The 144,179-nt window shown below is 42.1% G+C and overlaps 3 protein-coding genes across 4 annotated transcripts in view; 2 read left to right on the top strand and 1 right to left on the bottom strand.

Annotated features, from left to right (window-relative positions):
• Positions 1-38, top strand: part of PSMB1 (proteasome 20S subunit beta 1) — a 6,901-nt gene extending 6,863 nt beyond the window's left edge. The window contains exon 6 of the mRNA XM_079297748.1: positions 1-38. This exon is cut by the window's left edge and continues 243 nt beyond it. The gene's annotated coding sequence lies outside the window, so the exon portion shown is untranslated.
• Positions 39-15,238: 15,200 nt separating this feature from the next.
• On the bottom strand, positions 15,239-103,642 carry FAM120B (family with sequence similarity 120 member B). Of its 2 annotated transcripts, XM_079299330.1 has the most exons (16): positions 103,608-103,642; positions 101,777-102,823; positions 97,265-97,445; positions 91,330-91,425; positions 85,611-85,783; positions 81,908-82,000; positions 66,203-66,409; positions 62,240-62,348; positions 60,876-60,989; positions 27,387-27,455; positions 26,403-26,619; positions 25,364-25,463; positions 22,116-22,306; positions 16,636-16,835; positions 15,833-16,057; positions 15,239-15,288 (listed from the first exon to the last, which is right to left on the bottom strand). In XM_079299330.1, the coding sequence occupies exons 2-10, from the start codon at positions 102,794-102,796 to the stop codon at positions 27,451-27,453; spliced, it is 1,998 nt and encodes a 665-aa protein (XP_079155456.1). In that variant the 5' UTR covers positions 102,797-102,823; positions 103,608-103,642; the 3' UTR covers positions 15,239-15,288; positions 15,833-16,057; positions 16,636-16,835; positions 22,116-22,306; positions 25,364-25,463; positions 26,403-26,619; positions 27,387-27,450. The 2 variants fall into 2 exon arrangements, with proteins under 2 accessions (XP_079155456.1, XP_079155455.1); XM_079299329.1 differs by lacking the exons at positions 15,239-15,288; positions 15,833-16,057; positions 16,636-16,835; ... (2 more) ...; positions 26,403-26,619; positions 27,387-27,455 and adding an exon at positions 56,185-57,967.
• A 6,327-nt stretch (positions 103,643-109,969) lies between these two features.
• DLL1 (delta like canonical Notch ligand 1) lies at positions 109,970-119,013 on the top strand. The gene is made up of 11 exons (XM_079329127.1): positions 109,970-110,896; positions 111,110-111,421; positions 111,627-111,687; positions 111,922-112,179; positions 114,626-114,686; positions 115,178-115,308; positions 115,454-115,623; positions 115,762-115,978; positions 116,935-117,727; positions 117,843-117,957; positions 118,312-119,013. The coding sequence occupies exons 1-11, from the start codon at positions 110,837-110,839 to the stop codon at positions 118,315-118,317; spliced, it is 2,184 nt and encodes a 727-aa protein (XP_079185253.1). The 5' UTR covers positions 109,970-110,836; the 3' UTR covers positions 118,318-119,013.
• The last annotated feature ends 25,166 nt before the right edge of the window (positions 119,014-144,179 follow it).

Genomic DNA, 144,179 nt, shown 5'->3' on the forward strand with positions numbered 1-144,179 from the left:
GACATTTGTCTTATTAAATTTTTTTCCAAGAAGTTAAACTACTGTGATACTGAGTATTTTCTGTCTTTGTTAGAAGTTGTGTTTTTTAGAAGCCAGAGCACTTCATGGTAAAGAAACAGCTAAAAGTTGCAAGCAAGTTTCCTTCATCTCATCTTAATCTGTTGATTAGTCTAATTCTAATGCAAGTTTAATCCCCTTCTCACAATCCCTTATGGTGCAATATGGGGGAGTATTAAAATTTAGGTTCACAGACTATTCTGATAATTCTTTCCGTTCAGCCTTGGTTTAGCAGGTGAAAAGCATTTGCTCTGTTCATGCTGCCTTCTCTGCACTTCATAGGTTGCTTTTCCTGTCTTTATTTTTCTGACGTGCTGTTCTGACATTTGACTTCGTGTACTTATTTGAAAAGACTGTATGAGTCATCTGAAATCAGTATTACTGTGTCAGAGGGAAGAATGTGAAATGGAATCTTTCAGAATTTAGTCCTGGACTCTGCATCTGGGCTTACCTCTGAGTGTTTCTGTTTGGTTAATGCCCAGAATTTGAAGTGTTGTCCTCTTGGGGCTACTGATGGAAAATAGAATGGAGATTCCTGAGTGCCTGGGTCCTTTGTTAGCCCTACTGCTGATTTTGATTCTTGGGAAATTGCAAGTGCAATTTTTTGGTGTGCTGTATCATTCTCCTGGAAATTGGCTTCAATATTAGGATCTTTAGAAAAACAGCTGCATCATCAAGAGCAAGATAATTTTTTCTTGTCCAAGAGTCCTTTCATATTCTGTAGCCCTTCAGAAAAGGGCATACAGAATATCTTGTTGTTTCGGGTGACATAATAGCTCCTTAAAAGAACAATTTTGCTGATATACTTTACCCTCCTGTTAACATTGTTTGTCTGTGACTGGCTGATTTCAGTGCAGCATTTTGAGTGCTGTGCTTTATTCTTAGCTCTGGCTGCTCTTCTCCAGAGATGGCAGTCTCAGGCTTTTTAGACGGTTTAGAAAGTGGGTAGTGTTTTGAACCTCAGTAATCAAACAACTAACTAGTGCTTTTAAACACTCTGGCTGTGTTCAGGAAATCCACCGACTTTCCCAAAGTGTTTGTGAAGGCACTTGACCACTGGGTGCCAGTGTAGGGCAGGGTAAGGAAGGAACAGCTCATTCCTGGGTAGTTGGGCAGTGGGAAAGGCACACAGCATCTCAGTCTGAGTAAGGCTGTGGCTGAAATCACTTGGTCATGCAATCAGAACTTCCAGGCGTATTCAGGTGTCTTATGGGGATATTTAACATTTTCAGAAGTCATCTGAGATTTACAAGGTTGATTGTACAAATAACTGTAGCTGTATGCTGTCTGTACTGGGCAAATGGCACACAATGCAATAATTCTAAGAACAGAAAGCCTGTGCCTATTTAAAATACAAATCAGCAATACTGAGTTAAATACCTGCTCTGTTACATCTGTAAAATTAACTTAAAACACCTTAAACTCAGCTCTCCTAGATACCAGATTGATGTTGAGTTGCTGAAGTGTTTCACAATAGGCTGTGAAAGCTTAGAGCTGTACACAAAGTTGTTGAAATTTACTGAAACTATTAAATAGTGTTTCAGTTGCAAAGAAAAGTAGAAGAGGGCAACAAATTGACACATCTGCCTTTGGGACGGGTGTGCTTGCAATATATAAGGTCTAAACAGTGAAGAGCAACAAACAAGGGAAGCTATGCAATTTCTACATTAATATAGTGCATGTAAACATATTAACAATAATGTATTATTCTTGCAGGATGCCTTAGGAGAGCTGCAATGATTTAACTCAAAAGTGTTGATAAATTTGGCTGCTCTTATATTTAGGGTAAAATTTACATCCAAAATAAATGCATGTTGACAGGCTTTAGGAATTACTGGCTTTAGTTTGATGGGGTTAGTCTCGCCTCTAAGTTCTTTAAGAAGAAACGCAAGGTGATTAAAATTTTCAGGTGTCATTTGCAGTTTCAGAAGAGGCACAAGAGCAGGTACCTGTTTTCCTGACACTGTGTGTCAGTGCCATGCTGTTGGTGTAGTTGCACCGATGTGAGATGGCCATTTTGTCTCCTTTCCAGATTTCCCTGCAGAGTATATCTAGCTGAAGAACCAGCAGGGAAGGGAAGCTTTTTCACTGGCCCATTGGATTGAAGATACCAAGTTTCTTTCACCAAAGAATGTAGCACTGTGCTCACTCCCTTTGTGGATGGGTTTGGAACCAGTGAGATGGGGAGGTTTGTTTCTCACATTTTTAACTTTCCAGTTATGCCCTGGCCTGATGCCATTACTTCTTGTGCTCTGAGTGAGGAGTTGCAGGAGTGACAGGAGATGTGTGAGTAAAAAGTATTCACAGGCTGTTCAACTAGAAGTTACTTGCTTATGAGTATTAAAACATCCCAAATGTCAGATGTTTATTATGTATGAAAGGCATTTGTTGTTTTTTTTTAATCCACCAAGTTTCCTAGTTTTGTTTATGAACATTGTCATCACCTCAGGATGAAAGATGGGAAGGCCCTGACTCTCTGTGGCTCTCCTTAGTTCCATGCCTGTACTTCCCACGTGTAAATCCGTTTAGTGTTCATCTAGCACTGTGTCTACAATGTAAATAAACAGTTCGTGAAGCATTTTGAACTTTACTCGGTGTACAGAAGTGTCTAGGCAGGCTACAGAGGTGCAGCAAGGCAAAACAATTGTAACAATGCCACTTAGAGGTGCTAGAAGCAAAGGGCTGGGTTTGGCAGGTCTAGTTGGACAGGGATTAGACGTCTTTAATCCAATTTTATGTAAGAGAAAGGAGGGAGGGCAAAAACATTCATCTTGAAAATCTTTTATTAATTTTAAACATGCTGTGTGCAGCTTTTGAGAGAGGGGTGTGATGCAGGATTGGAGTAACACTTTTAGCTCTGAGGGTGTACAGCAAGGGCAGGAGCAGGCAGCTGCATGTCACCTGCAGCAGTACTAAGGGCTGCCCTAAGGTGGCAATAGCTGCTTGCTGTGTCGCCGGCCTCGGCACAATTCCCGGCGGGGCGGGTGGAAATAGCCATACATAGTTCCCAGTGTCCCGCTGAAATGCGCTTTGTGGGACTGCTTGTGGGGAGATGGGAGGCTTTGTTTTGATCTCAGCCAAATGGCTGCGTACCCTTGATTGTGTAAGGGACAAGGTCACAATCAGCCTTAAAAACTAGGCTTGTAAAGCAAAGTCTTCTTTACTCATTTTGGATGTGTTTTCAGCAATATTGTTTATACATCAAATCCATTTTATGTACCAAAGAGAGGGCTTGGTACTACAGAAAGTGCTCGACAGGACAAATATTGGATATATGCTTCTAAAAGCTTAGTTCACTGTATCAGTCAGGGATAAATTTAATTTTCTTTTAACTAAAACCAAGATTTCTCAAGGCTAAATTATAAGATGTTGTTACATAAACCAAATGCCAAGCTTTCTCACTCTAGAGTGACGTTTTTCCTTTTCCACTGAGATATGCCAGTAACACTACATGTGCTTCAGTGTGATGGGAGCCAGGACTAGGCTGCTGACTAGAGAAAACCATTTCAATGGAAATTTTAAAACACTTTATGAAGTACAGTAGTTTGAAGTCGTCTTACAGCATCTTAATTCTTTATATTCTTAAGTATTTATTTACTCAGGGGACAAAGTTGTAGTTTTTCATATTTGATAAAACTTTTTTGGTAACGTGTAATCATACATTCTAGAAAGCTGCTTTTTTTCTTTCTGTTTAGCAGTTTGGGATTTTACAAACCTAAACTTGGAGAAGGGTGGCAGGAGCAAGTGCGGCTGATTACAGCAGCTTTCACATGAATCCAAGCAAAATAAAGTAGTCCTGCTTCTCTCCAATCTAGTTGAAGATAGTTTTTAGGAGCATAAAGTACCTGCTGCCTTATTCAGGGTTCCTTATCAAAAGTCAGAAACCAACTTTTGAGTAGAAGGGATTTGGAAATGACAGCTTTCAAATTCCTCTTTTTCTTTCAGCCATTGCTTTTGTTTGGTGTGAATGTCTTTTGCTTTTAGGCCATTTGGGGCAGTCATAAACCATACAATAAGGCACATGGGCCTGAAGTTAACTAAGATTTGTCTCCAGATCTCTCTTAAGCCAAATTCCTTCTGAGAAGGGGTTTTGTCTGTGTGAGTGCAACGGAGTGAGACTGGTTTTATATTCTTTCAACACTAATACGTAGTTAGTTTAATTGTATGGACCATTTTTCTGTGTACTTCCTTTTCCAAGTAATTTCAACAAAGTATTCATAATTACAAAAACATGGTTTAGCAGAAAAAACAAATAAAAAATCCTGAGTATCTTTCCTGTTAGGCTGTTCTTGGCCCCTTTCCTAACAGTTGCTGGCAAAGTTCAACTCCACTGTTCATTTCAGAGGCTCAAGTGGGGGTAGGGATGGACTTCACTGTAGCCTACAATAATTAATATTCTTTGGCACAAGACACAGATTAAAGGGCTACTGGCAAGAGAGTAGTCACTGTACCAGAAATTTAACCAGTGCTTTGTACTTTAGCTCAAAGAACCATAAAAGGAAAGTTTAAAAACAGGATTCCCTTTTGTCTGAGGAAAAGGAACAAGGTGTCAAAGTTTGCGGTGTTACATAGATACTTCACGGTTGAGGTAAAGTGCTATTGACTTTCCCGAGACTTGGCTTCTCTGAAATGTAGGTGTTTCGTTGCTTAGCTTTCTGCACCTACACAGGTTTGGTGATCTCCTTGATGGTTCTATAAGAAGTCACCAATGTTCTGGTTCACCTAGGTGCCCACCCAGGTGTGAGTATGTGACACTCACAGTGCCTGGCCCTCTGAGATGGCTCAGCAGTACAGGACTGCAGCCTCTCTGGACCAACCCTTTGTGGAGCTGGCTGTGAGGAGCTTGGCAGTCAGGCTGGGTGGATGATGGAGCTGGTCATTGCTCTTTGAAGGCTGCACTCCCACACTGGAGGCCCTGGGTGGCTCAGCTGAGCACCTCCTCTCCAGCCTGGGCAGCTGATGGAGGCATCACCAGCTGGAGGTTCCTGGCAGGTGAGAGATGCTGGAGAATGCTGTGGAAGCTGGTTCCCTACCAGGAGCTCAAGCATCCCAGTAGGGAACACACTTCTGTTTGTAGCTTGCTTATGCAGCCTCTGCAGCGAACCTTGTGCACTGAGATACCAGAAAGTTGAGAGTCCTGATGGGGAAACGCTCCCCGCACACAACAAAAACCATGACTTGAGGTGGAGGCTTTTTTTTCAGGGTTTATATAAGTGACTGTTCTGGAGAAAGCTGCATTCCAGTGTCACTGCCTTGTGCTTGATCTGAACTTTTCTTGACATGTACCCTTGAATGCAGAACGGTTCACACAATCTCCACTTAGTCCCACGGCAAACAAACATTTTGGTGCGGCTGGTATGTGTTTGCTAGTTGTAGACAAGCCAATCTCATTAGAACTGCATTTACAACTTTTGCCAAGCATTTTGAAACTGGTTGACATGCACAACAGCTGCCTGAGCTGGAATGGCATTCCATTCCCTGCCTCCATCTTATTAGCACAGGGGATGGCTTGATTAATGACGATTAGATGGGGTTTTTAAAAATTAAAGATAATTTGTCTCTGGAAGGGCCATGCAATGTGTTTTCATTCTCTGATTTAAAATAAGTCGCAAAGTCTAGGTTTATATGACTTTTCTCAAAAGCCAAGAGAAGTGCTTACCCTGAGCTAACCCACAAAATTTGAAGTGAAACATTTTAAAGGGTGATGTAAAGTGTTTTCAGCTGGTACACAGCTCGATTGCAGACAAAAGCATTTCCACAGGAACCAGAGGACCTCATTTCCCCCTCATTTCTCCAGGCCCTCAGTGCAGAGCAGTTGAGCTTTCAGCCTTGAATGGAGAGACTCTTGGTTCAGTGCAGGCTGTTACATCTAAACCACTCAATGTATTTTGTTTGGCTCTACAGCCTTTAAAGTCAGTGGCTCTGGTGCCCTTCACCTCTGTTAAGATGCTTCCCTGTCAAAGGGACACTCTCCATCAAACACAGCAAACCACCAAACAGACAAGATGCTCTTCCCTGAGAAGCTGGGGAGTTACAGTGCCCACAGCAGTATCTATATGCTGGCTTTCACATGTTTAATTTAACCCATAAAACTCCTGGGCAAACCAGGAGTTTCAGGCAGTTTATTTTAAGACCAGTGCTCAGTTTAAGCCCATTGTTAGTAGAAAACCTACATTGATATTCATTCTCTGCACAAACATAGAGCTCTGAACTACAGTTTGTGCTCTCAGATAAATTCAACTATGCTGCCAGAGGTCATCATTGCAATTTAAATTTAAAAAGGACAATGAATCAGACTCCTGAAGTAAGTGAGGTCCTTTCAACTAAAAAATAGACTTCTTGTAAGAGAATGTAGTTTTAGTGTTTTAATTAATGTTTTGACCTGCACAGGTAGAGGGTTGTTTTCATGAAAGTTTCCATTTGAAGCATTTTAGAACTACTCCAAGAATTTAGTTTCTATCAGAGGCTACACAAATCTGCCCTTTTCTTGCACCATTTCCTCCTCACACTCTTGCCAACAAAAGAACATCCAACAGGCCAAGCTATCCAACAGCAATTAATGGATGGCCCTTGAGTGTCCCATTTTAGATCCCAGCAGTCTTGGCTCTGAACTGGAGGTTAAAAGTCACCTGTTTGTTTATTTAAGTGAATTTGTCCAGCTAGTCTCACTACAGAGAAGGTGAAGTCAGAGGTAGTCTGATACATTCAAGCTTTATCTTAGGAGCTGTGGGATGAGTTCACAAGAGACACAGTTTTCCATCCACATCCCAAAACCCATGTGCAAGCACTTGGTCAGCCAGTGTGGCTCCAGCTACAGTGTTGGACTACAGGACTGCTGCCTTGTAAATGCCAATTGTAAGTTTTAATGAGACAAACCAATTAGATGGCTTGACAGACCATCACAACAGTGACGCAACTGCACTCAGCCCCCATTACAGGAGCAGCAGGATTTCAAAGAACTGCTATTAAAGAAAAGTCACAGAATAGCTCTCACACAGCCCTGCAAACAACAACATCACCCACAGGCTGTGGAGCCAGGGGAAGGGTGGTGAGAGTAAAGCAGAACCAAGTGAAAGGAATTAATCCAAATACTGATTTTTCACTTTCCAACACTAAGCATGGGCACAGCTTGAGTTTCAGGTATGAACCATCTATGAAATACAACTGCTGTGCATAACTCCCACTGTGTTATTGGTCCAACAGAGTCTACAGAGAGTTATAGCATGGCCTTTGCAAAAATGCATATGTATAAAATCACTTGTGCCAGGCAGTGTCCTGCAGATACCAACTGATACACAGAGCTGTATTCACTGATCCACCTACACACACAAGATATCTCCTTCCTGAAACCCAGAGAAATTTTTATCACTCCACACCCTGACTTGCAGGTTTGATACCTGCAGAGGATCAAGGGATATAGAGTTTGGAATTTTGTCTCTACATCCTCCCTTGGGTACCAGTTCATACATCACCTGCTGTCCCTCCTGGTCTGAGCTAGAGTCTGGCCATCCCCACAACTTGCTACAGGCAAGGCCTCATTTATTTTCAGCACCTTGAGCCCAACACCTTAAGTGTCACTAGAACATAATCTAGTCAATGGAGTGTTTGGGTGATGCTCCCAAGATAAAATTTCCTTTGCAGAGTGTGCACTGAGCAGTTCTCAGTGGTTACAGTCCTCTCCTGTTGACACTGAAAGAGATAACAAATAACAGGTCCCACAGGCATGGCAAGGTCCTGCTTGACAAACAAGAGAGCATTTTACGAAGTTCTTCTTTCCAAATGAGCCACTTCGCATTATTTTTGTATATGTGTCAAGGAGGATCCAAGACTAACAGAGTAATGAAAGTTGCTAGCTACAGAATTCACTGTGGCTTGTCAAAGTTATTTTCCCTAAATTAAAAGCCCGTAAACACACCCCTTTTGGACTGCATGACACACAGATTACAAAAGGAAATCTCAAGACCTGAGCTGATGCTGAGAGGACACTTTGTTCTTGTTACTTATGAGAGTGAAGGGGACCCCTGTGATGCTGTGGCACTGAGAGGGTTGCAGGCAGCAGGGGCTCGTGTGACTGTGTGGAACATCTGTTCTACCCCATTTATGCTGTCCAAGTCTCTCTTCCCAGCCTACTGCTAGTCATTATTCAAGGAGATACTGCACAGAGCCACCTCCTTTGCCATCAACTCTGGCTGAGCCCTGTCCCAGTAAGCTGTTGGTGGGAAGCATCCACCAAGGACTGAGGCATCATGCTGTGGGTCCAGCCACAGACCCAGTAACCATAACATAGCTGGAGCTGCAACGCAGGCCACCACAGGCTGAAAACTCTCTGCCTGCTATTCATGTTAGTATAAATCACTTGACACCATGCGAAGTATCTCTGCCAGCTCTTGACTGCCTCTCAGTAAGATCCAGCAGACCACAACATGTCAGAGTGGGAACTTTGCCTTAACAAGTCCAAACTGAACTACCACAACCCTTGTGAGCAGAGCAACACTTAACATGTCTGTATTTGTTTCTGTGGAGTAAAATATTCTGTCAAGCAGCAGGTCATTAACACATAACTAGGTAGTTTTCAGTAAACTGGTGCCTAGGTACTGTGGCATTAAATGTTTAAATGATAGCATCAGTGAAGCCAAAAGATGTGCCATTCCTGGCCACCACAGAGTCATAGCTCTGATTCTGATATGCACAGCAACAAATGATGCATTTCAGAGAGAGGGAAAACAAAAGGCAGAGCAACTTGTCACAGAGTAGAAAAACTGCTCTGCAGTTGCACTGTAGTTGCAGTGCTCTGCTTTGCACTGTAGGTGCAAAAGGTTGACAGGGTGGGAGATACACACCCTGGAGCTGCTCTCATGGCCTTTGCCCCAGCCCCAGAGAAAGGGTTGTTCTTGGGGGTGCATCCCCTACACACGTGTGTCACAGACCCCAGTGAGGAGCTGCTGTCCCAGGGACGTGGTGGGCAGCACACACAATGACTGCTTTCCAGGGACATGGGCTTAACCAGGGGAGACAGCTGAGTGCTGCACAGCAACTGCCTCCTTTCCACACCCATCCACAGCTCCAGAGCTGCTAGTGACAGCTCAGACCTCTGCAGACTTATGTCAAGGTTTAAACAAAAACCAAGCTGCTGTCAGCAGCAAAGTGAGCCTGCGACTGTGTGCCAAAATGTGAGTGCAGGTCTGCAGCATGCTTCTCTTGCACAGCACCCTGACACACTTCTCAGGAGGCAGAAAACCAAGCCAAAACAAAACAAACAAAAGCAAGATAGAAGGGAAGTATTACATGTGGTTTACAAGGCCGTTAACTGCAAGATGGAAGTCTTGCATGCAGTGACTTCATGGTTAGCAGTGGACAGCAATGCCATTTAGGAGGAGCAGAGTAAAACTGCGATTTTTGAGATTTTCCCTGGCCACAACTTTGATCCTTACGTTGCCCAGTAAAATGACTGAAAAGAAACTTGAGACAGCACACAGGCACAGTGCAAAGCTCTGAGCCTCCGTGCCCACAGCAGCTTCCTTCCTTTAGCTCGGGCACCTGTGCAGTAGTGCCACAAGCTGCCAGAGCGCAGCACCGGGGCCTCACCCCCATCTCCCCTCTGCCCCCCAAAACCCGCCCGAGCTGTCACAAAGGCTGGAGAGGGAGTGAGGCTCGCTCTCCTCTGCTGGCCCCCTCCCTCACAATAGAGGATTGCCCTATTTGTGTGTGAAGGAGAGGGGCTGCTGCCCCAGCCCTCGCATCTGTAAGGGCTGGGAGCAGCCGCACAGATAGCAGAAATCAATAAGCTGGCGGATCAGAGGGCCCGGCGCAGGAGCCGCTCCTTGCACACGCACAGGGGCCGAACATCTGTCAGGCAAACAAAAAGCAACCCAAGCGGAACAAAAGAGAGGATTATTTTAACTCAAGTTCTTCTTCGGTCTCAGCAGGCAACGTTCAAGCCGTCCTCGTATTCAGACACTGAGGCCTTATGGAGTACGGGCTGTCCGGGAAATGCCAAACACTGTTACCAGAAGACAAAAGAGGGGGGAAAGAAAAAAAAAAAAACAAAAAACAGATAGATATGGAAAATTCAGAGTGTCTTGTTGAGTGCGATTGAGCAGGGGGAAGGTGGAGGGGCACCAATAAGGGGGCAGAGGGCAGGGAGGGGAGGAGGACAGGGTGACGATGCAATGGAGAAGTTGGTGACAAATCTCCACAGCAGTACTTGAAAACAAAGCTGATCGCATCAAATCTGCCAGAGAAGCATAAAATATTGTCACACAGCTATGGATTGACAAGCACTGAGGCTGCACCCCCCTCGTGTGAAAGGGCAGGCTTGCTGCAGCCCTTCTGCTCGTGCAGATGAGCCCTGGGGAACTGGCAGAGCTGGCCCCACACCCCAGTGCCCTCCTCACCTGGAAGAAGCCCAGCTTTCACCACAAGCCCTCGGCACTTCTGGGGAGCAAAGGATTTAGGATAAGCTCAGGAACAAACTGCCATGGCTCTCCCTTGTGCCTGGTGGTGGCCAGTGTGCATGGTTACTTGAGTTAATTGGCACATTGGTTTCTCCAGTTCTCTTCTAATCATTGTGTGGTAGATGTGCTAGAAATAGGTGCAAACAGTGAATTCAAGATAAAGCAGATCCAGTAAAATCAGATTTGGGCTTAAAATGCCAGAAACCTTTAACCTTTCTGGAAGGGAGATCATGTAATAGCTGAGAATGCCCTGTATTGTATTCACATGCTACTGCTCTGTGCCCTTATGCTGCTGTTGGCTTGGTGCATTTTTGAACTGAAATATTACTAGACAAAAAAACCTTCTAGGTTTTGGGTTTCCTTCTGCAGTTTCACAGTATGTAAGCTGCCATCACTGCTAAAGCAGAGGCTGCTCTGGATAAAGGTGGACTTGCTTAGTTTAAGATTCTGAAGCTGCAGTTCTGTGATCTGGGATGCATTCACCATCAAATACTAGCCCAGAGCATCCCACAAAACAGATACACATCTCAGCCTAAAAAGTGACTTCCCATAGAAGACATGGGCTCTTAATGGCATTTTAGGAAGCATCACAAAGGTATTTTGACCCAGCTTCATTTTATTACATTTTGTTTGGAGTGAGAGGGGGATGTGAATTGAAAGAGATTTTGGCTTAGAGAAAACTGGCTCCTTTATTAAAATAAATAAAAGCAAAGTAATGATTTGAAAAAAAACAAAATTATGCAAAACATATGCTTAACTGATGCCTCACCTTACAAGACTCTAAATTTCCTTAGCCTTATTTACAGTGCCAGACACAACTGGCTGTCGTAACAGACACGACCCTTAAAAAAGAGCAATCCCTGTTTTATTTTTTGTTTTGCTTGAGAGAGTAAAGGAGAAGGAAGAGCTGCCTTCCTTATCCCTGGGGAGGGTCTGGGCACAAAGTCCCATCTGGCCACAGCTGACTTTCTGGATCTCTTGCATTCAGCCTTTACACATCAAGGAGGAGTAAGTGAGACTTTGAGGGACTTAAGCCACTTGTGTATTTTGCAGACAAGTGCCACCTACCTGAGAGGAACCAGAGGCAGCAGAATTGGGGCTCTGTCAGCAGCTGGAGACAGGCACAGCAGCCTGGTGCTGGCAGCATGCTCCTTCATCACCAGCAAACAATGGCATCTGCCACAAATACAGCACCTCTTGGAAGCCTTGCTGAGATGTACTGTGAGCATTTCATCACCCACAGGCAGGACAGTAACCTCTACTGGCCACTGCAGACCTGGGTACCTGCACCCCATCTGCCCTGGAGACTCCCCAGCATTCACAGAGAAAACAAACTGAGGTTCAAGCAGCAACAGACACACCCCGCATGCTGCACTGCAGGTTTGAGCAGGGAGAGCACATCCAGCCCCTGCACATGTCCTACACACATCATGCACATGGGCTATCTGCCCAAACTCTGAAAGGGCTCACAAAGCCAGAAAGATCCAACTCTCCTCCTAAAACACAATAATTCAGATGCCTTTGGCATCCCCTTATCCAAGCTTCACTGGTCCTGAGCCTTCCCTTCTTCTACAGGGAGTCTCATCCAGCTTCCCCCTGTGAAGAGCCCCAAACCCAGAAGCAGAGACTATTTCCCACTGTGGTTTCTAGCCTACCCAGGTTGTTGTTGACTTTTCTTCATCAGCATTTACTCAACTCAGCTGCAGCCTTTCCTGGATGCCTCACTTCACCTGGGCTGCAGTTTTTGTAGTAAGTGTTTCCAACTGACTGCTTGGTCAGGTCTCAGGAATTTCAGGGGTCCCCTGTTTTCCTTTTGCAAGCAGTTCTCATACAGTAGTAAATAAATACCTTCTTATCTCACTGTTAGGATGTTACTAATATTTGTCCATAGTCAATGTTTTTCCTTATAGTCAGACTTCTTGAGTTTCTTTTGCTCTTTTGGGTTACTTTTTGTAGGTCTTGAACCACTTACAAGTCCTTTGTTAAGCAATACAACCAAATGCTTCTATAGAGCTGGGCTTTAGGTAGAGGCTGTTAAAAGGGAGAGTTTGATGTTATGCTAATAAATAATTAAAAAAAAAGGTACAAAGCTGAACATTTACAGGAGAGAAAACTGTTTAATGTGAGCAAGAGTTATGGTAAGGGAACAGAATTGTACATTGTGCTATAAAAAAAACAGGGAAGATGTTGCCCTTCAGCATCCATCACAGAAACATGCTCCTGATTCTCCTTGTGCACTGGCTCCTTCACAATCTGGATAAGGACCAAAGGAAAAAACAAGCAGTAAAGTTAATAAAAATAATATGCATATTTTTTGTGAATTTTTGCAAATTTACGTTTTGGAAATAAGTTTGTTTGACACGTTTAGTTTTATTGTTGTCCATTGGCAATGAAAGAGAAGCCATCTCATCAGTAGGATCTTTTTTTTTGAAGGGGATTAGGCCTGAGTCAATTTGGCTGTGAGAGACCCTTGGATTAGGGTCTTTTTTGCATATAGTCTGGCTTGGCTATGTCCACAGTAAAACAGGCTTTGGGGTTGTTTTGATGCCTGTGAGGTTGCCCCACAGGCAAAGGATGCACCTGGAACACACAAACCAGGGACAGAGAACCTGGACAGAAAGTGACACCAGTCACTTGTGAGTGGAGACTGACTGATACCTGCTCTGAGAGCAAACATGGTCTGTCAGTGTGGTCCCCACTTCCTCTGGAGCACAGAGCACCCTGCAGTCCATCCATGCTCCTTCTCAAAGAAGGAGAGGCACAACCCTGATGTGGGACAGAACACATGTGATGTTGTTAGAACAGCTTTGCAGATGAGTTGATGTGCTCCATTAAACTGCACCTTGGGCACTCCTGCTCCAAGAGCCTCAAAGACAGAGAGGACTAACCAGCAACTCTCAGACAAGCAGCTGTGACATGTGATCACAATAAATTGATGGTGGCCACAGTTTTGATGGCTAAAATCAAAACAACAACAATCAGAACAAGTTTTTTTCTTGTGGCTGCAATGAATTCCCTGGTGGCTGCACGCAGCCACTATTATTGTCTTTGGGAGTCACTGCCCTAAGAGATGAGCTCTTTAACAAGTGAACAAATAACTCAATTAGAAATTGAAACTACATTCCTGAGAGGAGTTCAGCAGCCTCTTCTCCCATTAGCAACAGTGGGAGTTGCCATGCTCTGCACATCGCCAGGTGACAGCTCTTCTCCTTCCTTCAGCAAACAACTCTGCTGTAACTGATTGCTTCACAATGTCATCCCAGCTTTCCTCTTCTGTGTACCAGCTGCTAATATGTGTGAATGTGCTGATTTGGGGGCAAGTTTCAGCCTAGAAAAAAATCCTGTTACACAAAGGGAAATGGAAAGAGCAGGGAATTAGACATCAGATTTATGAGGTGATGAGCAAAATTTAGTTGAAAAGTACTTGCTGAGTACTCACTTTGTGGATAATCTTGTTCTATCAAAAAGAGAGAAAAATAAGTCATTCTAGGATCTAAAACCATTCAAGAAATCAAACTTAGGCAGTTTGAGGATGATCAGTCAATCTGAATTTTGTGAGAAGTACAGATATATTTACTTTTCTCCAAGGCAGGAATGAGAGAGATAAGTATTTTTATTAAATGTATTCAGTGGGTGTAGGATGCCTCCTACAAGGAATCAAATGTCCTTTGAGTCTATGTCGTGGTAGTGTGGTAGTGAAAAACAGAAGGGGTGAAGGAATTGTGAACAGCTGGTGAGTGGCAGTCCTATACCAAAAGAATGAAGTGTGGAGGAGGGGAGAAAGCAATTAAAAAACCCAAAACAACAACAAAAAAAGAGCCAAAATCCTAACGACAATAAAATAAAACCCAAACAGAAAAACAAAACTGAAGTGTTGGGAGTGTATAGTCAAACACCAGCTTCCCATGGATTGTAAGAGCAACAGAAGCCATTGTCCTCTGCTGGGGATGGGAACCATAGAAAATAAACTGGGCTGGGAACATAGCTGCTGTGTGCTCTCAATCACATCTCTCAAGCAAGCTCAACACAACTCCCATTCTTCAATAGGCTGAATGCTCCACGGAGAATGAGTGCCTAGCTGGGGAGATGATCTGTGAGCGCTCACCTTCCTTAAAAAAAAAAAAAAAAAAAAAAAAAAAGGCATCAGTTAGAATGCGATTCCTTCATTAAGGCTCTCAGGTGAGAAAGAAGTAATTGCCCCGCGGCAGGGCGGTGGGATGCGGGCAGGGGCTGGCGGCCAAACGCGTGGCGGCCCCGGGGCGAGGCTGCGGCGCTGGCGGGCGGCAGCACGCCCGGCTCCGGGCGCGCAGCTGGCACACAGCTGGCACACAGCTGGCACACGGCTCTGCCCCGGGGCTCCGGCTCACAGCTGGCACACGGCTCTGCTGCGGGGCCCCTCAGCTGGCAGCTGCGCTCCTTCCCGACAGGAGCAGGGCAGAGGTTCGTGCCCAGCCCCGGGCGACGTGCGCTGGCTTTCCTGGCAAGCTGTCCCGCGGCGCTGCGCGTTCGTCCTTGCGTGCTTCCACCTGGCACCGCGGGGCTGCAGGGCTTTGGCACTCACCTACCTCTGCAGGGAGGAGCTGCCTGCTCCCTCCGGCTTGCCAGGCACTGCTCGTGGCTCAGGCACGCCCGGCACGCTCCCCTGCTTCCCACCCCAGCCGCGCCGGGATGCTGAAAGCACGGGTCATCTCTGAGCTGTGTGGCACTGAGACAGACGCAGGCAGCAAGGGAAAAGTTTTTCACCGCCTCTCACAGTAAAATTGTTAATGGGCTTCACCTGAAACAGTGAGACAGCGAGATCAAAACAAACAGAGAATGTTATCTCTCCCTGTATAGTGTCAATTATAAACACAAAGAAACGAAGCTAGATAAGAATAGCCTGTAAATGCAATTCAGCACAAAGATGTGGATACAGCATGAACTCAGAAATTCTTATATCTTATAGTGTCAGATACCAGGAGGATACATAGCAAAAATTGTCTCTCTTTGCTAGCCCTGTTTTTGCACAGTTCTCCTGACCACTGCTGGAGGCTGGAAAGATCTTTACTGAGCACAAGTGTTCTTTGATTTTTCATTTCTCCTTTTAAATCTGACATATTAGTGATTAAAAAATAACCTGTCTTTGAAACAGATATATTCAAATCGCATGTATCCAAAGTCCTATGTTACCCTTACTGTCACATGTTTTGACATTCAGTATTTTTAAAACTTTTTAAAAGGCTTCTGCTCAGGGATGGGCTCATCTTTTTTCAGGGCATGATTGACAGGGGTCTATTTCAAAATACCTCCCATTAAGGGAAAAAAAAAGAAAAGAAAACTACCTTAATGGTGAAGCAGGGAATGACAGCAGCAGACAAAGGGTCGTGGCTTCTTTGTTCTTGAAATCTGAAGAAAATACACAGGACTCCATTGTATGACTTTTTCATGCACAACATTGTCTCCCTTGACCCCATGCACATCTGCAGCCTGAAGTCCTCTGTTATCTCTGGATAACAGCTGTTGCATCACTGATTATTCATCAGTTCCACTTTAGTCTGCCTAAGGTGCTGTGAAAAGACCACGAGTTGCTGAGTTTACTAAGTGAATTCAAGATAAAACCTAAAATTGCCGGGAAAAAAATAGGAATAATGATGGATAACTTTTACTGGGCATTTTATCTGGTTGTCTGTAGCACATAGGCCTATACTTAAACGTATTGGAATTGAAGGATCGTTTAAATATCTCATAGAATCCTCCAATTTTCTCACCTATTTCTTTTAGACCTTTGATTTGGCTTTGGAGAGCAAAATCCAAGGGCAAGGAACACATACAGTCAGTAGCAGAGAAACAAGCAAGCCCTTCAGTTATATGATGTGCAGAAGCAGAATTTGCAGAGTGAACAATTAGTGAGGATTTCCAGTTAAAAGAAGGGGGACAAAGAGGAATGGGCACACCCCAACCCCTTGGAATGCAAATACTCCTTGATCTTTATTTGGGGCAGAGGAAGTCATTTCTCTCCTGTCCTCTCACACTTGCTATGGAGACCACAATTCAGTATGCACCTCCTCCCCAGGTAATTCATCTTCTGGGCTCTTCCATCACCACCTCCCCCAATCATTTTCCACCACTGCCACTCCCCAGTTACCAGTGCTCATATTCCCACATGGGTGCTAAATCCCATCAGTTTTTCTGTCCGAAGCACAAGGATGGAAGAGGATTTCTTTGATCTCCAAGTCTCTTTCATGGGTCATTTGAGAGGTGAGGATAGAAGAAGGTGAAGATTTCGAGTTTATCAGCAAAGCATTGATGGCCACCAGATTGCTGGGAATATAATAGTGGATATTCCTGGAAAAAAAAAAAAAAAGAAAGAAGTTGCAACCCAACACTAAGTTGTTAATGAGCTCCTGGTGTAAATTTATGGGGTGCAGGGAGTGACCCTAAGCAGGTGGCTCTGCAGTGACATGCAGCCTCCAGTTATTTACTTGCAAGTAAGTTGCACAGCTCCTGTCACTGCAATATCTGCATACTAAACATGGGAGTTTAGATTAGTATTATGGAGTCCACAATGTGCTAGGCATATTACCAGAAATATAAACACACCTTGCAGACTGTAAACCAGAGAAAACAGTTTCTGTATGACCCCAGAGGAGGCATGGGCTATATTGTGAGGTGACCCTGAGTCCTGGTACTGGTGGCTCATTTCCCTTGTTGCCACCAGCAAAGCAGAAGGTTTGGGAGTCACCCGTCTTGGATCTCTCCAAACGTGAAGGTGCTGCAATGCACGGGTGTTGAGGTAGCTGCAGTTTATCTGTGGGGTTAGGAGTTCTGTAGCTCAGGTACAGGGTGTCAACACCTAAGTCTGCTGCAATGACACAGAGGGACTGTGTGTTCCATATGAGCCAGAGGTACATATGCAACCTTTGTTCTAGATTCCCTAATTTGATTGCAAAATGACTTTTTTCATGCTCTCAACTTGTCTTTTATCTCCTGCGGTTCATCCGCATCACATCCCTTGCAATTATATCACACTCCCTTTGTCCATATGCCAAGAATTTGCCAAGGACTTGCAAAATCCTCATTCCTGATTGTTTACCTGTTTGGTACAGCATTTCTGCCTTTCTTCAGAAAGCAGTTCTGCCATAGCCTCCTTCTGTCGGGCAAAATGATGCAAATTGCATAGATTAAATTGCTGTATAATGGTTGATCAGCTTTTCCTTATTGTTTGCAATTTGCTACACAGGATTTGCGTGCATTTAAGAGTTTTATGTGTTTAATAGTTATTTAAGAGGCTTAGCATAGCTAATACCTTCAAGCAGTTCTGCCCCTGCAGGCTGGAGAGAAGTAAAGGCTACCTCTGGCATTGGTGGTTTTCACTGGGGGAGTTTTAAAAATTGTTTTCAAAGCTGAAATGGTGAAGATGCTTGGGGGGAAGATGCAGTGACTGCTGGCACTGTTAGGAGAGAGTGCTGCTGTTTACCAAAACTCTCTTCTGCCTCTCTGTGATGAAAGGAGCTACAAAGCAGACCCAGCTCCCACTGGAGGAAGGGGTGCAGCAGGATGCGGGTCTCCAAATTCCATGTTTTCTATTGCAGCCTGTTTCCACTCATGCACATGCAAATGCTTGGATTCACTTTGGCACGAGCATAGGCTCCTATTCCGGCTCAAGGCTGGTTGCAAGAGAACACATAGGCATTTCCTCTCAGTTGCCAGATCCTGTTCTCATTAAGGTTTTGCCAAAGCATTAATCATACCCCAAATCCCACGTGCCCCTGAGCAGACTCTCCCTCCCAGCTGCCTCATCCCCGTTCCTTGATAGACAGACTTTCATCTCTCTCCCACTCCCTGCACATCCCCGATTTTTTCCAGGAGCTGCAGCCCCACCAGGGCAGGAACAAAGAGTGCTTTGCTGCCATCGAGCTGCCTTTTAGGCATCCTCACCGAGGCCACTCCAGCGCACTCAGCAGAGCACACAGAATCCGAGCAATACCTTCGGCTTTTCTGCAAGCAATTAACTGAAGAAGTCAGGTTTGGTTTTCTTAAACAAATTAGCCTTTTAGCATTGGGTTATATACACCGTTGAGAAAACAGAGAGTAAAGTAAATACGTCCTTGAAAAGCAGCCCTTCTCCCACGCAGCCCCAGAGAGCACTACTCACACATTTGCCCACTGCAAACAGATGGGCCATTTTCTTGTGTCTCTATTAGGTAATAGGCTCAAGCTGTGAACAAATAAAGCCGAAAACACCCAATATGCCAATGTGTTAATTTTGTCTTCCTGTAGGTGTCCCTGTCGATTGCAAAATTGAGGCAGCCCTAACTTTTTCCTTTTTTTTTTTTTTTATTTTTTTTTTATTTTTTTTTTTTAACAAAGACAAGTCATAACCTTTTTCCTGGGCAAAATAAATTCGCAGCATTTTTCACTGTAACAGATAAATAACAGTTGTTGAATACAAAACTAACTCTTGCAGCTTGATGGTCCTTCTGTAGCTGTGTTATTTCTTTAGATAGCTGGACTCTCCATTAAATTTATATCTCTGTACACATTGTTTACCAAGCCAAAGTTTTAATTATATGCCCAGAACCATTGTACTCACTGTGCCTGTGAATGCACACTGTATATATATATGTATATATAATTTGTCACTTGCATGTGCTACATGGGCACCTGGTTCATGCTCACAGATCCTAAAAACTAGTAATGTGTGAATTGTTCATCATAATTTTTATGCACAAACTGTCCCCATGCTTGCACTGGCACTGCTAGAAGGTTTCCACTGGGAACAAAATGGAAGATAAGAACTCCTAAAGATGTCTAGATATTGACGAAAAAACCTCAAACCCTCAAAATTCCTTTTCCAAAGTACACAGTCCAATTCTGCAGTTTTACTTGTTTTGCCTAGAAAGCCTTTCTCCTTGCAGAGTCGAATTCTTCAGCCCCAGGAGGAGCAAGTGCTGAGTGCCACAGGGATTTGTGTACTTCCCAACACAAATTCAACAGTTCTTAATGCACTCAGTCCTGTGCCCAAGAGATATAAAGGTGCTTCTCTTTCTTTAAAGCTTAACCTGATTAGAGTCACTCCTATGACTCTTAATTTACCACTATCAAACTGCCTCTCCTATTGTTATAACCTTTCTTTCTTTCACGAGGGCTCTTTGGAAGCTTTTCACATACTTGTTAAATGCTCTTGGTCACAAAGCCTGCTCAAAGTTCCCTTGATCATGTCATTGCTATGGTGTAAAATTGAATTACTTTTACAATGAGTGCTGTACCCTGGCAAAGAGAAGCCTTTCCCACAGTTAACAGAGGTGGAAGGCCTCAAAAATAAATGAATAAGGGAGGACCAAAAAAGCGAATTTTCATTAAAAGGGGGAAAATAACTTTTTCTTGAAATACAAGAAAGGCAAGCTCAAATCACTCTTTAGTGAGTGTCTGCCAGACACATTATATCACTGTTTTGAAAGATAAATGGACTGTTGGGGAGGGGTTAATAAGAGGAAAAAGTAAAACATTTGAAGTCTGCTTGATTGTTTTTGTTTTTGTTTTTTTTTTTTTATTTTGTTGTGGTTATAGACAACATCTTGTCTCCCAAGAAGAATCAAGAACATAAACTGCTTTTTTGTTTCAGAAAATGCCTGTGGGTTATTGTAGGGCTGTGGATCACACAAGTTAATTCTCATCCTTACTTGTGTCTTTTTTATAGGAATGGACATCAAATGAATGAGGCTACCCATACCAGAAATAAAGTAATAAAACTAGGCAAGCATACACTGAGAGCATACTCCCCATACTCGCAGAAGAAACCCTCTCACACATCCCTTTCTGCAAAATAGGCCCGGCTTTGTTACTTGTATCACTTAAAGGAAGGATTTTGATTATCCCTGCTTGCTCCAGGTTCTTGTTAAGCTGTGCAATAGCAGGGCCAGCCCATTGCTTGCTGCTGGACACAGCACAGTGCCCCATGGAAGGCAAGGCTCTCTTTGGGAGAGCTCCCTGGGGTCAAGAACTCAGGCTCATTTTCCTTTCCCCTGTTTTTGGTGTCTGACCTGTTCATTGCTATCACACTGTGAAGCTCAGGTCCCTGGAGTGGCTGCCTTCACCTCCAGGTTTTCACATCCTTAGCAGCACATTCAGCCCTCCAGCAGGAGCTCAGCCCAGGGCTGCAGCAGCCCTAACTGGAGAGGCTCTAGATGCACCCATTCTTGTCTTTTCCCAGTCTCAGGAGTCCATAAAGCTCATGACAGTCCTGAGTGGTTTCAGCCCTGCCTTTTTTGTAAAAGGTCCTGTGCTGCCATACCATGGGGTAAGTCAGGTGGTGTCCTTGCAGGTACATATTCTGCTAAAAACTGGCTTTTGTGAGAGCTTGGTCCTGCCAAGAAGGGTGATTTCATTATGCTGTTATCATGAGAGGTGTTTGTGTGGAGCTGCTTCCACAGTGCCCTGCCCTCTGATGCAGGCACAGCACATCTGGACACATGTGAGCCCTCTGTTGCTCAAAGGGATTCCCAGTTAACCAAGCAGCAAGGAGAACAATGGGAGCAACACCCTTTTGACTTGCATGGTTTTCATCTTTCTTTTGCTTCCCCTGGATTTTCTAAGGCAGGCTGTGAATACAGAAGTGTCACCACTTGCACTTAAAGCCTTTGCAGGTGATAGTGTGATGCTTGTTCACACCAATATGAGAGGAACCCCCCAGCAGGAAGTCAGTTCTTTCAGACCTCTTTAGAAATGTGTGATAATCTTATAGTGCATCAACACTTTCTCCCTCCCTCTCTCCCTGCCTCTAATTTCTCTTAAACAAGGCTGTGCTAGTCTCTACGTTTTGATGCTGCTGCTGACACAGCTCTCCTTCTTTAAATTTGTCTGTTTCACACCTCACTACTCAGTGCTTTGAGGACAGGTTTATGCATTCAGTCTACACCTACCCTGCTGTGTTGCACTCTCCATGATGCTTTTTTTCACATGCTTTGGAAAAGACACATTTGGTGATAGATATGCAGAACTTTTTGTGTTCTCTTTCTTTTTTTTTCCCTTCCCCCTTGTGCTTTGCCTCCTCTCTAAGTGTACGCCCCTATTTTAAATTTGCATGTATGAATCACATTCCACCTATTCTTACTATGTTCAGACCAAATCAGATTTATTTTTCCTTAACACAACCAGCTTTTATTATGTACCATAATTCTGAAGTTTTCCAGGAAAAGAAAGCCTGAGGTTCAAGACCCTCTCTGGAGTCAATGGCAATTTGAATGTGAATCCACAAAGACACTTACTGTCAAAATGACGTTTGTTCTATGTATGTATTTGTTTCAATTACCAATCCACCAAATAACCCTTGAAAGATTGTTTTATCTTGATGTGCAATAAAGTTGAAGTGTTTGAGAAGAGTTTCCTGGCCAGCTCTATTTATCTCACTGTAGTCTCTGAGTTTCTCTGAGAGGTTGATTAATTTGCTCATGCAATTCAGCAAAAAAGGGCAGCAACTTGAGTTTAAATTTGGGAAATAATGATACAGAGGTTAAGCAGTAGTGCCAAGGTCATGCTCCAAACAGGAATGTGCTCAGCCACAAGACTGATTTGGAACATGCCCTGCCAAGCACCACATGTGCCCTGATTGTCCTCAGCACAAACCTGGGAGAGGTTTGAGAGAGGAGAGATGAAGGGCTCCAGAACCTCGACCTTGGCTTGGCTACACTCAGTGCTTCTGTTTTGTTTGATGCAGATGAGAAGCAGCTCAGGAGAAACTCATGTGTGAACAGGTAAGTGTGTGGCTAAACCATCACCTCTGGGAGCTGAAGGGGACACCTCTGCTCACTGCTGACCTGTAAAACAGAGTGAGTAGCTCAGATTAGGCTTGAAGTGTCTCTCTGGTGACAGGAGATAAGGTCCCTGTGGCTTGTTTAGGGAAAGACAAATTATGTACAGTGAAAGGCCTGGAGGGAGGGAGGGAGGGGGAGCTGTAATGAGAGAGACAATACATTCAGTATTGCCCTGACCCTGTAAAAGAGAAAGGGGCAGAGACCAAACCCCTGATCTAGATTAGATCCAGAGATTTGGTTGAGGCTGCAATAAGATCATCTTCAAAGCTTAAGTCCTGACTTCAATATTTGTTTTCTCATCTTGGTAAGACCTGGTTTGAGGACACAGCTACAGGCACACCTTGAATACTAAATAGTGTGAAATTCAAAGTGATAAATTAAACAGACAGAAGTAAGCCATTTGGGAGAGGAGAATTTTAACCAACACTGAACTAAACACTGACCAAAATTATGCTTAGAAATTCCAAGGTCAGTCAAGTAGGGTACCTTAACATATGTTATCATGGTTAAATGCCTATTAGCATGGGCCTTCCCAGCAAGTGTCTTTTGGTGCATTAAAAAGATTTGGCTAAAGAGCATTTCTCATGGCTCTTTGAAAAACTCTTGATTTTTAAAAACTTAGCTAAGAGTTGGATTTCTGCCTGAAATCCTGTATCACTGCTTGTCTCTCCTAGGGTGAAACTCTGTGTTCAAACATGTGCACATCTTTGCTATATCCAAGCCCTTTATTGCTATGGATTATTCTTTTTAGAGGTCCCTGAGGACTTCTAAGTAATTTTCTTATAATTAGGGGTACATGGTGAAGCATGCACAGCAGCACTCAAAATGGAAATGCTCCTCACACTGCATTATCTGCCACACTCCTTCTGAAGGGTGTCTGGTTTGGGCTGTAGGGTTTTTCTAGTTTGTGTTTGTAGAGTTTGTCTTACATCAAAAGAGAACCAAGAGAAAAGGGAACAAAATGTTGAACCCACTCTGTTTCCTCTGCCACTACAGTGAAATATGTTCCCAAGAATGGGAACAAGAATGAGAGGAGGTCAAATTATGCAGCATTGGTATCTGAGTGCTCTGGGAAGGGTTACCAGGGCATTTCCATTATTTGCTGTGGTTGTTCAGTGGTTGTGACATTTAGAGGGTACTTTGAAGAAAATGGCCCGGCTGGTAAATGACAGCAGAGAAAGGGGAAGGCAAGCAAATGGAGAGGAGGGAAGTTCACAGAGATTTTCTGACAAGATGAAAGGGGAAAGAAAATTCAGTGAGTTCTTATTCAAAAACCATTTTGGTGGCCTCTGTTTGAATGACAGAATTGTTTCTTAGCACACTTAACAACTACTAGGTCCTGTCCAGGAGTGCACTTCACCAAATGTCTGCTGTATTTAACACCACAGTCAGCTTTGTAATGTGTGATGAGAATTATTTTTACAGCTGAGCTTCTTAAGGCAGGCCCACATGTGTGTAAATCCTGGTGGGTTTTAACACACCTCTGTTGCACTAAAGAGAGAAGTGCTGATCTTCACCAGGATTTATAAGGTCCACAAAAGTCTTAACACCTGATGCTTAAGCCAAGTGAAAAGCAGGCTGAGAACCTGGTGTGCTCTACAGGGAACACAGAGTGTGCATGTGTTGGGATGAGCATGATGACAACATTTTCCCTGCTGATTCTCAGCACAGTTTTGGTCGTGTTACATCCAAACCCTTACACAGAATATGATAATGATAATTTATGCCAACGAGAAGAAATCCTCTGACTTTTGCTTATAACAATAAGCCAACAGTGAAAAGCTTTGGCTTTTGCTGAAACAGTGGTGAAATGGGCAGTGGAGTTGGAAGGAAAGGAGTCCCAATCCATTCAGCAGGGTGCCCTGGGCACCCTGTCCTGCTCTGCTTTCATTGCAGCCTCTTGGTCCATGTGGAGCTCTTCACCCAACCATCAATACACTGAAGGTCATAATTTCCTAACCTGTTGGCTTCCCCATGGGATTTACTCCCTCCCTCCTCCTGGTGATCTCATTTCCATGTGTATGGGATGAGGTGAGAGCATGGCCATTTCAAAGCCTCGGAAATGGACCTGCAGCACTGGGGTGCTGAAGGAGGACAGGGGAATCAGCATGAGAATGTTATCCTAACACCTTGGCAAGAATGAGAGCCCTCACACAAATGTTTATTCAGAGGTAGAGGGATGGCCCTGCTGCAAAAATAAAATGCTGGCAGCATTTTATTTTTCACTCTTAGAAGTGTGAAAGGGGGACGGGTAAAGAAATTTACAACTTTTAATTCCCCCCCTGAGACCTACAAGATGCTACAGAGCTGTGGAAAAGCAAAAGGCTTTTAAGATGTGAGAGGGAATTCACTGCCCGTGGTGAGCTTAAACCTGCAGTTTGTGCTTCTGACTGTGCTTGGAAAGAATTCAGACATTAAGTTGATGTCAGCAGAAGATGGATCAGAAAAGAAAAATGGGATTTTGCCCAAGTCATGGCTTTCAAAATCAAACAAGATCATTCTTGTTTGTGGCTGGAAATGCTCATCAGCCTGATACAATCTGGCCACAAAGCTGTGCAAGGGGTGAGGTACCTACCAGGAGATCAGCAAATCTGGTCAGGTAATGAAAGTTATCCACATGCAAAAGCATGTGTTAGCGTGGTGATTGCTGCTGAACAAAGCAGTGCCTGCTCCTGCTGCTGCTCAGCACAAGATGCAGGAGAATGCAAAGGCCCTGTGCTCTGAACCAGCCCAGCCTGCTCTCAGCTGTGTCTTGGGAGCTGCCTCAGCTTCCAATAGTTCTCATGTCTTCCATCTATAACAAGAGCAGGACACAAGGTTTTCCACATTAACATACCACACCTTTCTCCTGGTTGAGTGCACATATGTGATATTTCTAAACATTTTGCCCAACTTTAGGAGAGATTTGCAAGAAACCAAGCCTTGTCTGCCCCCCACAACATCCCTTGGGAGACCAACCTGTAAGTATATTTGACATGCATGGAGCAACACAAAATATAATCAGAACATACTGTAAACAGAGATATTTAAAACCCAGAAATTCCATGAGATTTTTCTGACCTGAACACTTGTGCCCCAAGGATCCTTGGCCATGGAACTTCAGCCCATTCTTCTGTACTGAGAAGGCTTTGACTTGGGGAGGATGATAAATTGTGGTGCCCTGAAGGAGATTAAAGCAGGTTAACAGAGAGCATGGCCCTGTTTCTCACACAATTCACAGGGATGAGTTCACCCAATTTCTAAGGTGTACCTGTCAATGATAAGCAGTTGGCATTAGTTCTCTGTTTTAACCACCAGCCTCTGGCTACCTTGTGTTACAGAGTCATGCTCCCCATCAGTGAGTCCATCCCATGCCCAAAGCCTGACCAGCTGAGGAGGAACTGAAGTGTTAAGCCTGGCACAGTAGCTTGATCTTATCTATCAACCACTCCAGACAACTAAAAGAGATAACCACTTTTATCTGCACATCAGAAGACAATGGCACAGACTTCTAACTTGTGTTAGTGTGACCAGAACTAACATGAGCAAGGCCACTTCTATGGAGCAATGTGTTGACAAGTTTCAATTTTTCATTCTATTTAACTTCTAAAATAAAAGCATGTCACAGCAGACTATTTTCTAATAAATACAGCATATATTTTCACTTGATGAAATCCAAAGCTTTTGATGTGGCATTTTTGTCCCATAGATGTTAACACATAGTCTTTGAGAACAACAGGTTCCAGAGAATCAAAAGAGCTCCCAGGTTCTGTAAAAACTCCTCTCTCCATTTACTGTGGTATAAGACTTTAGGAAAACAATCTGGTTTCACCCCAGTGCTATCTGAGCTGCCTATTTCTAACAGCCAAAGGAAAAGCAGCGCTTGCCAAGAACAGATTCAGGTCTCATGTGAGCTGAATAACCTCTGTAAGAGACTGGCTTTCCCCTAGCTTGAGCAGAAGCAAAGGACCCATGGGGCTGACTGGAATAACACACCTCAGGAAACCAAGCCACCACCACCAAGCCACCAGGCTCCTAGTTTGTGCCAGCCCTGCAGCTCCCTTTACAGGCAGAGACAAAACAGCCACACTCAGGTGATTGGAGGAGAATATTTTCCCACCTATTTTAGGAGAGCCTCTGAAAATAGTTGCTGTATCCTGGACTGGCAAGTGAAGAAAGACAGACTACCAGTTTGGATCTGCAGCTTTCAGACAGCCAGTGCTGGATGAGTGCCCTGAAGTGCCATAGGTTAGATGCCTCCACTCAGTTGATGGGAATCTGGGCAAAATACCTTTGTCAGCCTCAGAGAGGAGCTTCAAATTTCCAGAAGTGAAACCCTTTAAAAAAGAAGCAGAAAAAACCAGAAGAGATAAATTCATGTTGCAGGCTACTTGTTGGACACTTATGTCTTCAAAATGAATCACCTTCAGCTATGTGACAGCAAAATAAGAGCAACCAGAAACATCTGCAGTGACTTTTGCTGAAGAAAAAAAGCCTCCTAGCCTGGGTTGAGATCTTGCACACACCCTGGTCACTCTGGCTAGTGCTAATCTCACCAGCATCTTGGAAGGTCAGATGATAAGCTTGCACATCCACATGGAATTTTCCACAAGAGCCACAAGCATAAGTTATTTTCAATGATCCAACCTCAAATTTCCTATCAAGGCATTTCAATTCCCATATAACTGAAGGCAGAGCACAGCTGGCTACTGCTTTTAGGGATAGTAAATCTGCATGGAAAATTGAGGTTGTAGATTTAAAACACTCAAATAATTATAATTGGACCCAGGACACTCTGAGTTTCATGCCTGAAGTGGAAGAATCATGCAAACAACTGATAGTGAACCAAAGAAGTGTTATACATTCTTTATAATGTTATAAGGAAGCATTCCTGGTATTCTTATCAATTATCAGGCTCAGTCCATATCTGAAGATAGTGTCAGGCAAAGTGATCTGGTGTAGCAAATCCCACTTTGTTTTGATTTCAGCCGCCTTTTTTTTCCAGCAGCAATAGTTAATGTTTGATATGCAGGGCATAGGGATAATTATTGCCACATCTGTTTTCTCTGTTACAGACTGCATTTTTAGCCACGTAATCACTTACAATTGGATGGAGGATTCTCAGAATATGTTTATCAAAGACGAATATTGAGAGGCATCTGTTTAATTTAGTCTGGAAAGAAAAGAAAAAAATGTCAAAATTGAATACTTACCCTGGAGCAATGCTGAAATTATGCTACATACTAAAGTCCAAGCTACTGCTCTATTAAATCAACTTTTAATGTCTCCTAGTTAAATCTACCAACCTTTCCTGCTCCAGATATGCCCAGATTTCATGAGCATCTTTGCCAATACTAGGAAGCAACTGATGGTAACCAAGAATAGAATGCAGCAAAATTTAATTCCCAGAGTCAAACCAGCTTGTATTTTCCACTGTTATAATAAGCAAACTCTAATTAAGTGTACTAAGCAAAGGCCTGGCTTGCAGAAGCTCTGCACAGACTGCAAAAGCTCTGAAGGGCAGGACATGCTTTATTTGACAACTTCTGCTGGAGAAAATAAAAATAAATACTTAGAAGGAACATTCACATAACCCCTTGCTCATTTCAGAGTCTGTGGTTTGCAGATCATTGCAGACAAACTGAAATTGCAGTGCTTGGCTGAGTGAATTCCCACATATCTGTCTCAAAGTCTTGTTGTTCTTTGAAGACAGAGGAAATTTCACGTATTAAAATCATCTTTAAGATCTTTATGAGGCAGTGTGACAAGTTACTTGGTGCATGTAGGGAGATGAAAAACCAAAGATCTGTAATTTTTTTCCCAGCTATTTTTATGCTACTGGTAAAACACCCTGATACAGGGAGATACTCTCTTCTCACCCATCTATTCTTCTCTCATTCCTCACCTCCCCTGCTGTTTCTGGCAGAGTTTCTGGTAGAGAATCTTGGGCTGCAGAGCAGAGACATCCATTGTTTAGAGATGACATTTCCCAGGTCTCAGTCATGCCTCAGCTCTGCCCCACTTGACACCACTAAGTGGCCTGTAGAGGTGTCAGGGTCTCCAGATCCAAACCCTGAAGGATCAGGTGGGATAAACTAAAAACATCTCTTCCAGTAGGGAAGATCAGAAGTTGCTTTGTATGAGTTTTTTTTCTGCATTAAAACTATTAGATGTATGATGGCTTCCAACAGGATCTGGAACCATCCATCCATCCATCAATCCATCCATCCATCCCTACCAGTGTTAGCTGGTGTTAACAAACTACTGCACAGTATTTCAGTATTTAGAACACTCAGTAACACAAGGCCAGCTTAAATAGAAGCACACATTTCAAATTCATAAAAATGCCCACCAAAGGTTGATTTCATGCTAGTCTCTCAGCTGGCTGCTGTCAGTGTGATGGACTAAGCAATTCCATTTTTTAATGCCATGTAAATGATAGCACTGTGTTGTGATACATCAATTAAGTTCTTTGAATAAATTAATCAGAAAATTCTGTAAGGATGCTTCTTTGCTTTCTAAAGGGAAGAAATACTAAACCCAAACACAACCCCAGGCTTTGTGTTTATCTGGTGGTTTGTTTTCCTCTGCAGTTAATTCATGGGTTGAAATCTCCATGCATATATATTCACACATGTAAATAAGGAATTAAAGGCCTCACATTCTGTGTGAAAGGCCTCGAAACACTTCTCATAATTTAACTTAATAGATGTTAGCAACATGCCAACTAAATAAAGTGCCTTACACACATTTAGATGAAGCATCAGTTTTGCAGCTGACTGACTACTGCTCCATTATTTCTACTAATTACATATTTATCTGCCTTGAGGAGCAGTTTTAACTATTGATTCAACTAGAAACAGCTTGCACAAAACAAAAAATAAAGCAGCATTATGAAGTCAGACTTTTACATGCAAATACAGGATCCTGTTAGCAGGGTATAAAGCAGCAGTCATGTATCTTCAGAAAGAGCTGCACCACCTTGTGTGACAACTAGAAGTATTTTATCTCAGGTTTTAACATAAAAGCACAGAAGTTGGTTACAATCAGAGGAACTTACAAATGTCACAGTACATGTGAATGTCCTGTGGTCAATGTAAGCACACCAGTGCTTGTCACACAAAAGAACAGGAGCCAGATTCATAAATGCTGTGTTGCTCAAGGTGGTACAAAGAGCTTGGGACCTTCAAAAGGGAGCAATGCTGTGTTCTGAATAGACCCTAACTTCACAAAAGTTAATAGACTCTTCTTTGTGCTTAAGTACTCCCAGAATGGTCTGAATTCAAATCTTGGTTATGCCCAACCTCTGTTCAAACATTGCAACAGTCAACATCCTTCCAACCCAAGTCTGGATCGCTGCATCAAACTTACATCTCTATGTATAATTTAAATCCTGAATTCTATTTATATAAATTAAATGATGATTTTCAGTGCTTACAGCTTCTCAAGAGTGGCTCTGGCTATCTGAGGAAATTAGTGTAATATTTATCTGTTGCACAGAACTCTCAGATGCTGATTTTGCTCACCCATCTCCAGTTACAATACACTTTATTAACTCATAAAAAGTGCATCCTATTCCTTGTCTTCCCCAAACAACCATACAAACCAAACAAAGCAATCATTATTATATGCCATAGATCTAAATCTCACTGGCATGGGCCAAGACACTAATGCTGAGAGCCTGTGGAGTTGTACTGATTTATGCCAAACAAAGAGACTTGATGCTGCACTGCTGCAGTTTCAAAATATGCCCTGTAATGTTCTCCAAGACCTAAAGCCCATAAGTGAACATCATATCCAGGTCAGGCAGCAGAAGTTGAGGTCTTGCTGGTGATAAGACGCTGGGAGACTGCCTTATAGTCCTTTCTCTTCCTTCCTTCCCTTTCCTTCCTTCCTTCCTTCCTTCCTTCCTTCCTTCCTTCCTTCCTTCCTTCCTTCCTTCCTTCCTTCCTTCCTTCCTTCCTTCCTTCCTTCCTTCCTTCTTCCTTCCTTCCTTCCTTCCTTCCTTCCTTATCCTTCCTTCCTTCCTTCCTCCTTCCTCCTTCCTCCTTCCTTCCTTCCTTCCTTCCTTCCTTCCTTGCCTCTTCCTTCCTTCCTTCATTTCCTTCCTTCCTTCCTTCCTTCCTTTCCTTTCCTTCCTCCTTCCTTCCTTCCTTCCTTCCTTCCTTCCTTCCTTCCTTCCTTCCTTCCCTTCCTTCTTCCTCTCTTCCTTCCTTCCTTCCTTCCTTCCTTCCTTCCTTTCCTTCCTTCCTTCCTTCCTTCCTTCCTTCCTTCCTTCCTCCTTCCTCCTTCCTTCCTTCCTTCCTTCCCTCCTTCCTTCCTTCCTTTCCTTTCCTTCCTTCCTTCCTTCCTTCCTTCCTTCCCCTTCTTTCCTTCCTTCCTTCCTTCCTTCCTTCCTTCCTTCCTTTCCTTCCTTCCTTCCTCCTTCCTTCCTTCCTTCCTTCCTTCCTCCTTCTTCCTTCCTTCCTTCCTTCCTTCCTTCCTTCCTTCCTTCCTTCCTTCCTTCCTTCCTTCCTTCCTTCCTCTTCCTCCTTTCCTTCCTTCCTTCCTTCCTTCCTTCCTTCCTTCCTTCCTTCCTTCCCTTCCTTCCTTCCTTCCTTCCTTCCTTCCTTCCTTCCTTCCTCCTTCCTTCCTTCCTTCCTTCCTTCCTTCCTTCCTTCCTTCCTTCCTATCCTTCCTTCCTTCCTTCCTTCCTTCCTTCCTTCCTTCCTTCCTTCCTTCCTTTCCTTCTTCCTTCCTTCCTTCCTTCCTTCCTTCCTTCCTTCCTTCCTTCCTCCTTCCTTCCTTCCTTCCTTCCTTCCTTCCTCCTTCCTTCCTTCCTTCCTTCCTTCCTTCCTTCCTTCCTTCCTTCCTTCCTTCCTTCCTTCCTTCCTTCCTTCCTCCTTCCTTCCTTCCTTCCTTCCTTCCTTCCTTCCTTATCCTTCCTTCCTTCCTTCCTTCCTTCCTTCCTTCCTTCCTTTCCTTCCTTCCTTCCTTCCTTCCTTCCTTCCTTCCTTCCTTCCTTCCTTCCTTCCTATTCCTTCCTTCCTCCTTCCTTCCTTCCTTTCCTTCCTCTTCCTTCCTTCCTTCCTTCCTTCCTTCCTTCCTTCCTTCCTTCCTTCCTTCCTTCTTCCTTCCTCCTTCCTTCCTTCCTTCCTTCCTTCCTTCCTTCCTTCCTTCCTTCCTTCCTTCCTTCCTTCCTTCCTTCCTTCCTTCCCTCTCATTCTTTTCTTTTTTCTTTTCTTTTTTTTTTTAATAATTAATGTGTATGTTCAGGGATTTTGACATCTAGCATATGAAAGGTCTTCATGTGATATCTGAATGTAAAAGGAGAAAAGGTGTATAATGTATGTAGTGCTGAAAGTGTACCCATGCCTGTGTTAATGTCCATATATGCTGTGTATTTTCAAGGAAACACAGGAGTGTTTCTTCTGGAATAAAGAAGAGAGCAGTAGATGATTGGTGGGGTGGAAAAGTCACCCTAGCCTCTTACAAAAGCAAGCATCGTCTGTACTGCAAGCTGGCAAATAACAAGCATTAATGCCCTTAAACAAAGTGTGCTTGAAGAAAAAGGGATGGATACATTGAGGGAGGGCAGATTTGTAAATATTGCCCACAAATCATTCAGTGCTGCTTTCACAGTGCAGTACTAAAGACAGACTGAATTAGCAGTCCACTTCCCCCGCTCTCCTTCCCACTCCAGTCATGTCTGTTTACCCTCAGTAATGACAAAACGTAGACAACTGTCTGCGAGGGCTGTGGTGACATTGGCACACACATACCAGACAAGCAGAATGTTGTGGGAAACAGAGATTGAAGCATCTTGATATACGAGAAACAATTATCATGGGAATTGTTGTTTCTCAATGCAACAGCTATAATAAATAGTTGCCATATGCTAAGCACAGATGCCTCCTTGAAAAGCAGCCCCGTGATGGCACAGTCCATGTTCTCCAGAGTCTGGGGCTTTGATGAAATGACTGGATTGTTGCAAGAACTGCTGCCCTAAAGAAAGGTATCTAAAGCCACTGAAGACCTTAAGGGTAAAAAAAAAAAAAAAAAAAAAAAAAAAAAAAAAAAAAAAAAAGGACAAAGTAGCAGCTTTGTGATTTGCTCCTGCATTTTGCAGGGGAACCTGAAGCCAATTCCTTCAATCAGGTGAGAGAGCTGAGATGCCTCTCTGTAAAATGATTTTCACTTCTGCTTGGTTCTCAGAAAACCAGGTAAACAGAGGGGCACAGACAACCTTTTTGATGAAGTACTGCCCATATTATCATGTATCAGAACTGTAAGAGGCTTTGGTGTACAGCAGGAGTCTCAGGCTTTGTTCGATTCAGGACTTGTGGGTGGAGTGCTCCATGTACATGTATGCATGTACAAACACACACATGCATGCACACAGGCATCTGCACCCACGAACCACAAGACTGTTCAGTCAATCTAGACAGAGAAAAGTTGTTTTTTTAGCAGAGGGAGACAAAGCAGCAAACAGAAGATGATGATGCTCTTCCACCTATTTAGCTAATGCATCATAGGAAATTTGTGCAGTTTAATACAGAAAGAAAAGCAAACCAAAAACGAACAGGTCCAAATAAAGCAGGCAGTCTGTCTTGCAGAATGTCCTGTTGAAGCTGTCAGAGCTGATGCTATTTTGTCACCACTCTCGACTCTGCATCTTTCTAGATCTCAGGCTCTTTAAGATCCCATCTTCCTGGCACTCACACAACCCTGCAGGCACATTCCCAGTCTTTCACCCATCACATTGCAAAAGCTAGGAACTTATTTAGGTGCCTAAGAAGAGCCCCAGAGCCATTCAGTGTCTGAAGGCAGCTAGCTACCAGGTTATAGTGACAGTTAGAAGCTTAGATTCTTCTGAAGAAAAAAAAAAAATATTATCTTTATCATTAAGCATCAAAAACTTACAAATAACCCCTGCCTCTGTGTTCTTCAGATTCTACAGCACTCAGCAGTCTCAACCCTTGCATTGTGCTACAAACAGCTACTGAAAATTCCTACTTCTTCCCTTGTGCTAAACTCAAATTATGGCTTCAGTCTGGGCACCCAGGTGTTATTGCAACAGAAACATCTGGTTAACACTTGGCTCTTCCCTGCCAGGACACACAAGACCTGGCACTCCAAGAGGTTCCACTGAGTGAGAAAATCTAAAGTGGATGAATATCTAAACCTGGCAATGATGCGGGGTTAGTGTGTGTTTTTGTGTGTGTCACTTTAAGAACATGGCAGGGCATATATTTGGAAAGCCAGCTGTAAACCCCTCAGACAGGCTTTGGAAAAAGCCAGCCCATCGTGCACACCAGATGCTGGCTTCATAAATGTCACAGAAGGCAATGATGTAACCTGCTGTACTGTTTGGCTGACATAATTTATGTGTGCTATCATACAGAATGCTAATAGTGTTTAAAATATATTTTTTTAAAGTGTCAACCAAACGAAGAAACGTTACAAAAATATCAGCTAGTTTTTAATTTCTCATATGATTAGCACAGCAATGTTTTACAGCTATGAGGAATTTCCAATAACTTTTCATATTTTTCATTCATGAAGTCCCTTTTAATCAGAAACTTTCTTTTATCTGAATTCAGTTGTATGCTTTGCTAAGAACTGTTAGTTCAACAATACCAGGAACTTCCTTATTATTATCCTATTTATGCCAAGGATTCTGATTGCTACCCCCCACTCCCATCTCAAATTTAAAGGAAAATGGAAAACTGTTAAGGAAAATTAAACCCTGCCGAGTGGTTGCTATGCATTTTGAATAGCCCTTTTGTGCATGTATTATACATACATACATACTACATGAACCTTTTATTGGCTAAATTTGTATCTAGTGTATGTTTATTAAACAGCCAAAAAAAAAAAAATAAAAGGCACTGTGAAGAGGCTGCCTGTTTTCAGCTCCTACTGGATTTGCAACAACACAACATAGCTGATTAAAGGACAAATGCTGAAGTGTTAAACGTCCTTTATTTTAGCATATCAAGACTTTACAGCTTCACACTTGGAGTTCTCAGAAGTGCCTCTGTTTCCAGGATCTTTTTGAGCTCTTAAACCTGTCAATTTTTTTTTTTTCTTACAGCTGACCTGTTGGCCATTAAGAAAAAAAACAACAACAACAACAAAAATACACACCAGGATTTTTCCCATCAGCTTTTCTATTAGCCCATTAAAGCTATCATACAATGATGACAATATCATTGCACAGGCTATTTTAACTCTGAATTCCACAGTGCTGTTATATGTGAGGGATATACAGACTCGGATCCCACGGCTGCACTTGGCTGGTGGCAGAGCAGCCTTTTCAGTCTCTCAGGGCTGAAGAGAAGGAATTAAGTTCAACACTGGCACTAGAGTCGGCTTGACTTTAGACCTAGGGCTGGAGGCATTTTGCAGTCCTTAACTCAGCCTTCTCCTGACAACATTTCTATGGAAACCAAGGGAAGCACCAGCTGGAGTGAGAGCCCCATCAGATTCAGCCTGTAGGTAACGCTGTGCAAAACAAACTTTTTGCTGAAATGAGGTTGCTCTGGACAAGTGTGGCACAAGGAAGCAGTTTAGCCTATGAAGTGCTACCCAACATTTCAGGGCAACACCTGTGAGAGGGAACTGAAACCATGTGGATAAGATGGAGAAGTTCAGTTTCTCCAAATTCAGCTGGAATTTAGCTGCAGTGTGCAAGTTGGCACTTGGCAGCTGTGAAAAGTAACAAAAGAATGAGTCAGGAGCCTGCCTTTAGAGTCTGTTTGAAGGAGAAGTTCAGGCACATCAAACAGTATCTATGATGGACCAACTGTGTTCCTAGAAGACAGGAAGCATTCCTCCTCTTTTAGCCCACGCTCATTAGGGAGGGCAATTTCCTTCTGCTTCCTCTGGATGAGAAGGCTTGCTCTGGAGATATTTGCAAGTGAAAAATCTGACACTCAGATGAAGGGAAGGGTTAGAAAACCAGTAGCTGGTGGAGTTAATGACAAGAGGTATCTGCTCTTATGGTGTGGCTGAGAGGAGGGGCACAGAGCACTCTGCAGGACAGGTCCTGATGGACAGAAGGACATTCACCTGCAGAGTTACACATCTCACCAAGCCCTGCTGGCAGGAGCCTGCCCATCCTCCCTGTACAGATCTGCTGGCTGAACACACTCATCAACCAGCAGCACTGCCAGTACTCAGCCTCAGGACCTAAGGGTGGCAGCTTTTGGAAAAGATACATCTCTAAACCATTTCCTCAGTTCTTCTTACGAGCTCAGGTGCAAGTATGTTTTGTTAAAACAAGTAGTTTTATGGCACACTGTCTGCAAGGACTCCTCCAGGAATGCCCTGAGCTTTAACTCTAAATGCAAAGCAAGGGCTCCAGCATCCCTCACAGCACATCCTGCTCCAGGTGTTTCCTGAGCTGCAGCAGCTGTGGGCCAAGGGAACCATCACTCCCATGGCTCACCAGGCCCTGGCTGCCATGAAAGGGACGAGTATGAGTGGCACCAACATGTCCCATGGTCCAAATGCCACCACAATGGAAATAGTGGGGGAACAAAGGGCCAGAAAAGGCCAAGTGCAAAATTTTATTATTCACTCGTGCCATAGTGCTTCTCCACAGCCAAACAATTTTAACACTTACTCCATCATCTCTGAGCACCTCAGATTACTTATTTCAGTCATATCTGTATTTTTTTGTGGCAGGTCAGATCTCAAGTATTGTTGCACACCCTGTTGCCAGCAGTTACCCCATACCCTGCCCTGAATGGGGGCTATTGCAGCAATCCCAAGGGACATCTCCTGCCCCTGTTGCTCACCCAACTCCCAGGGCTCTCTTTCCTTCACCTCTGTCCCAGTGACTAATTTCTGATGGCAGTGAGGCCCCCGGGGAGCAGGGCTCAGCCCCCTGGGCACAGTGGCTTTTGTTAGCTCCACGTTCTGACACATTTAATTTAGGGCAGCCTCTTAAGCTTTTGGCTGGAGTGTCAAGAGTTCCTGTAGTGGGCGTCTTCATCTAATCTCCTCTGTGATAGTCTCAAATGCTTTGTTTTCCCTTTTCCTTTTGCCTGGGCATTGTTTTTTTTTTTTTTTTTTTTGGTTTGCATGTGGCTAAATTCTCCAGTTGACAGCAGTTACTGGGATTGTGGAGGTAACTTCAATTACTTCTTTCATGGTGAGAAATCCCTCCTATTTTCCTCACCTCTGCTTTACATGGACTGAGTGGTTGCTTGGCTAATTACCTTAATTGTCCTGCTTTAAGGCAGATATACTACCTGTGTTTGACTCTCAGGTTTTCAAAGACATGGGGGACAAAAAGGCAAGAATGACCCATTGTTTCAAGCATACAGAGCATGTTTGAAATGGGACAAAACCTCACATTTGTTCATTGTACCTTCCTAAATTTTCAAAGGAGCTGTTAGAAAAAGTGACCTTCACATCAGATTCCTGATGGAATGGACACACCAGCAGATAAGAAAGTGCCCAAAGCATCAAGGATTCACAACTGCAGCAAAGGCACTAGGAGGGTGGACTATTATTGCACAGAGATAAGAGGCTGATGTTGAACAACCATTTTAAACCAAGTTTACTAAAAAAGAGGTTTGTTCAATAATTTTTCTGCACATTTGCTTATATTCATGCACACTTAGCTCTCTTAATGGCCTTCAAGTTGTCTGGCCACTCTCCAGGTTTGATGGAAATTGAAATTACACTTCCAGTTATTAAATTCCTACAAGTCTCATATAAATAGACACTTGGATTGAGGAAGGTGGTTCTGTTTGTGGCCTCATTGAAGACAAGTCCCTATCAAATGCTAAAGGTGCAGGGAATCTGTTTGTGAGACATCACAAATTTCTCAGACATGGGGAAAAACCTTGCCTAGAGCCAACATTTTATTAAACATCAGAGCATATAAACACAAAGGAGAATCCCTGCAGACATCATGCTCCTCTAGTTCCTCTACTCTTACCATGAATTTCTTGCCTTAAATTTTTAACTAATTTGCTTAGGTGGATGATTCTCAAATTTCCCTGCCTTGCTCATTATGGGCCTTTTGAAACATCTAAATCAAAAATACAAAGCATTATACAGGCAGGCAATCTGCCTTATTAATCAGATTATTCAGTCTTGCATGCTTGTCTATCCATTAAACCTACCATGCAAAGGCAGGTGATCAAAGTAAGGTGAACAACTAACAGTGAAGGTGATATTTCATTTATGGCACTACCAAATACTGCTCTCTGGGTCTGATGAGGGATTTGCAACCACATAATTTTTTGCTAAATACGTCATTTTATTAAAGATCAAATTCTTCCTAAGAATATTTCCATTTCAACAATTTTCTGGTCCAGATCTGTCTAGTCACTTCTTACTACAGAGACAGTAAAGAATGAATGGAAAGGTTTCAGTTTTCAAGACTATGTAAATGAAAATCCAGTAGTAGGGGAGTTCTCTACCTGGTTCTAAAGGGGAGACAGAAAAAGAATAGCAATATCAAAAATTTATGTGAGTTGAATAAAGCAAAGATTTGAATGAAAGCAATTGTTTCTGATGGAAATCCATCTTTGCATTATTTTGCTGTTGTATCTTACTGAAGTTGTCAAATTCTGCATTTTTGCTAAAATTTCACACACTGTCTGTGATTAGAGGAAGTCAGGGAGAGTGTAAAGAATATTTGCATTCCTCCTCCTACTCCTGTTTGAGTGTTCTCTGAGGTGGAAATGGAGCACTTTTCTTTTTAATCAATGATAATGGTAATTAAGGGATATAATTCAAAGGGCCAAATTTTGAGTTAGGATGGATTTATTATATTTTAATTTTATATGAGTCATCAGACTTTTCATTATTTCTTTGGTTTGACTGTTGTTACAGAACTTATCTATGTGTTTTAATAGTCTGATGAAAAATTACTGCTGTCAATCTGATTAGCTTTTCCAAGATAGTAACCAAATAAATGAAAATTGAATGCCACTCTATCAATTTCCATTATACAAGTGCCCATTCTCTTTATGTTTACATGATGGTGAACTTTTCTGCTGGCTCCTGTACTCATCTTTTATTGCAAATTTGTTACATCAGTGAAAGTAAGCAGTGGAAAGAGGAGGAGTCAATGTTTCTGAAACAGCAGAGAAAGCATGTGAGAGTCTAAACAATTCACACAATTTTGGAATGCTGAGCTCTGAGCTAAAGTCACATTTGACTGTTCATTTGAAAATACTCTTCTGAAAAAAAAAGCTGCCTAAGTTGTTTCAGGATGCTGCCTGAGGCTTGAACAGAAGTGAAGCATCACATATTCCAGACTATGAAAAGTATGAATAACCATGGCCAAATATATATCTTTTGGGGTGTCATTGAGCCAAAGGGTTAAAGCAGCCATGGCTGTTCAAAGAGACACTTAAAAAAAAAAAAAAATCCAGGATCCAAGTAGTATCAATTTGTCTTCAAAAAGAAAAGAAGCACAAAACTTAAAACCCATAGCTCCCCAAAACACTTCCCCCACCTGAAACACTTGAGAAGACAGAGGGGTAGCAATTGCCTGTAAGGTGTAACACACCATGTGCTGATGCATAAGGAAAACATTTCAAAGAACCAAGGTCCTTGCCATTTTCAATAGAGAAATTGTGGCTGCAAGAGTTCACTAACTTCTGGTGGTGCTGCTATTTTACTTTCTGGTAAAGGCAACCGAAATAACAGCACTGAAAAATACCAAATGGATAACCCAATTTTTCTATATTTCATAGGGAAAAACCCTTTTTGCATACCAAGCTATCTTTGCATTTTTCATAACGTGTCTGTCTTTGTCCATCCAGATATGATAGCTTTCATCTCAAAGCAAGAGGGAGAAAAAGAAAGAGGAAAAATAGAAACCAATAAATAATAGTTCAGCTGAAGAAAAAAAGCCTTTGGAGCCCAAAAGGACCAGGTTTGAAGGAGACACTAGGTATGAATCAGCCAGGGTGACAAAGGAAGAACAAATCACGTATCCAGACAACTTGTTGATGGATATGCTTGCCAAAGATAATTTAGTGCTGGACACAGGGCTGAAAGCAACCAAGTAAAAATCAATAGGCATCCAAGTGGTGCAGTGTAGAGCAGTTTCAGAGAGGACAGCAGACATCAAAGTAGGCAGTGAGAGTGAGCTGTGGCCTTTTCAGTCCTCGGAGCTGAATTAAGTCGAACGCACATGGCTCTTCATACAATGCTAACAGGATAGAAGGAAGACTTAAGCCCATCAGCAAGAACAGAGCAATGGATAAACCTCTTTGACTAAGACTTAGTTTATTTAGTCAGATGGGGAAAAAAAAAAAAAAACAATCCACCAAAGCCCCCCTGAAACCATCACTATCCCATCTGTCTGTGTTCTTAACAAAGACTTGTCCAAAGGCTGAGTGGTGTTAACAAGGCATCTCTGCTCATTTGAACTATACGAAGGTGCAGAAAGTCATAAAGTTAAAACATTGTTAAGCATTTACCAGACAATAACAACAAAAGGTACTGAGAAATCCAAGAGGATCCACTACCAGCAAATATTTCAAGGACACAACTGCAGGACATGAAATCCAAATTAGAGACAGGATTTTCTCTTGTCCCATCAGCAAGTCAAACCTCATGAAATTCTTTCTTTAAAGATGCTCTGTATGTGTATAAATCACAAAGGTGAAGTACATCTCAATTCCACTGCGATCCTCTCTTTCTTCCTAGTCAGACACCACCACAAGAACACAAGACTTGTCAGAGAAGGAAGATGCGTGTTGTGCTGCACGCTCAAACAATGGGCACAACCCAGCAGAATTATAGATCTTGGCTAATGCATGAGAAAGTCAGAAAACAGCCACAAAGCATCACTCACTGACAGAAATATAATAGCCTGCTCCCCTGGGACTGATGCATGCAGGGCACTGATTGGCCTGCATGTCTTCTGGGGATGCAATGCTGTTGGTGTTTTTTTCAGACAAAGGAAAACTGGGAGCCCTAGAACTCATGCAAAGAAAATGTCATTATCAATATAACTTCTCAGTGTTTGGACAACCCTGGGAGCTTTCATCAGGCTTCTTTCAGAAATTACAAGAATTCACATGCCATCTGTTTGTCCCTAAAAGTGCAACAACTGATGCCATTATCAATCCTTCTCTGCCAAAAGGGATGAAATCGACTCCAGCCAGCTTCCCCCATGCAAAGATTGCTTATTCCAGCATGAACTGCATGCAATCCATTAAGCAGGCATTTGGAGATGATTCCTGCAATGTGAACCCACTCTGCTGGATCCAGCAAGTTATGGCTGGACAACTGATGCCAAAGGGAATTTGGACATTCAGTGGATGCCTGAATCATCATCACCAAAAACTGTCTTGAAGCTTATGAATTACAGATGTGTAGTGTCCATTCCTGCCAAACTGATGAATGCTTGTGCATTAGTAATGGATTCAAATGCACAGAGATATGCAAGCTCCAAACTGTACCAAGTTAAAGACTGAAGGGAACAATTTGCAAGATCACCTCAGTGGAGATTTGGCAGAGAAAGATTAAAAAGAGAATAATCATGTTATAAAAGACCTGTGAAGCAATATCTGACATGATTCCACAGGGGGAAAGTATAATGTTTTTATTATGGTGTATTTAAAATCATCAGTTCCCTACTTGCATTCAGAGTTTCTTTTTTACCCAAGAGCTATGTACTCTGATAAAGGGAAAGTTGTCAACAAAAACATGCTTAGCAGTTCTGAGCTACCCCACTGAGGAAACCTGCACATATCTACAAAGTCTAGAGGTAGCAAAGCCTGCAAGGAGCTTCAGAAGAATTTTGGCCACAGGAACCATGAGCAAGAGGGATGCCTGACCTTGGCTCACCAGCTGCTGGCTGGACAAGACACTTGTGCCTCGTGAGATCTCCTAACTCTCTTCTTTTGAAAAGTGATCCTTTCAAAGCTGCCAAGAATGGTAAACTGTCCTTTTTTAATGGAAATTAAACTTCAGTGGAGGCAATAAGACAGTTAATACAGGGAAAAAGTGGCCCTGCTCTCTCCGTGTCCTGGCTGTCACTGTCCATCCTGGTGGAACCTTGTCCTGCCTACTGAAATATGGGCTTGGTTTTGTGCAATGAATTAGACTGGGGAAAGCAGATTCAGGTGCACCCTTGTCCTCTCCCAGCTCCATCTGAATTGCTTTAGTTTGCCATTAAGCTAGTAAAAGTATTGTGAAAGGAAGAGAATAGCACAGGGTGAGAACAAGCAGTCAGAAGCAGAGGAAGTGTGGATCTACTGCTTTTATCAATACTGACAACTTATGCCAGCTTAAATTATTTGTCTGACTACTATCCTGAGATCTTCCAAATAGCTTCTCATTCCAGCTTATATATTACCACTCCATAATCCTGTCATCACCGCCTGAAGCTGGTCAAAACACTGCAAGGGAAGAGTTTTTTGGAAAAGAGAGTTTCCTTTTAAAAAACTAAGCTCAAGACTTTCTTCATGTGGGAAAAGGACTGAATACCTGAAGACTGCTCCTGCACATTTGGATCACCTGAAACCCCATTTTGTCTCATTACCCTTGACAATCATTACTGCCTGATTACTGAGCACTGAAAGTTTAAAGCAGAGAACATCCTACTGTGATCATGATGGAAGAGACTGAGGAAGAAAGCCAAAAACCAAAAGCAAAGGTGAATAAATTGCTCACACTCATTCAGAGACCAGTCTAACTTAGCTTGAGTACTTCTCTTCCAAATTACTGAAACAAAACCACCCCCCTATTTCCCTCTTTTCTTGCATGCCACACACAGTTTCTTGTTGAGCTCTGATAGTGTAACCCCATGAAGGTCTCTCATCTTTGGTGGGAAAAACAAGTATTATTCACACAGCTTTGGATCACTTATTTCAATAATGGTGCCAGCAATGAGTGTCAGCTTGAAATTTTTGTCAGGATTTTAAAGTAAATGTCTTTCTGTCCATTAGAGCCCCCATTTCCAGGATGTTTTGATTTTTACATTGCTATGAAAAGATAATCCTTACACTTTTAATTTTATTAATTTTGTCATAACTTCTTAGCTTCAATTCACTTGTTATTAAAGCAAGTTGGTTTCTGTAACCAAACTATTTTAAACACATTTTAATAAATATGTGATCTGCCAGATTCTATCACGAATTAGTATAGCTTTTAATATTGCATTTTTGAGTGCTTTAATATATGGAGCATAAAGAAACTGACATGACCGAAATAAGAATTTCAGCTTACAAAAATAACAAAAATATTCAGTCAATCTGAAAGAATAAAAAGTACAGGCACGGTTTTTTGGCTAGGCCAAGCCCCTGCATCCAGCACCTGCACTCCTCTTGGTGTCTGCACACTGCTGGAAGCAGCTCCAGAGAGAACCCGAAATTCCTGCGGCTGGGTGGGCAGGTAAGGCAGCTCCTGGTGCCCAGCAGGGACGGGCGCACGCCAGAGGCTCTCTGGAGGGCCATCTGTCTAATTGGCTGAAAGGTAATATTCAAAGGCTGCCGCTGCTCCCCCAGCCCAGGGACTGCAGCTGGCAGAGTGTTAAATCAGGCAACAGTTGGGCCCTTTGCGCTGCACCACTGCTGCTGCTGCTGCTGCTCCCGGGGCCGCTGCCCAGTTCGGCTCATTGAGCTCCCACTCAATGGAGGAGGCATCTCTATTGTGCACCTCAAAGCATGCTCACGGCCCCTGAAAGGGAAACAGGCCCCAAACTACTGGGGCAGATCGTATGACAGGATTACTTGCTTGTTGTTCCTCTCTCTTTCTTTTTTTTTCTTCTTTTAAGGACTTCTATTGGACTACAGGAAGGAATTACGTGAGGGGGAGACCGTATTACATAGTGACAGCTGGAAAACTGGGGATTGCAGGCTAATAACGGAGCTGGGTTCCTTCTGTGCTGGCTGGACACCTACCTAAGGCATCTTTTAATTAATTTGTGCAGGGAGTGATCTCCAGGGCAAATCCTCACACAACTGGTATCAGTGGCAGCCCGGCACTGGGGTGAGGACAGGATTTTTTTCCCAAAAACACACACATCAGCTCCTCACCGCCAACCTTAGGGCACAGAAGTGCAAGCATTTATTGTTCTTACAGGATCCAGACATCCAGATTCAGAAAATGTGTTAAAGCTGTGATAAAGCAGAGCTCTGTGACACTCCAGTCACAGCAGAGATCAGGTTCTTGGCTGGCAAAAATCAGCATTTCTCTAATGGTGTCAATGAACATTGCCCGGCTGATGAACTTCCCCAGCAGTGCTTCTGTACCTGGCTCTGCCACACCTGCCTGAGCAACATCAGACAGGCCATTTGTGAGCACCCCTCTGCTTTCTGCAGGCTGTGTGTGCAACCTCAGACCCTGCACCTGTGCTTCCAGTAAGATGTCTACAACTTGCCTTCCAGTGCAGTAAACTGCTCAAGAGGAGGACAGGAATCATTCCATATGATGGATTCCCATGATGGCAGCAAGGGAATCGCTGTCTGGAGTTTGAACATCACCCTTGGCCCCTACACTTCCCCAGAAATACACAAACATTGCCCATTGCTGGTAAATTACATGTATATGCCTCACCCACCCTGCATCTCAAGGCTTCAAAGCTCTTCATTTGACCATTCTCACTATTCAAATAACACTCTGTTAAGACACAGAGTAATTTATCTTCTCAGCACATGTAGAAAGCAGTGCCACTGTTTAATCTAGGCCTAAAAACTGCACAAAATGTGCAGTCCTGCCCTGGGTAAAAACAGCACCTTCAGTTGGGAATTACAAATCCTGCTGGGGGCTTACAATGGCTTATGAATCAGTTTTCCTTCACATTTTTGGACTGAGGGAAAATCAAGCTGTCAAATCTTGAAGCAAAATTCTGCTTTGTTTTGATTCAAAATGCAGAGCTGTCTCGGTCTGTAAAGATAGCAAAACTCCCAAGCTCTATGGCATTCCTGGAGAGAAGATTGGCCCAATTTTCATCTACAGGCTTGCACATTTGCACCATTCAACAAACAAGGACACCAAAGTGGATTTAAAAGCCGACTGGCATGAAACAAGTTGCCACAAGAGAGGGTTTGAATTTAGAGTGCTCAGGCTGAGTTTGGTAATTGTGATAAGCTGCAGATAAATGCTTTTATCACAACCACAATAAAGGCAAGGTAAGAGATACAGCATGCAGCTTGACACAAGAAAAAGGCACTAGCCACGTGTGCCACAGAATAAGAGCCAAGGCTCAGGCACTCACCACAAAGCAGATGAGGCAATGTAAACCCCCAACCTTGCTGGCTTTGTGGTAATTTGCTCATGTGCTTGTCCCTGGGGTGAGTAAAACCAGCCTGCTCTGCCAGAACATCCTGAAATAGCAACATTTGCTGAAATTGTACATTATTATTAACACCTAGCATTACGTCAGAATGGATCATATCTTATCCAGCTCTACCACACGTCATGTAGTCTCTGAGCACACAACATTATTGTACTATTCAGTCATTTAATTAAAACAATAATTGATGCAGAGGATGAAAAATAAAGAGCTTTTTTTTTCTGAAAAATTTACAATTCAGCCTTACAAAAAGATGGTATAGACACCTGGGAAAAATGTGAAGAGGATTTTTATGCTAGGAACAGAAGAAAAGGGGATTTTAGAAGGATGAGAAGTAAGGAGAGCTAGTAGAAAGGCCAGCCAGAGTACAGCTGACTGGCCAGGCTACAGGAATGACTGGATTGAGGTAGGAAACAGAAAGGATAGGCTGGATGAGAGACTAAAACATTTGTTTTTGCAAGCCAGGGACTGTAAAGGGACAATATATCTGATAAAAGATGGGATAGTCTTCAGTTCCAAAGCTGGGCTGAGAGATCAAGTAAGTGACTGCTGTCATCCAGGAACCAAAACCTCAGGGTCAGTGAGGAAAACACTGAGAAATACCAGCACAAAAAGTGAAAGACCAAGACATCTCACAATTTCAGAGTGTTTAAGGTTCCCAGACTTTCTGTGTCCTGCCAGTTATCACATTTCACCCTAGCTATCGCGGTCACTTCACCGACAGCATTCATGGATCAGGTGCTGCCCTGTCCCCTGCACATCCAAGATGCAGGAGCTGGCAGAGCTCAGCCTGGTGCCTGGGATGCAGCTGTGCTGGCAGCGTGGCAGGCTGGGTGGGTAATGAGGGGCAATCTGCTGCAGTGATCCCAGCAGGCAGGCTGGGAGGTGGGCAGCGCGTCCCGTGCCAACTCCCACACTCGCCTCTCCCCTGCAAAGTGGGAATGCCACCTGCCAGCCCCACAGGCTTGTCACCAGCATTGATTAATGTTTGTAGACGTTTTTAAGAGAGAGGGAAAGCGCACCAGACAGAGCTGCTAAAAGGCTGTGTGTGGGAAAATGGTTTTATCGCTGCTGTGGCTTAAACTGAGGCCCACACCATAAAAAAAATTGTTACATTTGGATTCAGTTATGTCCAAAAAATCTGTGGCTGTCAGGCACAACTACAACATGCAGAAGTCTCAGAACAAGTGACTCTTAACCAAGCGAAAAATAGCCCATCCCTTGCCTTTTGCTTTTCTCCAAAAATCCCTCTGTAATCTTGCATGTCTTCAGGGCTATGGGCATTTCTGCATGATGCCAGTCACAGCTCCATCACAAAAACTTTCTAACCACTACCAGACATGCTCCCTTGACCCTGGGCTCCCACTGCCTGGCATGGGGAGAAAGCATGCCTGGCGCTGTGTCCTGGCAGGCACCTCAGCTCTGCTGCAGCCGTGCTGTAGTTTGCCCCAAAACTCGCATCCTGAATTTTGACTGCGCTCCCCGCCCAGGCCGAGGGAAAAGGCAGGGATGGGGCAACCCCTGCCACGGCAGAGCTGCCATTCCAGAGCACAGATAAAAGTGAAACCTGAGCAGAAAATGTTTGCGGTGCCACTGGCAATCAAGGGCCGGGTTGTCCCAGCAACGGGAACACTTCATCAGCTCAGCTAACAGATGGTCAGTGAGCAACAGGCAGCATATGTTCCAATAAGCACTGACATCAGCACAGATGGAGGGTGGGCAGGAGGCTGGCCCTGAAACATAACCTGACATTTCCTTCTCATTTGGTGCTGCATTGTTATAACTCACACAGGAAGATTAGCAGGGAAAAGTGAATAGCATTAGGGAATCTGCTCAGGAACCGATTACTAACACTTCACTGCAGTTTTAGATTTTTACTTAACCAGAGTGCAACATTGTTAACAACATTCAGGGGCAGAAAAGGAAAATGCACTGGTTTTAACGATGGGGCTTTATTTTCATCACAGACAGGTTTTCCCAAGAACACTAATTAACAGATTGCCACCTTCTAGGAGTCTAGATCTCCAGTTCCACTATTTCTACAGCTTTTTCTTTTACTCCTTCCATCCCTTCCCAACAAAATGCACCCAAATACCCCACAGGATTAAATAAAGCTCCACAACACATCGTTACAAAGGGCATAACTTTCCTCAGCCCAAAATAAACTTTAATGCTTGCTACAGAAGACATAAAAACAGCCGCAAAAGGGGAAAAAAAGAAAATAAAACATCAATTCCTGCTGACGAACATTCAGTAACAAACAGGATTCAAAGGAGACTGTGGTCCTTGGAATCAACAACAGATCGATCTGGGACCCAGAGGATCAGTGTACAAGCAGGCTACATGTAAATATCCAAGTTGTGTATTTATAGACTTGCACTGAGGATAATGGGCAAGCGTGCTGCATGGCTCCAAAGTGTCTCTGTGTGACAGACAGCAAGATGTCAAGTAGATACCCCCAAATGATGCAAGTGTACAGCTGTATCACAGGCAGACATTAGAGAGAGGCAGCATGTGCAGCCACAGCCTTCTGTTACCTCGTGAGATACCTTGAGAAGCCTTTTCCTCCGTGGGAAAGTTTAGCAGGCACCTCCCTTCAATGCTAATGGGACTTGCATGTACATCCATCTCCTGTGTCAGCAGAAGAACAGACCCTCCAGTGAAGCCTGTCTGCAGTCCTGGGGGACTGCCAAGCTGTTTTGGAAATGGCAAATGCTTCCATCCCTGTTCCTTGTGCCTTTCTTTGGAGAGCATGAATTTGGTCAGAGATTTGCAGCCTGGATAACCCCCTGTGCATCCTCCTGTTTATTCACAGTTTCTTCTCTGGGGCTTTACCCAGATGCTCAGCCCAATTCACACAAGGATTTCCTGCTCTTCTTCAAACTACAATATCTCTGAGAGGTGAATACAGCTCTTTAGCAAACAGCTGCACAGGGAGTCATCTGCTGATATTTTCAAGTGGCTCCTAGTTTTGCACAGCTCTGTATCTGGCCTCAGCAGTACATTTGGGTAATACTCTACACATTTAGTGGCCACACACTGCAGTAATCACTTCTCACGTCTCTCAGCTTCCTAGAAACTTCTAAAGATGGATCTGTGCTTCAGCTGATGATGAGTGTCACAAGAATCTGGTATATCTTGAACAGGGTCACAGAGTTGGTAAATGACAGATCTAGGAAGGTGCAGGGGAATCAATCAGGTTTCCTAGGTCTGACCCCTATCCTAATGATTTGACAGAATTCTCTTACAGCAGAACAAGTTAGATACTCATCAACTCTGAACACATGTGTTCAATGAGAACCTCCCAAATGACCAGCCATGTGTCAATGAGTGGACAGACAGACACAAATTGCAGATCACTGCATTGCTGCTAACTGCCAGAGCCAAGCACTGCAACTCTAGCAAAGCCACTTAAGAACACTTTTAACCTGAGAAGACTGAGCATCTGAGCCAGTTTTGATAAATGTCAAGCAATGCCAAGCTGCTGAGAGATGCTCATTTAATGCTCTGGGCTGTGTTATGCTTTATGCCATCAATGATTTTCATTATCAAAAAGGCAACCTGCAAGTCTGGGACTGTGCTCTTGGAAGTCCACCTCTTTTTGTGCTGTTTGGGGAATGGTGTTCCAGTCATAGGGGGTGCTTTGTTCCTTTTCTTCACTGCATGTACAGCCAAAGCTGGTACTTACTTACTAGTTTGGTGCAGCCTCACTGTCCCTGTTACACCAAAGACTTCATTTCAGTCATGACCATTTAGTCCTCTGGCAAATCTTTGCTGATGTTGAAGCAGTGCAGGTCCTTTATAGTGAATGGCCTTCTTAAGTGGAAGTTGGAGATGGTCAATGATAGCCAAAGTCAAAATGAAAAATCTGAAGCATATGTTGCAATTGCAGCAGTAATGCTGACTGTTTACAAAACAGCTGCAGGGTGAGCACATACAGCCAGTGTCTGCCAGTTAAGATCATTTGGAATGACACTTAACAAATGAAGTCTTTCAGGATCCAGAAGGATTGGTTTGGATTCATATAATGTGCTTTTCATGAGTTAAAAAATTATCTGTATCTCTATTTGCACTACATATGTTCCAAAATATGAGGCAAGTGGGGCATTGGGATTATTTATCCAACAAAACAGGCCCTGAATGTGCTATTTCTGGGCAGTTTTTCCAGGAAAACCAGCAGCCAAAGGATGTTAGCCTTGCTTAGATCTCCAGAAGGTCCTGCCTCCACATCCATCAGTTAATGAATCAACTGGCCAAGATACCTGAGCATTCCCTTCTAGAGAGTCCCTCAGTTCTCTGAAGCAGTGTGGATAGTTTGATGGGTAAGCAGATGGGCAATCTGAGCAAGAAACAGAAAGAGGGGAGATTGCTTCCACCTCTCCTTTACTCTCCAGCTTTCTGACACTCAAAATGAGCAGGATATTCATGTTTACTGAAATAGAAGACAAGGGGCAAGGGGTACAAATTGCATCAGGAAAGATTTATAGTAAATAAATCACAGTATTACAAAAATCACAATTGATAGTAAATAAATAACTATATTTACAATATATTAAATAAATTCTTTACAATGAGAACAATCATTCACTGGAACAACCTCTGCAGGGATGTGCTAGGGTCCTCATCACTGGAGGTTTTCAAGATGTGATCATACAGGGTGCTGAATAATCTCATCTGGGCTCCTTCTCCCATGGAAGAGCTGATTTTACAAAGCCCCTTCAAACCTGAGCTGTTCTATGATTCTATATTTCCCACTGCTTACAAAGAAAAACCAAACAACTTTAACAAAATGCTTTTGGGATTCAAGACTGGTTCCACCTTAAGGTGGAGCAAGTCCTTCTCCCAAAGGGAAGGGAAGGTTCTGTGTTCCCTCACCTGCTTCCAGCTACCAGTGTCTGTCCCTTCTTTGTGCTGGCCACAATAGGCAGATTAACTGGCCAAAAGCCAGTCTGTTGTTGGTTTCTTGGGGGGATTAGCTCCCAGACAAGACAACTCCCTGACTTTCTAACAAGGCATGAGCTTGTGGACAGTAGTTTTCAGTCTGCTATAGAACAGTCCACTGCAATTCTCACAAGAGACAAGGGTGATGTCACTTGACTTTGACTTCTGTGGACACACAGCCACAAATGTGACAGACACTGGTGGGTCCTGTCTTCAGTTCCAACCACTGAGGCTGGAAGTGAGACCACAGGCAGGACCTGTAGTGGATGTGCTACACACACAAGCAAAATCTCATTCAGGCAGAGAAATGAACCTGGGGCACTGCCAATGCATGAAACACAGAAGAGCCTGTACTGAGAGCATATCCTAGAGCACATCCTGAAAATGCAGGGTGAATGGTGCAGCTTCTTCTCCTGATGTCCCCACCAATATGAGGGCTCCAGTGACAGGTTAGAGAGCTGCAAATAGAGAGATCCCAGCAAAACCTGCTCTGAAGCAGCATAAACAGAGCAGTTCTGACAGGTCCCATGCAATGCCAGGAGCATATTTGTGCAGGGACTGGCAGTGTCTTACAAGCAATTGCAGGTGCCTGATCTTAATGCTAGCAACTGCTTCTTTTTGTCTGTACTGTAGCCAGGACTTGTGAGCCTGAGAGAGATTGAATGCTTTGTAATGAAGGTATATTGTAACATTTCTCTCCAGGTGGCACTTTGTTAACAACAATTAGATCCTGATTCATCTTTGAAGGGCTAATTCTTATGTGGTTTGCAAGGGTTCTACAAGGAGCAAGTGTTGAGTGGGGGCACTTTAAAAGTATTAGTGAGGGGGGGAAAAAAAGAATAGTGCCATAAGAAATTTGCAATACAATGCCCAAGCCTCCTTTGCACCCCACAGTAATTTGTTCTTATTCCTGTTATTATCCCCTCGGGCACTAATGGTCACTTTATTAATTAGTTGAAAATTGCATTCTAGGTCAAATGGCAGCTTTTTTCCCTCCCATTGTTGCAAATTGCTGGTGGTATGGCCCAGTAAATGGCAGTGTTACTGCAAAATGGGAAAGATCCTTTGCTTTTCAAGATAAAGCCTATGGACCAGCTGCACTTTCCATGACATTTCTAAGCAGAGCATTTCCCCAGGCCTGCTTTTAAGCAGTTAGGAATTAAACAGAACTCACTGTCATTGTTAAGACTTCTAATCATAGGCTGTTACTGTATTTGCTCTCACTCTCCTCACCCTCCCCCATTTTAATTCTAGCTGAGCCTGTTTTCTAAGGTGCATCTCTGCAGTGCTTAGCCCCATTTTCCAGCAAAGTAGGCAGGGTGTTTAGGTGCCTTCATTTCTGGTGCTCTGGTGGAAATACTTTGGAGACATCTGCTTTTGCAGAAGAGGACAGATGCTTCGCTTATTTCTGAGAAATAAAGCCATGTCTGTGGCCTCTGAAGTTAGAGACCCGAAAATTACAATTCCCTCTTGAAAATATTTGCTGGCTACTGAATGTAGAAATAGAGCAAACCACAGTCTCAGAAAACAAAATGGAAATTACAGATTTTGTGAAAGTTTTTTCATAAAGAAAACTCCTACTGGGGACAATAGATGTTTAGCCTTTAAACCAGAGGATCAGCCCACCAGAAGTGAACATCAAAGCAGTCTATTTTCCATTAACTACTTTCTGCAGCCTACTGTGCTGGATGCAATCTGTCATGCCAGTTTGTAGTCCAGCAGTCAGGGAAGCTACCAGAAGTCAGAAGGCCTGGGCTAATTTCTCAGCACTGTCAGCCTAACACATCTAAAAGGGTGCAGCTCATATGAAATAAGTTGCACAAGCTGTTTAAGACAAAGCACGGCCTTTAAGTTTTAGTTTTTCAAGCTACCCTGGCCTCATATCCACTTAATTTTCTTCTGTAAAATTACTTTTAAATTTCTGTTCTGGTAGTCTCAACTTAAAGCCAACAGAATTCAGAAAAAAAATAAAATCAGGGCTCCCTCTGGCCCTTTAGGGATTTTACTGAAGTCATATAAAGAGCAAGAAAACTTTTTGTATGGGAGAAGAATGCTACAGAGTGTCTTACAGAAACTTCACACAGGCTACCCTCACAGACCCAAGAGCACAACTGATTTGGACAGATCATGTCCAGCACACAGAGAGCAGGCTGGACACTCATCCTCTCAGAGTTTAAATGCTCGAGCTGGCACCAGCTGCAGCTCCTAGGGAGCATTAACACCTCCCTGAAACACTGCTCTCCTCCATCATAGGCACAGTAGAAAAGCTTCATTTCTCTTTCTTCTTTTTGCCTTCTCCTCTCCCCACTCCTTCCTAATTTCTAGCATCATAAACTAGCAGCCTTGCTAAGCTGGACTCTTCCTACAGGCAGATGGGGGTGTTTATGAGGGAGAGGGATGGTGGAATGATTAAGCAATAACACGTTAGTGTAAACAAATGCACGGTGACAAATTTGGGATTTCTTTCCTGCTCCCAACAAGGAAGTGTTAAGACATGCAAACTGACTCCTGTTAGCACTTAATATTTTTTCTTTGATGCTGTTTTTTAACTTGCTTGGAGCAAAAGTTTCTTATAGCACTATTTGTTGCCAAGAATTAATATAGTAACCAGCAATGCAAAGAAGCAAAATAATTCTCTCCTCAAAACAAAAGAAGGCTGAATTTGCAGGTTAGTATTTCTTTTGTTCAAAAAATTCAGGAAATCATCAAAATCTAATCTTTCTTTAAAGCATAAACCACAATGCCTAGACTTGCACTGGTATCACAGTTACAAGATAAGCCTAGATATTCAGGTAGTCAATAAAACTACAAACAAATCTTCATTAAGTGTATTCCACATCAGTATATGGTCAAGGTTTCTGATTTATTTTTAAAACCTAGAAGTTTTGGTCTAGTTTTGGTCTAGTATTATAAGGAAGCAGATACAGAGGCTGCTTCTGCTATTAACAACCAAGCTCTAGCTTAAAATAAAGCTGAATATGATGAAGGTAACTCCTGAATGATTGCCTTGATCTAAATTTTCCAAATGCCATAAATGCCATGCAAGTTTCTCATCACTTTTCTGAAAGCTATGATTCCTTTCACTGATTAATGAATTTTAAAGCCACATAAAGCATATTTAGGAAACACATTGATATCAGAACAGCTCTCATAGTACAGTTTTGTTCTTTAATATTAGTCCAAAAATCAGCTGCAGACTGGGCTACCTAATTTTTGAGACAGGGTGCACTAATTTCTATTAAAATGACTGCAGCTGTCAAGCATTTTCAGAGAGCTTATGTTCAGGATTGGTTTCTGTGCCTAGTATTTCTTGTGTTTTCTGGCATGAAAAAAAGAAGCTTGATACATTTGAAATATCAATGTATTAATATAAAAAAGATTAGGCCTATATTAACTATATTAACAATTTATATATCCATGCTTATCTATGTGACCACTACTAATAAAAGGTCATTTAATAAGTGATCTAATGTGTAACTGGGAAAATAAGACCCAATGCAAACACAAAAGCTTCAAAATACTAAATTGATGGGTTGTGTGCATCCACCCCTTGCATTCTGTCTTGTCCTTGCTTCCCTGGCCTGTGTAACTTTGAGGTTTGTGCTTGTGTTTGATCACCAAATCAAATCCTTCATCTCCAAAGGAATGGTAAACGGTTATACAAATATCACCATCAAAGAGAGTCTTTTAGTGAAGTTTATAGACAAGATACAATTTTTATAACAAACATGAACACCTAGTGCAGAATACAACTCAGTGTGACTGAAATTCTGCACTCAGAGCAGTTCTTTGCCCTGAAGAAATGCCTGTCTTCCTGTTTCACAGAAAATGCCCAGTTGGATCGCTGAGTCCAACCCCTGGCCCAGTCCATCATCATCCCCAAGAGTCACACCAGATGCCTGAGAGCATTGTCCAAACCCTTCCTGACTCTGTCAGGCTTGGTGCTGTATACTTGTAGTTTTCAGAGGTATGGGAGACAGCAGTTGCAATTGCTGGAGCTGATGTCCTGCCTGCACTCTGATTTCATGTGTGTTAGTGAGTTTCAAGCTGTGCACTACCATAGCTGCTACCCAGGCAATGAGCAGCACCCAGTACAGCATCAGTAACTGATTGGGATTCCTTACCTGAACAAATACTCCAGACTGTAAGGTCGAGGGTTTTAATAAAATAAAGATGTATTTTCCCAGTTGGCACCAGCAAAACCAAATATCAGACCTTAATTTTGTAGTAAGATTAAATAAATTTAGGCTGGCAAGCATTCAGACAGAAATACCTTGCCAGCTGCCCCTGTTTTTTACAAACAGCTCTTCAACTCATCATGTACTGTCTCAATGCCACACTTCTAGGTAAAAACTGCAGGCTAAACTTAATGTCTGATCACCAGCCTAGGGCTCCAAAAGCAGTACAAGCCAGAAAGCTCTACAAGTATCAGTCTCAAGAACATAATCTTTAACAAATGAGGTTCTGTGTTCTGAACCAACATTGTGGTGGGCACAGCTGAAGCACAGTGAACCCATCAGCCTGGCTACAGGTGGGAAAGGTCTGAGTGTTAGCTGCAGGGTCTAGGAAAGCAATGAAAGCAAGGTCCTAATTCTGTAGGCATACACAAGGACACTTGGCTGGTTTGTAACCATTTTCAGTCTTTCCAGCTGTTTTCAGCCCACAGACTGTATCCATTGTTTTGACACTATACGAGTACTATGGTAATTTCAGCCAAACTTCCTGACCCCCTGTGCTGTCAGGGTCTTAAAGCTGTCATGAAGCAGCAAGGGGCCTGCTCCACAAGGGAAGGCAAGCCAGCAGTGGAGGGGCAATGCAGGGCAGTGACCTCACTGCTGAGGGTGCAGCCCCACTGTACCTGAAGAACAGCAGAGCAGGTGTGATGGCAGGAACCAGCTTCACACAGCAGTCCTGTGATCACTGGACAAGTCCATGGGGATGAGGGATGTTCATGTCACACAAAGAAGTCAAATCATCAAGGGAAATGCAGAATCAGACAGGCACAGGACTGAATTCCTGCAAAGTAGACTAGGCAAGCACCAAGGGCAAGGACCTGGCTTAGACACTGCTCTTGAGCCAAGGGATTCCCAGAGGACTTCTCACAGCTCTCTCACACAGGTCTTCCTCACCGACCAGCTGCATCCAAGGTCACCCAGCTGCAGGCAATCAAAACCCTTTGGGCAGAGAGGAGAGCCTGGCAGTGCCTCCAGGATGCAGGCATGGAGCTGCCAGTCACCACTGCACCAGGGACACCAGGAACACTGGTGCTTGTAATAGTCACCAACCTGAGCACCGTCCTGAGCAACGTCAGCCATCCTGAGTGACCCACACCAAGGAGTTTACCAGGGTATCAGTAACCTCAGCCATCCTGAGTGACCCACACCAAGGAGTTTACCAGGGTATCAGTAACCTCAGCCATCCTGAGTGACCTACACTGAGAGGTTTACCAGGCCATCAATGTGTACCTGAGGGCAGCCTCAGCAGCCTCACAAAACCTCATGGCATTCCTGGGCTCTCAAGCATCACATGCCTTTATGGCAGAAACACACCAAGGTTTCTGCATATTTACTGGGCTGACCATGCTTCCATAGAGCCAAAAGATACTAAGGAAGAGGCTCTGCACCACAGAGGAATGTCCCACCAAACTTCCAAGTGAAGGAGCATATACCAGCCTGTGTCCCAGTTTAGCTGCCAATGGGGAGTCATGTAAACTGCTGACATTCCTCCCCAGCATAGAAATAAAACCATCTTATATAGTAACATATTTTGGAGCATCCTTACAATTTTGCTCAGACAGCATGGTGCAAAAAGATCTGTAGAGCTTTAGAACTGTTGCTCCCCTCCATCTCAGCACAGCACTTGCTAAGATACCAGAGCAATTAAAATGATAGTCTCCTGTTTTATAGGAGAAGCATAAACTATACATTTTGATAATTGCAGTGCTACAGCATCCTAAGATTAACTCGCTGTTTCAGGGTTTTCTTCAGTCCTGGTTCAGATTCCCAGTGTGATGGTGTCACAAATGAGCACAGTAAATTGAGAGGAAGGATACATAAAGAGGAAAGTTGATAGATGTGTTCCTGTCAGTCACTCTCATAATGACCATGTCACAATTTCTGCTGAGTCACTGTTGACTAAATTATTGGTGTTACAGAATGTTCTCTGGATTCCCTGCCAGAAGGGGAACACATAAAACTAATAAATCAATCCACAGTTTCACTGAACATTAGATGAAAGGCAGCTACCCAGTGCACAGGCTAGAGAAGACTAAGTACAGCTGAGCAAGAATGCTTTTCTTCACAAACATACCTTCCTTCATTTCAAATCTGCATGTCTTTCTTCTGTTCTGCAGCCATTCAAAACAACCCTGTAGTCCACTTATTAAGGAAACCCTATTAAACTGGTCATGTTTTTTCTTTCTAGAGTCCATAAGCTTTGTGGTATTGTGAACAATTCAAAGTTCAGTGAGATGGGAAAGAAGCACCTCTATGTTTCCTATTCGTGCTTCTGCTTTCCCTCTACTATTCCTGGTGGAAAAAAAATATTTTGGCTTAGAAATAATAATAATAACCAGCTTCTGCTTATGGTCTAACATTAGGAAGAAAAACAACCTCACAGAGACGCTATCAATTCTTCAGTAGTCAGGGTAATTATTACCAACAATTCATACCACAGCTAGCACAGCAAAACTCCCACTCTAACTGTATTTAACTTTGTTTATTGAGGACAACAGACATCCTTTCTCATATCAAAGTCTGAAGAGGGAATTACCAACAAATTCTGGCACACAATCACATTCTTTTAAAATACACTATTATACATCATGAAACCCCTGAAACCACAGAAGTTTCCATAAAATTCAGACCACATTATTTCAAAAGGTTTGGAGGGGAGGGACAAAAACGATAGTAAAAAAAATGATAGTACAATTACAGCCAGAGGCAAACAGATTGAAAAAGGAAGCAGGAATACCTCTATGATGACAGTGCATTTCCTGAAATGCAAATCAAGACACTGTGCTTCTCTGCTCAAACTTTTAATAAAACAAGAAATCCTTACTGCTTATTTATGTAGTTGAAATGTTGCTATATACAGAGTATGAAAAATATATTTAGTGGGTTACAAAAATACATGTGAGGAAATTGAGTATGAAGTTATGGATGTCTGACAGTGCTATTCATTTTGACATCACCTGGATACTAAACAGGAATGAAGTTCCACTGACAGTTGACTCAAAGGAGTTACCTGCACAAGGCCTAAGAAACAACATTAACTGAATAATCACAGAATCACAGAACAGGTCAGGCTGGCAGGGGCCACAGGGGCTCATCTGGTCCAACCTCCCTGCTCAAGCAGGGTCATCCCAGAGCACCTGGCACAGGGCTGTGTCCTGATGGTTCTTGAACATCTCCAGCGAGGGAGACTCCACAGCCTCTCAGGACAATCTGCTCCAGTGCTCAGTCACCTGTGCAGTGAAGAAGTTCTTCCTCACATCCAGATGGAATTTTCAGTGCATCAGTTTCTGTCCATTGCCTCTTGTCCTATTGCTTGGCACCACTGAGAAGAGCCCAGCTCCTCTGTTGATGCTCCCTTGATTTTAGAACTAAACAAATACATATATTTCTAAAAGTGAATCACAAAGTAAAACATACAAATTTTTAAGAAACAATTTTGAAGGTGTTTAAATTAGACTTTGGAACAGAAAAGAAATATTGAGTTCTCATATTTATTATTCACCATAGAAGTAAAGCACGATACATTTTTTCCTTAGTTGAAAAAAATTATAAAAAGTTGCTTAACTAGAAGTATAAATTTGCTTAACTAAAAGTATCAAATGTAAATGAAATTTTTTTCCTTTGTATAAAAGTGTTACATTTTACAAGAAGATCACACTTTCACTGGCAGATGATTCAGTGATGTCATGCTTCAAACTTTTCAGGGTTTCAGTAACAATGGGATAATCCTTAAAATAAAGATGTAATCCACAATCAAGACATAAACCACAATACAGCATAGACATGACATTATTCATGATGAGGAAAGTATTGTAATACAAACAACTATTACAAAAATATGCAAAAATTATAGTTTAAGTCTTAAATTTACACGCAGGAATACCTCACAATGTTATAAAAAACAATTCAGACTGTCCTTTGTCAAATGGATAAAGCAATGTAGCTACACTGAGATGTTACTGTGCCTCAGATACCTGCAACTTAAGTTTTAGTGATTCTGGTCTCATAACAAGCTTAGACCTAACATGATAAGTGATTAACAAGCTGAACAGCCTCAGCTTTGTGTGATTTCCTCCCCAGTCACACTGTTCAGCAACTCTGCAAATTTCTTAAAAACAGGCTTTCAAAAACAAAAATTATCCCAGTGGCACTATTCCACCATCCCAGTTGGCCACTTGTAGTCATGAATTCTCTACTGAGGAGGAAGGTGATATCTCCTCGAGTGTGGGTGTCCTGATCCTCCACCTGGAGGAACAAGACAGGAATTAAATACATTCAACAAACATTAAAGCAGGAAAACAAGGGATTATTAAGATAGCCTACAAGAAAAGTTACATTTATACATATCTTAAAAGAAATACATGTCCCTGCCCAGCTGGTGTGTAGTTATGGCCTGCTATTCTGAGATCTTGGAGGATAAAGTGCATGGCAGCTCTTCTTAAAACTCTTGGGTGACTGTAACTTTTAAACGGAGTGAACTTAATAGGTTGAGATAGTGAATCTCATCAGTAGCTGTTAGATCTGACTGTATGAATTCAGGTAAGGATAATACAGAGTTCAGAACCAGATATAAACTATATTTACAAATATTTTCACATTGGTTTAAGTGTGCCTATGTACAATACTACTTTAGTTACAGAGTCCTATTAGCAAACCAGTACTCACAATGTAAATTAAATCTTTTCTCAGCACTGAAATTCTACCAGGTCACATCTGCATTATAGTTCCACCAAAATCCTATCAATCAGAAACATGCTTCAAAGCAACACCAGCGTGGAATTCTTGACTAAGTACCTTGCAAATGAGAAGCTGCTTGTATCATCAGCAGCTATGTGTTTTATAGTGTGCTATGACTGAAGTGAATGTACTCTTTTGATGCAATTACATTCTGTGAAGGAACAGATAATTAACAGTGATTTCCATAGCTCTTAAAGCTCAGCTTATTTTTAGGTTCTTATAGAATGAGTTAACATTGTGATGTAAAACAATGTATTAATGGCCTTAACTTCTAATTAATGAAGTTTATCTACCAATAGGGTATATAGGCGGTGGTGCTGCCAAATAGCTACAAATCGAAAATCCATAAATTATCAAACAGCAAATACTGAGGGAAAATCTACCTTCCTGAGGCTTAGATGTCCTGCTCTGCGTAACATGGATGTGCTTTTATCCATTTGTAACACACAGCCAAGAAATTTACAGAGAGAAGTTAAATAAATAAAATCAAAAAAACCCCAAAAAACCTCAACCCTCCCAGAAAGCAAAAAAAGCCACAGCTGAATTCCCTGCACTCAGAATACAGCTAGAGGATGAACTGTTTATTACAGCAGCTGGATGGTTACCATTGAGCACAGAATGAAGAATGCCTGAGTCCAGTTCTTGTTCTGCCTGAGAGCATTCAAGCATTTCAGAGAAATACTACTGCTTCTGGGGTTGATGCTTTCTTGGTGGAAGCACTCTTTCCTCCACTGGTGAAGCTGAGACATTGTCACAGAATTCTTAAACATTAACTGATAAGAGAGAGCAAAGGCTGCCTAATCATTATGTACACTACTGACACACAAGATATGGGTCCCATGGTTACTCTTCTGTTACTTTTTACTGCATTTAATCCAATGATTTATATATTATATGTAACAGCAGGAGCCATAACAGTGTAAAATGGAAAGGTAGATAGAAGATGTGATAGACAGGTATCAGTAATATTACTAGGGAGTTTTATCACACAAACTACCATGAACAGAAAATGGCTCTTTTTGTTCTTTTTTCCCCCCTCTCTTTGGTGAGACACACATATAGCAGAGACAACAGCTACATAGAGAAGTAACCCATATACCTGTTCTAATATTAGCAAACAGGACAAGAATTTTGTCAAAATGAATCATGTTGGCAGATCACTTTAAAGGGAGCTCTAAAACATTGCAGTGCTCTTTTATAAGGACAGATGTAAGTTTCACTTATAACACAGGTGATTAAACTGCAGTTATGGGATCATGTTTTAAGAGTGTCCTGAGGGTAAGAAATAGGGCTAGTGTAGAAGAAGCCAAGATGTTTAAATAATGCTACTGAAAGACATTTGTAACACAGCAGCACAGTTACTGTGGAACACACTTTGTGGAATACACCTAACCATAAGATCTCTCTAGAGCTGGTCAGAGATTATCTGACCCCTGAATATCAGGTTTTTTCAGATGGTCAAGAACTGGTAACAATGACCAGTTTGGGTTTTGCTTATGGTCAGCATACATACTCTATATTTTAGCTTTATATTTTACATAGAGGATCAAAGAATATTATTTGTGAATCAAATTGTATTATCTTACTCTGAAGCATTTAACAGTGGCAGCTGAAGCACAATAAAGACTTCACTGTATCGATTTATTATTTATCTTTCCTAATCACATCAGTGATCTTATTTGAAAATCTCCCTGGAAACATAAAAGAAATTCAGGCTCTGCAGACTTATTAAAATAACTGTTTCTTAGACACCTCTCTTCCTTTTGCTTATTTTCCTTAATCTATGTGTATTTGCTTCAACTCACGGTAATGAGGCAGTAAAACTGAATTAAGTCAGCTCAACAGTGTTATCCACAGTGGCATTTCACTGAAATGTCTGTTCTTTTCAAGAAGTGAGACTGGTGAATGACTTAAGATTAATGCCAAGGCAAGACAGAACTTGCATTTGTATTGCTTAGGCAGTGACCTGGAAGTGGAGACCCTGATCTAGAAAACCAGTTAGGAATGTGTTTAACTTTATTCATATGCTTGAGTGTTTTGTTGAAGTATGAACGAAGATCTGCAGTTAAAGACTTCAGACACATTTCTGTGCAGCTGTGCCAATTTGTTTTAGAACTATTACAATTTTAAACACAGTTCAGCTGAGACCAAGCATGAAAATTACAAATACCACATGAAAGCCTATTTCCCAGAATACTGAGTAGAAGATGACTGCAGATTACAATGCTACACTCCACCTCACCCTGCAGAGTTAGTTCTTCCAAGTGGCAATACACAACTGTGTAACTGATGCAAGTTTTGCTGCTGACTGCTGTAGGGCAACTGCACACATAAACATGAACTGCAGGTAGACACAGAGCTGTTACACTGGTGATAGGGACAATTCCAAACCCACAAACATGTGCCCATTTTTTACCTTGGGATTGCAGTTGTCTTTGTGTGAACCCCCTCATCTGGTTATGATACGGAGAAACAAAGTGACTTCTGTGTGACTGTTGGAGCCTGGGATTAAAATGTCTTTGTTCTCTTCCTGAAAAACAATATTCACTAAGCAACTCTGACAGTATGTCAGATTAAATGAAGAAAAAGTGAGATGGTGTATTCTTTTTCAGGAAACAGCATTTCTTACTTCTGTGCCAAAATACTCATGCACAATTACGATCTTTCCAAACTAAAGTCAGCCTAACAAGCATGGTTCTTGTCCTCATTTCCATCTATGCACATCATGATTACAGGCTGTTAACAAGTGTATTTAGAAACCAGATCAAAATTTTATGACACAGATTTGGAGACTGCAGTCATTAAAACAAACAGAAATCTCTCTCCAAATTGGAATCACAAATCATAATTAAAATGGTTAAATATAGCTCTCAAGGAAAAGCAGATGCTACCAAGGTCTGGTATTATAAATCATCAACAGATATCCTCAATTTTCAGTGTCCAGCATGAGCTTGTTGTAGAGATACATCAGAATTATTACTGCCACATAATACAAAGTACTTAACTAGCAGAAAATCATTCTGTCTGCTGTAATTTGCTCAAGGAATTCTGAAAGGGTAATTTTTATCCTCACAGATGTTATAATTGGTCAAGTATTAAGCAAGTAATAAATATAACATGAGCTTAAACACTGAAATTCAGAGTAAATTATTTCAAAGTCTCAAAGCCTCAACATTCAGGCTGATCTGTGACTGATATTAAAAAAGTTTTTTCTTTCCCAGGAAGGCAGATCAGATAGGGAAAACAAATCTGCAAACTGAATTCTTTAGCAAACTGAGCCATAAAGTTGGGGGAAAAGAGATCAAACCAAAAAGCACAGTTCTTAAAATTGCCCAAAAGCTCTCTTCTATTTTGAAAATGTCAGTGAGTGCAGTAAGAAGTATTTAATCTTCAATGCCTCACTCAGACCTTCAAATATCAATGTTAAATACCTCCCCTGAGGCAATGAAAGAAAAAGCTGAGTTATTTAATTTCTCCTATAAAAATATCTTTAGTCACTGAATAAATAGTGATGTTTCTGTCGATGAACGATACTTAGTGCATTTATCTCACTAACTATGTACTTGGATGGAAATATTATTCTATGTAAACTTGGGTAATCAAATTCATATAAATTGCTAAAAAGGGAAATATTTTCTTAGATCTATTCATTGGTTCTTGGAGAAAGAACTTAAAATTTACTTAGCTTGATGGGTTGCCTATGTAATAGGTGCTGCTGTTGAAGGACAATTTAGCTCATCAATACATTAACTTTATTGAGAAAATTCACAGAGTGCCAACCTGTGTTAAATCCATTCCCTCTTGGTCTGCTCAGTATTGTTCTTTTCTTTGCCATGCAAACCTTGCAAATGAGAGATTTCAGATTCTGGAAGGGTGTGTACAAAGACTCCTGCAGAAAACACAGTTAAAAATCAATGGCTCTCCTGCTCTTCTTTCATCAGGTGTAGCACAAAATAAACAAATACACAACAACTATAGGTCTTGTCTTAGCCACAGTTGTGCATGCATGAAGGCAGCAGATCTGGTTCACACTTTTACAGGAAATAAAGTTTGACATTAAATGTGGATACTTGGAAGGGTAAGTAGCAGTGCGTAAGAAATGCTTTTCCCTTTTCCAGTGAAGTATTTTTTCCTTCTCTGCTCACATCTGTAAATCCCTATTCTGTGACCTTGCACCTGTAGATACACTTAACTAAACTTCTTCAATACCTCAGGCAGAGATGGTTAAAGCCTCCAGATAAGGACAGATGAACTCATGTAAAATGCACCAGTTAAAATCAGTCTCATAATTCTCTTAATCTCATACATTAGAAACAAAACTTAACCCAGCAGTAACACATCTGCTCCAAGTCCTGACTGATAAAACATAACTAAGTCTAAAAAGAAACAGGGGAATTAAATTCAAGTGTTTACCTTGTGGTGTGATGAAAAATTCTACTACCAAAAAAAACAAGCTGAAGTTATTTAAGGATGCAATATTGAGAGATGTGATACATCCTTAACTTTCTGTGAGCTTTGAAAAACTGACAGATCTTAGAACATACTTATTTTTTCCCTGATTGGTATTGGGCATGTGGGACTTAGTACACAATGAAGAGAATTAGGAAAAGAGAGATTTTAGAACAATAGCATAATTTGTGACTTTCATAAAATTGAACTGATTTTTACAGGATGACATTTACCTTTTTAGGAGCAGGAAGGAGAAAAGAGGAAAGCATAAGATAAAAAATCTAATAGGCAGCAAGACTGAAGTAACTAAAGAGGTTTCTTAAATTAGAGGTAGAGTCTGACTCCCTGAACTCTGCTGAGAACTTCCCTAATACATTTTTTTGAGTTAACAAACCTCTTTAGAGAAACTTAACTAAAACACACAGATTTTGAAAAAAAATTGTTTCACCATATGAACTGGGTCTAGCCTTTGAAGAACACTCTCTAAAGGAAAAATTTTCATTCTCTTTCTGGAGAATAAATTCAGAATGTATGGAGGACAGATGAAAAGCAAGATCAGAAAAGAACAAAACTTATAATTTATGCCAACCCCATGATGTAATTTGGTTTTAATTTTAAAAACTGATCATGCACATACTCATTAGTGAGAAGCACAATAAAAAGGCTAATAAAGTGATAATATCATTGCATCACTTCTTTATGAGACTATTACAGCCAATTTTCTGTGTGGATAAACAAACTAATATGATTACAGGTTGGAAAAACAGAACAAGCATAATATGACCTTAGCATAATTTTTTTAAAAAACAAGATGGCTCTATTTTTATTCTTGTCAGAAGCTGTCCATTTTTTATATCTTTAACAACTGTTAGGCTACAAAGAGCTGAGCTACATTAAAAGTTGCCCACAAAAATATCAACTGTATTTAATGTATGCATTTTCTTCTTATGGCATAAGAACCTGTAGGAAGCAAACCCTAAAAATCTTCAAAAATTTTGATACACATGTAAATATTTAACCAGGATTGTATTTCCACTGTAATTGTTAGAAACCTATTAACTGTATTTAATCCTATCATATTCAAAACAATACTGATTCTGAGATTGCCTCAAGGCCCTGAAGTAATGCAACTGTCCAGATAATAGAGAAGGGACCCTAGGAGTTAGGAGACTAGCACTGAACAACCAAAAAAACCAACTTTTTCCTATTATTTTTCTTTTCCATGACAAAACATCCCATGTAGAATTTTTTTTCCTGAATACAATATTGTTACCAGATTAGATTTATGGTGCTCAAGGTTAGATTATTAACAAACAAGTGCGAAAGATCTTGGCTTCCAGCAGTACATTAAACTCTGCCAGGAACTAAGAACCATTTTTATTTATTAAAGTTGAACTTATAATAATAGGAAGAACCAATCACATATACTTGTTGCTTTGCCAGTGTTCCCAGCTAAACTGGCATCTCTTGGCAATTCCCCCCAAAACAGATTCTTGCCTCAGACTGATAAGCTGCAAAGCTATTTTATTAGTCTGGGTACAAATCTCTGCCATATATGTACCATAAAACTGTACCTAAAAAAGAAAAAGGTATTTAAACCACTCTGAAAATTCACATAGCTAGAGTATTTTTGTTCACAACAGAACAGTTTATCTGGGTTTTATTTTTTAAACAGAGCATCAGGCTTTTAAAAACCTTAACCTAGATATTTCAGTCGACCAAGCATATTTCTAACTCTGCTCTAGGAAAGCAAGATCTTTCTTCATCGTTGTTATAAAACAGAATAAAATAGAACTCCAACACTAACACAAGATTTTAAAACATAGCTAAAACATACTACATAACATATTTAAAAATACCTGTATCAATTATTATAAAAGTTGTACAGATTTAAATATGTACTGTCCAAGTTATTCACTAACCTGCATTCTACCCATATGGAAAACAAGTATCAATTTCACACAGATCTGGATGCTTTTGCATTTTTCTATTTATTCTTTAAACCCTCTATTGTTTTGCAAAAGTCCTGCATGAAATTCCTGGATGAACCATTAGCCCAATCCAAAATCTACTGAAATCAACAGACCAATTAATAGGAACCACAGGATTTGGATAGAGGTTATGGTCCTAATCACATGATTGAACACATATGGAAAGGATTATTCTCCTCCTTCATGCTAAAAACATGTTCATTCCACCCACCCACAAGAGCTGCACTCTTCACTCCAGACCAGCATGGTATGCAGCTGGACACAAAATTACCAAAGAGAACCAGTTATACAAAAACAACTGGCATTCAATGCATGAGATCAAAATAAATCAAAACTGAAACCTTTTTTCTCTGTAATTACTTTAACCTCAAGTGATACATTCAGTAGCAGGTAAAAGCATTTCAAAGGTAAGATTTTCAAAAGTAATTAAATGATACAGTCTTTTCTGACATATTAATTGAAAAAAGACACATTAATTGCAGTTCTTTAGAGCTATCTTCCCAGATGGGTACAGATCTACCCAAGCATCTCCACATATTCTGTGCTGGCTGGGCACAAGGCAGGTCTGGTTTGAGGTTTCACCAGTGCATCAGTACAGCCTTGCACTGAGTCTAGCAGACCCTAACTCTGGTCTGGACAATGCATGGTGCTCAGCAGGACCCTGGTGCCTCCCTGCCCAGACAGGTTTGAAATCATACTGGTCTTTTGGTAACATAGCATGCAAATCTCATAAACCCCCAGATTGGTAAGATAAAGTGGGACTGAGAATTAAGGAAGTATTTAGATCTACAGGAAGGTAATTGGTGAAATTCTGAAAGAAATACTCATACTCACCTATTCTAAAAGAATGTACCTTCTTCTGATTTCTAGTTCCTGTTTGAATTTGCCAAACTTTCATCTCAGTGTTTAGGTTCCTTAATGCTTTTAAAAATATCACCCTTAAATATTTGGGTTTTTTAAAGATGTTGTTAATATGTTGCTTAAAATCTTATGGGAGAAAGATGTCATTAATATCTCAGTACTATAAAACTACTGTGAGCATTTTCATTTTTGAAATTGACAACAATTTTCCTACTTTTCTGAGTAGTGGGAACAAAAATAGATAAAATGACAGCTTCCTTCATAAGCTCGGTATTTCTACTTTTTTTAAAATTATTTTTTGTGGAGAGAAGGAAAAAAGAATAAGAAAGAGAAAAAATACAAAGAAAGGGGAACAGTATAAACATGAATATTAAAATAACAAACAAAATGGACAGGTACATTTTTACAAATAATTTAGAACTAAAAGGAAGTGAATGCTTACATTGCCTTCTAAAAGTTCTTCCATAGAGCAACCTCGGTGTGACTTCTGGTATTTTTCTTGAAAAAGTTTTCCATCAAACACTGCCCAAGGCATCAGATCATCCATCCTGAAGGGAAAGCCACAGGCACTGTTGGCCATGAGCAAAGTTGTCAGGCCACGGATAAGGACAGCACCCAGATGGACAGCCCTGGGGTCGACTTCTGCAAGCTGTGAACACACACACATCAGGAATATCAGCCATCTTACCATCACACATAAACATGCAAACAGCAGAGAAAATTATCAACTGCCCCTCTGCTCCATGGGATGGCCCTCCACTCCACAGCAGAATTTGTCTGAGGGTTCTGTACCTAGTTTTAGCCAATAAAGTGAAATAAATGAGGTTTAACAAACATAGCATCTCATTCAGGTGTTTAAGACAAATACATCCAAAATGTAAATGGAAAGAAAAAATAAATGGCTCTGTAGTATCTTTCAAGCATTAGCAGTACTGCAGGAAAAAGTGTTCTATTAGTGGAATGCAAAACATGAACTGGGAGTACAAATTGATGTGTACAGTGATCCACTGACCTTTCAGAGTTTGCTTACCCCGGAAATGTTACAGCATTTAGAGATCATTTAAATTGCAGGATTTGACAGAACAAAGTTTATTGTATACAAGCTTTACTTTTAAACACTCTAGAATTTACTTTGACTGAATCTGAAAGTAACATTATTTCACTTCAACCTGGATGTCTCCAGAAGAAATACTGGAATCGTGTGACATTTAGAAAATGCAAAATGGAAACTTAACAAGACAATTAAAACTCACAGCCAAAATAAACTCCATGGGTGAATGTAACATCCTGTTGTGGCAGAGAACAACAAAATATAAAAACTTTGAATCCAGTATGGGGAAAACTCTGCTTCTAAGTATTGTTTAAACAGTACAAAGCTCCTTAGTGGGCAATGCCTTTTCCAGTCTGTACCAAAGCAGTCTGTTAGGGTCAGGAGAGATTGTGTGGCATCAATACTGTAATCCATGGTAGCTGCTGTACCCTTACAGTATAAATTATACCAGAAATAGAATAGAATCCAAAACAGTCCAGAACAGAAAGGGCAAAAGGTGACTCAAATTGTCTCAGCCCTAGCTCCTAGGGCTGTGAACTGTTTGAAATACAATGGAAAGGGTTGGCCATTATTACTACATCTTACACCAAAAGACTTAAAGGTATGAACATACACCATCAGTGCCTCATTTTTTAAAAATTAACAAGAAGTAACAACATCCATGAAATGTAGTACTGATGAATCACATTTTTTCCTGCCTAAGGTCCACATAACAAAATCAGGAAATCTTTGATAGTGATAAAGAGCTACAAAGCTTCTTCCAAAATGAAAACCACAAATCATTTGGAGAATAGAGCCACACCCCAGTGAAGGAGTTAGGTTTTCTGCACTGTTATGCAATGAGCTGAATTCTGCTGCAAAATTTGCCTAGGTGAAGCTGACTTCTGCAATGGGGTTCTCCCTAGCCACAGCCAAGGTGCAGCAGGGTTCTGTTAAGCTGACTTGAAGATACAAGGTGCATCTCCATGGACTGCTTTTTGTAAAATGCAAATGCAAAAGAGGACTCAGATATGAAGATGCAGGCAGGGAGATGCCAGGCAGGGAGGTTCAGAGCCCTCTGGGAAGAACTTCTGTCTCTAGTGATTCCTGGAAAGGCATCAAGCTGGCCACCAGGGCACTGACCCAACATGACAGTCACTAGTTGAAATTCATCCAGTGCAGACAACTGGAGACAACCACTGACATCCAGAAAAATGCAAACAACACAAGCTAATTTCACAGAACTGTACAATGGTTCAGATTGAAAGGGACCTTAAAGTTCATCTATTTTCAAGCCTCCTGCCACGGGCAGGGACACCTCCCACTAGAATTTGAGGAGTCACTTAGAAAATGAAAGGTCCATATTTTTCTGATCGTGACACTTCACATTTGAGTGAGGAGACTCTCTTCTGCCCTCCTTTTAGAACCAATGTATTTTCAGTAGGGGATCAGGCCACTGAATTTCAGGAAGTTATTGCCTCCAGATGTCAGCTGCCATTTTGCCAGCTGAGACCAGTAACTACATGCACACTCGTAACTCTCTTGGTCTGGCAAGTAAAGCAGGGCTTTGCAAACTGTTTAACAATGCTTAAGGGTACTTGAGAGAGGAATGTGGTTTAAGTGAACCAGTATTCGTACTGAAGTAAACTGCTAGAGTGCACACAATCACTTATCATGTTGAAACTCTTACATTGCATTTACTAGATTGTCTCTGACGATCAGATCAAATCTTAAGACCTGCTAAGGAAGTGTGTCCACATAATTTACAACCCTAGCTGTGCTCTTTTCAGTTAAACTTGTGACATATTGACCAAAAGCATAAAATAATGTTGCTGGTGACAGGCTGTACAGTTAGAATCCTAGACTGATTCATTGTCTAGAGATATCAGCCCAGAACTTTCCTACAGCACTGTAATACTGGGGGGTGAAGGGCTGGTGTGTTTGTTTGTGTGTGAAGATATCAGGTAAAGCTTGGTGCTCTAATGGAAATTCGTATGGGAAAGACCAAGGCAAGAACTATCAACAGTGATTTCTTTATTTTAATAGGACAGGAAATACATTCACTAAAGGGTAGTCTCTATTTTCCATGTCTGGCAATGAAAACCAAAGAAAATGAAAGCACAGTGAGCCTGTAACAATGAGGCTCTGCACATGGCAAACCACAGAGTTGCCTTGCCATGGGAATGCTCACAACTGCTTGGTGTCTGCAATGTTAAGACGTCATGATGAGAAGTGGAAAATTCCAAAAGAAAAGAAGTCTTGTCTCGCAGGGCATTACACCCTAGAGATTACTTCCTCTCGGAAATTGTGCTCTTTTTACCATTTCTATAAACTCAGGACCCCAGTGAACCATGTGAGATACAGCCCTGTGATCCCACTGCTGCTACTCCTACCACCAGCTGATGACATTTGTGTGAGAGACACAGGGAATGTGAGAACAGCTCCTCCTGCACCAGCTGCTTGTGCTGCTGAGCCTACCCACGGCAGCTCCCACCCTCCCAGCACTTGGGGAAAAAGATTACTTTCTCCTATTTGGCAGCATTAACTGAAGACTGAGAACTCAAAAGTTCACAGTCCTTTAGCATCACTGCTGCAGAGGTTACTGATATCAGAGGCTTGATCTGAATTGGGTAAGCCACTTGAATAAAGCAAGAAATGTGCTACAGCATCCACAACACTATAAAGTTTTTTTTCTAACAATTTCAGAAATCTCTTTGCTAACAGATTTATCTCATATCACTGAGTTCAAGCCGAACAGAAAGAGGCTTGGTAGTGTGGAAGGTGTTTGCTCACAGCAGCAATTTGCAAGTCTAGACTAAGAGACTGCACATCCAGCTGAATTGTTTTAATGTACAGGAAGAGAAAATACATGGATCTTGTATATGAAACACAAATTTCCAGTTCAATTTTCATCTAATGAAATAATAATTAAAAAAAAAATAATCAGGATGTAAAAGTACCCCTATGTTTTAAGGAAATACTATTAGTCCTCTGACTCTCCTTTGTATATTCACAAGGGATTTTTTCATAGAGATGTAAATCTTATACTACACATTTTGAAAGCTGCACAAACTATTTCCAGGAGCATACAAAAAAAAAAAAAAGGCTTGCCCCTCAACTGATTGGAGCTTAAAGACTTCAAATTCTGTCAAAAAAATCAGTAGGTTCTATGACAGTTGAAATGTAAGGGTGAGTATCTGAACATGCCAGATGTCAGCAGACATAGCAAAGCCATCTCACCATCTGAATTTCTTGAAACCAAGGAGAAAAGATATGATGAGATTTCACAGTTGTTTACTTGTGCTACTTTACATGTCCTCTGTATCTCAATGTACTAAATACAGCATTTCATTTAAAAACTGGTTTCTTTAGTAGGATTTTCAACAACATTCTGGGCATGCTCTTTTTCAATGAAAAAAAGTCTGTATTAGTAATTGTTACTTAGGTTAGAGTTTCCTTTTTTCCTGTTGCCTTCTTCCTATGATGAAGCTGAATACAGAAGATATGACTATGGCTAACATTTTTGATAAAGAAATTTAAGAAGAAAAAGATTTGAAATTACATAAGACATTTCACCTTTGCCCACCTTCCCCACACACCTACAAAAGAACATACCTGTTTTTGTGATAAGAGGGAAAACATGACATTCAAGGACAGGTTAGTATTTGATGATTTCTAGTTACAATGAATCAATGCAATACCAATAGTTACAAATCAATGCAATTTGTCCCATGCAATAAACTGCTGGAATTCAAGTGGTAGTGATCAAAATCTGTGTACTTGTCTAGTTCAACCAGGTCCTTTTGATTCATTTGAACCCAGTCAGTATATCATCAGTATTGCTGCTTCTTACATTAACTCCCCCAGCAGCCACCTGTATCTTAAATGATCAAATATTTAACCACAGGCAATTTGTGCTTGAGCAATAAAGGCAGCGGGTAGATCCTATCTGAGGAACTTGTCATTAAAGCAGTGAAGCTTAGCTTTGCCTGAGAGCACTAAGGCACACTGGGCTCTAAATATAGAGAGATGGACTCTCCCTGATAGCAAGTCTTTGCAATGAAAGCATCACTGAACAACCTCAACCCAAGGACAGAGACCAGGCTGTCCTGCCTTCAGCCATTAGCATAAATTCCCAGTGGGAGCTGGCAAAGGATGCTAAAGCCCCTGCACACTGGAGCTCTATTCTCTGTTCTCACCTGAACTGGTGCACTTTTGGTAAATTGCAGGAGTGTCACCCTGCAGAGGTGGGCTGGTGAAACAGGGCATTTACTAGGCATCAGTCAGCTTTAAGCAGTAAGCTGCTGGTCCTGTCAAACAGAGGGGGGAGAGGAGCACCAGTATTTTGAAAACAGACTAAGGTTTATTCTGACAAAAGATTATGGCTTAAATTAAGCTCTTCCTGCTTAAACAAGGTATGTGCAAAGGAAAATGGGGATTGAAAAGAGATCCTATGAGGGCATTGGCTGCAACAGAAACTAGAAAAACCAGTTTTTAAACACTTCTAAGACTTTGAAGTAAATATTTAGCTGTAAACAACCCAATTGTTTAGTATTTATATGTTCAGAAAAGTTTATTTACTGGGTTTTATCAGGACTTTGATGTAAAATGATACCTCTCTGTGGAACAACACTCATATTTACATTAAGCCAAAACCACCACTAAAGTAAACTTAGAAAAAAACCCTAAAATTGCTTTTACCATTAAGCACTCAACAAATAATAATACAAAAGTACTACTGCTAACAAATTTGCAACTAGAAAAAATTTCCTTCAGTTCCAAAAAGATTACATCTCATTTTTTGTTTAATTTTCAGAAACAGTTGCATTTATCAGAACTCTTAATCATATCCACAACATACCCCAGCAAAAGTGACACTTCTGTAATAATGAAATTCACAATTAAAATGTTTAGTCCTCTCAGCTTATTTATTAAATTCTGCAATGGACAGCACATTAACACCTGCAGAAAGACTGAAATAATGTTACTTCTCTTATTTTAGCCACAACTGCTCAACTCTGACATAAAGTCCTAGTGACAGTCCACAATACCTGTGACATCTACAGAATGTCAACACCAATTTTGAATTATAGTCACCAGGCTAATTATCTGACTGTAGCCCAGGCAGCAGCCCTGTCCCTTCTACAAAAGTGAATGCATTCATTTGGATTTTAATTTTTAGTGTCTTAAATACTTGCTCATGTTTTTGGTGACATACCCATCCTCGAATCCCCTCACCTTTCCATCATAGAGATAATATTGAATTTAGTTGGTAGGAACATAAATTTTATTTTTTTGTGACTCTGGAAATTCTTGTAGCCTGTAGTGATGTCTCCCTCTCATGTGGACTCTCTAATACAAGTGATGCCACAATAAAGTTTCATCCTGTTGGGCAACTTAGAGTGCCTTCTCCATCTTCCCTGCTGTCTATTTAAAACAACCAGCAGTAAATACTGCTCTCCCAGACTCCTACATTTCTGCCAGATGCAGCTGAAATTGGCCAACACATTCAAACATTATTAGGGGATATAGAGAAAAAAATTCCAAAGCATGCAAAAGGTCACTTCTCTCCCAGTAACTTTCCATTGCAAGCCTTCAACCACCAAACCTTCTCCACTCTTTTACTTTCTGATGCTCACTATATATTTCTGTGTTCTACTCTACACTGCCTAGCTCCATTACCAGAATCTTTAAAAGGAGGGTCCTCACTTGCTGCTGCCTCATCCTGACCACACTCCTGATCTAAAGTCCTTATCCACACCTTAATCCAGCACTATCCCTCTGTTTAATCATAGGACTGGTCCATGGAACACAGTTTTAGATGTAGAAATTCTGCCACCAACAGAACTACTTGGCAGAGTGTGCTTGGCTGCCTTTGCTGATGCAATCTGTCCTTCCACAGCCTCAGACTCTATTGGCAAATAAAGTTTGCTGGTTAGGCCTGCAACTGCTCAATTCACAGCTACAATTGTTCCAGGCTTAATTAGCCAGGCTTAAAAACCAGTATTCTTTATTTTCCTCCCTAGATTCAGAGTGGAAGTTCAAGATTTATTCAACTGTCCTAATGTAGGACTAACCCCTCTTTTAAGCTCTTTGAGTTTTTTTAAGGGTCTGATTTATTTCCCACTGAAACCAACATAAAGATTGGTGAATTTCAGCAGAATTAGACCAGGCAAAACTTAGCACATCTGAAGCACTGCAGCTTCCAGAAACATTATCAGAACTGTTATTCATGTCATAAGCTCTTCAAATAAAACTGTCATTGAACCAAGATACCTCGTGTAGAGAATTCCAGTAAAGCAAATATTGTTTGCCAGTGCAATATAGGTTTTGTTGGCTTTTTTTTTCCTCCTTGGGTTTCTTTGTATTGCAAAGCAGCTGCACAATAAGATTGTTGATACTGTTTCACCCTTTGAAGTGATAGGTCCACAGTAAACAGTTCTGGCTAAGGAATTTTCTAGGTGTTAAGTCCACAAGTTGAGGAGGAAAAGAACTTGTCTGCTTCTATTTCATGACAATCCCAAAGCTCCAAGACAAATCAAATGAGTCACACAGCAGCATTTCAGATGACCTATGAAGGGAACTGACAAACTGCAACCTGTGATCAGGTATGTTCAAGATACCAGGAATTTATTTGCCACTAAGCTACAGTAGAGCATCCACTTGCAGAACAGCAATTCCTTTGGAAATGGAAAATTGCCATACGCTGCTTGACAGTTGCTGCTTTTTGGCAGAAGAATGCCAACCCTGTGCTATGGTTTAGATGAATACATACAGAAAAATGAGAGAATCCTTGTTTAGTGCACATAGCTGTTGCATAAAGATGGTCTTCTGAGCTATTCAAGAACTGACTACAAATTAAGGTTTTAAAGAAAATAAAATTATTTACAGGTAGTATTCTACATTTTCTTGTATTAGCACTATGTCAGAGAAAATTTAAAATAAACAGGGAAAGAGTTCATGTGAGAGAAACTTGGCCATTTTTAAAGACTTATTGAATACAGAGAAGAATGCTGTTCTAAAGAAAATGCATGCTCTGTAAAAAGCCAAACTTTGGCATGGCAGCTCTTCAGCCAGCATTTGACTCTGCAGGCACTTTGCTGATAACATTTCAGCCTCAGGAACTGATCTGTAGCCATTTTAAAACAAAGGGTACCTTTTTTTATTTTTTTTTTTTTTTAATGCAGAAGGTGCTGTGCCAAAATAAACTTCCTGCAGAACACCACTACACTTTCAGCCTCCTGTAATTGAAAAATACTACTTACCATTGCTCCTAGCCTGAACTATTCCTCTATTGTACTGAAGCCTCAGGATACAAATACAACACACAATTGTATGATTTTTCTAGAAGTTAAAAGCACTGAGCAGGTTGAGGGATGGATTTTTAAAAGTGTATTGGCATAGCTCTGCTTTTATTACATTCAAAAGTAAAGCTCTTATTGAGGAACTTAGAGAACTTAAGTCCTAGCACAGTAACATTTTCTGCCAAGATGTGTTTGTGTATTCTACATAGAGAGAGTATATAGAACACTATTGCTAAATAGGAAAAGACACTTAGGTATGCATTGTCTGTCCTTGCTAAAACTAGTACCTATATAGCTTTGTACTTGGGAAGGAACAGAATGTCTCTTCTTTTAAATCCATCAGAGTAATATATAGCAGCCTAGATGAACACAATACACCTTTTTAGTTAATGTGCAAAATGCTGGTGTGACACTAGACATACTGATGACATTACTAAACAATTAACTAAATCTCTCTATAAGTCAGTGATTTTCTTTGGAGATACTACACAACCACCTTTACACATTTGGTGTTTCTTATCCTTGTTTCTTCTTTCCTCAGATGTAAGACTGGGATTAGAATGTCTTAATAAGTAATGATGTCTTGAGATGCTAAAATATAATGCTGGTAAGGGATATTACAATGCACTTTTTTTTTTTTTCTCTTAACACAGCTCCATTTCTTTATCAAAAGTTCCTTCAACCACATCCGTTTCTCAGTGACCATTAAATGAATTAACCCCAAAACAAAGATGAAGGGGAGAAGAATATACATATGACATCAATAATAATGTTAACATATTAAAAGTTCAAATTTACACAACACTTTTGGCTAAAAAACTTATTGAGACTTCTGGTGCATGACTGCTACAAGCAAGAACTAAAATACAAGAAAGAACTGAACAATTTGACCAAAGTCATAGAAGAAGCAACAGATAGGATCTGGACACTGTCTGACTTCAAAACCCTGGACAATGGCCATGTCAATCAAGAGTACACTTGAAAAAAAAAAAAGGGAACAAATCAGTTCTTGGTTAGCCTTGCTGTTTCTGATATCTTCCACTACGGTAATTTGAACACCTCCAGTACGCCCACCAAAGAGCTGTAACCACGCTGCCTACAAATGCACGCAGCTCTAAGTGGCTCATTCCAGAAAACACTGTCCCTCTCCGAGCTGCCCAGAGGCAGCTGCTGCTGCAGGGCAGCCTGGACAGATGTGCAGCTGCAGCGCTGCTCAGGCGCGGGGACAGCGGGCAGGTGGCTCCCGGCAGGTGACGGGCAGGTGCGCGCGTGCCACCGCATCCCAACAGCTCCATCCCCTCCTGCTCCAGCCCCTGCCCGGCACCTGCCCGGGGGGACACAGGGCAGCCCTCAAAGGCTGGGAGCAGCCCCACCCACGCCGTGCAAACACCACCTCCAGCCCTCGTGGGCTGCTCGCTCCTCCCAGCACACAAGGAACTATTCCCGCTTACACTGGGACCTATTGAACTCGGGAGTAAACGTACACTTTGACCAACACAAACTTGGCAGGAAAATGTCAGTTGATACCAGAAATATTTATTTTCCCCTCTCCGTAATAAGTTATCTCTGGCTTTTTCAAAGCTGTCAGTTTGCTTGATATTTTGGGAGAGCTTTATTACCCTCACTACTAATAACTATGTTTCACTTCCTGCAATTTTATTTCGCGTGGCTTAAAAATTAACAGCAATTTTGTTATCTGAAATTCCAGACTGTCTTTTTCCTTAAACATCCTGAAATATTATTTAAGCTATACACAGTCTAAAAGCAATTTATAACTGAAACATTGCTGCTATTTCCATGTTGTTGAAACCTTGCTAATTATGAGCAACAGGACAGTAAAGGGGAAAACTCACAGAAACGCACAGCAAACTTACACAATTATGCAGAAAAATGCAAGACCATCTTCCAAAAAGGAATGAAAATCCTCTTTTCAAGACCCTTGCTTAAAATCTTGTGCAGGATTTTCTTCCTGGGTGAACTGAATGCACCTAAATAAATGAATTTTTTTCACAACTCAGCTCTCTAGGGCTACCTGAGGGGAGGCTGTAGTGAAGTGGGGATTGGCCTCTTCTGCCATGCTTCAAGTGAAAGGACAAGAGAAAAATGGCCCTAACTCACACCAGAAGATATAAAGAATAGATAACAGAATTTTTTTTTCACTGCAAGAGTGGTTAGGCTCTGGAGTAAGTTGCCCAGGGAGGTGGTGAAGTCACCATCTCTGGAAGTGCTCAAGAAGCATCTGAGGGTGGTACTTGGGGCTGTTGTTTAGGGGTGAACATGGTGGTGCTGGGCTGATGGTTGGACTAGATGATCTTGGAGGTCTCTTCCAACCTTGACAATTCTGTGATCTAGTTATGCTGTGGTTTGTATTTGTGCCAATTTTATATAATAGAATTTACACAGCTATCTGAATTCTGGTACTGGGGCTCATGTCAACTGCAAAAAAACGTTCAGGGACATAGACTCTAATAATACTAAAAAATATACCAAATTTTGTCAAGAAGAAAATGGGGACAGTGGGGCAGAACACCAATCTTGTCTGCAAGTTGAATAGGTTAGTTAAGCCTAAGATTTCTTTTTAACATGCTTATGAACCAACAGCAGCAAAAAGGTAGACCTAGTTGGCAGTGGATTAAGAAAACTTTCTTCAGAACTTTCAGAGATGCTTATGAAAATAGCCACAATTTAGAGATGGGTCTTTGAAAAGTGCTGTAAGCAGTGAGTAACTACAGCTCCTAAAACATAATTGTATTTGCACTAATGCTTGACCCATGTAAGGACAGTGGAACTGTTCTATTTTGGACTGGTTCATTTAAAACTATCTTGAGTATATGAGAAGACTATTTCTAATTTTGAGCCAATCCCAACTTGAAATCACATCCCATACTGCTGCACTTTAGCTCCAGATTAGCCCAGAACACTGAGGAAACCTGAAGACTGCAGATGAGAAAATGGGCTGGGAAGCAATGCCAAGATCAGCAAATCACCTCAATCCCCCCTGTTCTCCACCACCTGCCAGTTACAATCTCGCCTATAATTTTTAAAACACTTTTGACAGATGCAAATTTTGAGGGAATATAAACCCTGATTCAGTAAAGCATCTGGGAATGCACTCAAATTCCATTTAGGTTAATACTAATGTACACCACAGAAGCAGGTCCTTTGTATGTAAGAAGGGTTTATCCCTAAGATCTTTACAATATTCTTACTTGCATTTTATGTTTTAAATCCAATTAGACTTCAAGAAAATATTAATTAGGAAACAGTCACACAGATATAATAAACATACACTCCCTAGGGGAAAAAAAATATTTTTTTCAACAATTATATTTTGAAAAATACAGATAGGCCACAAAGCCTGTTTGGGATCTGTTTGAAAAATATCACATATAATGGTGTTGATAAACATAGCCTGTTTTGCCAACATATCAGGAGATTGAAATTATCGAGTGTTCAGAATCTGGGTATTATTTTTGCTTTTCTGTCTGCATAGCATAGAAGAAAAAAACACAGAATAGGTGTAGCAACATCCTTTTTATATCTGAGGGATCACAACCAAGACATCTACACTACTCCTTGTGACTCTAAAATATACTGCTATTTTAAATGGATGTGGCCAAGTATCCCTCAGGAAAATATTCAGAGAAAAATACCTTGTGTAATATTGGTATAATACCAAGGTGAAACAAGGTAATTTTGTTTCTGTGACAGTGCACTATGAAAAAGACTCAAAAGTTCTGTGCAACTAAAATTCTTGCTGAAGCTATTTCCAGCTTTCAAGCTAATTAACTAGTTTGCTGAGTACTTATTATTATTCCAAATGCTTATTAAATAATACCTAATACATATTGTGTGAAAGTTCATTTGCAAAGTCTCTCTGAATTCTATAATTTCATCTAAAGTGATTGCGCTCATTTCACATCAGTAACAATTTTAAATAACAAAAATCTCTTAGAAAGTTGAAGGAATATGTTTCAACCCTTGACTGTCTTATACCCCAGACACAGCTAAATTGCTCCTTTTGCAAGTGGTACAGAAGATGTTATTACTCTTAAAAAGATATTCTAGCATAATGGGGCATTTTAAAGCAAAGCTATAAAGAGTTTACAAATGTCCCAAATTCCAGCAGTGATGTGGAGCACCCCTACACCTGCTATTAAATTTGATTTCCTATTTTCTGATATACATTTCACTTTTAAAATCATTTATCAGGACCCAAAATTCACCTACCAATTCCCAGTTCATATTTCCTTTTTAACCAAATTTTTCCATCTCATCTTTAGTTATAACTTTCAGAAAAGATGTGATTCACATCTTTACATCTCCAACACAAATTTTTCATATAGTCATATATTTAGAGAAATCTTAGGAAAAAAATAATTAATTGTGCTTATAAGTCACTATGGCTTTTACTGTTTGGGCAGTATTTTACATGCATTTCTGGTGAAAGATTACCTATAATTTTATTTGCAAACAACCAGGGCCAGCACAATGTAAGAAACAAGTCTGGAAGCACAACTGCTGGTGCCTCTTTTTCTCTGCAATGGCCTCAAAGTTAGACTGATGGCTCTCCGGGCTTTTTGCCAACACTACACAGCAGATTAAAATAGAAAGAAGGGAAATAGACAACCTGGGGTCCAAAATTTAATTCTGACCTTATGTATAAGCTCTATGGGAGGCTTGGGCAAAGTAGAATGCTAATCTACCATATAAGGGGGGCAGCACAAGAAAACTGGTAAAAATCTAACCAGAAAAATGTCTTTTCTATCATGTGAACATTTTGGTATTTTGAAACCATCCATCTTGAAAAATAATCAAATCTCCATGTATAAACATTATGTTATTCTCAGAAAGTAATATTTAATGTACAATGTAGTTACATGTTCACAGCCCACTTTCTTTCAGCATGAGATAAACTATATTTTTTATGGCTTTAACCCACTTTATTCAAACCATAGGCTTTTCTGTTTCATAGACTTGTGGGTTTATGGATCTCATTAACTATGAAATATGGATAGCATATTAGAAAGTAGATTTGAAAGCTGAAGGCTGAAAAGCTCTCTTCATTCCATCAGAATGGGCTCTATTTATATTTTCTCTCGTATTTCAGAGTGGAAGTTAAGTATTCTGCTAAAACATATTTGCTAATGGACTTCTTTACAGAAAGAGAGAATTTTTTTTATCAGATTAGTGTCCTTCACAGAACTGTTTACAAGAAATAAACTTTTTGTTTACATTTAAATAATACTATAATGTTAAATCCAAAACAGCAAATGAGAAAATATCTTCATAAAATTTTGCAGATGCTGACTGATTTTGGTGTAACTTCCTTGGAAGCTGTGTGATTAACCCGTTTTCTTTTAACTTTTCAATAGAAAATAACAAGTATGGTCAACAGATTAAACTCTATTCCTGATTTCTTATTAGAAACTCCATTTATTAATAAACTACATATTAGTGTAATTCATTGCACTTGGATCCTTTGATTTTAAACAAAAATATCTGGAAAATAAGCGTTAAATACCTATTGATATGTTATTCACTAACTATTAAAACAACTCAATAACTCTATTGAGCATAACTCAATTTTGTGAAATGACTGAATAAACAGAGTAAAGAGTAAAAAAAGTTTAAGCTATTCTGAGTTGGGATCTTGAAAATTAGATGCTTGAATGGTAATTCTCAGAAAGCTTGATTTATTGATCATTATTCTTAGAATATTTGTGTGAGACATTCTATTTATTTAGTCTCTTGCCCTTTCAAGAGAGAATTCCCAGGACATATATTAAGTTCTCTATTCTTGATACAGCTTGACAAGACACAGATACATACACATACAAATCAGAAACCAACTTTTTTCCACAGGGAAATTCAGGTCATCAAAACACAGGAAAAGAGGTTAATTTGAAGGCTATGAGGGAAAGTTTTGAAACTATTATTTATGTATTCACAACCTCAGAAGAGAAAGAGACCAAAATCTTTCCTCACTATTCTCTTCAGAAGGATTTAATCTGGCGCAAATTCTTATCAAAGACACTACTGTGAATTTTGATAGGATAAGACACAGAGCTGATCTACAAGAGGCCTGATATAAAAAATTTCAGCTACGTTCCCTGAATCTTGTGCTGGTTTCTAGCACAGCAGAAGGCATTGTGGGACAGTGCATGTAGTGCTTATATAAGCAGCAGAGTGACATAACTTTGGAAAGGACTTGCCAATGGCATGCGAAGTCAATTCCAACAACATTCTGTCCACTTCATAAAGTGACACCTGACACAGTGTAAGACCAGCTTCACACTTCATGCACTTCTGTGTGCACAGCTGACCTGTCATAAGCTTTGTGGGTAAGTAACAAAATTTTGTGAACAACTTTCAGTCAGCACAATGCATAGGTAGCATACATTGATTAATTTAATGTGTTTGGATGAGGATTTTTATTTTCGAAGAGCCACAACACAGATGAATCACACAAAGACCTCTAATTCAAGCAGAATAAACTTTGAAGCACTTTAGAAACTTATGTAACAATCCCTGTAAGTGCATCTATAAACAAATTGTTTCAACACTTCCTGCTTGGGCTTGATTTCCTTTATGCTGCTGCTGAATGACTGCCACGTAGACTTGATGAAGAACTGATCCTCCCAATGCTGACTGCAACACTGTGTAGTAATGCATCTGACAGAAATAAATCCTACATTTCTGCTGTATTCCATATTGCCTTCACTCCATTGCTTCCTTTTTTTGTTACACAAGCAGCTGCAAATCAAATTTGTGATGAGTTTGAAGAAACTAATAGGAGCCTGGACTTCATCTGTTATAAGTAATCAAATATTGGAACTGGAATCACATTGGCTTTGTTATTTTGGTACTTGTGCACTAGAAACAAATGGATAGTAACAGGAGCATTACCTCGAGATCAACAAAAAGTACTTTCAAAATTCTCTCAAGGACTGCTCGAAGAAATGAGGAATTTACTGGAAATACAAGCCAGATTTACAGAAAAGATATGTTAAGGTTCTAACCATTTCTAACCCTTTCCCACTTACTTTTATGTAAATCCACAACTCAAATAGCAGTTGACATGTGGAACCTGAACTATACACTACTAATACTTTGATTACAATTTCAGGCTACAAAATTGAAAATAATCTAGCATAATTTCATATGCAGGAAGAACTGTTTAAATGGTTCTTCTGTAATAAACATCTAGGAATCTTCAATCCACATGTGAAAAGGCAGAAGATAAGAAAGCAAAAACCAGATTCGCATGAAGTGTATATAAAATATTTAAAAGAACTTCCAAATAGTTACAGAACAGTATAATCCAAATGGTTTTCACTTCAGTGAGTCACATTAGGTAACTTCTTTCTGTTTAGGCTTGCACTGTTTATATTCTCCCTCAAGTAGTAATACCAAAATTTAATTTACTTGAGAGATTTTCATACAACCCATGTCCAAAACCAAAATCCTCCTCAGTAAAAAAAATTAAGCAATATTGTAGGACAAGATTCACCGTTACCAGTTTTTCATCAGATGGAAGTTTGGAAGCTAAGGAAAGAAGGAAGAAATATGAGAATAATTTGCTCACTCTAGGACTGCAACCACCACAAAATGTCCCTTCCATTTTAATTTTTTGTGTGATTAGCAAATATGAGTATTCACACAAAATATAGCACACGAAAAGCCTATATATTTACCCCGACCCTTAGCTCCTATATCTGTAAAAAAACTAATGCAGAATGATTTATCCCCAAAACATTTATCACAATGTTACCATAAGTATTTCATGCTCCACAGCTATTTCAGTCCATACCTGCAGGCCTATCAGCTGGGCTGCTGACTTTCCTTTGAGGCAGAGAATGAGTGCCAGAAATGCATTTAAGTCCTCCAGAGAGAGGCTACTGACCTAAAACAGATGAAAAAATGACACATTATCTGAAGGCTCCGAAGAAGAACTTTCTGAAAATTGAATCCTCTTACTCAAGCACATCAAACTTGGAGGAGCCACCTCATGTAATGATGACCACCATGAATGCATCATTTAGGAAAACACACAGGGAACAAAATACTTTCTTTCACATCTTGGATGAAGTTCATACCCCAACACTTGTGTATAGTGTATACACATAGATCTCCCCACTCCAAACAAAATGCCCACCCTTCATTTATTCCCTTTTCCTCTTCCCTTGGAGTTTCTTAATAACAGGAAATTTCTCCCTCTTTGCAACATCAAGTAAAAAAAACCCCAAAGATTAAAAAAAATTACCTATCTTAACCTAAATTTCAGGATTTATCAAAGCATATTTTACTTCTTTCATATTTTAAGGCTACATATGGAAGCAGGGAAAATTCAAAACAGAATGTTCAAGTAGGGAAATGGAAATTACAAGTCTAGACTGATGTAACAGTTGACTTCTATCAGTAAAGGAGGAATGGGTACTTCTTCTGCTCTTTGTGAAAAAGTGTTCTGAGATTTTGCAGAGGCACACGATCAGCTTAGAAGAAAGACAGCACCTTGAGAGCAGCTGGCACGATTCCATGACAGTACCAGTCGAGTTTTAATCCTTTCCTTCCTCTAATAAAACACAGTGTATTACACAAGTGCACCAAGAGCACACATCTGTTACAGCAGTTGAGGATATACAGAGAGCTCCAAAGTGAGATCCATAAAGCATTACAATTCCTTATCAACTGAAACTTGAGGAAAGGTTTCTCCTGCAAAATGTGGAAATGTGCACTGTGGGCAAACAGAATATTTGAGAGGCTGCCTAAAACTCTGCAGTGCATTTCTTTTAATAGGAAAATCATTCAACCACTATTCAGACTTTTTTTTTTTTTTTTTAAATCAGACCCTACTGCTTGTCCCCATATAAAATACTTTCCCCTCCATGATGCTGTTAAATCTTGCATAAAGCACAAGAATGTGAGGGATATCAGAAACATTTTAAGCTTTCAAAATACTCCTTGGTATTCATTAACTCCACCTGTCTGCTAAGATCTGATAATGGCTCTACTTTACCCTGTAATTCAAGTCAGGTGTCGCCTTTGTGTAGATGGCAACAAGAGAAGTTTACTAAACATGCACATTTTATACACTGAAGTAACAGAAAAAGTGACTTTTATCTACAAAACAATTCTTAATGCTTGCACAATTTTGTCCTAAGGAAATCAAAGACTGCTTGCAAGTACAACAGCAAGAAAATGCCCCTAACAGAGCAGATCAGCCAAAAATGTTTATGGATGTAAAAACACTTCTTTAGAGAAATATTTTATTCAGTAATCAAACTTGGTAAGTTATCACAATTCCATTGTCAGCTTTAATCCAAAACTGTTAGAGATCGAAAGAGAAATTTCCCACTTGTCTGGAGGCTTCACTGTTTGATTTGAACTCATTCACTGCTTTGCCAAATTGAAAGACAGACCTAATACCCTGTAATTTTTTCACTATTTCTGTTCTTAATTTAAAGAATCTTTGAAAAGTATCCCTGAAAAAAAAAAAAACATTTTTCATATCAACACTTTTTTTGCTTAGTTAAGGTTTGTTCATTGGAATTTTTTTTCTTTAATATTTCCTTTAATACTTGCATATATATTCTGAGGAACCTAGATGAGTTGATTAGTATGCTGGTTCCTGCAAAACCCTTATTTTTATCTTGGATTAAATTATAAGTAATGAAATGCTTTAAAAATTTATTTTACCTCATATCAGCTGAAGGAAGACCTCACACCTGCTTCAAGGCAACTTACAATTTTCTCAGCTTAAATAATTTCTGAGGAAACATTTCACCTTCCTTCTCTAATAAAAACTTAAGACTGAGCTGTAAAGACAAGAGTCTGAACACAGTTAGACAAGCCCTGTTTTCTCAGCTATAAAACAAATGGAAGCAATATGGCCAGCACAAAGCATGGCTACTGACACTCCTTCCTCTCAAACATCCCAAGAGAACAAACAGACCGTATCAGAGAAATAACCAAAGTTTAAAATAACTCAGCAATGAAATACATTTTACTCCAACATTTTACTCCATTTTAGTCCAGTTCCCGGGGTAGATTGTATCAGGGCAACTCTAAGGAAAGTGGGGCACTTCTAGAAAAACTGCCCATGAAACACCTTCCACCAAGCTGAGCCCCTTGTATGAGCTCTTTGCTGTTACTCCCTTTGAAAGCAAGAGCTGTAAATCTGATTTTGTCTCTGTTTATAACAATGGCCATTAGATAGTAAGTTCTGAAAACCATTTTTCTATTTTATTAATATCCTGTGATCATTGTTCAGTAAATCCACATTTCTATAGGTGTTCCATTCTGTTACTCCTCTTCTTAATCCTACTAAAGAAACACTTCTCAAATAATTATATTATAATTCTATGAAAGGGTGCACAGAATAATTCAATAAATAAGTGAAATAGTGATAAACTGTATTTTCACATTCTAATATGAAAAACACTTCAAATATGTTAAAAGGTGCTGACGTGAAACTGCAAGGTATGAAATGATGTTTTCTAAGTATTATCTTCAGAAAATTTTCATTTTGAATTCTGTTATACAAAAATTAAAGAAAAAATTACCTATATAGATCATTTGTGTAATTCCCATAGGTACTTCCTCAATATGTCATATAAGATTGAGTAAACACATAAAGGGAATTGAAAGAAAAGAAAAATCAGGGAGAACTTGTTTTCATGTATCACACACCAGTACAAATCTGATACTGAGGAAAATTGGAGTCTAAAAAAGCAAAACAAAAGACAAAATGAAGTTCAGTTTAAGTACAAGTGAACCTGAGCTTATCAGATTAGATAAATGCATAATTTGCTCATCCTCTGAGAGGAAAATCTTCTTGTGAGATCACCATTTGAAATGTGGCAAGTACAGGCAAAATATTAAATACCTAAGAGAAAAGTAAATAATGAAGCAATACTGTATTTAATCTTGTGTCCCTTTTTATTACAATTAAGGTAGTCTGAAGACTGCCAAGTATTTGGAATTAAAAGTGCTACCTAATGATCCCCTATTACTCAGAGTTTAATGAGAAGAGCCATATCCTCAATTCTGGCTCGAAAATCAGTAGACTGACAAGAAGGCATGAAAAAGTAGTGAGAGCTGACTAAATATTTATATTGTCTGTTTGCACAGTCTGCAGTGTCACCTAAGGGAATGCTTCCTTTTGATGACACAAAGGAAACACAGAAGGAGCTGCTTTAATTTGCAAACAGGTCCCAAAGTGCAGGGGAAATCCCTCAGTTTATGCTCTCTCTGCTAGACTGCTTGAGGGCCTTTGTCATGGGCATGTGAGAGTTATGATTAGCTACTAAAAACCTCAAGTATTTCTTGCACAGGATGGTGCATGTTAAGTGGAGTAATTAAAAATACTGTAATGCAGTATTATTATATTTGATCAGCTATGCCTAGAGTAAGGATTAGGAGAAATGCCCAGCACAGGCTAGCAAAAACCAGTTCATTTGTCCTTTGCACTGATCAGGGCTGACAGCTGAGGAAAAAGCTACTACCCCTCTTACCTGCATCATAAGATAGGCCAGCAAGCAGCAGAATCCTGCAACAGGTGCTTCCAGAGCTTGGAGTTCTTCCATCTCATCTTGAAGGTGAAAGCATGCCAGAAATGTACTGTACCGCTGCTTCTCCACATCAGGCCCTTTGGCAAGCCACAGTGTTTTCAAATTAGGTGTTCCACCTACAAAAGAAATCCATTATTTTATTTTGGCAGCAACAAGATAAAACATGTCTACCTCATTACAATCTGAAAGGAAATGACTGCTCTGGCAGGAAAGGAAATGAAATGCTCTTGGCATTTGCCAGGACCACAGAGTCAAAAATATAATGTATTTGACAAAACTTGTATTTGAAAAAAAAAATTAACAAAAAAAAAAAAAAAAAAAGCCTGTAATTTAAACAAAATTTATTGAATACAGGCATGTTTAAGCAGAGTGGACTGAATCCAACCCTTACAATAACACAGACAACCTTGAGACAGCAAGCATTTAACCTATGCAAGAGCAAAGTTTGCCTGCAAGTGTGTCCTTTCCCTTGCGGATGCACAGCATTCAATGAGGCTCACTCTACCATAAAACAATGAGCCAGCAGAGAACCACCAGGTCTGTTTCTCTCTCTCTCTGCTGGAGTTAACATATCAGGGGTCTCCAAAGGATGCTCTCATGACCACCTGTTTGAATGAACACCTATGCCATTTGGTGGTGAGCAGGCATTCTCACAAGGCACTGTGTGGGTCTGGCTCCTCTGCAGCATACCAAAACCAAGGCGATCTGGTATTTTTCACTTCCTAGGCTACTGTATGAAACACTGTTGCAAGCACACACACAAAAGAACTGTCATCAGTTATGAATAATGGATCTTTCCAGACTTTCTCTAGTATCATTCACGCTTGTCTCTAAATCTTTAATATTTACCCCATGCTGCCATCTCCCAGCTTGTGACACGTGTGGGCTGATGCAAAATTTGCTCCTCATTTAAATTACATTTAATCTGTTATCAAAATAAACACTAATGCACGTGAAATAACAGAGCAGCTAACTGGTTATGCCTGAGAATCTCATAAAAGCCAGAATTGTACCATAAAGTACGGCTGCTTCTGTAGTTAAATAAAACGAGGTGTGAATTTTAAATGTGGACTAATTAAGCTACATTTGGTAACACCTCTTCCTTTTTTATGTGACATGCAGCAGCTGCAGACCAGTTAGGAACACTTGGTGATAATAAATGGTTAAAGTGACAAGGTGTTGAAATCTACATAGATGATGTTTATTTAGCCAGGAAAGCCCATTAACCAAATGGTAAGGATTCTTTGGAGAGTGGGAAACTAGAAGAAAAGTTAGTATTTTCTTTCTTTATCTCTCTGATGGATGTTTCCTTTACTATTTTTAAGTCAAAAGTTTTTGCCATAAAAAGAACTACTATCATATAATCTGTAAATTTCTGACCATATTTCTAAGGGAAATGTATTATCAAGAAAAAAACCAAAAGAGTTGCTTGATTGAAGGTAGAAATGCATGTAGGAGATAACACAAATAGTGGTAGTGAGTGGGAGTGAGACAGCACAGCAAGACTCACATTACTGTTTTTGATACTGGTAATTGCTGCCTTAAGAAAAAATAAGAAAGCAGAGACTGACTTCCAGGAAGAAAATACAATATAACATGCACAAAATCAAAACAAAGCCAAATTTTCCTACCAAGCCTAAGCAACCCTGATGTGTGAGACAATCTCACACATGAGTAAACTCAAATAGTTTTGATGGTTTCTGCATATAAAGAGATACACCAAGAATCAGTTAAAAGGAAAGTTTCTTTCACATCCAGGGGCATACCTAATAACAGAAATCCTTCCTTCTTAGGGTAGAACCATTAACTAGGTCAATACTCAAGATTATAGATCTATGTTGAGAGAGCTCAACAAAAAATTCAAGACATCTCTTCCATAAACAGTTTCTTATGCTTTTACAAACATCTACTTGTGCCTGGGAAAAAGAAGGTACTGATAAATTATGAGTTATATACTCTGGGAAAGAAAACTGGATGCTGTCTTTTTTTGGAACTAATCAACAAAAGGTGCTTTTTCTTCTGAAGAGTTCTCTTCTTCGAGTAATAAAATTCCATGTAATACCCAAGACTAATATATCAAATGAAAGATAAATAAAACAAAGAAACAAATATCCTAAATTTTAATGACTGTCCCACCACACATGCAGTCCACAGCAGATCTAAGATTCATCTACAGTAGACCCTCAAAATGTTCTCTGCTTTAGCTACACCCTCACTACATTACTTACAGGAATTACAAAACATTTCTGAAATAGAAATTTACTTGGATAGGCAGTAGAAATATCTTATTTTCTGAACATGTCTATATATTTACTAAATTGACCTAAGAAACAACCAAAATTGAGTAACAAAAGGAAAACACACCAAATGTATTTGTATGTACCTAATTGAAACATCTTTACTATAAAGACTAGTAATGATAAAATTATCTGTTGAGGTTGTAGGAACCACAATTTCCCATGAATTACAAACATAATTACTCTCAATATACACAAAATTGTGTGAAAACCATATTCAGCACTATGTGAACTGCAGTCCTCAGGATCCTCAAGAAGAGAGGAGCTTTAGAAAGACCTCCATGGAGATGAGATACTACTTGCCTAATAATAAAAACAGACAACCCACAAGTTAAAAAAAAAAAAAAAAAAGCATGGACAAATCACTTTTTACCTTTTCCCTTTATACCCACACATTTAATACCATTATCATACAGAAAGCAGCATGAGAAACAAAAGCACTTCAAGGGACTACATAAACATTTACTTAATCTGTTTGAATTTCAGTAATCAATTTATGGATACGCAATACATGCAAAAGTTGTGGAATGCATTAATTCTATGATATCATTTAACTCAACACTTACACAAAGGTGATCCTCACATTTGTACCAACTTTAAACACAGCATTACTGTGTATACAGATACAAATGTATAATAGTAAACATTCATGTATATTTGAAATAATGACTAGTGATATTTTACTTTATAACACCAGTAATAGAACTTTAATACTTCTTCATTTTTACATGCTCACGTAAATACTGAGTAATAAAAATAAGTTTATAAAAATATACTTGCTAGGAACACTCAACAGTAACTTCCCAACAACTGTGGCCAAAAAACTCAAACGCCAGTTAAATCTGACCATTGAAGACAGAGACAGCATTTTGAACTTAAACATATTCATGACACATTCATGAAGGATGCAATGATTAGAATACTGAAAGTACATCCAAACTCTGTGGTATGAAGCTACAGTATCCTATGCATTTTCAGAAATAAAATGAACAGCAGAATCTATACATTTCCAGCAAAGACTTTAGAACTAGAAACATTCTAGAAGTAAGAGACACAAATAATGCAAGCAAGCACAGATGCTAATTCAGAAGACTGTCTCTCAAAAAAAAATATAGATAATACATACTACACTTTAAATATATTTTATCACCTTACTTACCATCTTGCCTTTAGGATGAATATTTTGTTTTTAAAAAAAGCTATTCAATCTATCACCTGCAACCTTCCCAGATGTGAGGCACTTCTGCTGTTTCATACACGTACAAAACATTAGTAGGAATTCTACTTTTTTTTAAGCTCATTGCAAAATTTAAAGTATTTATCATTATGTAAACTACAGTTTAAAGTTCACAGTTTCTTTAGACTAAATCTAAATCAAACTGGAAGTAGTCAGGATTTTCCATATATTCTCAGTACAACCCTAGTTTTGATGATCAGGTTATCAGTTTTTTCAAAAAAGATAAAGAGCCTTCCCAAATTAATTGCACTTTTTATGTTTCAAATAGGTTTATGGTAAAATTTTTTCTTGTCTTTTTGACTAACCTGATCTTGATTGACAGCCTTGAACTCTAACTTCCTGAAACAACTTTAAATTTAGCTTTAAATATGATCCCTGTCTGAAAAATGTGATGTGCTGTTGAGAACCTTATTTGGTGAATTAGAAAGTCAAGCTGTGGAAAATCAAAGATGCATGAGTGAATGTAAGGCATACAAATATGGACTGCAAAAATTTTAGAAAAATATTTGTCTGCTGAAGGAATGACAACAGAGCACTAAAAATAAACACTAAAAGTCCTACTCCCATTTTTTAATAGTCTGCTTGAACAGCCTTTCATTACTGAGTTAGTAAAGATTGTATCTGAGAAGATTCTGTTTTCATAAACTCCACTCATGTGGTTGCTATAAACAAACACACTTAAAATCTTGTTTATTGTCAACATGAAGGTGGGTTCTATGTGTTGTATATTTACAGAGCTATAGAACCAGAGTACATGAGATTAAGTTAATTCCTCTCCAGAAAGGAAGGAACTATACTATCTGGGATGGAAAATTTCGCAACAGTAAATACAATATATTTGCCAGACAATTTGAAATGTAACTACATAGGTACGGTTTATACTTTGTTGAGTTTTGTTTCCTTGTTTTGCAGCATGTTCCCAGACCACAGTATGCTGAAATTAAACAGTTGCACAGCATGGACTGATCATTTTTTACACTCCATATTCATATTCCATTTGGAAAATTTCACAGCAATTTTATGCTATCATAAAGCAAATTAGATAATCACTCTCCTAATATTGTGTCAGGGGTACTGGACAGTGAAAGGACTGCATATCAAATAAGAACTCATTTGTAGTTTGTCTATATAACCTATTTCTTTCTGAACAGCCCTTTAATAAACAATTTTGAAAAAGTTGATATCTAAAAAGCAACTGGTTTTCTTTCATCTTTGAATTCAAAGATATATCATTTTCAAATATGAAAATAAATGAGCAATCTCTGGATACCTAAAAAGAAAATCTACTATTAATTTACAAAGAAGTGCCTGCATTTCAGCTTCTGAATTTGAATTTAGACCAGATCAGCACAAGGACTACTACAGAAGGCTCTGAATGCTGAAGGAAGATGTAATTATTTTCCAAATGTTGAGTAGATAGTAACTTTCCTTAACAAGATATCAATGGCATCAGTGGAACAAATACATTTCATGTGAAAGACTAGAAAAACCTCTGAGCTGCTGATAACAGATTTGATAACAATTAATAACAGATGACAGGGAGAGAGAGCTGTGAGAACAAGGATGACTATAACTTTGTATGGACAAATGAATACTTAGAGCAATTTTCCCCCTGACATAACAAAATTCTTTACTTCCCATCCTAAACTTATACTGCATGATGCAATTGTGTGTACGTATATATATATATATATATATATATATATATAATTATATATATACAGTGCTCAGTCTTTTCACTGAAATGTCTGATGCTCCCTCATAAAAGTAACACATTTCTTATAACTCTGATTACACTAGGAGTGTTCATTAAGGTGCTTTTTTACCAAAGGAAAGAAGATAAAAAACACAAAAAATACTTGAGGCTTAAGAGAATACAAACAGCTTCACAGAAACAGACAGCCCAATTTTGGGGTTTTTTTAATTAAAAGTATGTATCTCAAAGCTGAATCCTATTATAATTACAAAGAGTAATTAAAAGCAACTACAAGTGTGCAGCTCTTTAGCTCCTTGTTCTCCACAGTCATCCTGGATTCTATATCAAGATGGATTGTCCAACCTCATTTTAGTGAAGTGATTCAGTTTACATTTATACACCTATATACATTTATATACATTTTTATTCTACCTGTAACAGAAGGTTGTACAGGTTGTATCAGGTCTGGCTGCTTGAGAGGATTTCCAAAATATACACACCACTCCTTTACCAAAGGATAAGTTCCACCTAAAAAAAGACAGAATTGGATCAGAAAGTCAAATGCAAGTATTGACACTAGTGTAACAGCTGGAATCAGCTGTGATCAGGGTTCTAAAGTAATAGAAGGCACTTCTTGACGATTTGTTTGCTCAGTTTTAGAAACAAACCAAGAAAAAATAGTTTTAGCATCTTTATGACAAATCATCAGAACAAATAAACAGAGTTTCAATTACATACTATAAACATGAGTTTGGACTGGGGAACTGCAACCAAAAATGTAAGTACAAGAGTCTGTGGAAAGCATTCTCAAACAGGCTTAGTCTTTTCAAGTCCAGGAAGCTCTGGAGGCATGGGGCATAGCTCAGGGTCTGCATGAGCTACCTCAGTCTCTCAGGACTGTCACACTGCCACATTTCCAGGCAGTGCTTAATATGATTCACCTCCCAACTTGCCCTGACATTTCCTGTGCAAGGGTTTGAGCCAAAATATTCATAGGGAGGCCTTGATGGCTATTAGAAAGCTGACAGCAATGGAGTCATCCCACCATTATATACAGAGCTTTTACAACCCATTGTTCCAGATCTTTTATCTAGCATAAAGAAATTTTTTATACATAGTAGCTCAAGTGGCTTTCCGAGTCCCTAACCTCAACCCTGTTCAGCCACCCTAAAGATGCCCCTTAAATTAAAAATTCCACTATAGGAATTGTGCATCTAACTACTTGATGCTTAAAAAACCACAAACAAACCAAGCATTTCAGAATTTTTGAAATGCAGATTACCCAATTTACAATAGTAATCTCAAAATCATTCCAACGCAAGTCTTCATTAAAAAAAACCACAAACAACCCAAACAACATAGAATCACTGTTACTATCAATGATGTTTTGCATTCTGTCCAGATTTTTGCTTCTAGTAGCCATGTCACAGTACCCTAAATTTTCACTCTCCACAGTCTGCTAAACAGAATTAAAGAATTAAAGAGGTTTAGCTAGTCCTGGGCACTTGGAGTACTGTTTTCTCTTTTCCCTTCCCTTGTCACTTTCCAGATTCACAGAATTGCATCTCTAATTTCTTTCAGCTCTCTCCAGTACTGAAGTCACTATCCTTAAAAATTCCTGTATTTTATCACCAATTCCAATCTCCCTGAAATTTACTGCAAAAATGTTTTAGATGCCGTGTTGTGATCCTAATAAAAAAATTCCCCTAGATTAAAACAAACTAAACAAATCTTTCCAACATTTCCTTTCCTCATCCACCCAAAAAGGTCTTGTCACATAATTTCCTGATCTCACTCATAACTCAATGCTGGAGATAACTGTTGACATGAATGAAAAGGTCGTGTGCTATGGTGCAAGGACAGAAATTTCTCAGAGGTATTTCTAGTGTCAGGGGTAAGAGAAGGAAAAAAGAACAGAAGAAAATCTGTTGTACAAGCCTGTTTCTTTCTTCCTTCCTTCCCCATGGGCCTGCAGCACAAACTCCCAATAAAGGTGAGGGACTGAAGAGCCAATACATGGAGTATGAGGGATAGTGTAACACATGGCTTGCCATGCTTATCTGGTCAAAAACCAATTACATTAAAAATAAAACTAAAAATGATTACATTAGAGAGAAAAAAGGCCTTAAACTGTACATTCCAGTAGCTGAATAGTCTCACATCTTGATTATAAATCATTGTCTATGATAATGCTATTTCATGATCAAAACCCTCCAATTAAATAACCCAAAGTCACTTTCAGAAACATTCTGACATTTTAGCATTTGCTTTTAAGATTTACTGTGTGGATTACTCTGCTTTATTCAATTCATGCAGCTCACTCAGACTCCAAAATTTTAGCCCGGTTTCTTAAGGAGACAAACCTAATACAATTAGGACATCTGTCTTATAATTATTTCATGGATGCACTGCTCTGTTTCAACTGAATCTGACAAAGGAGAAGTGATTTCAAATGGATTAAATCCCTAAACATTTTGTGAAACTGGAGATTCAGCTGACAGAGGGATCCTATTAGGGCACCAACTGAAAGAAAAGGCAGAAAAGTCAACTTACCTGTTGTACCCAAACAGACTGAATGGCAAATCAATACACAAATAGCTATAGAAGAGCTAGAGCTGAGAAAAAGAAAGGTAGATGGGATTTGGGAAGGGCAGGAGGCAAAAGGGAAAATGCTTAGGAACCATATACTGCAGGAGGGAGTTGTGAAGGACATGAGGATAAGTTAAGATGGCATAAAGAAGCATGGCAATAGAAAAACTTTGCTGGTGGGGAGCACTGCTCTTTATGAATTCCACAACTCACAGAAAAACTTATCAAAATCTGTCGTGGTTCTAAATACCAGTGAGAGATTATTTTTTACATCAGCCATTGAACTCATGTACAGTAAAAAGAGAAGATTGCAGGAAGTCTACAATTTCATTCTATTTGTGAATGTAGGTACAGGCATAGCACCACATCAGCTGAGTGCTTTTCATTACTGTAGTCCATTAGTAACAAATATATATTACTGTTCACATAAACAGCCAAATAAATATAGCTGAAAGTGAGGTCTTGCAAACTGACAGTCCATTAATATACCAAGAACAAAATGGAGATATGATTACCAAATGTCAACCCTCTCCACATGGAAGTGTCTTGGGGAAAAAAACCAATAATTTTTCATTTTCCCCGCAATGCATATAAAGAATATCACCAATGGAATGAAAAAAATAGCAGTTTCTTTGTTTAAATAAATTCTGAATGCCCTGTGAAAGCACTGCTTAGGCAGACTAAGGAAAGCTTCAACTATGTGCAAACCACGAGACAGTTGGAAAATGTTATGTGTGTTCCTCTGTACCTGCAACAATGCCAACTCTCCTGAGCAGTCACTGGTGATAACTGGCAAAAATTCTGCTAATGGACTGTTTTTGTCAGTGTCAAAGCAAGGATCAGTCTGGCCTGCTAATGTTAGAACAGGGAGTAATGCCAGGACTTCGAGGAGCTGGCCACGAGCTCAGGCTAAATTACATAACCTCCTAATTGGCAATGGACATGCAGGTACAGGCATTTCCATGGACTGCACTAGTGCCAAGACCTGCTGGCTTTGTACTGAACTCTTAGCACCCATAAGAAAGCTTGGTTGGCCTATCAGGGTGTATTATTTAATGTTATTTTCCCCTCCTACTTGAATTTTTCCAAAAGTACTTTTTCTCAGAAGGATGCTAAAATGTTGACAATTTCTATCACTGCACACAATATTTCACATATTGATCAGAAATGTCTCAAATATAAACTTACTTTTGAAATACCCAGGCAACAAATGCCCTGCTGTCAGAATCTCTATCAGCCCACTAATTATTTCATATTTAGGGTCAAAAATAACACAGAGCCAGATAGGGAAACAGAACCAGGTTAGTTACCTGACCACAGAAAGGCAGGGAAGACAGACAGACAGAGGCTATTTTCAGTTTCTCAAACTAGGCCACCACACAGCTGCACAAACAGCTGCACCAGCACAACTGAGACAATGCACAGGGATTGAAACGAGTGGCTGTGCAGGAGAATTACTCAAAGTGGTGGTGGTAGCAAAGCAACACTTTTCCCACTATGGCTTCAGGCAAAGTGTCATGGTATGGGACAATGGTTTCAAAGGATATGACATCCTGCTCCTATGGATTTGTGGGTCTCTTAGGCACCCTTGGAAAACACAACCTAGATGTTCAAAACTAACCATCTCTTGTTTCAGAGTAGGGCAAACAGTTTACATTAGCTTTAACCTGTTCTTACTAAAACTGTAACCACTGTTTTTTACTAAATATTGTCTGCTTTGCCAATTAACATCAAATAAGCAGAGCTGCAAACTGCAAAGAAGTCAGTTTCCACCATATTTTAATTGACAATATTAAGGAGTAAAAGAGAGGATTACTAACACATACACCACCACTGCAAACTGGAATATCGTGTAGAGTTAGTGAAGTTAGCTTCAAATGTGCTACATCAGCAGCTGTATAATGGTGGCAGACTCTACATGGACACTCCAAATGGACTAATTTAATTGGTTGTCATGTTCCAGTGAGCTGTTTTTGAGGCTAATCCAACATGATTCTACATTATACTACAACCTACAGGCAGTGTAGAACTACTTCTTTCCATCCTATCCCTTATCAAATTATAAAAAATTGTGAACTTGACCTCATCTGAGGGAAACTGGCAAAGGATTCTACTTACTTTGTAAAAAACAAAACTTCTTTGTAGGTCTAGCAGTGAAACCATAAAAAAATGCTTACACATACCTATCCATTTAAACACAGACTGTGACTAATGATCTACACTCTTGACCTAGAAGCAACCACATGTTGGAATAAAAAAAATCCCCATGAACTACTAGGAAGTGACATGATTAAAGCAGTTAGAGGTAGATACATGCACTCAAAATGCAGATTTAATGGAGACACCCGTGAAGACACAATCTACCTACCTTTCTGGAAGGATTAAGAACTGAGGCTGTACTATGACTTACTTTAGAAAATCATCTCTGGAATTGGAAGACTGATTTGAGAATAAATAGCACCATGCTATCTGTGGTTTTATTCTTAAATCACTTCCTCAAAAGAAGACAACTTTCACATTAAAATTTAATTTTCAATATGACTCTAAATAAATGTTTCTGTATTTCAATTCTAATCTTCTTTGAGTACTAAAGCCACTGTAACACAAATGCTAACCTGCCTACTACCCTGCTGTCTTGCAGCAAAAATTGTTAATTAGGAACTTTGGTCTGGGTGTTTCTGAAAACATCAATGAATATCCTGCTGTTTAGATGAATAAGTAAAACCCAACCAAGTTATAATTATCTACAAAATTTGGAGGCAGTACACCAAAAAATGAAAAATGACAGATGTGCATGCTTACTGCTGAGATTTTTGTTATTCTCTCCAAATTGCTATGCAAACTCTGATTCAGTTTTTCCTATTATGGCACAACTTCAACCTCTGGCTGCTGAGGGAAGTCATGTACTTAATTACCTTTTTGTGCCTTTCTAAGCAAATAGTTTGAATATTCGGTTTGATGGCGGTGCACTTTCATCAATAAAATGTAAAGCGATTACCATGGAGAAATCAACACATTCAAAAGAATAAAAGTTCAGTACACTTTTAATTTTCAACTCGCTGGCTGAAAGACATTGCAAAGATAACACTTAACTAATGGAAGTCTTAAGAACGTGAAATTGGTCCAAGGATGTGAATAAAGAACTCTGTCTTCAAGGAGATGAATGCAAGCACAGATATAAGTACCTGCTACCGAATCTGGTTATACCACTGGATAAGGAAATTGCATTTTCTAGCACTTGGATGAAAGAATTAGTAATCACTGGCATGACTACTTGCATTTGTATTATTACAGGAACTGTATTTGACTGTTCTGAAAATTGCAGGCTTAAAATCAACAGAAGGTAAAACTTTAACAGTGCATTATTGTTCTGTAAAAGTGTATTACAACTCACTAATTCATCCAGAGCCACACTTATTCGAGCAACATTAGGTTTCATATACTCTCAAACTTTCAAAAATCTAAAGATTATTGTTTTGCTCAATCTTTTGACCATTAACAACTTCCACAACTTCCCAAAAAACAACGAAAAAAGATCAAATTTTTAAAAATCACTTTAAAAGCACTGAAATGGAACAGCATGTAGAAAAAGCCCCACTATTTCACTCTCACATTTTCTTACTTCCATAAGAACTACATTTCAGTGGCTCAGTGTTTTTATCCTAAATGCATTTTCTATCCTAAATGCTGATAGAACCATTGAAGCAATGAATTCAAGATTTCATATTTCAAAACTGAAAGAATACTTGAATAACTGTGGAAGTAGTTTAATCCTTACCTTTTCCAGATTCCAACAAGATAGAATAAATATGCTGACGAACAGGGCGGTAGATAAGTGCCTGTCCAGGAATCTCTGTATCACAGTCATCTTCCAAGGAGTTGCTGGACTCAACCGTTCCATTACTCAGGATATTGAAGATTGTAAAATTTTCAGATTGGATATGCTGTTCTTTAGCTACCTGTTTGTTCAAAGAAGGAAGAAGACATTATCTTCAAAATTAAGAAGAATCAAAAAGTAACAAAATGCATTCACTGTTTGAGGAAACAGATATTTCTCTATCAGTAGAAATGGAGGGAATAGCCAGGGAGTGAAAGAGTGCTTTTTTGAATAACACAAGTATAGTGTATTTTCAGGCATCCATCTTTTTGTTCTGAGGACATGAATCCCCAGGAAAATCATCACTGCCTTTCTGAGCCCCTTCTTTAATTCTTAAAACTTGTGAGCTTGAACAACAGTTTTCCAGAAAGTAATTGTTCTTAAAATTAATTCTGAATTCCAGCATAGCTGCCTCCCTTTGGTCACCTGAAAATGTATCTTCTTTCTTTAAACAGTGAGTGAAGGCACAACAAAATGCAAACTTTTGATTTTATTGCCAGGTGAACTATATAAGATAGCTGTATTTCTTTCCCAATCTGACTTGGTGTAGTTTACATTCTGGTAAAATTAGAATACTTAACTTCACCACACTATTACGCTGCAATAGCTGTCTACCGTGAAAAGAAATGCCATCTACTCTAGTGAGGAAAACCAGGTGTGTTGTTGAAAAGCAGAATTAACAGCATCACCAGGCTGCACATTAACCACACACTGCATGCAGATACATCTGGCTACAGCAGCTGGCTACCAGCAGCCTCAGTACCAGCAGGGTCTGCTGGCTGGGGACAGCCTAGGTGAGAAAGCAACAGAGATATTCTCAGGCAGCACAGAATTCCAACCAGGAACACTGGCAATCTGGATTGGCCAAGTGCACAGCCAGACTTTCTTCATAACCCCAGACCAAAACTCTGGAGGTGTTCAAACAGCTGAGTAGAGTGAGTACTTCCATAGGGTGCCACTAACAAATTCTCCAGGACCCGTGCCATATGGTGAGCAGGCACTGATGTTTCTCTGCTCTGCAGTCCCTGGATGTGTCATGATATCTGTACTGTTTGGGTTGTGCCCTCCTGCCACAGCTGCCACAGATTCTTTCACTGAGAGTTAATGGATCACTGGCAAGAAACATTTCTTCACCATTTCTGCAGAATTCCTATATCTGCAAATCTGGGAACTTAGCAGGTCAAAGCTTCAGTCATCCACTGAGTCAGCCATTAGTGATCAAAACTAATTCTACTAAAACGTCATACTTTCTGTGTACAGTGCAAATCAACAGAGCACTTACACAATAAATCAAAGGTTTCCCTGCAATAAATACTTCAGTATTCCTAATATATGTAAACATTGTAATCCCCCAAGTATACTTCTGTATAAAATAAAAACAGGGCATCAAGTAATTATAAGCATGATTTTAATGAAGCACTGAACTATTCCACAGAAACCAGCCACAGATATGAGATCATCAACAATGCAAGTTTATTGCAATTTGCCAATAATCTACACATCCTTATGTACTGAAAAAACAACATGCTGATTTCAAAAGTATTGCTGTATTCAATGTCTGTATCTTGAAAAATATTTCTGATTCATACCTAGAATCAGCTAGAAAGTTATGCTCTTCTGAGAGAAACAGCAACATGAGGCTGTGCCCTCATGGCTGGAATTGAGCTGTGTGCCATTTACGTGCAGTTCAGACAATGTGCTAGGTAAGCAGAACTACATATGAGTTTCAAAATACAAAGCAAAGCACACACATTACATATACAAATATTTGAATGCTTGAAACAAAAACAAAAGGGAAGTTAACATGTCTAACATTTTGACTGTAATTTCCTTGGCCCAGTTGGCTTCATGTAGGATTCATGCAGCAACAGTGAGACATTCTTCAATGGAGTTTCTAAACATTATTATTTTATTGGAGTAGTAGCTCAGCATGATGCTTCAGAACTTCAACCCTTCAAATTAAACACCAAGCCAAGAAATAATGACCACTTGTCATAAAGACCACATGGTACATTCTCTTAAGGAATAAAGATATTGCCACTATTGTCCTGGCCATAATCCAACCTAGATAATTGCATTCTGGCTATTTTTGCCCTGCACTTCAAGCTGAAAGAGGATTTTTCAACACCTCATTATGATGTATGGCTGGTGATTTTAAAAAATATCTTCTGTTTAACTACAACAGTCAAAAGCTATATGTATTGTATCTACCTGTGATTAATATAAAAGCCCTAATAAATCTACAGTTTAGCTGAAATGAACATTACATAGGTTTCAATGTAGCTATAAAATATTTTATAGTTTTTGTAAAAGGAAAATGTAGATTATATTATTAGAGTAATATGAGGAAACATAAAAATAGTTTTAAAGAAAATGCTCAAGATAAGCAAGAGAAAGAAAAAAAAAAGTTCAAAAAGTGTTTGAAGTCTATAAGGACCTAATAAAATACAGAGTAACAGATGGCTAATATAGGGTCTAAAATACACTTCCTTGTATAGATTTTTAAAAAAATCTCAATATGTTATCTTAACTGCCACAAATTTACAGAATTGTACTCTAGACTTACTACTATTCCATAAACTCTGATGCAAAGTAGCACATTTTCTATTAGCCAGGTACACCACCCTAAGCTAATACATCTAATTTCCCAGAGCGACTCAGTCTGACATACCGTATCTCACCCCAATACCACTGCATCCCTGTCCATGTGGGATGCCATAACTAGAACTTGCCACTACACCCCTGCCCTTTGGGGATTAATAAACCCATTGAAATGCTTTGGGGTCATTCAGGGACAATGAAAACAAGGGCAATTTAACCTGAACCAAGAATGACAAAATACAGACTTACTGCATTTGACACTGCCCTGCACAACATCCTAGTCCCTGAACTAGACAGGCATGGATTTCCCAGAGGGACCACCTGGAGGATGAGGGACCTCCTGGAGGGTGAGGAACCTCCTGGAGGATGTGGATGGTTGCAGTGAGCGAGTGATCAGTGTCTCCATGTGCAAGGGGGGCCAGTGACAAGCGGTGTCCTCAGGGGTCAGTACTGGGACCAGCACTGTTTAATATCTTTGCCATGGACAGTGGGATCGAGTGCTCCCTTGGCAAGTCTGCTGGTGACACCAGGCTGTGTGGTGCTGTGCACATGCAGGAGGGAAAGGATCCACCCAGAGCAATCTGGACAGGCTTGAGAGGTGGGCCTGTGCAAACCTCATCAATTTCAACAGACCAAGTACAAGATCCTGCACTTGGGTCAGGGCAATCCTGACCACAAATACAGGTTGGATGGAGAAAGGATTGAGAGCAGCTCTAAGAAGAGCTTTAGAGTGTTGCTGAATAAGCAGCTTGACCTATGAGCCTGACCAGCAACGTGTGCTCACACTCCAGAAAGCCAATTGAACCCTGGGCTCATCCAAAGCAGTGTGACCAGCAGGGCTACTCTGCTCTGGTGAGATCCTACCTGGAGTTCTGTGTTCAGCTCTGATGTCACCAGCACAGGAACGACTTTGACCTGTTGGAGTGAGTCCAGAGGGCTGCAAAGACAATCAGAGGGCTGAAGCACCTCTGCTAAGAAGACAGGCTGAGAGCTGGGGTGGTGTAACTGGAGAAGAGAAGGCTCTGGAGGCACCTTAGAGCAGCCTTCAAATATCTAAATGGGGCTACAAAAGAGCTGGAGAGGGACTTTTCACAAGGGTATGTAGTGACAGGATGAGGGGAAATGAATTTAAACTGACAGAAAATAGGTTTAGATCAGATATTTGCTGTGGAGGAGGCACTGGCCCAGGTTGACAAGAGAAGAGTTGGATCATCCCTGGAAGCATACAATGCCAGGTTGGCTGGGGCTCTGAGTAATCTGGTTTAGTGGAAGCCTCCCTGCTCAGGGCAGAGGTTTGGAACTAGGTGATCTTTAAGGTCCCAACCCCAACCATTTTATGAATCTACAATATGATTCTGTAGGAGTTCCCATGCCTCCAACACGATCAATTTCAACTTCTGCATTCTAAGCATAGCTTCCTTTGATACCTCCATTGCAAGGTACAGCCTAGCAGATCACTGACCAGCTTTATGGCTCACCTGTGGGTTCTCAAGTCAATACACATGTAATATAAACATGGGAAACCGTATAATGGGAAGTACATTTCTGTGCCCAGCTGCTGGCCTATGCAGGAGCTGCTACCCATTATTTGACCTAATTGACACTTCAAAAAGAGAGGAACTACTTTTTGTTAAATGTGCTGCACCTGTGCTCATATTAATGCATGCAATAGTCCTAACTGGGGCTCTACTTAACAGACAAAAGATTTTTGCACAAGTGAATTTAAATCAATAGGATTCATGTACTTATTACTAACTTCCACTAACTAGTCATGGAGATAAAGTGATCATTAAGCTTTAAAAAACAAGTTACCTCAAATATTTCTTTATCTTGACAGAGAGCTGAATCCTGTTGAAGGGATAACATTTGACAATTTGTTACATTGGGAGGAATCCATGGAGACTGCTGCCCAGGCAAAAGATAGGAGTTCACTCCTCTGCAAAGCAATGTCTTGTCTGATCCCAGAGGTATAATCTCTTCCAAGTGTTTCAGGCTGCTGCACGAGCATGGAAGTTTTGAGATGTAATTTGCTACGGATAGCAGTATGTTTGCTCTTCTGTTGTAGCTCCTATTCCTATGGGGACTGGTGGTTAAACATTTGTGCCAAAAGCCTTCCAACATGCTTTCTGGAACAATATCATTGCCAAGCAAGCACGCAAAGAGAGGAAGGTGTGTCATACTAATACCCAGCACACGGCAAAGAACTTCTCGAGAGTACATGACAGTGACCAGTCTGTCCAAACGGAGGTTCTCAATGGAAAAGTAGGGACATGTGTTATAGATGAGGTAGTCACTATCTTGCCCCAGAATTCCTATACAGTTGTGCTGCAAACCGTATGCAGCCACCTCAAAGTCTGCCTCTTGCAACGTGCAGACTGTTTTTTGACCAAGTGATTTCAGGGCATAACGTGTAAAAGTAGGCAGAGCTGAAGGAAGAACAAACATTTCCCTGCCTGGCTGTTTCCTGTGAGTCTTGATAAACTGAAATAATCTGGTTATTTCCTCAGTGTTCTTCATCCTCCGTTTGATCCACTCATCTCTCTTTTTCTCTTCTACCACCCCGTCGAAGTAAAACACCAACTTGATACCAGCTGCCATGAAAGCATTGATAAAATCCTGTAAAATGGCAAGGTACTCCCGCCACTGGCCACCGCACACCCAGCATTCCGGCGTGTACCAGCGTCTAACGCAACTCATGGCATCCACCACGATAACAGGGGGGCACTCGGGATGCTCAGTGCGATGCTTTTCTGCCATTTCTCTCAGATCTACCGTTTGGCACGCATCAGGGCAAACTCTTGCCACAAATCCCTGCAAGCCTCTAACACCCATGGCTGATCTCCGAAACTCAACAGCAGTCTGAAAGAAGAAAAATGGAAACAACGTTCTAAAATGCAATACTGGAAAAAATTCTACAATAATATTTTAAAAAGCTGTTTGGAAACAGAACTGGTTTTTTTCTGGTTTTACTGATAGCTCATTGCCGTATCCAGACTTTTATAAATTTGAAACAATCTACTTCCCATCAATAAACTGAAAGTAAGTACTCGTTCTTTTCCCTTCCACTTCTGTTTTTTATATCAGTGAAAAGTAGAAATATCAAAAGATTCTCATAACAAAAACAAAATTCAGAGAATCACTGAATGAGTAAGGCTGGAAGGAACCAGAGAATCCAACCTCCCTGCACCAGCAGGGTCATTCTAGAGCACATGGCATGGGATCGCATTCGGATGGTTCTTGAATATCTCCAGTGAGGGAGATTTCAGGTAAACAGCATAAAAAGAAGTACACAATACTAGGAAAACACGGATAGGGTTTTTTTATTAAAAAATATACATGCTTAAGGTATTCAAAAAGGAAAGAAATTAAAGTTTACAAAGTACTGTGAATAGACAGCTTTTAAAAGCATTGCCAATCCTATCGGAGCTCTGAATCCCACCCACTTTAGTCTGGCAGGGGCCTTTAAGAACGCCGCAAGGTGCGGGGCCGCTGCGCGCAGCCCCGGCAAGGCCGAGCCCCCCGCCCCGGGGTCGGTGCGTTGCCCGGGCCGCGCTGCCCCCGCACCTGGGGCTGCCCCCGCCCAGCCCCGCCCGGCCCGGCCCGGCCCGGCCCCCGGAGCCCCGGGCCCACCGCCGGCACTGACCCGAGCGCCGCTTCCGCTTCCCGCGGGCCGGGCCGCGCCTGCGCCCGGCGGCGGGGCGGGGCCGGGCCGGGCCGTGCCCGTGAGGGGCCGGGCCGCTGGCAGCCGCGGCTGTCCCCGCCCGCGGGCTGCGGCCCCTCAGCTTTGTACGGCCACAATGGGGTCGGAGGGGCCATTGTGCCCCTGAACAAACCCGGCCGGCACGGGGGGACAGGGCGGGGGACATGAAAGCGTCGCGCACCGAAATCGCTTCAAACCCTCCGAGCCGCACTTGGGAGATTTATGTCCCTTCCTTTGGCAGGGGGGGCGGGTGGCGGGTTCCCTTTGCCGTGCCCGGCGATTGCCAGCGGAGGGGAACCCCCGTTTCCCCGGGCCGCACATCCCGGGATAACGCCCGGGGTGCGGGCCGGGAGCGAGACCCGCTCGCAGCCCGCCGGCAACAGGTGGGGACCCGAATAACTTCACATCTTTCCGGGAGGGGAAGGAGGGACACGGGGGAGCCCATGGGAAGATTAGATCAGATGTTATCGCCGGTGAAAAATTAAAGAGAGCGGTGCTCTGGGGAGTGCAGATTAATATATTTGGTGACTCCGAGTGCACAAAGCCTCGCCATTGTAGCGGTGTCTGAATGCCTGTGAATAGGATGGAGCATATGTGGCCTGTCACCGCAGGTGCCCACATCTGTTCGTCTCCGGGCAGATGCTCTCAGAAAAGGGGAGAGCATTTCCAAAAGCTCAGGCCCGCCCCATCCATACCCATCCTCTTTCTCATAATCACCTTCTGCACGGGAGTTTTTTACCCCCACCTTCTCCCACCCCCTGCCTGCTCTGAACGTGGAGAGATGCAGAAAGAAATAAAAACTGCACAAATTGGAAGTGGCTTGGAAAGCTCTGGAAGAATATAATCAAACTGCTGCCGCCTCTCCTCCCCCAAAGTTTATTAGCAGCAAGTTTTGCGCTGCAGCCAGCATACAATGCACAAGATACGCACACTGTGCAAAGGGGGGGTCACAAAAAACCTTCGTGCATGAAATGCAGCGCAGTACAGCGGCAGTCTGTGCTGCCACAGGGCTCTAGAGACCGACCTGTGCTGGAGTGGGAGTTTGCAGCTACTATTTAGTTCTGGCTTGCGAGGATGATTAATAATGCTGGGCAAAAAAAATGGAGTTTTTCTACAAAACTGGCAGTGGCAGTGAATATTGAGAACCTCACACTAGTGATGTTGGTAGCAGAAGGGGGTCTTTCCATCCATCCAGCAAAATCTCATAGCTGCAATGCAGTACATTTTTTTGAGGAGTTCCATCACATTTTTTGTCACCTGTACATGTTCTGAGTCTGTTGCTCACGCTTCCTCTCTGTGACACCCCTGCCAAGACAAGCCAGGCCTCAGGGCTGCATGGTGTTACACCGGGTTTGCTGGACAGGGCAAATGGGGTGCTGGGTCACAGGATAAATATCAGGATCAAGGGATATTTCGCGTGGTAAGGCACTTCAGAAGGCTTTTCAGTTCAAATGTTTTCTGTGGCTTCTGATGTGGTGAAGATCTTGAGTATCCTTGAATATAAAGGTGTGCAAAGATGCCAGTACTCCAAACACAAGGCCGAGGTGCCCCCAAGAGGGGCATGGGCAGGAAGAGCATTTGAAACTGCGTGTCCCACAGCAGGGGCCAGGCAAAGGAATTCTCAGGGCACCCACGGGAGGTTTCAGGAAAAGTTAGGTCCCAGACCGGGGGAAACCCGAGGGCTGAGCGAGGGCAAGGCAGGGGGAAAACTTCTTTCCCCGAACTCCTTTTGTCCCGTCGTTCCCTGGGGGATCCCATGGTTCTGCCTCCCAGGCGGAGGTAAGCAGCCCTTCACCATTCCGACTTTGGGCGCAATGACAGCTCACGCACACGAGTGACCAATTTTATCCCTCTTAGTTTCCCACAAGCAAAATCCCGTCGGAAGCGAGCCAGGGAGCAAACCCAAACAAACAAGTAGCGCAGGGAAACGGGGCCGGGGCGGGGGGAGGGGGTATCTGGCTTTCTCCTCGTGTGCAATCAGTAAAACACATATAGGAGCCACTTCGGGATTTGCCCAGGGAAGGGTTGGAGAGCAGCTGGCTGCGGTAATCTCCTCGGGAGACAAAGGAATGCCCCGTCCCAGGATCACAGGTAAACACACAACCATTGTAATGAAAATGAGGGGCTAGGATAGGGCCGGAGCAGATGATTTGCGATTTCAAAAAGGGGGCTGGGGGGAAGGGAAGACCCAGAGCCGCTTATCTATCATCTGGCCTCGCTGTGTGCCAGCTGAGCCACGCGACTGCCCTTTCTTATTCTAATCAGCACATGCCTTTGCAACTTTGGGCTAACCTACACGCTAAACTTCTTAATCCTCCTCCCCGCACACGGCAAGGGCGGCGGAGCGCCCTCCGGCTCCGCGGCCCCTCCGCACCCGTCCCGCACCCGCCTCGGGCCGGGGCGCCGGCGGCGGGGCCCGGGGCAGCGCCAGCACCCCGGTCACTGCCAGCGGGGGAGCCAGAGCCCCGGCCCAGCGCACCCTGCCTGCCCTCCCCACGCTTCCCATCCCCTCCTCTCTCCCGGCCCGGCTCGGCCCGGAGGAACAGGTGAAGGGGGCGTGCAGCGGAGGGACAGCCGCGCACACATACCTCCGTAGGGACTATAGACCTAATTAAAATATTATGCACACTCGGCTACACATAGCTCCACACGTACACTTCCCTCCGCCGACGCACCGTTCGCCATATGCCCGGAGCCCTCCGTCCCGGGGAAAATCAGTGTTGCACGCCAGCGATGGCAGCGCGTCGCCCTAATTAACACACGTACATATCCCACCCTCCTCCCTATTTATGTGACTTTTCCCATAATCTGGCTCGCTTAGAAATAAAAGCTGCGGCTGATGGGGAGCTCTCGGCTGCTCTGGTGCGCGGCGCGACCGGAGTAGGAGAGGGGGGCCGGCGTTGCGGGAAGGGTACCAATTAGGGGCAGGGAGGGAGAGCACAATACCCCACCAGCCCCAGCGAGCCGCTGGCAGGCGGGGCCGGGCCCGCCGCGTCCCGGCCGTGCGGGGTCACCGCGCCCCGCGCCCGCCCCGGGGGTCCCGCCGCCCGCTCACCCGGCGGGGCGGGTGCGGCAGCGATGGGCGTCGGGCGGGGTGGGACGGGACGGGACGGGACCGGCCGTGCCCGGCAGCGGGGGCCGGTGGCAGTGCGCGGGCACGGCGAACAGCGCGGGGGCGGCGGGGGGGCGGCGGGCGAGCGCGGTGCGGAGACACGCGGTTGGGAGCGAAAAAGCGCCATTTGGTTGGGAGCAGATGGCTGGCTGGGGGGCTGATCGCGTCTAAAGGCGTGTCATCCCCCTTCAGCGAGAATCCCTAAGGGCTCCCCTTGTCTTCGAAATCAATGAAAATTAAAGTGCAGAGAATGGATGAATAGTTAGACCTCGAGTCCCTCCTTTGTTCGCCTCAGCTACTGGTGGGCAGGAGTTAAACTACAACAGCCTCCTATAGAAACACTTAAGTTAAACAGTCTCCCCGTTAGTCCAGCATCTGAAAGAGAGAGGGAGAGGGGGGAAAAAAGCAGAAAAAGGAGCTTTCTGCTTGATTTCCCCAATACAGAATCGCGTGGCATAAATTAAGCCAGAGAAGAATGAGCGCCGTGGGCAGGATCCTGCCGGCTCTCACGGCGCCTTTCAGTCACGCTCAGCAGCGGTAATCGAGAAATCTGTGCCACGTCAATTTAACAAATACCCGGTACCGAAGGGGGGTTGTTAAGGATTTGGGGGCAAGTTTCTTCGGTCTTTTTTTTTTTTTTTTTTTTTTTTTTCTTCTATCGCTAGGTTAAAGCCCTCGCGCGTGTAACTTTTTATTTCCATTTTTTTTAAGCAAGGGGATGCTAATGGACCAACTTTCTATCTCTCGTAGATTAAAAGATCCGCGTTGATATATCACTTCTCGCCTCCACCGACGGGCCACCACCCAAATTTCAAGACAGATATTGCCGCTCACCCCCTGCCCCCCCGCCCCACTCGCTTAGTAAACCTCATACGAAGCGATGTTTTCCTCCTCTCTCTTTTTCCCCGGGATAACGCCGCAGCAAAGTTTGCGAAGCAGCGACAAGCCACTTGAAAAGATGTTGACGCTAGGTGGCAAAAGTAATGTGCAGTGAAAAGCGGCGCTGCTGCGGGATGCGCCCCCCCGCTCTCCGCTGCTGAGGCTGGGCACGGCGGGGGCGGCCGGGCCTCCGCGGATCCACCGCCCGCTCCGCTCCTCTCTCCCCTGGGCCACCTTCCCTACGTTCTCGCACCCCGTGCCTGCTCCGGGGTAAAAAACAAAAACAAAAACAAAAAACGAGAGCAAACCCAAACATTCCTGTACATTTTAAACTTTTGCTTATGCGTCGAGGGGCGGGGAGGGGAAGAGCACCTGGATGTAGATGGCTCTTTCGTTTACATTTAGATGTAAAGGACACACGTTGAGTGGCAAAACGTTGCGAAGATCTGGATGCTTGTACCAAGGGCTGGGGTAGGTGACTAGGTTTGGGGTAGGTGCCACAAACCCCTGGTAAATGAATGTGGGCAGCTACACTCCTGGAACAGTCAAGAAGAGCTGAGCTGAATGAACTCATTAGTGATTTTCTTTTAATTGGTATTACTCAATGCTTTTACTTTAAGAAGTCTTTAAGATTTTTTTTTTTCCTAGCGCATTGTAAGATAATTTGTGATCAAGACATCTGCTTCAATGGAAGTCACATTTTGCCATGCAAATGCACGTTTCAACCCAATAAACTCGCCATAATAAGGCTTTTAGCACAGCATACCTACAGTGAGGTTATTGTAGCCAAATCCTCTCCTTTCGCACACAAGCTTAATCTGTGCTGAAATGATGTGTTACAATTAAAATGACATTTACAGAGACAGTTACACCTTGCATCCTAATGAATCCGCCTGCGCCTACCAAAGGTGTTTAAACAGAGGGCCTAAACAAAATGGAAAGCCCTGCTTCGAGTGACATGCCAGAGTCGCCCTCCAACTTTTATCCCCTGCTTCCATCCATCATTAAGAAACTGTTCAGATGGTAATAGTCTCTATCCCTTTTTCACCGCACCAGTAAACTCCTTTCCTTGTTTTAAAGATCAAAACAAAAGTTGTACTGTCTAATACGTAAAAACAAATTATAAAGGTGACGACGGGTGTAAATTTGGGCTAGTTTATTTTGTGTGCACGTGTGTGTGTGTATGTGAGTGTGTGTGTGTGTATGTGTGTGTGTGTGTTGCGGAGGGGGGAAGTGCTGGAAGGGATTTCTTTAAAAAATGTGCGGACATTGTTGTAGAGGCAGTAGCGTGCGCCGAGGGGAGCTCTTTCTCTCCCTCGCATTGTGCAGGGAGCAGGTGCTGTCTACATTACCATACAGCTGAGAGCACAAAGAGCTAACTGATTCAGCCCTCACACAATAACAAACGGCCTTAATGACAGCCACGCGAACGACACACACCAAACTCACTTTTTACTAAGCTGAAGGACGAAAAAAGAGAGAGGGAGAGAGAGAGAGACGGAGAGAGAGGGAGAGTTTGCTGGCGATGATGATAATAATCATAGAGGGGTGCGGGACCCGGGCGCAGCGAGTGGCTCTCTCCGGCAGCGGTGGTGGCGGGGACGGGACCCGTGGAGCCCCGCGAACCGGTCCCCTCCACGAGTCCCCGCCGCGAACCCGCCCGCGTCCTCCCTCGCCGCAGGACCCGGGGGGATCCCCCTGCCTCCGCCGGCGGGATGCGCGCCGTGAGCGGAGCCAAGGGAAGAGCGAGCCCCGGGTCGCTTCGTCCACGTTCGTTGTCCCCCCTCCCCAGTTATCCCGCTTCTGCCAGGGTAAATGCAGTGTGAATTTCACGGGATGGCACTCCCCTCGTTGTGGCTCGCTGGCTCCCACCTCCCTCGTCCCTTTAACGCCGGAGATGCCCCTTGGAGTAGTCACGATCACCGAGTCACTTTTTGGGGTCACGGCGGCTGCTCCGCACGTTCCGAGAGGCAATTACAGCCCGCCGTCCCCGGGGCTGCTCTCTGGCCGGAGCGTGTTGCACTGCCTCTCCCCGGTGCAGAGGGGGTGTTACCCTCTCCCCGGAGCAGAAGGGGGATTCTTGCGGTTACCAAATTTGCAGGAATGTAAATGAACACGTTTTGTGAGCGCGAAGGGGAGGGGGAGGAGGGTTGCACATTTTACAGCTCACTGACCATTTGGCGATCCATTGAGAGGAGGGTTTGGAAAAGTGGCTCCTTTGTGACAGCTCTAGCCAGATTGGGGGGCTGCTCATTTGCATCTCATTAGGCATGCAGTCGGCCGGCGGGATATAAGGGCGGCAGGCGCCCAAGGAGAGGCAGATCCTTAGCGCTTCACCCTCGGAGAGAGCCGCCGAGCCGAGCCGAGCCGCGGCGCGGAGCGGAGCGGAGCAGAGCAGAGCAGGCACCCCCTCCCCCGTAGGAGCACACCCGGACACGCTCTGTTCGCTGCTGTTGAGACACGAGCTTATTTTTGTTGGCTGGGATTCCTCTAAAAACAAAAGTAAACCCACAACAAGGAAAGAGAGCTTCGCTTCCTAAAAAAAAAAAAAAAAAAAAAAAAAAAAAGGAAAAGAGAAAAAAAAAGAAAAAAGGGGATCAAGGCTCCGACGTGACCTGCCCGCCACCGCTGCTGTTTGACACCCACCAGCCCCGACGTGCGCAGGGCGAGCGCAGCCGCGCAGAGCCGCTCCCGAATCGCACCGCCCCGGGAATTATCGCCGCTGCCTCCGCCGCTGCCTCTGCAGGGATTTCCAGATCGCCAATTTTTAATCTTCCTTGGGAAGCCTTTTCTCTGCCTCTGTTGGGAATTAAGTTGCTTTTATTTTATTATTTTTATTTTTTTTTCTTGGAGAAAAGGAGGAGCATCGTGGATTGCGAAAGAAAAAGAGTTTAACAGATAAATATTTTTTCCCGTCCTTTTTTTCCTCTCTTTTTCTTTTGCCATCCGAAAGACCTGACAGTTGCCGACAGGCTACATCTAGTGGTATCGACAAAAGGGAAAAAAAGTCAGAGACACTCCTGAAAGAAGGAGACTGTGACAGTAACTCTTCCAGCTCTGCTGGGACAAGCGGCTTTGGCCGCCGTGTTTTTTCCCTTACCCCGAGAGACACTTTCCCCTTTTCCCTCTGACGAGAAGATAAGGGGGAGGAAAGCGAGGGCACCAGAGCTGCACCTCCAAAATGGGAGGTCGGTTCCTGCTGACGCTCGCCGTCCTCTCGGTGCTGCTGAGCCGCTGCCAGGTAAGTGCCCGCGGGGTTGGGGACAGGAACGCCTGTCCCGGGGGTCCCTGCTCTGGGGGTCCCTGCGCCGGGGGGTCCCGCGAGGGATGCCAGGGACCGTCGCTGCCTGCTGCAGCCCTGGGGAGCGGGGAGGGGCTGCCAGTGCCGCCGGGCCGGGGTCGGGCTGGGGAGCGGGCTGCTCGGCGGCTGACGGGCGCTGTCCCCGCCCCGCAGGTCGGCTCCTCCGGGGTCTTCGAGCTGAAGCTGCAGGAGTTTGTCAATAAGAAGGGGCTGCTCAGCAACCGCAACTGCTGCCGCGGGGGCGGCCCCGGCGCCGGCGGGCTCCAGCAGTGCGACTGCAAGACCTTCTTCCGCGTCTGCCTCAAGCACTACCAGGCCAGCGTGTCCCCCGAGCCGCCCTGCACCTACGGCAGCGCCATCACCCCCGTCCTGGGTGCCAACTCCTTCAGCGTCCCCGACGGTGCGGGCGGAGCCGACCCCGCCTTCAGCAATCCCATCCGCTTCCCCTTCGGCTTCACCTGGCCCGTAAGTGGGGGGCGATGCTGGAGGGGGCGGCACACACCCATCCCGTCTCGTCCCGTGCCATTCCAAGAGGCCACCAGTCCCCTTGAAGTGTCAAGGTGGGAGGGGGACAGCGACTGATAACTCCTGGGGACTGGTGGCATTGCCCCTTGGGCCTACCTGCTCTCATGCTCTCCTGGTGGGTTGTCTCTGCTTCTTCTTTCCACAGGGCACCTTCTCGCTCATCATTGAGGCTCTGCACACGGACTCACCCGATGACCTCACCACCGGTAAGTGTCCTGAAACACACTTTTCCCTGCAATAATCCCAGCCCTGCAGCCCTATTTGACCCCTTTCTCTGCAGCGTGTAGCACATCCTCTACAGTAGACCTGTGGCAGGAGAGGCCAACCTGCTGGCATGCAGCCATGTCATCCCGCCTCTGCAGTTCCCCTCCCACCAGAGATGCCCCTACGCCCTGCCTGCTTTGGGCTCTCTGACCACTCTCCTCTCCCCTTTGCCGCAGAAAACCCTGAGCGCCTCATCAGCCGCCTGGCCACCCAGAGACACTTGGCAGTGGGTGAAGAGTGGTCCCAGGACCTGCACAGCAGCGGCCGCACTGACCTCAAGTACTCCTATCGCTTCGTGTGTGACGAGCACTACTACGGAGAAGGCTGCTCTGTCTTCTGCCGCCCCCGGGACGATGCCTTTGGTCACTTCACCTGTGGAGAGCGGGGCGAGAAAGTCTGCAACCCGGGCTGGAAGGGCCAGTACTGCACTGAGCGTGAGTATCCACCTCTGTGTCTCCTTGGGTGCCGCTTGCAGCAGTATCTGTGGAGCTCCTGGGGTTGCTGGAGGGGTGTTTCTCTGACATCGGGGCCCACAGGGAGGGAGAACCAAGCAATGGTGGGTGGATGTCTGGTTCTGTGCCCAAGCCTTACCAGTGTGAGGGATGGGAGATCTCAGAGTTGCCACAGAAAGTTAATGCAGACAGCCCCTTCTCAAGCCAACAAAATGTCAGTGCCAACACTACACCCTTGCTCATTTGCTTTAGACCATCTAATCTGGTAGCAAAATGTTCAGTAGTTGCTTGAGGATTTATTAAAATATATCAGGACTACTTTTTACATTTACAACCACACAACTTTGATATCATCACCAACAGGGTACTCAGCTTCAGGGGAGGGAGCTAGGCTTTGGCAACATTCGTGTGACAGGCTTATGGGTAGGCTTGCTATGGTCTGATCCTCTGGGACCTTGTATTAAGAAAAACATCGGGAAGTCCAAGACATTCTCTGTGGCTTCTAGACTGTACATTTCTCATTTAGGGTACTCATATGCTGCCACTTACAGAAATGCTGCACAAGAACGTTCATCTTCTTCCCCAGCTCTCTTCTGTGCCATTGTCACAATAATTGATACTAATAAAGTAGTGAGGGACATGAAACATACCCCAGAGCTTGAAGTTTTTGAGGCATGTGGTGTGTTGATACAGCAGGAAAATCTGGGACAGTGAGCAGATCACAGACAGGATAGTCCAGGATGTCAGATACTTTCCGGTTGTACGAGATTCCGCCCTTTGTAGATCCGTAGTGGTGTACACCCAAACCTGCACACAGAGCCCCTGCTGCAGCGTGTGATGGCATTCTCTGTTTGTGTGTATACACGGATCTGAAATATGCTGGCAGATGATGTACTGGGCCAATGCTCCTCTGCAGTCATCAAAGGGCTGGGCAGGCAGGAAGAAAACAGTTCCAGGCTGTAAAGCAGCCTTTCAGCTTTCTTCTTGTTGTGTTTTTGTTTCTCTTTAAACCCACCTACACTGTGGTCTAAGCTGAGCTGTTATCAAACCGTTCCTGATTGATTATTCACACTGTTAGTGATTGCTAGGATGCTTTTAGCACTTCAAGGTACAATGTTGCACAATAAACAGCAGGCAAAGGGGCTCGCATTTTCTTTGATAGTGTTCTAAATAAGAGCTATAACCTTTCCTATGATCAAAAGTGCCTAGCCCAGTTATGTCAAGGGGTGGGGAAAAAGGAAGCATTTTGATAATGAGCTCTTTTGGGGCTGTCAGCACATTTGAATGCCTGTACATCTCTGCTATTCCCACAGCAAAGCAGAAGGCTGTCCATCTTTCTTGACTCATTACGTACCTTCTTTGCCGTGTTTTCCCTCTCAGAAAAAAAAAAAAAAAAAACAGCTTATAGCACTGACACAAACCTACTAGGCAGGGGAGATGTGTTTATGTGTGTATGCAAAAAGAATGTTTTGCCGTTAGTGAGTGGAGCTGCCAGTTGCAGATTGCTTCCCGTTGCCTTGCCCCCAGCTCCATTCTTTCCAACTTGGAGGCGATCTGATTATCAGCACTGATTCTTTCTTTCTTTTTCTTCCCCCCTCCTTCCCCTCGCATGCCATTGTCTCCGGCTGGCTTTGTTGAATTAAAACTTTGCAGTGCCTGCTTAATGAGTTCCATAACCAGGCGAAGTAATGAGCAGAAGTCCCTTTTTTCCCTTCTCTCATCCTCCCTCCCGCTGGCCCGCTTACCTCTTTTACCAGGGCTGCACCCACCCGCCCGCCCCTTTTCGGAGCAGGGCGGAGGGGGGAAGGAGGGAGGAAGAACTTTAGACTTATTTATTTGAATAAGAAAAAAAAAAAAAAAAAGTTTTTTTGCAGCGAAATCACGCGCGTGCCATAGATTAGCTGTGGGCAGGGATAGGCTGCCCGGTCGCCGGCCGCCGGCCCCATTGGCTCCGGGGCCGGGGTATTGTTGCAGTGGGGCAGCTGCTGGGAGAGAATAGACAATAGAGCAGCTGTCTTGCACTGGCACCCTGCACACCAGCTGTCCACTCTTATCTGCACACACACTTTCGGGGGATATTAAGAGGTGGAGCTGTGTGCATAGAATTGGAAAAAAGGACTTCTGACCCTCACTGGGAAGGGAAGGGGGGTGAGGGGCTGTGGGGAAGGGAGCAATTGTGAGCCCTCTTTTGTCTGTGTGCAACTGTATTAAGAAGAATGCTCATCCCTGGTGATAAGTAAAGTGCCCAGTTACGGGGCAAGATCAATACTCCTGCAGACTCCAGAGATTAATTCAGCTGCGCTTAACTGCCCCAGCCTAGTAAAAGGGACTCACTCCCCACCCGCAAGGTGCTCTCAGACTCAGACTTGTAAAAGAGAGTTGTTTTGGCACCAGTGCTGATGTCTTTCCCTGCTTGGTTTGTTTACAGCGATTTGTTTGCCTGGATGTGACGAGCAACACGGCTTTTGCGACAAGCCTGGGGAATGCAAGTAAGTTTTCCCCTCCCTTCCTGCTTCCTTCTTTGTCTTTCAGTGCTGATGCTCTGGTGTTAAATAAGCCATTGGACATTTGAAGGGTTGGCTTAAAGGACTTTCTTCATATTAGATGGAAATTTGAGATATCCGGTTGATGCCAGATTATTCCATAAATCGAAGTATTATTCCATAAGTCAAACATCAGTGCCATTAATATTAACTTAATGGATTTACAGTGCTGTGTTTAAGATTTGGCTCTTTGTTATTGGAGTAAACAAATTAACTATCTGGAACCGTAGTCTCTCTAAGGAAGGGGAAGAAATAGCTAGGACTGATGAAAGCTGATGCTACGGTTGGACTTGGTGACTTTCTCACATGAAGGATCACCGAGGGCTTTTAGGAAACTTGATCCTTGGCATCAATATGCTTGCAGAGTTTGTGATACGGTTTCCAACTGTGAGAAGTCTAAATCTGATGAGACTTTGTTGTCATCTTTTTTTTTTCAGATGCAGAGTGGGCTGGCAGGGGCGATACTGTGATGAGTGCATCCGATACCCAGGCTGCCTTCATGGTACCTGTCAGCAGCCGTGGCAGTGCAACTGCCAGGAAGGCTGGGGTGGCCTTTTCTGCAACCAGGGTGAGTTCTCAGTCCTCACCTGAGCATCTGTTTTAAAATGTAGAAAGCAGGCAACTGTTTTCAGCTCACCCACCCTCTGCTAGCCTTGCAAGGTAGCAAGAATCGTGGCTGCTCTCCTTAAAAAAAGAAATTATATCTTTTACAGACCTGAACTACTGCACCCACCACAAGCCCTGCAAGAACGGTGCCACGTGCACCAATACTGGTCAGGGGAGCTACACTTGTTCATGCCGACCTGGGTACACAGGCTCCAACTGTGAGATTGAAATCAATGAATGTGATGCCAACCCTTGCAAGAACGGTGGAAGCTGCACTGTAAGTTAGAGTTGTTTGTGTCATCTGAAACTCCAAGGGAGAAGTTAATGTCAGTTTTACTAATTTTCAAAATCCCTTTTTGGATTTCAGAGCAAGTTCTGACAAATGTTTTGATCGTTTCTCGTCTCTTCCCCCCAGGATCTGGAGAACAGCTACTCCTGTACCTGCCCCCCAGGCTTCTATGGGAAGAACTGCGAGCTGAGCGCCATGACCTGCGCTGACGGGCCGTGCTTCAATGGCGGGCGCTGCACCGACAACCCTGACGGGGGCTACAGCTGCCGCTGCCCACTGGGCTATTCTGGCTTCAACTGCGAGAAGAAGATCGATTACTGCAGCTCCAGCCCTTGCGCTAATGGTAAGGCCAAACATGCTATGGTGGTCTTCTGGAAGGAGACCATACACTTGCTTTGGCTTCTGGTCTGGAGTTCACAGCAAGGCACCCTGATCAATCATAGAATCATAGAATGGTCTGGGCTGGAAAGGACCTTAAAGGTCATCTAGTTCCAAGCCTCTGCCATGGGCAAGGACACCTTTCACGAGACCAGGCTGTTCAAAGCCCCATGCAACCTGGCCTTGAACACTGCTAGGGGATGAAACATCCACCACTTCTCTGAGCAACTTGTTCCCTCACAGTAAAGAATTTTTTCATAGCATCTCATCTAAACCTGCTCTCTTTCAGTTTAAAGCCATTCTGTCCTGCCCTATCATTACATCCTCTTGTAAAAACATCTTTGTCATGTCAATAGTTGACTTGGTAGAGGATCTGTACTAAGAAAGTGATGGCATGGCTTGGGCTGTTGCTGCAGATTGCATTTTCTGATGGGGTGGCTGTGGCCAAGTAACTTGGTCTGAAGGTTCATGCATGAAAATCTGGAAGATTATACTTTGAAATCCTTTGCAAAGAGTCTTAGAGGTCTGTGGATATTACTTGTAATCTGGTAACAGTAATCTTCCTGATTTGATTAAACCAGTGAAGACTTTCTTTACTGTAGTCCTCCTTATTCATTGCCACTCAAACTCTGTAACATGAGATGTAGTACTAATTTGACCTGGACTAGTGTTCTGGTTCAAGATGAGTGAAATATTAAAAAAGGAATAGGACTGAGAATGAAAAATAAATCTGCTTATCAATAATCTTTCTTCAAAAAATGTGCTTTTTATTTTGGATCAGACTTGGCAAAGGTCGAGCTAACCTCTCTGAAAGAAAGGTTTCCTCAGCTGCTGGCTGTGCCAGTTGCCCTGAGAGCAGCGAGTGGGGAGCTGCTGTGTCTGGCTGCCACCACTCAGCTCGTCCCTCTCTCTGTTTTGCAGGAGCCCAGTGTGTTGATCTGGGGAACTCCTACATCTGCCAGTGCCAGGCTGGCTTCACCGGGAGACACTGTGATGACAACGTGGACGACTGCGCCTCCTTCCCCTGCGTCAACGGAGGGACCTGCCAGGACGGCATCAATGACTACTCCTGCACCTGCCCCCCAGGATACAACGGGAAGAACTGCAGCACCCCGGTGAGCAGATGCGAGCACAACCCTTGCCACAATGGGGCCACCTGCCACGAGAGGAACAACCGCTACGTCTGCGAGTGTGCCCGGGGCTACGGCGGGCTCAACTGCCAGTTCCTGCTCCCGGAGCCGCCTCAGGGACCCGTCATCGTGGACTTCACCGAGAAGTACACGGAAGGCCAGAACTCCCAGTTCCCCTGGATCGCCGTCTGCGCTGGGATTATTCTGGTCCTCATGCTGCTGCTGGGCTGTGCTGCTGTGGTCGTCTGCGTCAGGCTCAGAGTGCAGAAGAGGCACCACCAGCCTGATGCCTGCAGGAGTGAGACTGAGACTATGAATAACCTGGCAAACTGCCAGCGTGAGAAGGACATTTCCATAAGTGTCATTGGTGCCACTCAGATTAAAAACACAAATAAGAAAGTAGACTTTCACAGCGATAACTCTGATAAAAATGGCTACAAAGTCAGATACCCGTCAGTGGATTACAATTTGGTGCATGAACTCAAGAATGAGGACTCAGTTAAGGAGGAGCACAGCAAATGTGAAGCCAAGTGTGAAACGTATGATTCAGAGGCAGAGGAGAAAAGTGCAGTACAACTAAAGAGGTATATCACATCTGAGTGCAGAGGGCAGCCTGGCTTTGAAGGGGGAGTGTGTATCACATAGGTAGCATTAAGCAACAGCCATCTGACCTGTTCTTTCTCTTTTTGCCTTCAATAGTGATACTTCTGAAAGAAAGCGACCAGATTCAGTATATTCCACTTCAAAGGACACAAAGTACCAGTCGGTGTATGTCATATCAGAAGAGAAAGACGAGTGCATCATAGCAACTGAGGTTAGTAGGTTTGGAACAGCAGAGGAAAGTCTTGGTCTGCAGCTCCCATCCAATACATGCCAGGGCAGATAAACTCCTTTCCATAATGCCTCAGTGGTTTGCACCTGGTGAAATCCAGCCAGCTTGAGTTTGTGATGCTGTGAATGTTGTAAAGACAAGCTCAGTGTCTTGCTGCTGTGAATGTTGTGAGTTTGACAGGTTTTGTAGACTAGGGTACAATGGCAGTGTGGTTGAGGTGTGCTGAGCCATCCCTTGGTATGCTTCGTGCAGAGTCCTGACCCTGTGCAGCCTTACAGTCCTCTTCATATATTTCATTAACCTCTCCTGATCTCTGCTTGTGTTTCTTCTTTCCAGGTGTAAACCAGAGGTGATATGGCAAGGTGGTTGTTCAGAACAATTTCAGATGAGACATGCCCCGATGAATGCTGCTGAAAGAGGAATGGGAGATAGATTCCTTCACTGACTGCTGCTGAGAAACTAAATTCAGGCTTGAGCTGGTTCTCTACTGAAGTTAGCAAAGTGACTGCAAAATAAAGAAACAAGATGGACACCAGGCAAGGGTCTGTGTTCAAGGATTACTGTTGCACTGCCTTTTATGAATTTTATCATTGCACTATGGTCAGTTGCTTTTCTATATATATTTAAATGAATGGACTTAATTCCTACATAAGAAGCATGCACTGCCTGAAGTGTATATTTTGGATTATTATGAGCCAGTCTTTTCTTGAATTAGAGACACAAACACTGCCTTTATTGTCTTTTTTGATACTAAAATGTGTTTTTACTAGGTGAGAAAAAGTGTGTTATTTTTTTGAATCTGTAAAAATATTTTCATGATAATTGTAAAGCTTGAGTATTTTGTGATGTTCATTTTTTTATAATTTAAATTTTTTGGTAAATATGTACAAAGGCACTTCGGGTCTATGTGACTATATTTTTTTGTATATAAATGTATTTATGGAATATTGTGCAAATGTTATTTGATTTTTTTTACCGTTTTGTTAATGAAGAAATTCATTTTTAAAATATTTTTCCAAAATAAATATTATTAATGATAACCAGAGTGCTATGTTTATTCTGTATCTGATGATAAATTGATGGAACTTTGCAACCAGGTATCTGACAGGCCTCTGTGGACTCATGGGGGCATTGAGGAGGACTGAGAAGTATTACAAAGAGTGGGGAACAACTTGTTGTGTGCAAGCTCTCCATCTTTCCCCTCCTAACCTTCTGACCTGTTGACCCCATGTTGTGCATACCCCAAAGGCAAATGGCAAAACCTCGAGTAATATTTGCCCAGTCATGTTGGGCTGTGTTTATATAAACACATATGGAGTCACTTCCTGAGGAAGAGCAAGAGTTGAGTGCACTCCACTGCAATCCAGACCTGGGGCTTGTCATGACTCAAGTCCTCATTTTTTGCAAGCTCAAACACTTGCCTGGAGTCCAGGGGAGTTTGGGACACACCAGTGAGGGAGGGCCCCTAGCCCAGGTTCTTGATGCTCTCCCACAGGCTGTGAGCACCCCCAGACTCCCCTCTCCAGGCAATGGTAACAGTGAACTGACTGGGGGCCATAACTCCCCTGACTATAACACCTACTGAAGCACCAGCTGTGTCTTTGGTTTCTGCTGTGACCCTGGTGCCTGCTGCCTTTATAGTGGGACAGAGTTTGATCCCATTCCCTGGCTTGGCTCTGAATGCTCAGGCAATTTCCCTAGTTTGGTTTGCTCTGATGAGCTCACCCTCACGTTGTGCTGCATGATAATCAGCAGAGACCCTTCAGAAACAGGCAAAGGGTTCTTCCATTCAGGAAAATAAGGAAAATCTAGGGAATAATCTAATTTTTACTCCATTAAAGCCAAACCCCAATCATTGTGGGTCACCTTCTGCAGCTTTGCAAGGATGGTGAAAATCCTCTGTCCCCATTCACTTCAGGGGAGGGGGATGATATCTTAAACACATAGAGTGGGAAAGCAGATATAATCAAGCAATTATTGCAGCTGGTGATCTTTATGTATTCCCCTTATTTTAGTGTGCAAAAGTACATGAACCAACTGGACCTCACTTTGGAGTGAGGTCAGTGGAAAACTCACACTGCAGAGGTTTGTTTATAAGCTCAGCTTTTTGCTTAGCAAAACCTTAGACAAGGCATACAGGCACACTTCTCACAAAGTGGCCTGACATGGTTATTGTCTTCATCTATCCCAAAGTGTCCTTTCAAGGTAAGTTTTAGAAAGGAGAGTGATATGAGGTATTGAAAACCAGCCTGTCAGTGACAATCTGAACAGCAGTTTCAATTTGGGCAGTGACATAACAACCTGCCAATAATCAGTCAATGCATCATATATTAAATGAGGCATGATGCTGTATATGGCAGCAGGTGCTCAGTGCAACATAATCTCACAGATTGGACAGAAAAGTGAGCCTTGTAAGGTGTTGTTGCTATCTTTATTGCTCATTTGTTTTTCAGCATTTTATTTATCTGTATTTCCTCTTCTTCCCAAGCTTTATGGAGCAGTCTCATCTCTTATGATGTATTGCACTTTGCAGACAATGCCATAGTCTTAGCTAGGCTTTCTTAATGCTGCCTCTGTAGAAATAGCAGTAACAAAAGGAAGGCCATCAGTGGTGGAGTACATCTGTAACATCTGGTCTTTGGTGCTACAGCAAGATCAACTTTAATTTACTGTCATGTAAAGATCTGGAAATGCACACAGCTCCTTGCTCTTGTGAAAATGCACAGCATTGGCATCTACCTATCTTTGCTTAAAAATGAAACAGCCTTGGAAACATAAGTTTGCCCAAGTGTGCTATTTATCAGCAGTGCTGAGTTTGGTGAGTGACAGAAAACTATAGGCAAAGGGAAGGGCATGGTCCTGTCCTTCTGAACACCTCCTGAAATGATGGCTATAGAGATCAGCCCAACAGCTTCTTCTGTTTCTGTTCTAGCAGGGTTAGGGCTACAGTCACACACAGGATTTCTTTCTTCCACAGGATTAGCCATTCCCCCAGTCCTGAGTATGTGTGTACACAGTGGCTCTCAGTGACCAGAGGGGGTTGAGGTATGCAGTGTGGAGCACTGGTTCCACTCTCCTCACATTACTGGGATTAAAAAATGGATGAGGTGGAAGTGGAGCACGTCTTTCTTGAGAGAGAGGATGGCAATGCAGGTGTGGAGCCATGTGTGCAGGTGGTGCATGCTGTGGCCAAGGGGCAGTGATGGGGCTGTGCTCATTCCAGGATGGGAGCTCTGCTGCCAAAGAATGGTGGGAACCTCCTGGTCAGCAGGGTCTCCAAAAGGCCTCCTCATTCTAAAATGAGAGGAGAGTCTGCCTGAGGAGTCCATTTAGCTGGGACAGCTGAGAATTCAGGGCCCAATCCAATGCCCATTAAATTAATGGAAAGGTTCCAGCAAACTTCAGGGACGCGTGGCACCGTGCCCCTCCTGGCACAGCACATCTCCATCTCTCCTCAGGGAAGCTGTGTGCTCTGATGCAGCTCTTGGGCCTCAGGGTGGTGGACATGAAAGCCTGTGGCTGGGCTAGCCAGGTCTGTACCCTGGGCACTCGTCCCCCTGGAGCCAGGACTTTGGGGTCCCTCTTCAGGCTGTCACTGTGGCACTGTTAATTCATGTGCATACCTTGACCTGCAGCGTCTCCTTCTCTCCGTCCTGCAGCAGCCAGGGAGGACTTGGCCTCCTTCTTTGGGGCTAGATCTCTACAGGGTGAAGAGAGAGGGCATCCCTCAGCCCACATCTCTGCCAGCCTGTGTCTCTGTGGCAAGTGGCATTTGCATTGTTGGCACAGACAGGACATGCCAAGAAATTAGGAGCACTGAAGAAGCAGGAGAGATCAGCTGCTGGGAAGTATTAGCTGCCCTGGTGGTGGACAGAGATTTCTCAAGAGTGTCACATCTTTCAACACATAGAAAAATTTAGGTTCAGATAGCAGTCTTCGGTTTTATTGCAAGACACAACTTTATAAATCGATTTAAATTTATATTTGTGTTACTTTGTACACAGTGCAGGACAGTTTGTGTGTCAGGAAACCTGGGTGCTATTCCTGGCTCCAGCACAGACCTGATGTGTAACCTTGGGAGAGGAAGGATGGTCTTGTGGTCAAGGCACTGCAGAGGGACTCCGGAGGGCCCCCTTCTATTTCCAGAACTCCCTCCAGACTTCCTGTGCAACCTTGGACCTGTGTCACTTAATCTTTCCAGGACCTTAGGAAAATGGGGGCCTCCTGGTTGTTCTAATAGGGAGAAGGTCATTTGCTTGTGAGAGGATACCGTGGTGGTGGGGAATGTTAAAACACCCTTCGAGGCAAGTAAGGCTATTTCCTATTTCTGTGCATCAGACTGCCTGTCTGTGAGGGGTGAGCTATTTTTGCAAAGCACTTTCAATGCTTGCATGGAATAGAGACCCCTCTCACAATTGAAACATCCATCATCTCAGAGAGGATATGCAAACCCTGCACTGGCAGCGAGCAGACACACTGGAAGAGGGAGGGAGGCAGCTGTGGTGGTATGTGTGTGCACAGTGTGTGCAGGGGAATGTGATACAGCTGTGTGCCCATGGCCCAGAAGGGATGGCACACACCACAGCATTGACATGGATGGCCACTGTGCCAGCAGCCTCCTCTTGCACATCAGCACCTGCAATCAAGGTCTGCAGTCATCTCTGCTGTGGTAGGCTCTCTTACAGCAAAACAACTTGCAGGTAGAGATACAGATTAAACTCAGCTTGGAACTGAGAGGGTCAAGGAGGAAAGCTGCAGAAATTATACTGATGGGATATTTTTACTGTAAGACCCTGGGAAATTTCCCTATTGTTACCTAATATCCAAAATCATGTACTCCAAACAAAATTACCTGAGAATTATTCCTAGGCTAAATCCCAACCTGAGAATCAGTATCTTCTAACACCTTATATCTGCCTGTGTCAGAAGAATGAGGAGCCTCTCTATACTCCCAAGGTATACATTTTTTCCCCTGGCTGTTAAGACCTGACTTTCTGTCTGTGTCTGTGTTACCTGCTACGCAAATCAGAGAAATCAAGAGCCTGGCCAGAAAAGACCCAACACGTACTGTGGGGCAGATTTTCAGATGAAACCTGGAGCCTACTGTTGTGACAACAGCACAGCTGATCCTGCTGCTCTCAGTGGAGCAGAGACAGACCCGCTGCCAGTGGGAGCTTGCTGCCTCACCAGTGGGGCAGGGCGGTACGGGAGGTGAGGCTGGAAGTCACAGCATCCTTGTGACAGGTTGGCTTTTTTCTTAGGAAGAAACATCCTTTGTCTTTTCTCCTACTGCTGCTGCAGCCTCACCTCCTGCACCAAAAAATTCAACACTCCTGGGGCTGCTCCCTGGCCCTGTAGCCAGTCAGTATGGATCAGTCTGCACCCATAGTGTTAAACTACCTTACTCCACCAAATCAACTGCTTACATCCACCCTGGATGGCTTGGCAATGAATGCAACCCTACATTAATAATTGCATTTTAGAGACCAGAAGCTGTTTAGTTTTCCAGGACAGGTGTATCCAGAGTATTAGTGACATGCTCAGGAATGCCTTACTCCTTGGCACAGATGAGGAATGGTGTGTGTCAGCTGTGGAAGCAACTCTGAGGGTCAGTGCAGATCCATTTCACCTGCTAGGGAAACTATATAAACTGGCATTGCTTACTTTGAATGTTGCCTTTTGCATGTGTTACACATGTTTATACCATTTTTAAAAAAAATGGTATAAATACCATCTGAATGACCAGTGTGGATGAAGCTATATTGAAAAAAGTCATGTACATCGGTGCAGATATCTACCCTTCCCTTTTCTATTTATCTAAAGTGGGCCAGTAAAGGCAATTTTGTACCATTGTGTTCTCCAGAACATGGCTGTGCAGCTGTAAAGAAGCAAGTATCATTCAAAAAATACATGGCTGTTCAGACAAGAGTGCTTACAGCAAGTTAGTGGATCTTCACATGGTAATTTCCCAGGGTGCTGGAGGCTGAGCAGGAGAAAGGATCAGGACTGAGTTGACCTGTGTTCCTTTTCATAACATGAAACTGGAACTTTGTGAGGACAGCACTTTTCTGTGGGAAAGAACACAGGAGACAGACAAATCTGACCAATCCTTGCAGCAAGGATGTGCTGCAGAGCCATTTCTGCTCCCACCATTGCCAAGACATTAATGCTGGAGGCAGCTGATGGCCATTTCTAATCAGACTTTTTACTTACCAGAAAACTATGTTTTTACATAACACTTACAAGTCAGTGCTTTTCCAAAGGAGATTTTCAGTGGGAAAAATGTTTTTCAGCAATGGTAAACTGAAATGCCCTCTTGAAAACCTCTTATGAGTTTCATTTTCTTTGTGAAGCAAGATAGCAAAATGACAAGTGTTTCCCAGCAAACAACAAATTATCTGGAAACTTCCTTTTTCTTTTTTTTTTTCTCCCCCAAAAATAGAACTGATCTGGGAATTTTGTCTCATTAAAAAGTTGTATATTTTAGTTTTGATTTTGCTTTAGAATGTGAGCATTTTTAAAGATAAGTTCTCCCCCTTATCCCATTTTCTGGCCCTAAGAAGCACTTCAGTGTCCTGAGGAGGGTTGTACTTAGTATAAGCAAACTGCACTTTTGGCCAGATAACAGAAAATACTTTTAATGGTAGCCTGGATAAGGAAAAACTGGTATTCTCAAGAACAACTAATTACATGAGACAAAAAGTGTTATGAGGTATGAACTTTACCATAATTCTTTACCATTAGCCTAAATAATTCAGAAAGTTTACAACAGCTGCGGAGTGAAAATACCTTAAATAAAACCCAAGCTATGTCAAACCATGACACTCACCTACATTTAAAATAAAAATTGTATGGAGGAGAATCAGGCCTTCCACATGATGGAAGTTCTGCAACCAAGATAATTTGGCTAATAGTTGCGTGCTTTCCATTTTAAGGCGCTAAGAGATTTCCCTTTACAAGGTTTTCCATACACGCAAACGGGGGTGTTTACCAAGGCCACCTGTCTGAAAAATGTAAGCCTCTCACTTCAGTCTGGTTTTACCTTAGTGTGAATCAAAGGGCCCATGGAATTCTGCATTTCCCTGCAGTGGTGATGGTTTGGCACAGCTGCTGCCTCTGTGACTGCGGGTGCCTTTGCAAAGTCGGATGCCCGTTACTCAAAGCGAGCAGGATTGTTCAGAGCAAAAACTAACACACAACAACTACATACCCTGCTTGTCATAGCCTGTATCTTAATTTTCTTTCTTTCTGTATCAATTTAAAGAAAGGAACTGTGAAAAATGTATGATGTTGTGTAAGTTCTTCTAATTGACTTCAGGAAGTGCTATCTGGAATGGCAGTTGTGAGCACACAAACTCAGCAGACTTATCTGTGTTATCTAATTACCAGACTATAAAGTTCTGCTGACATTTCCTTTTGATAAATACAATACACTGCTTTCTTTATCTGTATTAAAGAAACAATGTTCTCCTAAATCCAACCCCATGCATACTTCTTACTAAAACAACATTATAAACCCCAAGACTAACAGATATGTTGTCACAACTTCAACAGTCTTAAATGAAAACAGTGGCTTTCAGATGAAAAGCATTATCAAAAGGTGGTAGGAAACCACTACAAATTTCAATGTTTTAACTGTGAATAAGCATGAAACAGATTTCACAGATATTTATTAAGCAAAAAAGGAGACCTAGAAAAAGAAAATGGTGACAAAGAGCAGCAGTATTACATACATGTTTCCATTTCTTCACTGGTGTTCCTTTACCTATGTATAGAAATTGAGACTCATAGAGTCATTTAGGTTGGAAAAGATCCTTAATATTTAGTCCAAGTGTTAACCCAGCACTGCCAAATCCACCATTAAACCATGTCCCCAAATGTCACATCTACACATCTTTTACATGATATTTTATACTACAAATTACTGTTTACCATAAGGATTTTAAACCTTTCAGGCCTTACTTCTGCACATGCACAGGAAGGTTTTGGATGATTGTGGAAACAGCTGTGCCAAACTAATTTTGCTGCTGGAAGTCTTCAGGTAATGGACATAAAGGAAAGTGCCTCTAAATGATGCTTGTTGAGGTTTGATTTGCTGTTTTCTCCCAATTCACCATGTTTAGATGCCTCCTGCATTGGGAAGAGAAAGGGAAAGAGGCAGCCAGGGATTGTTGTAGGAAGTGGTAAGGCAGGACATGGTTTTGCCTGGGGAATTCTGCTCCTCCAGGGTCAGGGTGGGGAAAGGCAGGTGAGGAACCTCCTCTGCACCTCTGTGGGGTACCCTGGCCATGCTTGATCTGAGCAGGGAGGCTCTGACAGAAGACAAAACTGACACAGAAACGTTGCAACACCTATAGCACCAAACCCCCAGTTTTTATGCTCTCTGCATTTCCATTTACCTCAATAAGAATTAGGCACTGGGGGGGCCACGTTGATTGGGAATCCTTTGGCACTTGCACACACCCCACAAACACTCTTTGCCCCTGTCTCTGTGACCAGCTAATCAGGGCACACCAAAAATTAGAGGCTGCACAAATATTCAACAAAAGATATGTTATGTTCAGTGCTTTTAGAATCTACCTTTTTAAAAAAAGAAGGAGCCCACAAGTGAAAAAGAAAAGCTGCGAGAAGATGTAAATGCATGTTGTAGATCAAATATAGCCACTGAATTCTGGGGACGTTCCAAAGATCACTTTTCTATCAGTTAGAAAAGATACCCATTTCTGTCAGAAATGCTAAAGGAAGTGTTAATGACGGGAATAAATAACAGGTGCTGGGAGCAGCTGTTACTGATTAATGACTTGTCTTTTTTTAAATAGGTTTTCTGTTGGGGGAATCAGAAGTTTTCAGTAATACTCCACTGTAAGACGTTGGAGGAATATTTTTTCCTTTTTCTAATAATGTGCTCCACATTATTTCTAAAGCTAAACAGATTCAAGATTTAATCTAAATTAATATTTGAATTTCAGGCCATCAATAATTGAGAAGGATTCAAACCATAATGCTTCTCAATTACACAAATTACTCGCTTTCTTTCATTTCTTTTTTCCTGCCAATTTCCTTGTTTTCTCTCTTTTTGTTTCCCTCTCTCTCCTCTCTTTTCTCTCTTCACCTTTACCTCTCCATGCCTCTCTTTTTACCTGAGGTATCTGGAGATGGTGGTTCCAATGCTGGTTATATTCGGCCATGAATTTGGTTTTTTTATAAGCATATGAAGGACGATGAGATTGAATGTCACAAGAAAGAGTGCCACTTTTGCCATTTCTCAATGATGAAGCAATTTAAAAGTCACTGAGGACAGCTCAGTGAAAACATCTGCTCTGTGCCCTGGGGCCATCAGGAAAACAAACAAAACAGTGTGATGGAAAATAATATGGAAAATACAGTAATAATTAGAATTAATTCTTACTTAATAATTTTTATTTTATATACATGTAAAACCATTTCAGAAACTATGTCAAGTGCCATAATAACTCATTTTTAGCAAAAATGGCACAGGGGCTTCTATCCTGGCCCCTTTGAAGTCAATGGCAAGGCTGATACTGACTCAGATGGAGACAGAATTTCTTACAGAAATCTAGGTCACTCAAGACTGCCTTTCCAGTCTAGAGCCCCATCTCCCTGCATCCTTAAATGGACAGAATCCACAGTAAATTCCCATCTTTTCATTTCAAAGACTCATAACTGAATGGATTTCAGGGACTGGTGGAGGTGGTGGGGCATATGGAAAGGCTTCCATGTCATAATGATAGGTTAGTTTCCTCACAAAAGGGTAGGTAAGTATGAACAATAACAACAATTTCAAGAGCTTAGCATGCTTTAGAAAAGCATTCTTGTTCTTATCAACCATGAGGCAACAGTAGAGACAGTAAGTAATAGAATACAAGCCTTAATATGGTGGAGCATAACTTTACCATACCTGGGGCATGTCATGTGTTACATCCTCTTCCTCTCTTTATTTTAAAGTGGTAATTTAGAAACACCACCAAAGACAAGATGCAGTATGAAATACTCACAATGATTTTTCCCAGTTTAGAGACAGAGCTGAAGTTTTGATTTGTATCCCTACTGTCTGTGAACATTCAGAAACTCCGAGTTAGCTTCATCTGGTCTTGTTTTTCTCATTCATCTGAAGATAATGTTAAAAATGTTGTCAAGACATGACTTCCATATACTGACCCACTTAATTATCTTTGCTCTCATAAGGAAAACACACTTATTTTGCAACAGAGCCATAATTGGGGAGAACACTGCACTATTCTGTACCATATCACTTACTTGTGACAGTTTTGAAGAGAAAAGCAGATACAACTGTCAATATGAGGGGAGGAGGAGGAGGTTATGACAAGGCAGAACGTAATGACACAGATGACAAGGGCCAGCAGCTCATGATCTTTGAGGATAAATTAGCCCCTGTTGTGTGCTGTGCATCATCCACTGAGTGTGGTTGCAGGTGCAATGCCACTTTGTATGTCCCCAAGTGCTGTGACACCAGGGCTGTGTGTGGTCCCACTGCAAACCAGCACTGCCCTCAGCCCTTTTGCAAAATGTAGAGATTGCAGGTGGATGGAGCAAAGACACATGGATATGGTCCCAAGCAATTCTAGAACATCCTGCAATGTGGTGTCTATTTGCCATCCACCCATCATATTTCTCACCTGTAACCACATCTAAGATGGTTTATTTCAGCTGACATGACCAAAACAAAAACAATCTCTACATTTAGAATTACCGATTGCTATGAACACTTCACATTGGTTCCAAGAAAACATCCTGGGCTCAAAACAGTTTCCAAAAACATGATGTGCCAACCCTGGGGGATGTCTTTGGATGTGCATCTTAGTCATGACCATCCCAAACTGGTTTAAAGTTCTTTAAGAAGTATTCCCTCTCCCCAAAGAAATCCATTCCACAGTTTTCAGCATCCCTCTCTGACAACCAGGACTTCAAATCCCTTTATCTGGAGACAAACAGAAAGAGTGTGCTTGTGGTGAATAATTTGAGCTGATATTCTTGCCAGCTGTTAAGGGACACATGGAAAAAAAGAAAAAAAAATCAGTGACATCTGGTCAGCACTGATATGTCCTAACAGAAGTATTTGTTTGGGAGTGGGGAAGGGGTGGTGGGGTAAAGAGAAATACCATCTCCATGCACCTCCTTGCCCCCTTTTGAAAAGTGAAAGCGATAACATTGACCACAGCAACTGGAACAAAAATTGCAACTTACATCATGGGGAAACAGTGACATTACATTAGCCCATATTACACAATGGTTGAGCAGTTGCTTTCACACACTAAGCTTTCAACTTTAACTTTTTTTTCCCCCTTAAGCTACACAATGGATTTTTTTGCTGAGTTGGAAAATATCAGGAGACAGGCAGAAAACCTTCCTTTTGTTCCTTCATCCTGCCAAGCACCTCATCATAAAGATTTTTTCCCTTCTGTTCTGTTTTTCTTTCCCAACTTCCTTTCTCCCTTTCACCCTCCCCCACTTTTTTGTCAAATAAATGTGACTAATTAACAGCATGGCTTCTCTCCACTAAATCGTAAAACCACCTCCTTTAACTTCATGAAGGTGATAACACTGCATCCTGGTTTCTTCTTGGGAAGCAGACTTGTAAACTACCTTCTGAAGCGCTTTGATTCAAGTGATGGTTTTCTTGGGCCTCAGAGTGGAGGACAAGTTGGCTTTAGTTCAATAGGAACTTCAGCTCTCTTCTTCTCTTTTGGGCCTGTTCACTGAGGTACACCCAGCACAAGTCAGTAGATAATAGAAATCCCAGAATGGAAACGCATAAAAAAAAGTTGTTTCCTGGGGTCAACAAAGGACAGGAAAAGAGCCAACAATCACTTAAATAAACAGTATTCAGAGAAACAAAAAACAAAACAGAACCAAAAACCAAAAAAACCCCACCAACCCACAAAAAAACTTCCCCCCCCAAAAAAACCCAATCCAAAACCAAATGCCCAACCCCCCCTTGTCTGTATAAATTGGTTTACATATGAGGGAAGCAATGATTTAAAGCAACCCACTGCTCATTTTGCTTAAGTTGAATACTGTTAGGAAAAGGAAATCAAAACCAAATAACATTTGGAGGGCACTTATTCTCAGAAAAACAATTTTTTTTCCCCTGCTTCCCATCTCATAATTACAGTCTGTTTTTATATAACACTTTTCATCATCAGAGCAGAAATGTCTGCAGGGTGAACATTTCCTGGGGATTATTGGCTAGATGAAGGTTAATGATTTTCTGCTGCACCTCAAACCAACAACTCCTCCCAACTTCTCACTGACTCTTTAAAAATATTGCTGATCAAGATTAGAAGAGTGGAAGACTTTTGTAACCTGTGGATATCTTAGAAGAAGAATGACAAGAAATAGAGAGGTGAAAAATGTCTCTAGCTGCAAGAAAAAGATACAGCAGGGGAATTCACTGTTTGCTTGCTAATGACTACAGTTTGCTGTCAATATGGCAAAAATCACCCATACTAGCAATAACTCTAGTCATTTCTGGCTTCTCAGAGAAACCATAGGGCAATTGCAGGGGAGAACAGGCAAGTTAATTTACCCTATTGTGAGAAAATGCTTTGTCTTCATATCCAGAATGCTCAAGGAAAAATCCAGATTTGACCATAGGCAGATGATCTGTCAATTTAAAGTGTGGAAAGCTATTTGCTGTGCAAATGCACTGGCTCAACTCTCACAAGATGTCCTTTGAGAGTTTCCTGGTTGGAAAAAAAATAGCCTTTTGCAGAAAACAGTGTTAAGGCAGGAGACAAGAGTCAGGGCTCTGAGAAATCTGTAGAAAAGGTAGGTCTGGCTCTTCTTGAGAACCTGTGTAAAGAAGGGCACGTGAGGACACATGATTTATCTTTGTCATTCTTTTGAGTTCTGCTTCTTACATTTCCCTCTGCACTTTGGTGTTAGAAACTGGCTCTCTGGCCACAAGGTGGGTGAGGTGTTCTGAGAGAACCCATTTGGTATGACAGATCTGGAGTCTCCTTTAAAAGAAGGAGCCCTAACTCTTGAGTAGCCATTTCCAGAAACACAAAACCCATCAGAACATATGTGAAGATCAGCTGAGCCACACAGTTCTATCTAATCTGTTTTTTCCTAATCATAATCTCTCTTTGGAAATGTGAGTTCAAATGGGTGAGACAGTTCAGGCCAGGTGAGAAGAGGAATACTTATGTCTCCAGTTTGCTATGGTGCCACTTTTTACCTTGTGAAACCTTGTGCATGGAATTCATGTCTTGCAGAATATCAGTAAAAAAACTATAGGTCCCTAGCATTTAAGTCTTCAAAACAAGAATTCACTGGCATACCAGTTCCTTCTGTCTATATGTTCAGTGGCTGTCTTTGCTCTATAAGAAAAAATCCAGTATATTCCATATCAACCTCAAAAGGTTCAAGAGAAGTAATTCTTGAACTTCAGTACTTAGAACTACTTATTTCTTTAAAATTTATTTATCAAACACCTAGAAATAAAGAAATGAAGCAATAAACCCAGTGAGAAACATTGAGAGAGAATATATATTGTTTTTTCTACACGTGTATCTTTATGTGTATCAATATCTCTGACATACCTGCACACATACACTGCACACATCACCATATTCTGTTTCTTTCTATGAACTCCATAGAGATTTTAAAATTTGTCTAATTAAATTGAATTGTTCCTTCAAATATTTTTGAGACTATCTTATCTTCAATGAATTTCTGGCAGACGTAGTGGCATCTATTCCCTTCCTCAGAGCTCCCATGACTTGAGCATATTTTTGGATGAAGGTGTTCTCACAGTCAGGAGAGAGATCTAGTATTTCTGGATCATAATTCTCACACTGAATTGAGGACAAGATATTGGGTTAACCATTGTGCTCCAATTTCCTATCTCCAAAAAGTGAATTGTTGCACTTGTGATTCTTGTTGTGTTGTGTAAGTGCCTCTGAACATTAGCACTTCAGTTATTCCCTCCAAAACAAAAATGGGATCACTTCTGTCAGGAAGTAAGTAGCAGCCTCACAGAGATGGCAAACAGCCCTTCAGAGAGCATACAGCACTCCAAGTACAGCACAATCAGCACTTCAGGTGCAATGGCTTGGGAAGAAAAGTGCTGCATAATTAGGTGAGCAGAAGTGCTGAGGTTCAGTGGTGAGTGGCAGTGAAAGCCTTTTGGATTATGAGTTCTTTTAGAGCAGTCAGAACTATTTATCTAAAATGTTGCTCTTCTGTGGTTGATTTTCAATGTTTTTGTCACTGAAGCAGCATTGAATTACAGAGTGTCACAGGTCGAATATGGGAGCAGAACTATCAGATCATCTGACTGATAAGAAACATTTCTGCAGTAGAATAACAGAAAATAATAAAAGCTAATCACATCAGGAAGGTTGCTCAGAACTGAGCTTAACTTTATGAGGATCAGTCTGAAAGTTGTGATAACAAATGACCAAATATTAATCTTATTTACATGATTCATTCAACTGTAGCACCTTGAGTCAGCAGTGAAGGATCAGGTACTAACACATGATAAAGGCATGGGGTGGCACTGAAATCACCCTGTACAGGAGCTAAACAAAGGGATTGATTCAAAAACCCAGTTCCCCATTGCTGGTACAATTCAGCTTCTGAGTTTTGGATCACATAATTCCCCCAAATTCCCCCATTTCCACAGGAGCTTTATGATTCTGGGGGCAGGCACTTGCCTCCAGGCTGAGCTCATTGAACTTTGGAGACACCTATGCTCTGCCTGTGGAACCCCAACGGGGCTGACCTCGCAGTGTGTCTGGATCCTAATGCATCCCAAGACATGGAGACCTGTACAAAGGATGCTAGGTGGGGTGGAGTGGGTCATTGCTTAACTCACTGAGCACCCAAAAAAAACAAACTGTGATCACAGAAGGATAAAATGTATGGTTTGCACACATCATAGTTTGCTGATAAACTGGCAGCAGCAATGATGGAAATGATCTCAGATGGAGAATTAGGAAATTTAGTGGGGAGGAAGGCAAATGTAGTCTTACATTGTGTCTCCCAGAAGAGAGTTGAAGATAATGACATTCATGCAAGCAGTTCATCACTCATAACCTGGGATAGTCAAGCTGATATTCAAATAAAATAGCAGAAAAAGATTCTTGTTTAAGGAGTGAGAGAAGTTCTGCTTTGGCAGAACTAAAGACTGACCTATCAAACTAGAAATAGAAACAAACACAGATAACTTCTGTGAAGCTATATAGAAGAATATGGAAAAACCTGAGGAATTAGAATGTACTGAAAAAAAAGCCTGCTGGGAACAGTTTGCCAGTAATCTGTGACTACAGTATTCCTATGAATCTGGCAGAACTTTACAAGCAACTCAGAATTAGCACTAATAGAGGCACTTTTGGGTCACAGAGGGTTTTCAACTGTGAGGTATTTCTGATTTTTCTGTTCCTCTTTTTCTCTTGATGCTTTCTGATCCTCAGCTGCATTGCAGAGCCTGACATGGCAGTGAGGTCAGCTTCTGCAGGTAAGATCAAAGCCCACAGGCAGGCACAGCTTCACACTGTGCTCTCCGGCCAACCCATTTTCATTAATGGAGGCACAATCCAAAGATTGCTGCAATTCTTGGCACATAGGCAGATGTGGCACTAAATCCCTCCATACCGGTTTTTGCAGAAACACAACAGGGATCTCTGCTCCTTGCTCTGGCCTGTCATCTTTCCAGTGATTGCAAGTAAAAAGCAAAGAGTGTGTGTGGGGAGAGAGCACATTCTGCAGAAGGTGGAGGGGTCACGGCGCGTGTGCATGGCCCGAGTGGCAGTGTGCAGTGTACGCCTGAAGCAACGTGCACTTACAATTAGTTGAATTTCACTGTGTTGGAGATGGAAGCTGACAGGCCACCACACAAAACCTCCCTGCAGCCAGACTCATGCTGAGATCCAGAGCGGAAAAGGATTTTAACTGAAAGGCTTTGAAGGCTTTAAATATGGAGGCAGTGAATTCATGCACTGTTTACCTTTGCAGGCCTGGCTTTGACTCTGCCTTTCATTTTGTTTTAATGAAGTAGGTGGTCTCATGTAATTCCCAATTATCGTAAAACTCCAGTGCCCTAAACCCCATAGCTTACAAGTTATGAATATTCACTGAGGCTCACCCAAATTCTGAAGAGCTGACAATATTGCAATATTTAGACATAAACAGCTCAAAACAGGTGTATCTTCACAGAATTGTCCACTACAGGCATGTAACAGCTTCTGAAGAACCGTGTGCTGGTGACTCCACTGGGATACTGAATTAAATGGACCAGAGGTCTGAGCCACTGTGGAGATTTCTCTGTTTGCAACTGAAACAGCATCCTGCCATTCACAGCCTATTTATTCCAGTACAGATCTAACTTATGAATAGATCAAATTATTCAGAGAAAGGTCTGAAACCTCATAGGTGCAATTCACCTCTGGGTGATGTTTCTATCTGCCTCAGAAAAGATGAAGACTAGCATATAAGATACAATGCATGCTTTAGCTTATCCATTTATGATATCTCAATGACATACCTCCTAATATAAATCCTTACCCTTTTGTGAATCACAGACCTTATATCCCACAGTATACTGTGGAGATGGGCTCATCCTACAAACTCTACATCCTGGCTCTGCCATTTAACTTCCTTGCCCATGGCAGGACATTCATTCCAACTCTTTATCCATGGTAGCAAAATTAATCTTGCACCTACCCTACTGGTGAGCCTCTGAGCAAAGTAAGCTTAATTTCATTTGAACAGAGAAAGGATCCTAGAAAGTAAAAGACTTGACCCAAAGCCCAGATTAATGTCCAGACTGAAACGGCTGAAAGTTTCCAGTTTTCTTTTCTTGACAGAAATCAAACTGGGGGATCACCAAAGAAAACTGAAAAGGAGTATCTTCCATGCAGATGTATCACTTATTTCTCTCCAGCTCTAAAGAAATGCATCAGGGGTTATACATGCCAGTGAGGACACCCTTCACTGCTTTTCTTCTTGTCTGCAGTGGGGTAGGCACAGGTTTACCTTGTGGAACACATCACTGGCCAGCACCATGTGGGCAGGCTTTGGAGCACCTGTTGGTGCCCCAGTTAGCCAGACCATCCTGGCATCTCTGATGTCCCCTGGCAAAAATCAACATTCCCAGGAGGCATCTGGGAGACACAAGGTAAGTGGCTGTGGCTTGCAGTGTAAATGAAAGTCCTTCTCATAATATCCTCTTCCTAATATTTTCTCTCCTCACAACAGGATGTATCAGCTGCTCAGATAAACACTGATCAAATCAAATATTAAAGCTGTCCTCTCCAGGGCATTATTTTTTATTAAGCTCTCGAAGTTCTTATTTTATTTTTTCCTATATTATTTTAACATCTTAGATCACTTTGTCAGGTCCCTGCTCACATAAGCTTATTAAAGTTCTTCAGACATATCTGCATGCGAGCCCCAAAGTCCCTCCACTGACATCAGTGATAGCTGGGCTTAGGCTTTGGTCCTGTTTTGCACACAGAATTTTAGCTATAGACCCTTAGGCCCCAGGGACTGGCCTTGATAGCCTGATGGGTCCTTTCAGAGCCCCATGCTCACACCACCACCCTCCTGGGGCCACCAACAAACAGTGGTATCCACCTGCAGGGCACTGCAGGCCTGGGGCTTTACTACCCCTCAGCCTCCCCAAGATCCATGTTGACAAGAGGTCTTTACCACTTCAGAGGACTCCCCTTTGCCCTGAAGTCTTTTGTTGGCTCAAAGAGCAGATGTGGTGCAGGCAACAGCAGTGCCAGCTTCCCCCAGCACTCACCTGGAGGGAGCAGCTGAACAAGAGAAGGAGGTGGTTCAGCCCTACTGATTTTTCCATTCTTCAGCCTTTTAGCTGAGCTGGCCTCAAAAAAGCACCAATTACTGCCACCTGTAGCAATGGCCTTGATGATGGGGAGAGCTGTCAGCTGGGAAGTGGACTGACACAACCAGTTCATTTCACATAGGTCAGCAAACAGCCATCAGATTAAAATGATTTTTGTTCGCTATCGACCTGGGCTCGATTGGAACCAGTGACCCGGAGATGAAAGGCTCAGAAAGAAGGGTTTCTATCTGGTGTATGGTCACACATCACTTCTGTCTTCATCTCACTCATTTTCTTGTCCAAAATGCTTTCTTTTCTTTTTCTTTTCTCCACCCAAAAAATTAGAAATCCATCCTCTACTCTTTTAATTGCTATGCACCATATGGGGATCTGTTGAGGTTTTGTTAAGGCTTCAGTAATCTATTAGTCATTCTCCCCTTTGTGTTTCAAAAGATCTATCCTTCAAGAGGCATGTATTGATTTCAGCATTTCTGCATCTTGTTTGAATTCAGAGGATACTTGGTGAAGCAAAGCAGAGCATAGGTTGAAATCAACAACAGCAGCAAAAAGGCATAAACAAGAATCAGTCTTACAGAGACCTCAACATACAAACTACACAAGGAAAAGTTAAATGAATGGGACAGGAGATATGCTGGTAGCCCAGATCTGCTTCTTTTTGTAAATAAAGCAATGTTATCTTGGATCTGAAATGTCTTTATCCATTTTTAAATTATAGACAACTCTTTAATTTTATCTTATCACCCCATTCTCTCCCATTTTTTGTTCCTCAGTCTCCCCCTACAACATATAAATGAAGCTTCTAACCTTTTTTTTTTTTTGTTAGGAAAAAAACATATGCTGGAAAATGAATATGCTTAACAAATTTTTTTGTGATAATAAAAAAAAAAGCTACTGTTCTGTAGCTTCTCCATTTATTCTTTGTTAGAGAAATCTTCCCTCTCATCTATGCTTAAGTCCCACTGCATTAATAGGAGCCCAAACATTCTCCTGAAATTGCTCATGAAATTCACAATATGCTCACAAATCTCAGTTTTATGTTAGCACATGGATTTTTTTTTTTTTTTTAATGTCAGGGACAAAACAAATAATGGGACCCAAGTAAAATTTTAGAGCTTATACAAGTGATGACAATAAAGATGTGCAACTCTGCAACAGTTCTCCTTGCTATGATCATGACATTAACATCCATTTTTTAAGTACAGCAAAGAATATCTACATAAAAATGCTACGTTCTCTCCTCTCCTAAATGAATAGTGCAAATATGGTAGCCCACTACTTAAATCAATGTAATTTCCAGGCATTCAGAACAAGGCATTTTTCTAGGACCATATTCCCCTGTAAAATTCATTATCTGTGATAAACTATTCATTTTGATTAAACCTGTAATCCGTCCCCTAAAACACTGGTTATTATCATCCTTGCTACAGTTCAGCAGTACCATCATCATCCTCACTACCATCATTACCATATGAATCACTGGTAATAACTGATTTTGTTGGGATAATTGCTTCTTTGTCATGTCTGCAGTTGCATTTCCAGCACATGGGTTGAGAACCAGGAATGGGCAGCAGTTAATTCCTCCAGACACTTTCATTTAACCCACAGAATTCTGCTGGCACTAGCCCTTATTCTGAAGCTTTTAACATTTACAAGCTGGAGCTTGCTAGCACTGGTGGTGGTTTGGTGTTTGTTTTTTTTTTTTTTTTTTTTTTTTTTTTTAAATGGAGAGTCAGCCCTTTACATTCAGGCTGTAATACTGAAAACACAGAAAAATAGTCCTGGAAGGTACCCTGGGAGGTCTTCAAGTCCATAGCACTGCACCAAGGCAGGATCATCCCCCTTCCTGAGAAATATTTTCTTTCAGACTTTTAGTGACACAGATCCTGCAACCACTATTAGTGATCCAGTTGGGTGCTTCACTGATTACCAGAAAGTTTTTCTGACATCTGAAAAAACTCCTGACTTGTAGATAAGGAGAGTAGATTATTCTCTCCTTTACTGAAGACCTTCTGCATATTTGAAGACTCTTATCCTAGTGCCAATCAGACCTTTCTGAATGTGACCAGCTGAAATTATTCAGCCTTTTCTCATCTTCTTTGGGATTCCTCCAATTTCTGTGCATCTTGCTTCAACAGTTATACTCAAATTTGCACAGAGCACCAGTGGTGAGCTAAGTTCAGGACTGTCATACACAATACCTGCTGTAAAGTCAATATATATGTGTAACATAGAACATAGATTATAAAACTACATATATTTATGAAAATAAGCAGAACACCTTATACAAGCCAAATTAATACAGCACTGGCATCATTCATACAGAGTGTACAATAACTGCATTCTGGCACAGTCCCAGCATGGGGCTGGTACCTGTGGTTTTATCAGTTGTTTTTCTTGGGAAGAGCACTATTCTGCCCTTGAAAATCTGCTAGATATGTTTGCCTCTTTCCTGGAGAATTCACTTCCAGATTAGAAGATTTTGACCTGTTTTTGTCTAAATACAACAAATTCTAGAAACAAGATTTTTTTTCTTATGAATTGTACAGCAATATTTTTTGCTGAGAGGTCTTATGTAATGGACTTTTAAATGGTTTTTGCCCATCTCTTGTGCCCACAAGAGTATACAGAATACCTCTTTTTATGGTGCTATGGAATAATCTGCTTGTTCAGTGAGGTAACTGGACCCATGGCAGCTCCAAACTGAAATCTGTGGCTAAAGGGATGCTGAGCCCTTGCCAGGAAGTCCTGTTGAGAGATGCAGGAGAAACCACCTTGGATCCATGCAGCACTAATACAGCTGCATGGCTGCTAGAACAAAGTTTCTTTGGTTTTGACCTGGGTGGAAAGAGTTTGTGCTTGCCTGGAGTGTGGGCAGAGCGAGCTTGTGTCAGCCTACAAAGGTTTTTGCAGCCAAACCCTAAGACAGTGATGCAGAGTCTAGGCATTTCTTTAATATGTTCTGATTCATTTCAAAAACTCTGTCCCCTGGAGCCTTTATGAAATACTGCCTAATCATCTGTGTTCCAGCCTGAGTGCAGTACACCATCAGCTGTCCAAGGAGCTAGTTTATAAAACAACATTCCCATTGGAGTGCACTGAGCTAAAAGATGAATGTTTAAGGTTACTTCATGACAAACAGAAATGTGAATGGCTGTCCCAAGTCTCTGATACAGAAAGCCTGATAACTTCTACACAGAGAAAATCTCCCAACTCTGCATTTCTTCTTCTCCAACAAGTAGCTGGTTTGCAGTACCACAAAATCTGGTATTGTTCAACACGCCTAAATATAATGGGTCCACAAATAGGACTCTGTAATGCTACAGAAACATAAACAACACAGGAGGCAGTGCACAACACAACTAATGATGGAACAGTTCAAGCTTAAAAAGTGTTTATTGCTAGATACTGTGCAATTTTTTTGAAAAATGTACACATATCACCGAAGTCTCTTTATTATTGTGCTTAGTTCCCTTGCTGACTTATTTTTTGGTACAGATTCTGCCTACAGGCTATTTTTGGGTAAACCAGGGATTGCATGGTATGTTGACCAAAGCAAATTGTGTGAATGCTGGTAAATGGAAACTGTAGTTTTGTTCAGCTTCCCTGACTATCTGCTGTAACAGGAAGTTCACCATCTCTGGCTGAATAATTAGGAATATAAAGAATGTATAATAATAATAACAACAGCAAATATTATTATATAACTAATATATACAACTATAGGCACTTTTTTCTCTTCCCTCTTTGATTTGCAAGAATAGTTGTCTCCATCTCTTTTTATAATACTATGTTGGGTTGCAGTTTTTTGATACAAGAAGCATTAGTGTTGAACATTGTGGTGACTCTCCTTAAAACCCAAGAACTTCCTTTAAAGGATATAATAAGGGACAAAATGTAGAAAATTGATATGGGAAAGCCAAAGTTCAGTAAATTGGTATCTGGAATTGCTAAAGAAAATGAACAGGAATTTTTAAACTACAGTAGGAACAAAAGAAATCCTATTGATGTGATAAAAATTAAGAGATGAAGATTATAAAAATTGATTACTTGGATGTGAAAAAATAGGTATTTCACTTCCTTCACTTCCTTTTTCTTTTCTTGATGTACTCTTATTTTCATAGAAGCATCAGACACTGAATTACTGGAAGAAAAACAAGGCATCATCTTTCAGTGATACTCATCTATGAAACATTAGGGATCGGTAACTTACACAAAGAAATTCGGAAACCACTGACTGATGAAATCCTGAGTTTGTTGATATTCAGTTTAAATTCACCTCAGAGCCAGATACTCCAGCTGTAAAGAGTACAAAACATTCAAAGAGAGCAAGTAGGATGATTCAAGAAACAGTGATCCAATTAGACTACCATTTATCTGATATCTGAGGGGGAATAATGCTTAGATTTCTAAAGATTTTAATTAATGAAGAATTAGATGATGGAAATATTTTTAGGATTAATGACACCAAAGAAAGCTGAACTTGCCAAAAAACTGCCAACTCCATTAATGAGATTCAAAGTTCAACTACTAAAGATAACTACAAAAATATACTTCATGCAGCATTAATGCTATGGGACACTAAATAAGACTGAAATCCTTTAAAATATCACAACAGATCATGTTATAAACAGATCAATAGCTAGACATAGGACTCTATGGAAAAGATGTCCCTGAGTAATTATCTTTCAATGAGATTGTTCCTACTGTGCTTGACAACAGCCAGATGCAAGCCTCATCCTGCCTATCTTGGAGTAAAAAAATTGCCCTTCTAAATATATATTTACATAAAAAAGATTAGTGGAATGCTTGAGGACACAGCAGTTCATATGGGGCAATGTGATCGTGTGTCAGCCAAACAAAACATCTTTAAAACTCCAAAATGGTGCATACTTAGAAGCAAAATAGGCAAGCCACTCCTGGAAAAAGTGAGTTTGCCTCCTGAAATATGAGTTTTGGAAAGAGGTGGCACTTACAGTGGACAAGTTGCTTGAGCTATGGCAAAGGGGTCAAAGCAGTCCTTGGGTGCCTGCACAGGATTTGCAAGTGACAGCAGTCAATCCTCACTTAATAGCCAAGGAAGATCAAGGAAGTGACTTTCACTGAACACCTTAAGGAGTTCAATCAGTTTATACTGTCAAATAAATTTAAATATAGAAACAAGTTTGTGAAGAAATCTATTTAATTTTACAAGGTGAAAATGTCAGGTTTGGGAAAGCCAAATCAGGCAAAAATGGACATGGAAGCAAGGCCCACTCAAATGAGAAATTAGGTATATGTTTTTCAAACTTAAAGTCATTAAAATATTGGCACAAACTACCCCAGGAGGTAGCGTTTTCCTTTTTTTTTTTTTTTAATTTTTAATTTCTACTCATTAAAGCAGGATGGGTGATCTGTTTTAATCAAGTACAGGTAATTAGGCTCAATATGGGAATAACTGGGAAAAATATGATGGCATATGGTATGCAGAAAGTCAGAGCAGATGATCTAAAAATCCCTGTGGTCTTTGACTCTGTGCAATTATGAAATCTGTCTCATCAAATTTAGTGCTAGTCAAGTGCAGACCTCCAAATCTAGGCTTGGCCCAGGACTGTCTTCAATGTCTTTGGACTCAGGCAGATCAGCCTGGTGTTACCTCAGGCATCACAAGTGGATGGACTCATTGAAGCAATGGAATGTTGAAACTGAGCAAGTTTACAGTGTCTACCAGCTGTGTCTGGGTCTGGCTGGGTTGAAGAAGGAGGTAGGCAGCAGCAGATGTTTACTTTTTGGCAGTGACTGTATACAGATCCACTGTATACAGTGGTGAGCCAAATCCAGAAAATCAGCAAGATCAGTGGGAAGATTCTCACTGATATAAGTCGATTTAGGATTATGCCAAACCAGGGTGATGATATTTCCACTTATTTAAATAGGAACAATTCAAATCCAGAGGAAGTGATAAAGGGTTTAATATAAATACCATACACATGCTGCTAATGGAAGTTGATGGTGCAGTCATTCTAACTCAGCAGCTATTAGGTGCTGAATGCTCCTCTGTGACATATCAGACATATCAGGCTTTTAAATATTTATCTACTGTGGACTCACAGATAGCAATGTCATTGTTGCTGTGACACAGAGCCCAGGCTTTGATTAGAAAAAAAGCTGTGGGAGGAAACACTGCAGAACTAAAGAGCACATAGGGTCAGGCCCAAGCTAAGAGGAGGCACAAACCACCAAGCCCAGGCTGACACGCAGGGCCCTCCCTGCTCCCCTTGATGCCGTAGAGCAAATGGCTTCACAACTTCTGCTGGCAACAGGACTCTCCTTCCATCCTAATGACACTCCGGCACACGGCGTGGTGTTGAGCCAAGCTGCCCTCTCCAGGACTAGCCAGCAACACTCCCTTCTCCTTCATATTTCATTTATTCATTATTCAGGGAATGTATTGAAACTAATCAAAGTCATCTCCCTTAGCAGGCTCTCGCTCTCTTCAAGTTTAAAAGAAAATGAACCAGTTAAAGGCAGGACATCAAACATGCTGTTGAATTTCCTGTCTTTTGTGGTCAGTATCTTACAACACCCAGACATTATTTCCAGGCTGTAGTGGAAAACGATATAGATTTGTATTTATTAATAATTTTAGTGAAAGTGGGGGCTAGTCACTCTTGTGTGTAGTTTTGCTTTTTAGGATTTTTTTTTCATGTCCTGTTGTTCCTGCTGCTGCAAACACTTGTGCCTGGAGAAAAAAAGAATTAAAACGGGGGAGGAAAATAGATCAGCCTCTATCAATTGGCCTGTTCAGCAAAGAAGGAATAGATTTTACTCTAATCTGTACCATTAGCATAACAAGAGAAATGCTGGAGCAGTTGTTAATAACAGCAAAGAGGTTGTTTAAGTCAAGCATGTGTTTCAGCTCCACGGGCTGATTAATCTTGTCACCATTTTTTTTTTGGTGGTTTTTTTTTTGCTTTTTTTTTTTTGTGTTCAGAAAACTTTTCACTGGAGGCAGTAGGGAAGGGAGGGGGAGTTAAAAAAAAAAAAAAAAAGGAGGCAGCAGAATAGCCCCGTCCCCGCCTTCAAACCTGTCTCTGTGTCTACCCTTACTTCTGCCTGGATTAGTCGACATAAAGCTGTTTTCTACAGGCAGGGCCCTCAATGGCAAGTTAAATTCAGACAGATTGTGAGGAGTGGAGAACATGGGCCTGAGAAAAGGGCCCCGGCTCCCGGCCTGACCCCGCTTTGTTCCCCCGCCGTGGTCACCTGCCACCCCGCACAAAGGCCCGCGCCGCCGCCGCCACCGCCGGCATGACCCGCCACGGCCCCATTGGCTGCCGCCCGCTGTTGCCGGGGAAGGAAGACCGGCCAGGGGCCGGGCGAGGCCGGCAAAGGCCAGGGGAGGGTCCCGGGCCCCGCTGCTGGGCGCTGCGGCAGCGGCCGGGGCAGGCCGCTGGCTGCGCCTCACGGGCGGTGGGCAGGTCGCTCATGGCCCGGAGACCTGGGGCGAGCACGTGGGCGGCCGCTGCCGAGGCGGGCGGGGATCACCCGAGCCCGCTCCCGTTGTGCGCCCTGCTCCCCTTGCGCGCCTGCTGCTGCCGCGGCTGTGCTGTACTCCAGCTCTGGCACGGGCTTGGCTGAGGGCACAGCAGCAGAGCGGGCGAGCAGGGGCAGCCGGCAGCCCTCGCTTGCCATCCAAACCTGCCCGCACACAGCAGGGGCCCTTCTCTGTCTGCTGGCAGTAATGCTGCAGGAAGGAGGAGAGCCAGCACTCCTCACCTAAATACCCTGCACACCCATCCTGAAAGGAATTTTGTCCATACTTGTTCCCGCTGCTGGAACAACAGGGGGAAAAAAAAAATCGCTGTTGCCTCCCTGCAGTATTTCCTGACACGCGAAAGCATTTATACACAGGCTTTTCTGTAGAGGTGCCAGTGCTGCTCTTCACTCGGGGAGTGCTGGCAGGCTGGCTGACTCCAGTCCAGGTGGGGCTGGTGCCCCTGGCTGGCAGCTCTCACAGGAGCCGTGTGCTGCCTTCAGCCGGGCCACCAGCAGGGAGAGGTGGAAAGGAAGAGCATCAGAGTGTATGGTTGGCCTGACGCTGGAGAAAATACCCAGTGAGGCTCGCTGAAGCCGTATTATGGCATTAGGGCGCAGATCTCTTTCTGTTGAAAGTAGCGCTGATGTGCCTCCTCACATCACATCTGGAGCTTGCCGTTTCACTGAAGGTCTCGGGAAGGTCAGAGTGCCCTTCTTGACAGGTCTTACCTTGGTTCACCTTGTTGCAGGAAATAAACACACAGGTCCTCCTGCAGAAAAAGCTGGCAGTAAAGGAGCCTGTATCTTAATGGCAATAGCAAAGGATGCAGTG

Source organism: Erithacus rubecula, assembly GCF_903797595.1.
Source record: "Erithacus rubecula genome assembly, chromosome: 2".
Classification (NCBI taxonomy): domain Eukaryota; kingdom Metazoa; phylum Chordata; class Aves; order Passeriformes; family Muscicapidae; genus Erithacus; species Erithacus rubecula.

Coding starts and splice junctions, on each gene's coding strand:
- DLL1 (XM_079329127.1), top strand. CDS start 110,837: ATGGGAGGTCGGTTCCTGCTGACGCTCGCCGTCCTCTCGGTGCTGCTG. Junction 111,422..111,626: donor CCTTCGGCTTCACCTGGCCC/GTAAGTGGGGGG, acceptor TTCTTTCCACAG/GGCACCTTCTCGCTCATCAT. Junction 115,979..116,934: donor CTCCAGCCCTTGCGCTAATG/GTAAGGCCAAAC, acceptor TCTGTTTTGCAG/GAGCCCAGTGTGTTGATCTG.
- FAM120B (XM_079299329.1), bottom strand. CDS start 102,796: ATGGGTGTTAGAGGCTTGCAGGGATTTGTGGCAAGAGTTTGCCCTGAT. Junction 60,990..62,239: donor AGGGAATGGATTTAACACAG/GTTGGCACTCTG, acceptor ATTGTTTTTCAG/GAAGAGAACAAAGACATTTT. Junction 57,968..60,875: donor AAGACAACTGCAATCCCAAG/GTAAAAAATGGG, acceptor TTGTTCCTCCAG/GTGGAGGATCAGGACACCCA.